The 121896-nt window shown below is 44.1% G+C and overlaps 1 protein-coding gene across 4 annotated transcripts; it reads right to left on the reverse strand.

Annotated features, from left to right (window-relative positions):
* Positions 1-35403: 35403 nt before the first annotated feature.
* CFAP99 (cilia and flagella associated protein 99) lies at positions 35404-118199 on the reverse strand. 4 transcript variants are annotated; one of them, XM_077280176.1, is made up of 17 exons: positions 118077-118199; positions 108325-108435; positions 90165-90309; positions 87824-87918; positions 75063-75175; positions 73969-74143; positions 70054-70134; positions 57129-57197; positions 53895-53978; positions 53294-53382; positions 52717-52921; positions 50073-50214; positions 49546-49697; positions 49186-49391; positions 37317-37473; positions 36988-37072; positions 35545-35663 (listed from the first exon to the last, which is right to left on the reverse strand). In XM_077280176.1, exons 2-16 carry the CDS (start codon positions 108433-108435, stop codon positions 37031-37033), a joined length of 1866 nt encoding a protein of 621 aa, XP_077136291.1. In that variant the 5' UTR covers positions 118077-118199; the 3' UTR covers positions 35545-35663; positions 36988-37030. The 4 variants fall into 4 exon arrangements, with proteins under 4 accessions (XP_077136290.1, XP_077136292.1, XP_077136293.1 ...); XM_077280175.1 differs by lacking the exon at positions 36988-37072 and having other exon boundaries at positions 35404-35663; XM_077280177.1 differs by lacking the exons at positions 36988-37072; positions 37317-37473 and having other exon boundaries at positions 35404-35663.
* Between the last annotated feature and the right edge of the window lie 3697 nt (positions 118200-121896).

Genomic DNA, 121896 nt, shown 5'->3' on the forward strand with positions numbered 1-121896 from the left:
TCCAGGGGGCCGAATACTTTCACACTGTATGTGTCCTCAGGGGTGCGGAACGTCACGTTAGTGAAAATGGGGAGACCACATTATGTGATCCGTCTGATGTAATAGTGACATCAAGGGGGGTGCGAGGTGTGGGTTCATCACAGTCAGCCTTTCTAATAAGGACTTAACCAGCCCAGAAATAATCGCATGATTGAGACATAGCCAACAAGCCAAGCATATTGGGAGTTACCCCCTGTTGGAAAATAAACTACAGGAAGACAAGAGATAAGTAACGGCTTTATTTATAATATTTGAAAACGCACAGACTCTATGCACCATCCCGGCTGTGTTATCTCTGTCATATGTCTCATTTAGACAATTGCATCTAATATATCAGCATGTTATTATCACAGTGACATAGTGGTCTGCTGAGAACCTTGTTGAAAATAATTCTCTGAAGTTAATCTTATTGGATTTACAGTGACATCTAGTGGTCTGTTGAAAACTACACTGAATGTTGATCTCTGTTCTTTATTATTGATGAGCCACTATAGTGCCCGGATGCTCATTACTCGAATCGAGCAATTCCTAATGCTTGGATGCTCGTTTCGAGTAAAGATTATAATGGGAGTCAAAGAGAAATCCGAGCATTTTTCCAGCAGACCGTACAAGGAGGTCCGAGGGGCATTAAAAATGTGGAAATGGATTTAAAAAAAGGGCTCTTTGGAAGGAGAACAGCATGGGGAAGACTCCAAGAAGAATCTTTGACTCCCAGATCCCTGCTGAGAACAATGGGTCACACTTTTTACTTTAACCCCTTCACCCCCAAGGGTGGTTTGCACGTTAATGACCGGGCCAATTTTTACAATTCTGACCACTGTCCCTTTATGAGGTTATAACTCTGGAACGCTTCAACGGATCTTGGCGATTCTGACAATGTTTTCTCGAGACATATTGTACTTCATGATAGTGGTAAAATTTCTTCGATATAACTTGCATTTATTTGTGAAAAAAACGAATATTTGGCGAAAATGTTGAAAATTTCGCAATTTTCCAACTTTGAATTTTTATGCCCTTAAATCACAGACATATGTCACGCAAAATACTTAATAAGTAACATTTCCCACATGTCTACTTTACATCAGCACAATTTTGGAACCAAAATTTTTTTTTGTGACGGAGTTATAAGGGTTAAAAGTTGACCAGCAATTTCTCATTTTTACAACACCATTTTTTTTTAGGGACCACATCTCATTTGAAGTCATTTTGACGGGTCTATATGATAGAAAATACCCAAGTGTGACACCATTCTAAAAACTGCACCCCTCAAGGTACTCAAAACCACTTTCAAGAAGTTTATTAACCCTTCAGGTATTTCACAGGAATTTTTGGAATGTTTAAATAAAAATAAACATTTAACTTTTTTTCACACAAAATTTATTTCAGCTCCAATTTGTTTTATTTTACCAAGGGTAACAGGAGAAAATAGACCCCAAAATTTGTTGTACAATTTGTCCTGAGTACGCTGATACCCCAAATGTGGGGGTAAACCACTGTTTGGGCGCATGGCAGAGCTCGGAAGGAAAGGAGCGCCATTTGACTTTTCAATGCAAAATTGACTGGAATTGAGATGGGACGCCATGTTGCATTTGGAGAGCCCCTGATGTGCCTAAACATTGAAACCCCCCACAAGTGACACCATTTTGGAAAGTAGACCCCCTAAGGATCTTATCTAGATGTGTGGTGAGCACTTTGACCCAACAAGTGCTTCACAGAAGTTTATAATGCAGAGCCGTAAAAATAAAAAATCATATTTTTTCACAAAAAATGATTTTTCGCCCCCAATTTTTTATTTTCCCAAGGGTAAGAGAAGAAATTGGACCCCAAAAATTGTTGTGCAATTTGTCCTGAGTACACTGATACCCCATATGTGGGTGTAAACCATTGTTTGGGCGCAGGGCAGAGCTCGGAAGGGAAGGAGCGCCATTTGACTTTTCAATGCAAAATTGACTGGAATTGAGATGGGACGCCATGTTGCATTTGGAGAGCCCCTGATGTGCCTAAACATTGAAACCCCCACAAGTGACACCATTTTGGAAAGTAGACCCCCTAAGGATCTTATCTAGATGTGTGGTGAGCACTTTGACCCAACAAGTGCTTCACAGAAGTTTATAATGCAGAGCCGTAAAAATAAAAAATCATATTTTTTCACAAAAATGATCTTTTCGCCCCCAATTTTTTATTTTCCCAAGGGTAAGAGAAGAAATTGGACCCCAAAAATTGTTGTGCAATTTGTCCCGAGTACGCTGATACCCCATATGTGGGTGTAAACCATTGTTTGGGCGCAGGGCAGAGCTCGGAAGGGAAGGAGCGCCATTTGACTTTTCAATGCAAAATTGACTGGAATTGAGATGGGACGCCATGTTGCGTTTGGAGAGCCCCTGATGTGCCTAAACATTGAAACCCCCCACAAGTGACACCATTTTGGAAAGTAGACCCCTTAAGGAACTTATCTAGATGTGTGTTGAGCACTTTGACCCAACAAGTGCTTCACAGAAGTTTATAATGCAGAGCCGTAAAAATAAAAAATCATATTTTTTCACAAAAATGATCTTTTCGCCCCCATTTTTTTATTTCCCCAAGGGTAAGAGAAGAAATTAGACCACAAAAGTTGTTGTGCAATTTGTCCTGAGTACGACGATACCCCATATGTGGGGGTAAACCACTGTTTGGGTGCATAGCAGAGCTCGGAAGGGAAGGAGCGCTATTTTACTTTTCAATGCAAAATTGACTGGAATTAAGATGGGATGCCATGTTGCGTTTGGAGAGCCCCTGATGTGCCTAAACATTAAAAACCCCCACAAGTGACACCATTTTGGAAAGTAGACCCCCTAAGGAACTTATCTAGATGTGTTTTGATAGCTTTGAACCCCCAAGTGTTTCACTACAGTTTATAACGCAGAGCCGTGAAAATAAAAATTCTTTTTTTTTTTCACAAAAATGATTTTTAGCCCCCAGTTTTGTATTTTCACAAGGGTATCAGGATAAATTGGACCCCAAACATTGTTGTCCATTTTGTCCTGAGTACGCTGATACCCCATATGTGGGGGGGAACCACTGTTTGGGCGCATGACAGAGCTCGGAAGGGAAGGAGCGCCATTTGGAATGCAGACTTAAATGGATTGGTCTGCAGGCGTCACGTTGCATTTGCAGAGCCCCTGATGTACCCAAACAGTACAAACCCCCCACAAGTGACCCCATATTGGAAACTAGACCCCCCAAGGAACTTATCTAGATGTGTTGTGAGAACTTTGAACCCCCAAGTGTTTCACTACAGTTTATAACGCAGAGCCGTGAAAATAAAAATTCTTTTTTTTTTCTTCACAAAAATGATTTTTTTAGCCCCCAGTTTTGTATTTTCACAAGGGTATCAGGATAAATTGGACCCCAAAAGTTGTTGTTCAATTTGTCCTGAGTACGCTGATACCCCATATGTGGGGGGGAACCACTGTTTGGGCGCATGACAGAGCTCGGAAGGGAAGGAGCGCCATTTGGAATGCAGACTTAAATGGATTGGTCTGCAGGCGTCACGTTGCATTTGCAGAGCCCCTGATGTACCCAAACAGAACAAACCCCCCACAAGTGACCCCATATTGGAAACTAGACCCCCCAAGGAACTTATCTAGATGTGTTGTGAGAACTTTGAACCCCCAAGTGTTTCACTACAGTTTATAACGCAGAGCCGTGAAAATAAAAATTCTTTTTTTTTCACAAAAATGATTTTTTAGCCCCCAGTTTTGTATTTTCACAAGGGTATCAGGATAAATTGGACCCCAAAAGTTGTTGTTCAATTTGTCCTGAGTACGCTGATACCCCATATGTGGGGGGGAACCACTGTTTGGGCGCATGACAGAGCTCGGAACGGAAGGAGCGCCATTTGGAATGCAGACTTAAATGGATTGGTCTGCAGGCGTCACGTTGCATTTGCAGAGCCCCTGATGTACCCAAACAGTTCAAACCCCCCACAAGTGACCCCATATCGGAAACTAGACCCCCCAAGGAACTTATCTAGATGTGTTGTGAGAACTTTGAACCCCCAAGTGTTTCACTACAGTTTACAACGCAGAGCCGTGAAAATAAAAAATCTTTTTTTTCCCACAAAACTTATTTTTTGGCCCCCAGTTTTGTATTTTCCCAAGGGTAGCAGGATAAATTGGACCCCAAAAGATGATGTCCAATTTGTCCTGAGTACGCTGATACCCCATATGTTGGGGTAAACCCCTGTTTGGGCACACGGGAGAGCTCTGAAGGGAAGGAGCACTGTTTTCCTTTTTCAACGCAGAATTGGCTGGAATTCAGATCGGATGCCATGTCCCGTTTGGAGAGCCCCTGATGTGCCTAAACAGTGGAAACCCCCCAATTTTAACTGAAACCCTAATCCAAACACACCCCTTACCCTAATCCCAACAGTAACCCTAACCACTCCTCTAACCCAGACACACCCAACCCTATTCCCAACCGTAAATGTAATCCAAACCCTAACCCTATCTTTAGCCCCAACCCTAACTGTAGCCCCAACCCTAGCCCCAACCCTAACCCTAACCCTAACCCTAGCAATAACCCTAGCCCTATCACTAGCCCTAACACTAGCTGTAACACTAGCCCTAACCCTAGCCCTAACCCTAGCCCTAACCCTAGCCCTAACCCTAGCCCCAACCCTAGCCCCAACCCTAACCATAGCCCTAACCCTAGCCCCAACCCTAGCCCTAACCCTAGCCCTAACCCTAGCCCTAACCCTAACCCTAGCCCTAACCCTTGCCCTAACCCTAACCCTAGCCCTAACTCTAGTCCTAACTCTAGCCCTAACCCTAACCCTAATGGGAAAATGGAAATAAATACATTTTTTAATTTTTTTATTTTTCCCTAACTAAGGGGGTGATGAAGGGGGGTTTGATTTACTTTTATAGCGGGTTATTTAGCGGATTTTTATGATTGGCAGCTGTCACACACTGAAAGACGCTTTTCATTGCAAAAAATATTTTTTGCGTTACCACATTTTGAGAGCTGTAATTTTTCCATATTTGAGTCCACAGAGTCATGTGAGATCTTGTTTTTTGCGGGACGAGTTGACGTTTTTATTGGTAACATTTTTGGACACGTGACATTTTTTGATCGCTTTTTATTCCGATTTTTGTGAGGCAGAGTGATCAAAAACCAGCTATTCATGAATTTCTTTTGGGGGAGGCGTTTATACCGTTCCGCGTTTGGTAAAATTGATAAAGCAGTTTTATTCGTCGGGTCAGTAGGATTACAGCGATATCTCATTTATATCATTTTTTTATGTTTTGGCGCTTTTATACGATAAAAACTATTTTATAGAAAAAAATAATTATTTTGGTATTGCTTTATTCTCAGGACTATAACTTTTTTATTTTTTTGCTGATGATGCTGTATGGCGGCTCGTTTTTTGCGGGACAAGATGACGTTTTCAGCGGTACCATGGTTATTTATATCAGTCTTTTTGATCGCGTGTTATTCCACTTTTTGTTTGGCGGTATGATAATAAAGCGTTGTTTTTTGCCTCGTTTTTTTTTTTCTTTTCTTACGGTGTTTACTGAAGGGGTTAACTAGTGGGGAAGTTTTATAGGTTGGGTCGTTACGGACGCGGCGATACTAAATATGTGTACTTTTATTGTTTTTTTTATTTTATTTAGCTAAAGAAATGTATTTATGGGAATAATATATATATTTTTTTTCTTTATTTAGGATATTTTTTTTATTTTTTTTTTACACACATGTGGGGAATTTTTTTTTACTTTTTTACTTTGTCCCAGGGGGGGACATCACAGATCATTGATCTGGCAGTGTGCACAGCACTCTGCCAGATCTGCGATCTGCTGTGCAGGGCTGCAGGCTTACCAAGTGTCTGCTCTGAGCAGGCACTCGGTAAGCCACCTCCCTCCCTGCAGGACCCGGATGCCGCGGCCATCTTGGATCCGGGACCTGCGGCGAGGAGGGAGGTAGGAGACCCTCAGAGCAACGCGATCACATCGCGTTGCTCCGGGGGTCTCAGGGAAGCCCGCAGGGAGCCCCCTCCCTGCGCGATGCTTCCCTATACCGCCGGTACACCGCGATCATGTTTGATCGCGGTGTGCCGGGGGTTAATGTGCCGGGGGCGGTCCGTGACCGCTCCTGGCACATAGTGCCGGATGTCAGCTGCGATATGCAGCTGACACCCGGCCGCGATCGGCCGCGCTCCCCCCGTGAGCGCCGCTGATCGGTGATGACGTACTATCCCGTCGGTGGTCATACGGGCCCACCCCACCTCGACGGGATAGTACGTCAGATGTCAGAAAGGGGTTAAGGACTGACAATAAAACATTCAAAATCGAAGAGAAATTGGAGTTTACAGATAAAAAAAAATTAAGAAACATTATTTCCTGTTTATAATGACTTGTATATAAGGCAAAATAAAAACATATATAATTAAAGTTAACTAAAATTGAATTTTTTATTGAAATACTGAAAATTTCAGTGTAATTTATGAAGGATGCAAGAACTGCCAACAATTAGGGACTCTAAGGGACTCAACTATATCTTATATTAGACATAACGGAGGGCCTTATACTCATTCTGTTCAAATTGTCATGTAGAGCTACTCCCAGCCTAAAAATAACAGTCCGCCACTGCCCCAGAAAAAGTGCATCCATTAAATGCGCCAATTCTGGCGCTTTGACTACTTTTCCCACTTGCACTGGTGTGTTGGCAAACAGGGTAATATTTTGGGGTTGGTGTCAGCTGTGTAATGTTCACTGACATTAAGCCCAGAAGTTAGTAATGGGGCAGCTTCTTTCAGACTTCTTTCGGTGTATTTTCTTCTCTATTTGTTACTGGGTTAGTAATGGGGTGTCTGATAGGCGCCTTCTCCATTACTAACCTGTGGGCTTGAATACAGCCGATATTACACAGTCCCATTACCCTGTTTTCCACCGTGCTAGGGCAATCGGGAAGAGGCAAGGATAAGCGCCAGAATTGGCACATCTAATGAATGTCCAATTTCTGAGGTGGCTGAGGGATAATCTTATTAGGCTGGGAAGGGGCCAATATCCATGGACCTTCCCAGCCTATTAATATCAGCCTCCAGCAGTCTGCTTTGCCTTAGCTGGTTATTAAAAATAAGGGGCACCCCACATCATTTTTTTGAGGGCCCCCATTTTTAATAACCAGCAAAAGCAAAGCAGACAGCTGGGAGCTGATATTAATAGGCTGGAAAGGTCCTTGGATATTGGCCCCTTCCCAGAATAATAAGACCAGCCATCAGAAGAAGTAAAAATGCATTGGCGCCGGCTGGTGAATACAATCACCAGTGTCTCCTGCTCTTGCTGCTGTCAGCAAGAGCAGGCAACGCTGAGGACAGCTGTAATCATTAGCCGGCGCCTGACCAGTGGTAGCCTTGTCACTTTCCGGTCACAGCTGCTGGCTCACATGCTGTCCTCTGTGTGACAGCGTGGAAACTGCGATACCCAGCGGCTGTCACCAGCAGTGACTTCAGTAAGGTTACCACCAGTCAGAGCCGCTGTTTTGCACGCTGACACACACAGAGGACAGAGTGGGAACTGACAGATGTTCGGCCCCCTATTCACTTGAAGGGGGTTCAGGTTCGGACCTGCCCATACCTAAACTCTACTGCACTGTTAACTCTCGCATACATCCCTAAAACATAAGCAACAAACAAATTTTATTATTCCATGATGCTTTACAACGCAGAGGTTACATGTACAATGCCAGACATAATAACACATAGTAAAGAAAAACTTCTTAGTAAAATCTATAGAATAAATAAGGGTACACATGTAAGGCTGCATGAACCGTTCAGCAGCCAGTATCAATATACAGTGGGGAAAAAAGTATTTCGTCAGCCACCAATTGTCCAATTTCCCCCACTTAAAAAGATGAGCGAGGCCTGTAATTGACATCATAGGTAGACCACAACTATGAGAGTCAAAATTGAGAAAACAAATCCAGAAAATCACCTTGTCTGATTTGGCAAGATTTATTTAGCTAATTATGGTGGAAAATAAGTATTTGGTCATTAACAAAAGTTCATCTCAATATTATGTTATATATCCTTTGTTGGCAATGACAGAGGTCAAACGCTTTCTGTAAGTCTTCACAAAGTTGGCACACACTGTTGGTGGCATGTTGGCCCATTCCTCCATGCAGATCTCCTCTAGAGCAGTGATGTTTTGGGCCTGTCGTTGAGCAACACGGACTTTCAACTCCCTCCGAAGGTTTTCTATGGGGTTGAGATCTGTAGCCTTGATAGGCCAGTCCAGGACCTTCATATGCTTCTTACGAAGCCACTCCTTTGTTGCCCTGGCAGTGTGTTTGGGATCATTATCATGCTGAAAGACCCATCCTCATTTCATCTTCAATGCCCTTGCTGATGGAAGGTTTGCACTCAAAATCTCACCATACATGGCCCCATTCTTTCGTTCATGTACACGGATCAGTCGTCCTGGTCCCTTTGCAGAGAAACAGCTCCAAAGCATGATGTTGCCACCCCCATGCTTCACAGTAGGTATGGTGTTCTTTGGATGCAACTCAGCATTCTGTCCCCTCCAAACACGACAAGTTTTGTTTCTACCAAACAGTTCTACTTTGGTTTCATCAGACCATATGACATTCTCCCAGTACTCCTCTGGATAATCCAAATGCTTTCTAGCAAACTTCAGACAGGTCCGGACATGTACTGGCTTAAGCAGGGGGACACGTCTGGCACTGCAGGATCTGAGTCCCTGGCAGCGTCGTATGTTACTGATGGTCCCAGCTCTATGCAGGTCATTCCCTAGGTCCCCCCGTGTAGTTCTGGGATTTTTGCTCACTGTTCTTGTGATCATTTTGACCCCACGGGGTAAGATCTTGCGTGGAGCCCCAGATCGAGGGAGATTATCAGTGGTCTTGCATGTCTTCCATTTTCTTATTATTGGTATCACAATTTATTTTATCACACCAAGCTGCTTGCCTATTGCAGATTCAGTCTTCCCAGCCTGGTGCAGGGCTATTATTTTGATTCTGGTGTCCTTCGACAGCTCTTTGGTCTTCACCATAGTGGAGTTTGGAGTGTGACTGTTTGAGGTTGAGGACAGGTGTCTTTTATACTGATAACAAGTTCAAACAGTTAAAGAGCAATTACACACACTATGGCGCTCGCCACAAGGAGGGAAGGGAGAAGAAAATGGCAGTTGGTGGCAGGGGGAATGGGCGGTGGGATGATGTGGGGAATGAGCACCCCTAGCCGCTGGACCACACAGGATCTGTGCCTATCCTGGGAGGAAATATGTGCGCTAGAATATCACAATATGGATATGAGGGACCGCGCTCGGGGGTGCGTGTTCAGTAGTAATGGGCAACAGGGGTTAATAACAATGTGTGATAGAAAGTGTCCAGATCACTATCCAATATAGACCTGCTGTGCGTGACATGCGGGCTTGCTATCTAGCATATATATGTCTATATGGGCTGTATAGACGGTGCTTACCTAGTTGTGATAGCTAAGCCGCTCCAGTGTCCTGTCTGGCGTCCGCTGTGGAGTGCGGTGCGGCGTCTATGAAGGACGAGGGATGATAGCAGCGGGTATTGCAGCAATAGCGGTACCTGGGAGCCCCGGCCGAAGGCGTCCCTGGTAACCGCGAGGAGAAGAAAAAATGGCCGCTAACGCCGGCTCGTAGGTGCCTGAACAGTGACGTCACTATGGTACAGAGCGGCGTTGGAGCCAAAAAGGGTGGCGTCTAACCAACGCGTTTCGAAGGTGCTCGGCCTTCTTCGTCAGGGTTACCGCCTGTAGATACTTTCGCTCCTTATATATGCTGCAAAATAAGGTATCGCCCCGTCCTAGGTCCGCCTCCACATAAGAATTGCATCGGACAAATGGTGTATGTGCTTTGGGTAATATGAAGAATGAAGTTTTGTATATATATGTGCCTATATACATTTGTTTCATTAGGGGTATGGCTAGTATAGGACATTAAATCCATTGCTGCCACTTGAATACGTGGTTGCTGATAAAAGAATACTTTATTGGCAATATAAAGTTAAAAACGAAGTTAAAAACAGGTGATATTTATTAAAAACAGGTGATATTTGTTAAAAACGGGTACCTTTTGTTGCAGGAGCAACAGGTTTCCGGTATTTGTAAAACGACTTGCTAAGGATAAAAAATGAAAACTTGAAAATATGTAAAAAAATATACTTAAAAAGGAAGGTGCTCATATGGCTGTGTCAGGATAATAGCAACAGGAGGGGAACACCATTCCGGTACCTGCAGATGTACTAGCCTATTGCTTGGTTGATAGTAATATTTACACAAGCCCCCCCCAAAAGTTTATGCCCCCTAATCCACATGCGCCCCTATTATGGGGAGCGCTGACGTGGTAACTCCTATAAATAAATGGCATCCCTATTACGGGGATGGATGGAGGTGTGTGTGGGAAAAATGTGGTGATAATCCCTACACATAAATGTGTATCCCTATTATGGGGATAGATGGAGATAGGCGCATGGACACCCCACAACTGATGTACAGGGAGGGGGAAGAGGGTTGGAGTAATGATGACAAGTTGAAAAAAGGGGGGGGAGAGGGGGGGAGGGGGAGTAGGTGGACTGTGACAAAGGGATGGAATCCCTGGGTTGGAATGTGTGAAATTACTTAAAAAGCCATCACTTTAAAAGGCGTATAATTCTAGCTCGTGATTGAGACCCCTCGGAGCTAAACTATCCAGTGTAAAAATCCATTGGGACTCAATCCTTGACATCTGCTTGAGAAAGTCGCCTTTCCTGGCGTTCGGCTGGATTTTCTGGATGCCACAGAAGACTATATCCTTTACTTTCTTTCCATGGTGCTCCGCAAAGTGTCGTGATAAGGGATGTCCCATATATCCCTTCTGGATGTTGGTAAGGTGCTCTTTAATGCGTACCCTGAGTTCCCGTTTGGTTCGACCCACATATAGTTTCTTACACGGGCAAATAATAATATATATAACCCCCGTTGAGAAACAGGAGATTTTATTTTCAATCTTGAAGGTTTTGGTATTGTTACTATCCATGAACTGGGTTTGGCGGTTTTTTTTGAAAGTTGTATTAACACAGTTGGAGCACCTCCCGCAAGGTATGAACCCCACATCTGTACCTGGGGGGGCTCTAATATGTTTAGTAGACTTGTTGAGGGCTAATTTGCTTGTTGGAGCCAGAAGATTGCCCAAATTTTGGGCTTTCTTGAAAACAAACCTAGGGTGTGGTGGTAGAAACTCTCCCACCACTTTGTCCCTTGACAGGATTGCCCAATGCCTACGTATGATCTTCTGAAACCTCCTGTATCCTGTGTGGAATTGCGTTACAATTGGTAGATTTTTTATTTGTTCAGGGATACTAGTCATTTCCCCCCCTATGGGTTTATTCCCACCTATTAACGTGTCTCTTGGTGTGTCCCTTACTTCAGTTCTAGCTTTCTCCAGGGCGATTGGGGGATACCCTTTTTCCACGAATTGCTGTGTCAGGTATTCAGATTCGTTCTCATAGTCCTTTATGTTCGTGCAATTCCGTCGGACTCTGGTGAACTGGCCCTTGGGGATGTTATTGAGCCAGACTGGTAGGTGGCAACTGGTAAGATGAATATAGCTATTCGCATCGACCTCTTTGCGATAGCATTTGGTAAGCAGTTTTCCTTCTTCAATGTATATGGTGAGGTCCAGGAAGTTAATACTGCTGGAGCTGATGGTGGGCGTGAATTCGAGACCGAAGTCATTGTTGTTAAGGTTGGACAGAAAAAATTCCAGCGACTCACATGAGCCGTCCCAGATGATTATTACATCGTCTATAAATCTTCGCCATAATATTAGGCCCTCATTTAGACGTCCGTTTACATATATGTGAGATGCCTCCCACTCCGCTACATATATGTTTGCGAAACTGGGCGCAAACCGCGTGCCCATCGCGGTCCCCCATGTTTGCAGAAAGAATCCATCCTCGTACATAAAGTAATTATGTTTGGTGATAAAGGAGATCCCTTCTTGGATGAACTGGATCTGGTTGTCTTGATAAATACCCAGTTTCTGGAGAAAAGCACCCGCTGCTAAACACCCTTTTTCTTGGTTAATCACGGTGTATAGGGATTTTATATCCAAGGTTGCTAACATGTATTGCGGTTTCCAGATGATTGTACTTAGAACTTGTAGCACATGTCCTGTATCTTTCAAATATGCCGGAATGAGCGGCATGCATTTCTGCAGGTGAGTATCCACATATCGGGATAGATTAGCCGTTAGGCTGTCTATCCCGGAAATAATAGGTCTTCCCGGTGGTTTCGTTTTGCTCTTGTGCAGCTTAGGTATGTGGTAGAACACGGCTATGCTTGGGTTCTCTCTGTATACAAACTGGTACTCTTTTTTATTTAGGATACCCTGAGCCTTGCCTCTCATGCATAATGACTTAAGTTTACTGACATAGTGTGAGGTCGGGTCTCCTAATAACTTTCTATACGTCGTTTCATCGCTCAGGATTTTCTCGGCTTCCTCCTGGTACATTTTGCGATCAAGGACCACAATCCCACCTCCTTTGTCCGCTGGGCGAATAATGATGTCATTGTTGGTCTGGAGCATCTTTAAGGCCTTTCTCTCTTTCTGGTCCAGATTATGAGAGACCTGTGCGGGCCTTTGCGTCTTACGATGTAGTTTTCTAATATCCGCCGTTACCAGTGTGTCGAATGTGTGGAACGCGTTGGAGTACTCTTGTACTGGATTGAACGCAGAAGGGTTAGCCAGTGATGTGTGGACGAACTTGGATGGGGCCTGGATATTATTTCTAATTCCGGCCTGTTCTTTTTTCATAAAGTACTTCTTCAACGCTAGATTACGTAAGTACTTTTTCGTGCTTACATATAGATTGAATGGTCTGGCTGAGATCGTGAGGGCAAATTTCAACCCTTTTTGCAGCAGGGTAATTTCCATGTCTGTCAGCTGATATGAGCTGAGGTTATGGATTTCCTGAGTCTCTCTGGATGTATTTATTTTCTTTTTGGAGAGTTGCCTACCTCTCTTGCCTCTTTTGGTTTTGTGTTGTTTCTTACCCGGAAAAAATCCCGATTCAAAATTGTGGTTGGGTTATTTGTTTTTCTCTTTTGGGCTGGGCCTGGGATTCTCTTACTGTTGTTGTTAATTACACTTTTGTTCTTACTGGTCATATTATGACTTGTGTTGTTATCTGTTTTACTTGTTACAGAAGTAGGAATCCTAGCCGGGAGAAGAGGCTGGATATTCCTCTGTGTCCCTCTATTCGTCTTTTTCGTGTGGAGAGTTGTAGGTGGTGGGGTAGCATTTGAGCATGCTAGTGCCTCTTCTTCTTGATCCAACACCCCACATCTCATAAGGGGGGAATACCTATTGGTATCTTGAGTTAATAGGGGGATTGGAATGTTTCTGCCCACATAGGGGCTTGAATGTGCATCAGATGGGGTATCCAAATAAACCGAAAATTCCAAGCTTCTATCCAGACTAGATGGTTTGTGTGTACCCACATCGGGCGTTTCATACTCCAATACATGAGTGGAGTGGGGTTGGTCCCTCCTGCGTACTGGCGTGTACTGAGTGGAGTTTGAGTTGTTACATGAGAGATTGATTGAAATGTCCCTCTCTTCTTGGATTTCCGTAGCATTATACTCATCCAGAACAACCAGTTTGCTTGTGTTGATCTGTGAGCTGCTCAGTCCGTCTGTCCCTATATCTACGGCGGAATGACCTATATATGTCTGCTCGGGGACATGGTCGCGTTGGAATTTTCTCACTTTTTTACTCATAATGTCATTCTCTCTCTCTCTCAGCCTGTGTACTATATTATCTGCCAGTTCCTGTGCTTCCTCAGTTACAGTACACGTTTTCAACAGGGTAAATGTGTTTGTGATCTCATTACCTGTTTTTTTCAAACTGCACATTCTTTTATCAATGATGAACTGAAGTGCTTTTAAGGAGAACTCTTTAAACATGTGTTCCCATTCTTGTTTAGTGGTCGGATCTCCAAAGTCTCCTGTAAGGGTCTTATGGATGATTAAACCTTTGGGAACGATTCGGCATTGTAAGTACTTTTCTAAGGAGGCTACCTCCCACATATCTCTCATCTCGGTGTAGAGTAATTTCTCCAAAGTTTTAAGGAGATTAATAGCTTCTTTTTGTGTGGGGGAGATGGAATTATTGGTCCTAAACCGTTCTTTAATGCAACGTAAACGTGAATTCCTGTCTGCCATTAATGTCTGGAATACCATTGTGCGGCTGCCTGGCAGTGTGGAGGCACAGAAAGAAGTAAATTACAGTTAAAGAGCAATTACACACACTATGGCGCTCGCCACAAGGAGGGAAGGGAGAAGAAAATGGCAGTTGGTGGCAGGGGGAATGGGCGGTGGGATGATGTGGGGAATGAGCACCCCTAGCCACTGGACCACACAGGATCTGTGCCTATCCTGGGAGGAAATATGTGCGCTAGAATATCACAATATGGATATGAGGGACCGCGCTCGGGGGTGCGTGTTCAGTAGTAATGGGCAACAGGGGTTAATAACAATGTGTGATAGAAAGTGTCCAGATCACTATCCAATATAGACCTGCTGTGCGTGACATGCGGGCTTGCTATCTAGCATATATATGTCTATATGGGCTGTATAGACGGTGCTTACCTAGTTGTGATAGCTAAGCCGCTCCAGTGTCCTGTCTGGCGTCCGCTGTGGAGTGCGGTGCGGCGTCTATGAAGGACGAGGGATGATAGCAGCGGGTATTGCAGCAATAGCGGTACCTGGGAGCCCCGGCCGAAGGCGTCCCTGGTAACCGCGAGGAGAAGAAAAAATGGCCGCTAACGCCGGCTCGTAGGTGCCTGAACAGTGACGTCACTATGGTACAGAGCGGCATTGGAGCCAAAAAGGGTGGCGTCTAACCAACGCGTTTCGAAGGTGCTCGGCCTTCTTCGTCAGGGTTACCGCCTGTAGATACTTTCGCTCCTTATATATGCTGCAAAATAAGGTATCGCCCCGTCCTAGGTCCGCCTCCACATAAGAATTGCATCGGACAAATGGTGTATGTGCTTTGGGTAATATGAAGAATGAAGTTTTGTATATATATGTGCCTATATACATTTGTTTCATTAGGGGTATGGCTAGTATAGGACATTAAATCCATTGCTGCCACTTGAATACGTGGTTGCTGATAAAAGAATACTTTATTGGCAATATAAAGTTAAAAACGAAGTTAAAAACAGGTGATATTTATTAAAAACAGGTGATATTTGTTAAAAACGGGTACCTTTTGTTGCAGGAGCAACAGGTTTCCGGTATTTGTAAAACGACTTGCTAAGGATAAAAAATGAAAACTTGAAAATATGTAAAAAATATACTTAAAAAGGAAGGTGCTCATATGGCTGTGTCAGGATAATAGCAACAGGAGGGGAACACCATTCCGGTACCTGCAGATGTACTAGCCTATTGCTTGGTTGATAGTAATATTTAATATTTTTAGGGTATCCTAAATAAAAAAGAGTACCAGTTTGTATACAGAGAGAACCCAAGCATAGCCGTGTTCTACCACATACCTAAGCTGCACAAGAGCAAAACGAAACCACCGGGAAGACCTATTATTTCCGGGATAGACAGCCTAACGGCTAATCTATCCCGATATGTGGATACTCACCTGCAGAAATGCATGCCGCTCATTCCGGCATATTTGAAAGATACAGGACATGTGCTACAAGTTCTAAGTACAATCATCTGGAAACCGCAATACATGTTAGCAACCTTGGATATAAAATCCCTATACACCGTGATTAACCAAGAAAAAGGGTGTTTAGCAGCGGGTGCTTTTCTCCAGAAACTGGGTATTTATCAAGACAACCAGATCCAGTTCATCCAAGAAGGGATCTCCTTTATCACCAAACATAATTACTTTATGTACGAGGATGGATTCTTTCTGCAAACATGGGGGACCGCGATGGGCACGCGGTTTGCGCCCAGTTTCGCAAACATATATGTAGCGGAGTGGGAGGCATCTCACATATATGTAAACGGACGTCTAAATGAGGGCCTAATATTATGGCGAAGATTTATAGACGATGTAATAATCATCTGGGACGGCTCATGTGAGTCGCTGGAATTTTTTCTGTCCAACCTTAACAACAATGACTTCGGTCTCGAATTCACGCCCACCATCAGCTCCAGCAGTATTAACTTCCTGGACCTCACCATATACATTGAAGAAGGAAAACTGCTTACCAAATGCTATCGCAAAGAGGTCGATGCGAATAGCTATATTCATCTTACCAGTTGCCACCTACCAGTCTGGCTCAATAACATCCCCAAGGGCCAGTTCACCAGAGTCCGACGGAATTGCACGAACATAAAGGACTATGAGAACGAATCTGAATACCTGACACAGCAATTCGTGGAAAAAGGGTATCCCCCAATCGCCCTGGAGAAAGCTAGAACTGAAGTAAGGGACACACCAAGAGACACGTTAATAGGTGGGAATAAACCCATAGGGGGGGAAATGACTAGTATCCCTGAACAAATAAAAAATCTACCAATTGTAACGCAATTCCACACAGGATACAGGAGGTTTCAGAAGATCATACGTAGGCATTGGGCAATCCTGTCAAGGGACAAAGTGGTGGGAGAGTTTCTACCACCACACCCTAGGTTTGTTTTCAAGAAAGCCCAAAATTTGGGCAATCTTCTGGCTCCAACAAGCAAATTAGCCCTCAACAAGTCTACTAAACATATTAGAGCCCCCCCAGGTACAGATGTGGGGTTCATACCTTGCGGGAGGTGCTCCAACTGTGTTAATACAACTTTCAAAAAAACCCGCCAAACCCAGTTCATGGATAGTAACAATACCAAAACCTTCAAGATTGAAAATAAAATCTCCTGTTTCTCAACGGGGGTTATATATATTATTATTTGCCCGTGTAAGAAACTATATGTGGGTCGAACCAAACGGGAACTCAGGGTACGCATTAAAGAGCACCTTACCAACATCCAGAAGGGATATATGGGACATCCCTTATCACGACACTTTGCGGAGCACCATGGAAAGAAAGTAAAGGATATAGTCTTCTGTGGCATCCAGAAAATCCAGCCGAACGCCAGGAAAGGCGACTTTCTCAAGCAGATGTCAAGGATTGAGTCCCAATGGATTTTTACACTGGATAGTTTAGCTCCGAGGGGTCTCAATCACGAGCTAGAATTATACGCCTTTTAAAGTGATGGCTTTTTAAGTAATTTCACACATTCCAACCCAGGGATTCCATCCCTTTGTCACAGTCCACCTACTCCCCCTCCCCCCCTCTCCCCCCCCTTTTTTCAACTTGTCATCATTACTCCAACCCTCTTCCCCCTCCCTGTACATCAGTTGTGGGGTGTCCATGCGCCTCCATCTATCCCCATAATAGGGATACACATTTATGTGTAGGGATTATCACCACATTTTTCCCACACACACCTCCATCCATCCCCGTAATAGGGATGCCATTTATTTATAGGAGTTACCACGTCAGCGCTCCCCATAATAGGGGCGCATGTGGATTAGGGGGCATAAACTTTTTGGGGGGGCTTGTGTAAATATTACTATCAACCAAGCAATAGGCTAGTACATCTGCAGGTACCGGAATGGTGTTCCCCTCCTGTTGCTATTATCCTGACACAGCCATATGAGCACCTTCCTTTTTAAGTATATTTTTTACATATTTTCAAGTTTTCATTTTTTATCCTTAGCAAGTCGTTTTACAAATACCGGAAACCTGTTGCTCCTGCAACAAAAGGTACCCGTTTTTAACAAATATCACCTGTTTTTAATAAATATCACCTGTTTTTAACTTCGTTTTTAACTTTATATTGCCAATAAAGTATTCTTTTATCAGCAACCACGTATTCAAGTGGCAGCAATGGATTTAATGTCCTATACTAGCCATACCCCTAATGAAACAAATGTATATAGGCACATATATATACAAAACTTCATTCTTCATATTACCCAAAGCACATACACCATTTGTCCGATGCAATTCTTATGTGGAGGCGGACCTAGGACGGGGCGATACCTTATTTTGCAGCATATATAAGGAGCGAAAGTATCTACAGGCGGTAACCCTGATGAAGAAGGCCGAGCACCTTCGAAACGCGTTGGTTAGACGCCACCCTTTTTGGCTCCAACGCCGCTCTGTACCATAGTGACGTCACTGTTCAGGCACCTACGAGCCGGCGTTAGCGGCCATTTTTTCTTCTCCTCGCGGTTACCAGGGACGCCTTCGGCCGGGGCTCCCAGGTACCGCTATTGCTGCAATACCCGCTGCTATCATCCCTCGTCCTTCATAGACGCCGCACCGCACTCCACAGCGGACGCCAGACAGGACACTGGAGCGGCTTAGCTATCACAACTAGGTAAGCACCGTCTATACAGCCCATATAGACATATATATGCTAGATAGCAAGCCCGCATGTCACGCACAGCAGGTCTATATTGGATAGTGATCTGGACACTTTCTATCACACATTGTTATTAACCCCTGTTGCCCATTACTACTGAACACGCACCCCCGAGCGCGGTCCCTCATATCCATATTGTGATATTCTAGCGCACAAGTTCAAACAGTTGCCATTACTACAGGTAATGAGGGGAGGACAGAGGAGCCTCTTAAAGAAGAAGTTACAGGTCTGTAAGAGCCAGAAATCTTGCATGTTTGTAGGTGACCAAATACTTATTTTCCACCATAATTTGGTGGTACATAAGGCTGGTTTCACACTTGCGTTTTGATCTGCAGCGTTTTAGCGCTAAAAAACGAATGCGTTTTTTTCTATACTTAACATTAAAAACGCATGCGTTTTTTAGCATCCGTTTTGATGCGTTTTCGGCAACACATGCGTTTTTTGACGCGTGCGTTTAGTTGCAGAAATGCAACCTGTAGTAATTTCTAGCGGTGTTTTTTTGCTGCAAAAAAACGCATGCGTTTATTCGCGGCAAAAAATGTATTGCTGTCTATGTAAACGCATGCGTTTTTAAGCACATGCTTTTGCATGCGTTTTTAAACGCATGCGTTTCTATACAAAAACACAAGAAAACACACAAAAAAAACAAGAAAACCCTAACCCTTGGGTTACTAGGGATCCTAACCCTAAGGTTAGGATCCCTAGTAACCCTAGGGATCCTAACCCTAGGGATCCTAACCCTAACCCTAACCCTTAGGCTTAGGATCCTAACCCTTAGGGTTAGGATCCCTAGGGTAACGGTTAGGGTTAGGATCCCTAGTAACCCTAGGAATCCTAACCCTAACCATAAGCCTAACCTAGGGATCCTAACCCTAACCCTTAGGGTTAGGGTTAGGATCCTAACCCTTAGGGTTAGGGGTAGGGTTAGGGGTAGGGTTAGGGGTAGGGTTAGGGGTAGGGTTTGGATCCCTAGGGTTATGGTTAGGGTTAGGGTTTGGATCCCTTTATCACCTTGATGGTGGGGGGTGGCTTATCAGTGACCTGGTGACCAGGACATTCTTCTAATAAAAAGCTACCCCTAACCCTAGGGATCCTAACCCTAACCCTAGCTAATTCTATTAATAGTGGGTTTTCTAGTTGATTTTGATGATTGGCAGCTGTCACACACTTCTCAGCATGCATTTAAAAAACGCAAACGCAGGAAAAAACGCATGTAAACACTTCAAACCTCCACGTTTTTTTCTGCATGCAAAAACGCATGCGTCTAAAAAACGCAGCGTTTGAATGCGTTTACATGCGTTTTTTCACCACATGCGTTTTTTTTTTAAAACGCTGCAGATCAAAACGCAAGTGTGAAACCAGCCTAAAACTGCAAAAAAGTTTTAAAAATGTATGTATCCAATTAGTCATCTATACAGTGTAACATGGTTAGTGTTACATTACAGTGGTATTAACCTCCAAAAAACTTTCAAAAAATCTTTCTGGATTGAATTAGTCATCCATAGAGTTTAACGTGGTTAGTGTTACTGTCACGATTCCATCTCTCAGTGTGTTTGGAATGCAGTTATTGACAGCTCAGCCATCCAATCTTGTACAGGGGCGTGCTGAAGTTGTTGGTGTGTTTATTGACAGCTTGACTATCCAATCTGAGACTGGGAGGCACTGGCTGTGTCCAAGTGTTCATTATCCCAGGTGATTGCCATGCTACTTAACTGAGCTGTTTCTCTCAGACCTCTGCCAGACGTATATTCAGCTAATGAGGCTTGTTCTCTCTGTGCCTTGAGTTCTGTTTGCTTGATCTTTCGTTACCTGACCTTGGACCTCGTTCTGACAATCCTTCTGTTTTTTCTCTCCTCTCTGATCCATTATCCTCCTGGTATTCTGACCTCAGAATGTTACATGACCACGCTTTTGTCTCTTCCTTCTGTTTATGACATACCCTCCTGGCTTCAGATCTTGGACTCCATGACTATTCTGACTCACAGCTTGGCAGTGAGAAATGACTGGTGTCACATTACGTCTGGCTGACACGTTTTTCTTTTTCGCCAGTATGGATCTTGTTCACACGCTTTGTCACCAGGTGGCAAATTTGATGTATATGACTCAGGATCTGGTTAACGATTGCCAGAGTCTGGAGTCATCACAACATCAGTTGCAGGATTGTGAATTCTCAAAGGTTCTAGAATTTCCTCCAATACCTCATCCACTGGAGGGGATAAGGACCAGAGAAGAGATACCTGTGTCCCTGCTAGATCGGTTAGTCAGGGCCTTCCATCTAAAATTTCCTAGAAAGCCTGTGGGTCCAGTGCCCCCCCCCCAGAAGTGGGGGTTCTGTCGCGATTACACCTCTCAGTGTGTCTGGGATGCAGTTATTGACAGCTTAGCCATCCAGTTTGGTACAGGGGGTGCTGAAGCTGTCGGTGCTTTGATTAACAGCTCAATCAGCCAGGTGATTGCCATACTACTTTAACTGAGCTGTTTCTCTCAGACCTCTGCCAGACATACATTAAGCTAGTGAGGTTTCTTCTCTCTGTGCCTTGCATTCTGTATGCTTGATTTTTCGTTGCCTGACCTTGTTCTGATAATATGTCTGTTTAACCCCTTCTGCTTGAACCATTATCCTCCAGTATTCTGACCTCAGAACATTACTTGACAATGCTTTTGTCTCTTCCTTTTGTTTATGACGGTAGTATTATGGTGGTATATAACTGTAAAAAAAGTTCAAAACATTTCTCAGGATTCAATTAGTAATCCATACAGTGAAGTGTGGTTAGTGTTGCATACTGGCAACATGTTCGGGGCCCCCTCGAGACTCCACCCAGGCTCCACCCCAGCCCTGCCTCCACCTCTCATACCTTCCACAGTCCCACCGCCCACTCATAGAAAAACTCCACATCTGCACCATGTCCTCACCAATCACACATTAACAGTTCCCATCACCATATCACACATATAGCCAGCAGCTTTTGTTTTGGCCAAAAGATTTTTTAAGCCGCCACCACAACAAGGTAGATTCTTTTGGCCAGGCCCTTCTCTACTCTAACCTATTAAACATTTGCTAAAATATGCAATACAATTTAGTTATATTTTTATTCATTTTTCAATTTTTAAAATGACCAATAATATTACATACAAGGGACAAATACCACCGCATGATGACCAGAAACCATATAACCACCACAGTGACCAGATAATATCACATGCAAGGGACAAATACCACCGCACCATGTCCAGACCACATATTCCCACCACATGGTGACCAATAATACCACATACAAGGAACGAATACCACCACACTATGACCAGACCACATATTACCACCACATAGTGACCAAATAATAGCACATTCAAAGGACAAATACCATCACATCATGACCAGGCCACGTATTACCACCACATAGTGACCAAATAACAGCACGTACAAGGAACAAATACCACCACACCATGGCCGGACAACATATTACCACCATTTAGTGATTGAATACTACAATACTGATCATTAATAAAAAAAAACACAATACTAATGTCACCATAAGTGCCATTATACAGAGGAGATCTGTACTTAGTATGCAGTGTTCTGGTACAGGTAATACAGTGATTACCGGTGACATTATACACAGGAGTTCTGAATACAGTATCAGTGTACAGGTAATACAGTGATCACTGGTGACATTGTACTCAGGACCTCTGTATATAGTGTCAGTGTAAAGGTAATACAGTGATCACTGGTGACATTGTACACAGCACTGCTGTATATAGTCTACAGTGTATAGTGTCAGTGTACAGGTAACACACTGACTCACCAGTGACATCTCTAGGTGAAGTTCTTCATCTTCACTTTTCATCTTCATCCAGCACAGACCACCATCACTTCTTCCAGCCAGGGCACGTCTCTGCAGGAAATAACACAGTTACCTAGAGCTCCGCTTGCAAAACACATTGCTTAATTTTTTCTCAACTTCTACACTACACCAGTTGAAGAAAAAAAGGTGACGGTGTTGCTCTGCTCAGTAACAGGACCACCCCCCATTTAAAACAGTATCCTCAAAAAATAAAATAAATACCTCACTGCAGTAATAATATCCCTTAATTAGCCCCTATGGTAATAATATCCCCCCATCCTGGCACCAGTGTGTTTCATTCCTGGCTCCCGCCATATGTTCTCCAATCCTGCCCTCATGAGTATCCATACTGCCCCATGATCCTTCCCCATCTGTCACTTGATCCTGCCCCATCTGTCCCATGATCCTGCCCCATGATCCTGCCCCATCTGTCTCTATCGTATCCATCCTGCCCCATCTGTCTCCATCCTGCCCCCTGTGTTTCCATCCTGCCCCGTGTCTCTATCCTGCCCCATGTCTCCATCCTGCCCCCTGTGTTTTTATCCTGTGATTGGCTGGCAGCTTTTAATTATTGTCGTGCGGACCCACACAGCAATATAGTTTATCTGAACCTGTGTCTCGGTTCAGTTACTTCACCAGCAGAATCCTGCCACTGGGGCCCGATGAGCTGAAGAGACAGGGCCCGATGTGGGCCCCCTCTGCTCATCGGGCCCCCTACACCAGTCAGGGCTTACTGCCCTGATGGCGGCCCTGCATTACAGTGGTAATACTCTATAAAAAAAGTTCCAAAAATCTTTCTGCATTGAATTAGTAATTCGTGTAGTGTAACTTGCTAGTGTTACATTACGGTGGTATTAACCTCCACAAAAAAGTGATCCAAAAATCTTTCTTAGTATACAGCTTCATATACAGATTAGGAGCCTATAAGTAGCTAATAGTCACACTTTGTATTCGCTCATGTGAATATAAGGCTATGTGCACATGTCAGGATTTCTTGCAGAAATTTCCTGAACAAAACCGGACATTTTCTGCAAGAAATCCGCATGCGTTTTTTGCGAGTTTTTCTCGCTTTTTTGTGCGTTTTTTTTGCTGATTTTTTGCGGATTTTTCCGGAGGTTCCCAATGCAATAATATAGTGGAAAATCCACACAAAAAAATCCACAAAATTAATGAGCATGCTGCATTTGTTACCGCGATGCGTTTTTTTTGAGGAAAAAAACACGCAACATATGCACAAAAATTGCGGAATGCATTCTAAATGATTGGATGCATATGTATGCTTTTTTATGTGTTTTTATTGCGTTTTTACAGTGAAAAAAACGCGAAGAAACGCAAAAAATACGGAACGTGTGCACACAGCCTTAGTGTTAGAAAAAGGAATACTCTATAGGTTTAGCACCAGGGGAATATAAGAGCAAAAGGAAAAAAGTGCACAAAGAACGAAAAACAATTGACAAAAGTTTATTTAGTAGAAAAGTATATATGAAGAATTACATACATGAAAAGCAAAGAGAAAAATGAGTGAGTCAGCCAGTAGATGGCAGCGCAACACTGCAAGAAATCAAAAATAGTATAAGTGATAGAGGAGGAGGAAGTGTTAAACTGCATCAATTCATTATTATTATTATTACTATTATTTGTATTACGGTTTATGTATCCACTCTCCGTTGTATGATTTGATAAAGTTTAACACTTATTGATCTATCAATCGTACATTTTTTTTTACATCTCCTCTTGCTGTGCTGCGGTGCAATCCACTGGCTGACTCATTCGTTTTATCCTTGATTTTTTATGTACTATAGTAGTTATATTCATGCAAATAGGAGCAGTATTATAGTAGTTATATTCATGCAAATAGGAGCAGTATTATAGTAGTTATATTCTTGTACATAGGAGCAGTATTATAGTAGTTATATTCTTGTACATAGGGGCAGTATTATAGTAGTTATATTCTTGTACATAGGGGCAGTATTATAGTAGTTATATTCTTGTACATAGGAGCAGTATTATAGTAGTTATATTCTTGTACATAGGTTCAGTATTATAGTAGTTATATTCTTGTACATAGGGGCAGTATTATAGTAGTTATATTCTTGTACATAGGGGCAGTATTATAGTAGTTATATTCTTGTACATAGGGGCAGTATTATAGTAGTTATATTCATGCAAATAGGAGCAGTATTATAGTAGTTATATTCTTGTACATAGGAGCAGTATTATAGTAGTTATATTCATGCAAATAGGAGCAGTATTATAGTAGTTATATTCTTGTACATAGGGGCAGTATTATAGTAGTTATATTCTTGTACATAGGGGCAGTATTATAGTAGTTATATTCATGCAAATAGGAGCAGTATTATAGTAGTTAAATTCTTGTACATAGAGGCAGTATTATAGTAGTTATATTCATGCAAATAGGAGCAGTATTATAGTAGTTATATTCTTGTACATAGGAGCAGTATTATAGTAGTTATATTCTTGTACATAGGGGCAGTATTATAGTAGTTATATTCTTGTACATAGGGGCAGTATTATAGTAGTTATATTCATGCAAATAGGAGCAGTATTATAGTAGTTATATTCTTGTACATAGAGGCAGTATTATAGTAGTTATATTCATGCAAATAGGAGCAGTATTATAGTAGTTATATTCTTGTACATAGGGGCAGTATTATAGTAGTTATATTCTTGTACATAGGGGCAGTATTATAGTAGTTATATTCTTGTACATAGGAGCAGTATTATAGTAGTTATATTCTTGTACATAGGGGCAGTATTATAGTAGTTATATTCTTGTACATAGGAGCAGTATTATAGTAGTTATATTCTTGTACATAGGAGCAGTATTATAGTAGTTATATTCTTGTACATAGGAGCAGTATTATAGTAGTTATATTCTTGTACATAGGGGCAGTATTATAGTAGTTATATTCTTGTACATAGGAGCAGTATTATAGTAGTTATATTCTTGTACATAGGAGCAGTATTATAGTAGTTATATTCTTGTACATAGGAGCAGTATTATAGTAGTTATATTCTTGTACATAGGAGCAGTATTATAGTAGTTATATTGTACACAGGAGCAGTATTATAGTAGTTATATTCTTGTATATAGGAGCAGTATTATAGTAGTTATATTCTTGTACATAGGAGCAGTATTATAGTAGTTATATTCTTGTACATAGGGGCAGTATTATAGTAGTTATATTCTTGTACATAGGAGCAGTATTATAGTAGTTATATTCTTGTACATAGGAGCAGTATTATAGTAGTTATATTCTTGTACATAGGAGCAGTATTATAGTAGTTATACTCTTGTACATAGGAGCAGTATTATAGTAGTTATATTCTTGTACATAGGGGCAGTATTATAGTAGTTATATTCTTGTACATAGGAGCAGTATTATAGTAGTTATATTCTTGTACATAGGAACAGTATTATAGTAGTTATATTCTTGTACATGGGGGCAGTATTATAGTAGTTATATTCTTGTACATAGGGGCAGTATTATAGTAGTTATATTCTTGTACATAGGGGCAGTATTATAGTAGTTATATTCTTGTACATAGGGGCAGTATTATAGTAGTTATATTCTTGTACATAGGAGCAGTATTATAGTAGTTATATTCTTGTACATAGGAGCAGTATTATAGTAGTTATACTCTTGTACATAGGAGCAGTATTACAGTAGTTATACTCTTGTACATAGGGGCAGTATTATAGTAGTTATATTCTTGTACATAGGAGCAGTATTATAGTAGTTATATTCTTGTACATAGGGGCAGTATTATAGTAGTTATATTCTTGTACATAGGAGCAGTATTATAGTAGTTATATTCTTGTACATAGGAGCAGTATTATAGTAGTTATATTCTTGTACATAGGAGCAGTATTATAGTAGTTATATTCTTGTACATAGGAGCAGTATTATAGTAGTTATATTCTTGTACATGGGGGCAGTATTATAGTAGTTATATTCTTGTACAGGTCCTTCTCAAAAAATTAGCATATAGTGTTAAATTTCATTATTTACCATAATGTAATGATTACAATTAAACTTTCATATATTATAGATTCATTATCCACCAACTGAAATTTGTCAGGTCTTTTATTGTTTTAATACTGATGATTTTGGCCTACAACTCCTGATAACCCAAAAAACCTGTCTCAATAAATTAGCATATTTCAACCATCCAATCAAATAAAAGTGTTTTTTAATAACAAACAAAAAAAACCATCAAATAATAATGTTCAGTTATGCACTCAATACTTGGTCGGGAATCCTTTGGCAGAAATGACTGCTTCAATGCGGCGTGGCATGGAGGCAATCAGCCTGTGACACTGCTGAGATGTTATGGAGGCCCAGGATGCTTCAATAGCGGCCTTAAGCTCATCCAGAGTGTTGGGTCTTGCGTCTCTCAACTTTCTCTTCACAATATCCCACAGATTCTCTATGGGGTTCAGGTCAGGAGAGTTGGCAGGCCAATTGAGCACAGTAATACCATGGTCAGTAAACCATTTACCAGTGGTTTTGGCACTGTGAGCAGGTGCCAGGTCGTGCTGAAAAATGAAATCTTCATCTCCATAAAGCATTTCAGCCGATGGAAGCATGAAGTGCTCCAAAATCTCCTGATAGCTAGCTGCATTGACCCTGCCCTTGATGAAACACAGTGGACCAACACCAGCAGCTGACATGGCACCCCACACCATCACTGACTGGGTACTTGACACTGGACTTCAGGCATTTTGGCATTTCCTTCTCCCCAGTCTTCCTCCAGACTCTGGCACCTTGATTTCCGAATGACATGCAAAATTTGCTTTCATCAGAAAAAAGTACTTGGGACCACTTAGCAACAGTCCAGTGCTGCTTCTCTGTAGCCCAGGTCAGGCGCTTCTGCCGCTGTTTATGGTTCAAAAGTGGCTTTACCTGGGGAATGCGGCACCTGTAGCCCATTTCCTGCACACGCCTGTGCACGGTGGCTCTGGATGTTTCCACACCAGACTCAGTCCACTGCTTCCTCAGGTTCCCCAAGGTCTGGAATCGGTCCTTCTCCACAATCTTCCTCAGGGTCCGGTCACCTCTTCTCGTTGTACAGCGTTTTCTGCCACATTGTTTCCTTCCAACAGACTTACCATTGAGGTGCCTTGATACAGCACTCTGGGAACAGCCTATTTGTTGAGAAATTTCTTTCTGGGTCTTACCCTCTTGCTTGAGGGTGTCAATGATGGCCTTCTTGACATCTGTCAGGTCGCTAGTCTTACCCATGATGGGGGTTTTGAGTAATGAACCAGGCAGGGAGTTTTTAAAAGCCTCAGGTATCTTTTGCATGTGTTTAGAGTTAATTAGTTGATTCAGAAGATTAGGGTAATAGGTCGTTTAGAGAACCTTTTCTTGATATGCTAATTTATTGAGACAGGTTTTTTGGGTTATCAGGAGTTGTAGGCCAAAATCATCAGTATTAAAACAATAAAAGACCTGACAAATTTCAGTTGGTGGATAATGAATCTATAATATATCAAAGTTTAATTGTAATCATTACATTATGGTAAATAATGAAATTTAACACTATATGCTAATTTTTTGAGAAGGACCTGTACATAGGGGCAGTACTATAGTAGTTATATTCTTGTACATAGGAGCAGTATTATAGTAGTTATACTCTTGTACATAGGAGCAGTATTATAGTAGTTATACTCTTGTACATAGGGGCAGTATTATAGTAGTTATATTCTTGTACATGGGGGCAGTATTATAGTAGTTATATTCTTGTACATAGGGGCAGTATTATAGTAGTTATATTCTTGTACATAGGAGCAGTATTATAGTAGTTATATTCTTGTACATAGGGGCAGTATTATAGTACTTATATTCATGCAAATAGGAGCAGTATTATAGTAGTTATGTTATTGTACATAGGGGCAGTATTATAGTAGTTATATTCTTGTACATGGGGGCAGTATTATAGTAGTTATATTCTTGTACATAGGGGGCAGTATTATAGTAGTTATGTTATTGTACATAGGGGCAGTATTATAGTAGTTATATTCTTGTACATAGGGGCAGTATTATAGTAGTTATATTCCTGTACATAGGGGCAGTATTATCTACTATATAATTGTCTAAGGGTCACTTCCGTCTGTCTGTCTGTCCCGGATATTCATTGGTCACGGCCTCTGTCTGTCATGGAAATCCAAGTCGCCCACGACCATTGCCACGACCAATCATCGACGGGCACAGTCCGGCGGCAACATGGCCGCTCCTTCCTCCCCAGTCAGCGCTCACACAGGGTTAATGGCAGCGTTAACCGACCGCGTTATGCCGCGGTGTAACGCACTCGGTTACCGCTGCTATTAACCCTGTGTGACTAACTTTTTACTATTGATGCTGCCTATGCGGCATCAATAGTAAAAAGATCTAATGTTAAAAATAATAAAGAAAAATAAAAAATCGTTACATACTCACCGTCCGTCAGCCCCTCGGATCCAGAACCGGCCTTTCCCACTCGCGGCGCTCCGGTGACCGCTACATGCATTGCGGTCTCGCGAGATGATGACGTAGCGGTATCACGAGACAATGCACAATGCACTCTTGAGACCGGACCGCGCGAGGAGTGTCGATAACCACTTCGCTTGGATCCGGGGGCTCCGGAAGGTGAGTATATAACTATTTTTTATTTAAAATTCTTTTTTTTTTTACAGGGATATGATGCCCACATTGCTATATACTACGTGGGCTGTGCAATATACTATGTGGCTGTGCAATATACTACATGGGCTGTGCTATATACTACGTGGCTGTGCAATATACTGCCTGGCTCTGTGCTGTATACTACATGGGCTGGGCAATATACTACGTGGCGTGGCAATATACTATGTGGCTGGGCAATATACTACGTGGCTGCTGGGCAATATACTACGTGGCTGTGCTATATACTACGTGGCTGGGCAATATACTATGTGGCTGCTGGGCAATATACTACGTGGCTGTGCTATATACTACGTGGACAGGCATATTCTAGAATACCCGATGCGATAGAATTGGGCCACCATCTAGTAGTAGTTATATTCATGTAAATAGGAGCAGTATTATAGTAGTTATATTCTTGTATATAGGAGCAGTATTATAGTAGTTATATTCTTGTACATAGAGCAGTATTATAGTAGTTACATTCTTGTACATAGGGGCAGTATTATAGTAGTTATATTCCTGTACATAGGGGGCAGTATTATAGTAGTTACATTCTTGTACATAGGGGCAGTATTATAGTAGTTATATTCCTGTACATAGGGGGCAGTATTATAGTAGTTATATTCTTGTATATAGGAGCAGTATTATAGTAGTTATATTCTTGTACATAGGGGCAGTATTATAGTAGTTATATTCTTGTACATAGGGGCAGTATTATAGTAGTTATATTCCTGTACATAGGAGCAGTATTATAGTAGTTATATTCTTGTACATAGGAGCAGTATTATAGTAGTTATATTCTTGTACATAGGGAGCAGTATTATAGTAGTTATATTCTTGTACATAGGGGCAGTATTATAGTAGTTATATTCTTGTACATAGGAGCAGTATTATAGTAGTTATATTCTTGTACATAGGAGGCAGCATTATAGTAGTTATATTCTAGTATATAGGAGCAGTATTATAGTAGTTATATTCTTGTACAGAGGAGCAGTATTATAGTAGTTATATTCTTGTACATAGGAGCAGTATTATAGTAGTTATATTCTTGTACATAGGGGCAGTATTATAGTAGTTATATTCTTGTACATAGGAGGCAGCATTATAGTAGTTATATTCTTGTACATAGGAGGCAGCATTATAGTAGTTATATTCTAGTACATAGGAGCAGTATTATAGTAGTTATATTCTTGTACAGAGGAGCAGTATTATAGTAGTTATATTCTTGTACATAGGAGCAGTATTATAGTAGCTATATTCCTGTACATAGGGGCAGTATTATAGTAGTTATATTCTTGTACATAGGAGCAGTATTATAGTACTTATATTCATTAAAATAGGAGCAGTATTATAGTAGTTATATTCCTGTACATAGGGGGCAGTATTATAGTAGTTATATTCTTGTACATAGGCGCAGTATTATAGTAGTTATATTCCTGTACATAGGGGCAGTATTATAGTAGTTATATTCTTGTACATAGGAGCAGTATTATAGTAGTTATATTCTTGTACATAGGAGGCAGCATTATAGTAGTTATATTCTTGTACATAGGAGGCAGCATTATAGTAGTTATATTCTAGTACATAGGAGCAGTATTATAGTAGTTATATTCTTGTACAGAGGAGCAGTATTATAGTAGCTATATTCCTGTACATAGGGGCAGTATTATAGTAGTTATATTCTTGTACATAGGAGCAGTATTATAGTAGTTATATTCTTGTACATAGGAGCATTATTATAGTAGTTATATTCTTGTACATAAGAGCAGTATTATAGTACTTATATTCTTGTACAGAGGAGCAGTATTATAGTAGCTATATTCCTGTACATAGGGGCAGTATTATAGTAGTTATATTCTTGTACATAGGAGCAGTATTATAGTAGTTATATTCTTGTACATACGAGCAGTATTATAGTAGTTATATTCTTGTACATAGGGAGCAGTATTATAGTAGCTATATTCTTGTACATAGGGGCAGTATTATAGTACTTATATTCTTGTACAGATGAGCAGTATTATAGTAGCTATATTCCTGTACATAGGGGCAGTATTATAGTAGTTATATTCTTGTACATAGGAGCAGTATTATAGTAGTTATATTCTTGTACATAGGAGCAGTATTATAGTAGCTATATTCCTGTACATAGGGGCAGTATTATAGTAGTTATATTCTTGTACATAGGAGCAGTATTATAGTAGTTATATTCTTGTACATAGGAGCAGTATTATAGTAGTTATATTCCTGTACATAGGGGCAGTATTATAGTAGTTATATTCTTGTACATAGGGGCAGTATTATAGTAGTTATATTCTTGTACATAGGAGCAGTATTATAGTAGTTATATTCTTGTACATAGGGGGCAGTATTATAGTAGTTATATTCTTGTACATAGGAGCAGTATTATAGTAGTTATATTCTTGTACAGAGGAGCAGTATTATAGTAGTTATATTCTTGTACATAGGAGCATTATTATAGTAGTTATATTCTTGTACATAGGAGCAGTATTATAGTAGTTATATTCTTGTACATAGGGAGCAGTATTATAGTAGTTATATTCCTGTACATAGGGGCAGTATTATAGTAGTTATATTCTTGTACATAGGAGCAGTATTATAGTAGCTATATTCCTGTACATAGGGGCAGTATTATAGTAGTTATATTCTTGTACATAGGAGCAGTATTATAGTAGTTATATTCTTGTACATAGGAGCAGTATTATAGTAGTTATATTCTTGTACATAGGGAGCAGTATTATAGTAGTTATATTCCTGTACATAGGGGGCAGTATTATAGTAGTTATATTATTGTACATAGGGGCAGTATTATAGTAGTTATATTCTTGTACATGGGAGCAGTTTTATAGTAGTTATATTCTTGTACATAAGAGCAGTATTATAGTACTTATATTCTTGTACAAGGGAGCAGTTTTATAGTAGTAGGGATCAGATGCCATGCTATCACCGTAAGTAAAGTTCTATGTGAGGCTGTGAGCCCGGCTGTATCATCTCATTTCTTGACACCTTGTTGCAGTAATCACCCTTGAATGGTTTTTTTTCCAAAACAGATTTGTTTTTGCAACTTTCTATCATACTTTGTAAGATCTCTTCTTGGTCTTCATCGCTCCGTAGCTCCTCCTCAGGGGTGGGGCCATTTTCCTTAGTGCATAAATTAAATTATATATTCTCTGTCCTGTGATCAGGGCTCCGTGGGACTTGAACGGCATCTCTGTGCTCGCAAGCTGTTTCTTTACCCAGGATCCTCAGCCTACAATGATTTAGGAGAATTTAGTAATCTTGACTAGTGATGAGCGAGTATACTCGTTGCTCGGGTGACCTCCGAGTATTTGTGACTGCTCGGAGATTTAGTTTTTATCGCGGCAGCTGAATGATTTACAGCTATTAGCCAGCCTGAGTACATGTGGGGGTTGCCTGGTTACTAGGGAATCCCCACATGTAATCAAGCAGGCTAGTAGCCGCAAATTATTCAGCTGCTGTGATGAAAACTAAATCTCCGAGCAGTCACAAATACTCGACGATCACCCGAGCAACGAGTACTCTATTTCATCATTAATCTTGACCTGTATTTCATCAGTGAACCTAGAAGCTGTTTATACAAGTCCATAGAAATATATTGTGTATATAACAATGTATTTCTATGGTCCCTGTATACTGAGGTGAAGAAAAAAAAAATGTTTCTATAAAAGTGGAAAAATAATAAGCAATTACAAAATTTAAACTCTTTTTTTTTTCTGTGAGTCTTCCAAGGTCCCAAACCCACAACCTTAGCAGGAGCTAGTGATGAGCGAACGTGCTCAGATAACGTCGCATCCAAGTTTGCTCAGGTGTTATTTGGGCATGCTCGTATATTATGTTCGAGTCCCTGCTGCTGCATGGTTTGTGGCTGTTAGACAACCTGAACACGTGGGGATTGCCTGTTTTTTAAGCAATCTCCACGTGTGTTAATATGACCAAACTTGTGACAGGTTTCCCTTTAAGAGTGGATAAATTCAAAAGGCAGGAGGGTCAGGAAAAAGTGGCTGCTAAGGGGAGAAAGAAGCTGATTTTTCTGATATGTTATATTGTAAAGTTTCTTATATTCACTTGTACTTTACTTTGATTTATGCCAAGTTTGTTGAAAATACTGTTCCCATTTAAGTGTCTATATAAATTACCAGTAACTCCTAATGTGATGTTTTGGTGGACTGGAGATGGTGCAGGGGAAGTGCGCTCTAAATCCCTTTCTCCTACTGTCAGACTAATTAAGCGCTCCCTCAGGGTCCTGAAAGCTATCTCCTATCCTTGACTTCCCTGCATCATTTGCAGGAGAGGGCACAGGTCTAGGGAATGAATGTGCAGGTCAATCTGCTGGAACGGAGAATCGTTCACATCTCTGTCACTAACAGAGTTTGGAAAGAGCACTGCTCTTACTGTAAAGAACCCTTTCCGATTTATATATATATATATATATTCCTACTTTAAAAGCCATTGGAGACTAAGCCGCGCTGCAGACTAGTTAGATAAGGTCGCCGGTGGCTTCTCCTCGCCTGCTGCCTGTGACTGACAGGTCTCTCCCTATACGTGCATGTAGGCAGACACTTGTCACTCCAGGAGAGCGGCATCGAGAAGCTACCAGGGACCCGCCTGCTTGTCTAGTTTCCTTGGCTTGGTGCAGTACCTTTGTGTGTGTGTATAATTATATATATCTATAGTATATGTACTAATTATTTCACCGCTCTCCAGCTCTTTGGCGAACGATCTGCCAAATATTTCACATTTTCACTCATCCATCCAGAGCACCTGCCGCCATTTTTCTGCACCTCAGTTCCTATGTTTTCGTGGATAGTTGAGTCACTTGGCCTTGTTAGCATGTCAAAGGTATGGCTTATTTACCGCAATTCTTCCATGAAGACCATTTTTGGCCAGATTTCTTCGAAGAGTAGATGGGTGTAGCCGGTTCAACATAGTTGCTACCAATTCTGAGCTGATGGCACTGCCGGGCGTCTTCCAATTTCGAAGTAGATTTTCAACTACTGTACATTTCCTTGGCCGATCATTGCATCTACGGTCCTGAATGTTGTCCCCTTTTTTATGCATCTTCTAAAGAGCTTGATCAGCAAACCTTGAAACCTCAGTATGCTTTGAAATCTTTGTTTGGAAGACCTTGCTGATACAGTACAACTACCTTGCATCTTGTTACTATGCTCACGATGTATGACCCGTCTTCCACAGCCTCACCTTTTAGCAGAGTTTTACAGAATCTCACCCAGTTTTAACCCTTAGACACAGCTATTTGAGTTAATGACTGTTTTTCAATCTACATATGAAAATGATAACGATTGTCACCGGTTTGGTATAATTGGTTACTCACAGTCCAACCGGCCATCTGTGATTAGGGGAACTTCTGTGGGTTTAAAGAGAACCTATAATGCTGTATATATTCTATAATGCCGTATATCTGTCCCCAACCCGACCTGCAAGACTGGAAAAAGACCTTTTATTACACTCACCTGCGGGGCGGTCCTGTCCGAGGTGTGTCGGTGGGCTTGGTTCGTCGCCTCCCTTCTTCTTGTGTGGGCAGAGTAAAGTATTGCAGTGCGCATGCCTGGAGTAAGATTTTTTTTAAGATACTCCTGATTCATTAAGAGGTGTGTGCCACTTAATGAATCAGGAGTATCTGACTCCAACATGCCTCCTTATCAAGACAGGTGTGAATAACCCCGCTTTTGATTAATCGGAGCCAGTGTATTACAGATCTGTCCAAATTTCTACAAACAGGCACCCAAGGATCCAGTTCGTAAAACATTTCTGTATTTATCCCTTTTATTTTTATACCTTTTTTGCTATTTGGTATTTTTTTTACATTTCATTGTTTTGTCATTTGTATAAGCACTGTACATGTATTGTATATTAAAACTAAACTTGTATATGTTTGTTCTTTGAGCTCTAAACGTACCCACAACCTCGAAGATGGAAAGTATTTTTTGATTGTCTTGATTGTGTTACTTTGTGTATGCCAGAGTACAGGAAGAGAGCCTGTCAGGTGTTTGGGAAAGCTGGGTGGCATGTGTGCTAGTGCAGAGGTGTCAAACTGCATTCCTCGAGGGCCGCCAACAGGTCATGTTTTCAGGATTTCCTTGTATTGCACAGGTGATAATTTAATCACCTGCACAGAATGATTCCAGCACCTTGTGGAATGCTAAGGAAATCCTGAAAACATGACCTGTTGGCGGCCCTCGAGGAATGCAGTTTGACACCTCTGTGCTAGTGTGTAACCCAGGGTGTCTCACTGGCCTATCAAAACGGCGACTTGTGGCAGCAAGAAGTGCAGTGTTGTTCACGAGTCTGACAAAGATAAAAGAAATGATAGCATGACACGACCATTCTGCAAAAAGGTATTTTATCTAATTGTCTCATCCACACTCATTTTCTTCTTTATTTTTCTGGATAAAGGAGAACATCGAGTCCATGGACGTATAGATTTTACGATGGCATCACGCAGGCTCGGGAGGTCCCGCTTCTTGCTGCCTGATAAGCCGCCATCCTGTGCGCCGTTTCTCTCGACACCACTCCGTACTGGAGCAGCTGCGCCTGGCGCTCCCGACTCTCCTCCAGCTCCTTCCAGTGCTTCTCTTCATAGGAGTCCTGTAAGGAAAAGGACTTCACTGATAAAGATCCACAAAAGTAGCACACTGGGGACGGTGAAATGTGTAACACCCAATAAATGTAAAAAATTTACCCGCTTCTTCCACATTCAGCAAATAAAGGATATGTATAGTGTCATAAAAAATGATTAAAAAAAATAAATTGTTAAATTTTAAGAAATTCCGGAGAGATTTCAATATCTCTGTTGCTGTTCAAGTTTCATTTATTACAAGCTGAGTTCTTGAAAACTGTAATTATTGTATTGTGACAATTTAAACTTTTCATTATAAAAAAAGAACAAACTTTATTTGCTGAAATTGAAGTGCCCCTCTAGGGCACGGGTTACTTTTCTGTATAGAGTACACGGAGATGCTCTGGAGGCAGATTCTCGGGAAGATCTATGTCCGGCCCATAGATCTTAACTGCTCATTTACCCATTAAGAAAAACGCGGATTTCTCTGGAATAAAACATCAGATCGCAGATATCAAGGTATCATTTTATTCATTTTCCTATGTCCTACATGACCATATAGACGGCTTTGGAGGGTTGATCCTACTGACAGATGCCTTTTAATACTTGTCAATGGTACACGGAGACGACTTCGGCACTAAAATAACAAGGAGATCATAGATTGCTTATCATAAAGGTGATATTTATTCATCTCCAATCAATGTGTACAGACGATACCTGACGTTTCGGCCGATTTGGCCTTTGTCAAGGCTTTCTGCCAGGTGTGGAGGTCGCCGAAACTAAAGTGGTTCAAGTAAGTGCAGGACTAGCAGCTCGTTATAGATAACCTTAACAGAGCCCAATTTGGCCGAAACGTCAGATATTGTCTGCACACATTTAATAAATATCACCCCATGAGCAGCAATCTATGAGCTCTTTGTTATCTCAGTGGTGAAGTTGTCTCTCCGTATACCACTGACAAGTCATGTATACGGTCATGTAGGACATAGGAAACTGAATAAAATGATACCTTGATTTCTGCAATCTAATGTTTTATTCCAGAGAAATTCATGTGTTTCTTAATATTCAAATGAGCAGTTAAGATCTATGGGCCGAACATAGATCTTCCCAAGAATCTGCCTCCAGAGCTTATTTTATATAGAAATGGGGCGTCACCAGTGTGAGACATGTAATGACTGACTTTTTCTTCTGCGGGCAAACTGTAGTTTTTAGAAGATCCCTTAAACATAAACTGATCACAAAGTTCTCCCAGATGGGACACTCAGCGATTAGCTCTAATCCATGGGGAAACCATTCAGTAAGTATTAACTGTTACTAGAGGACCACCACAGAGGAAAATTAAGCATTACTCACAGTCCATCAAACTGAATAAAGGCATAACAGAGATGCAATCAAATCACTGGACATGCTTGTGAAGGAAGTTCAGGAACCTATAGTGCTGGTAGAATGAAGAGGAACTACTCACTCAAAAGACTGGTTGGCAAGTTAAACAGCATAAAAATCAGTATAGTTAATGGACATATTAGGCTCATATCTGCACCAAAAGCAGTTTTCAATTTATTGTGGGGAATGAGGACATAAAGACCAATACTTTTCTACAGGAACTTTGTGAAAAGGACTAGAACGCTTTAACGTCGCGCCCACGTGAAGCTCAGCAGCCCGGTCCTATACCGCCCTCTTACTTTGATGGTATTACGTTGGGGGTGCAGCTTTAAGGCTTCCGCCTGTGTCTTGCGCTCTGTTATTTTCTTTTCGAGCTTCCGCTGTAGTTCGGTGACACGATCATTGTTTGCTATGGCAGTTTTTTCAACCTGAGATTTAGACTTTTTCTCTTCCAGTCTGTCAAAAAGATAAATGAAATAAAACAGATCTAGCATATACTTCAATAAAAATAATAAAAAAAAGAGATGAAAAAGTGTATTTTTCTACTCCTATTAAAGCAAGGTTGTTTTCATCAGGTGAGGGCTCACACACAGCCGCGTATTTTGGGCCGTCACGCGGGTGATTCATTGTCACACTTAACGCTGAGTTTACCCTGACTCTGCAGCTTTCAGTTAAGGCGGCAGCTGAAGTGGAAAATTACATTCCCTGCCTGTGAAAATGAACATTCGCAGTGAACAAGCTTTCCCGGCCTTCCCTTTATCTGTCCGAAAAATATTTGCTCATTTTAAGACTTTTTTGGAGACCTCAGAGATCACTTTATAAATCAGGAGCAATTTTCTGCATGATGGAGAGATACAGGGGTTGGACAAAATAATGGAAGCACCTGGAAACATCAACAAAAGTTAGTTTAATATGGTGTAGGTCCACCTTTTGCGGTGATTATAGCCTCAATTCTCGAAGATATGGATTCATACAAGGTGTGAATTGTTTCCAAAGGAATTTTAGCCCATTCTGCAGTTAGAAAACCCTCCAGCTCTTTGAGCGACGATGGTCGCGGAAATCAACATCTAACTTGAATCTCTAAAATCGACCATAAATGCTCAATAATGTTGAGGTCTGGGGATTGTGGGGCCAGATGAGATGCTCAAATTCATTAGAATGTTCCTCGTGACATGCTTTAACGATTCTAGATGAATTGGTGATTTATCATCCTGAAAGATGGCGTTCCCCTCCGGGAACAGTGCTTGAACCATTGGATGCACTTGGTCGCCCAAAATGCCTAAATAAACTTGGCTGTTAATTCTTCCATGAAGGGATATCATTGGGCCGGCGGATCTCCACAAAATAGCACCCCAGATCATCACAGAACCTCCATGTTTTATGGTTAGGAGAAGGCAGTCTGGATGGAATGCTTCTTTCGGCTGTCTCCAAACGTACACTCGGCCGGAGGTCGGAAATAGGGTAAACGATGATTCGTCTGAGAATATCACATGTTTCCACTGCTCGAGAGACCAATTCTGGAGGTTTCTACACCACTCTAAACGCTTGGAAACATTTGTCATTGAGAGCAGCGGTTTTCTAATTGCAGCTCTTCTGTGGAATCCAGATTGGTGCAGCTCCCAACGAACAGATTTCATGGAAACTGGGTTCTGTAGGTGTTCATTGAGCTCAGCAGTGATTTTCGGAGCCGTGGTCTTGCGATCCTCTCTCACAATTCGCTTTAGAGTCCGACGGTCTCTCTCAGTCAACTTTGACTTTCAGCTGGACCTGTGCTTTGCTGCTGACGTTTTTCCATCTCTTTCAAATGCAGTCATTACTTTGGAGACAGTACCTCTTGACACGCCAAGCATTCGGGCACTTTCTGTTACACTAGCGCCTGCCATATGAGCACCAACAATTTGGCCTCTTTGAAAATCCGAGAGGTCTGCCATTGGTATCAGGTTCTCATCATTGTTCTTACAATTATGCAAAACAAACAGTTAATTTACATACACGTATCACTTAACACAAATAATCAACTACAAAACATTACCATATGTCACGGTTTGCATGTTTATAACATGTTCGAAGATTATGATGCCAAAACGTTAGGCGTTTCCATTATTTTGTCCAACCCCTGTATATATTGGATAGATACAGGTGCTTCTCACAGAATTAGAATATCATCAAAAAGTTAATTATTCATTACAAACAGAGTGATCTATTCCAAGTGTTAATGTTGATGATTATGGCTTACAGCCAATGAAAACCCAAAAGTCACCAGCAGATGACATGGCTCCCCAAACCATCACTGATTGTGGAGACTTCACACTAGACCTCCAGTAGCTTGGATTGTGGCCTCTACACTCTTCCTCCAGACTCTGGGACCTCGATTTCCAAATGAAATGCAAAATTTAGTTTCATCTGAAAACACCTTGGACCACTGACAACAGTCCAGTTCTTTTTCTCCTTGGCCCAGGTAAGACTCTTCTGGCTTTGTCTATTGGTCATGAGTGGCTTGACACAAGGAATGTGACACTTGTAGCCCATGTCCTGGATACGTCTGTGTGTGGTGGCTCCTGAAGCAATGACTCCAGCAGCAGTCCACTCCTTGTGAATCTACACCAGATTTTTGAATGGCCTTTTCTTAAAAATCCTTTCCAGGCTGCGGTTATCCCGGTGGCTTGTCCACCTTTTTCTACCACACTTTTTCCTTCCACTTAACTTTACATTAATATGCTTGGATACAGCACTCTGTGAACAGCCAGCTTCTTTAGCAATTACCTTTTGTGGCTTCCCCTCCTTGTGGAGAGTGTCAATGACTACATTCTGGACATCTGTCAAGTCAGCAGTCTTCCCCATGATTGTGGAGCTACTGAAACAGACTAAGGGACCTTTTTAAAGGCTTAGGAAGCCTTTACAGGTATTTTTGGTAATTATTCTAATTTACTGAGATAATGACTTTGCGGGTTTCATTGGCTGAAAGCCATAATCATTAACAGAAATAAACACTTGAAATAGATCACTCTGTTTGTAATTACTCCATATAATATAAGTTTCAATTTTTGTATTGAAGAACTGGAATAAATTAACTTTTTGAAGATATTCTAATTTTGTGACCAGCACCTGTAGATAGATAGATAGATAGAAGGAAGGAATGATGGAAGATGGATGGAAGGAATGATGGAAGGAATGATGGATGGAAGGATATATAATAGATAGGCAGTTCCAACCACATTGACTACAGGAATAAGTCGGATTTGGGCATAGTGCTGCAGTAATGCCCTGGTCCCAGCATTGCCAACTGTCTAGAAATTCCAGGACAGTCTGTAAAAATAGGGCCCTTTTTTGATGTGTCCGTAAAAAAAAAAAAAAAAGGCAAGACGTCCATGAGTTTTTTTAAAACTGAAGACATTTACAAATTATTTTGACTGTAATTGTCATCACTCAGTTCACAGTGACTGCAACCAATGTCTTCTGGACTGCAGACATGGATCTGGTAACAACCCATCCAATCCACACAGGCAAAGAAATCAAACCATAGATGTCCATACATTATATTTTGTGCAATAATGAGAAATGACACAGGGAAAAAGTATTGAACACATGAAGAAAGATGTGCAAAAAGTCATGACCCCAGCTGAAATCTATCAGTAATTAGAAAGCAATCCTACCATGTAATGAAAAATAATATCAGCTGGTTCAACTAATAGTCTACATAAAGGTGTCTCATCACCAAAGTGCCACACAAGAAACATCTCATGATGAGTAAAACCAGTGAGCTGTCACAAGACCTTTGCAACCTTATTGCTACAATACATACTGATGGCGTTGGTTACAGAAGAATTTCTAAACTACTGAAGGTTCCAGTGAGCACTGTTGGGGCCATAATTTGGAAGTGGAAAAAACATCATTCCACCATAAACCGGCCACGCAAGATTTCAGACAGAAGAGTGAAAAGAATTATCAGAAAAGTTGTCCAAGACCCAAGGGCCACCTGTGTAGAGCTAAAGAAAGACTTGGAATCAGCAGGTACAATTGCTTTAAAGAATACATTAAGTAAGGCACACAACCTCCATGGCCTACATGCACACTCACCATGCCACCTCCATGGCCTGTATGTATGATCTCATGCAAGACTTCATTGCTGAGCAAAAAGTAGGGTCCAGTGCATTTACAGTTTCCTTAACATTTAGACAAGCCTGTCAAATAGTGGGAGATTGTAGTCTGGTCAAATAAGACAAACATTGAACTCTTTGGATGCCATGATACACACCATGTTTGGAGGCCAAAAGGCACTGCATATCACCACAAAACCATCATACCAACAATGGAGTTTGGAAGGGGAATCATCATGGTGTCGGGATGTTTTCCAGCATACAGCAATGGTAAACTTCATATGATTGAAGGAAGGATGAATGGAAAAATGTACCGAGACATTCTTGATAAAAATATGCTGCCATCTACCAGGTTGATGATGATGATGATGATGAGGATGATGATGATGAAATGAAGGTGGACATTTCAGTAAGACAATGATCCTGAGCACACAGTCAAGGAAACTCTCAAATGGTTTCAGGTAAAGAAAATAAAGCTGCTAGAATGATCGAGCCCATCACCAGACCTGAATCCAACAGAAAATGTATGGAAGGAGCTAAAGCTCAGAGTTCATAGAAGGAGCCCAAATGACATTCAGGATGCGAAGAGTCTGTGAAAGAATTTGCCAAAATCAGACCTGAGCAATGCCTGAGGCTAGTTTCTCCATACAAGAGGCATCTTGAAGCTGTAATCACCGACAAAGGCTTTTGTATGAAGTATTAAATAAATTTCAGAAAGTGTGTTCAATAGTTTTTCCCTGTGTTATTTCTCATTATTACACAATTTATGGACATCTAACGTTTTATTTATTTGCCCTTCTGGATTGGATGGGCTATTACCAGCATCTGGTGACAATTTTGTATACACACACAACACTCCTTCACAATAAAATTGTAAAACCAAGAAGGAAAAGTTGTGGAATGATATAAATCACAGGATGGAAACATGTTACAGATCTGCAGTGATGAATATTTTCAAAAAATCTGGATTTATCCAGTATGGAGGATGGGCACCTTGGCTGCTATCAGTGAGGTCAATAATGGTCGCCTGAGGAAGGTTCTGCCAGTTCTGCCCTTGAAGCCACTTGGGCAAATCATCAACATCCGTTGCTGGCAGCTCCTGTGCAATCCACGCCCAGTGACGTCTCAGATGTGCTCGATGGGAGACAAGTCTGGAGACGCTGCAGGCCATGGGAACACGTGTAGGCCACGCAGGCTGCTCACAGAAACACAAGCAACATGTGGTCAGGTGTTGAAAAATGGCTCCTGGGACACTATGGAGAAATGGTAGAACCACTGGTTCCACAATTGATCCGTTCTATAATACAAGTGAAATTGGGCATCACATTCCGAGCGTAAGGCTGGAAACACACGATCGTATAATATAACAATATAATCACTCCAATGTTCATCCAGAAAAGACAGTAGAATGTCATGAGAGTACAATGTGATTTTTCTCACCTAGCATCTGTATGCAATGGGTTTTTAACATATTTTACATAATGTAATTTAAAGGTACCGTAGTTTTCTAACTAATAAAGCAATCTTATAGATAGATAATAGATAGATATATAATAGGTAGATAAATAGATAGATGATAGATACATAGTAGATACATAATAGATAATAAATAGATAAATAGATAGAGAGATGATAGATGATAGATAATAGATAGATGATAGATAGATAATAGATACAGAGATAATAGATAGAGAGATGATAGATGATAGATAATAGACATATAGATAATAGATACATAATAGATAGATGACAGACAACAGATGATAGATAGATAAATAGATACATATATAGATAGATAATAGATAGATAAATGATAGATAGATACATACATAATAGATACATAATAGATAGATAGATGATAGATAATAGATAAATAGATATATAGCTAATATATAGAGAGATAATAGATGATATATAGATAAATAGATAGAAGATAGATAGATGATAGATAATAGATGATAGATAGATAATAGAAAGATAATAGAGATAATAGATAGTTAATAGATAGATGATAGATAATATAAATAGATAGATAGATAATAGATAGATAGATAGATAATAGATAGATGGATGATAGATAATAGATATGTAGATATATAATAGATAGATGATAGATAGATGATAGATAGATAAATAGATAGAAGATAGATAGATGATAGATAATAGATGATAGATAGATAATAGAAAGATAATAGAGATAATAGATAGTTAATAGATAGATGATAGATAATATAAATAGATAGATAGATAATAGATAGATAGATAATAGATAATAGATATATAGATAGATAATAGATAAATAGATAGATGATAGATAATAGATTAATAGATATATAGATAATAGATAGAGATAATAGATAGATGATATATAGATAAATAGATAGATGATAGATAATAGATTAATAGATATATAGATAATAGATAGAGAGAGATAATAGATAGATGATATATAGATAAATAGATAGATGATAGATAATAGATATATAAATAATAGATAGAGAGATAATAGATGGATGACATATAGATAGATGATAGATAGATAAAAGATATAGAGAGATAATAGATAGATAATAGATGATAGATAAATAGATGTTAGATAATAGATATATACACTACCATTCAAAAGTTTAGGGTCACTTAGAAATTTCCTTATTTTAGAGAAAAGCACAGTTTTTTCCAATGAAGTTAACATTAAAGGATTCAGAAATGCACTCTATACATTGTTAATGTGGTAAATGACTATTCTAGCTGCAACCGTCTGGTTTGCAATCCAATATCTTCATAGGTCTATAGAGGCCCATTTCCAACAACCATCACTCCTGTGTTCTTATGGTACTTTGTGTTTGCTAACTGTGTAAGAAGGCTAATGGATGGTTAGAATAACCTTGAAAACCCTTGTGCAACTATGTTAGCACAGCTGAAAACAGTTTGGCTGATTAGAGAACCTATAAACCTGACCTTCCTTTGAGCTAGTTGAGAATCTGGAGCATTACATTTGTTGGTTCCATTAAACTCTCAAAATGGCCAGAAAAAAAAGAACTTTCATGTGAAACTCGACAGTCTATTATTGTTCTTACAAATGAAGGCTATTCTATGCAAGAAATTGCCAAGAAAATGAAGATTTCCTACAATGGTGTGTACTACTCCCTTCAGAGGAGAGCACAAACAGGCTCTAACCAGAGTATAAAGAGAAGTGGGAGGCCCCGCTGCACAACTGAGCAACAAGACAAGTACATTAGAGTCTGTAGTTTGAGAAATCGACGCCTCACAGGTCCTCAACTGGCAGCTTCATTAAATAGTACAAGCAAAACGCCAGTGTCAACGTCTACCGTGAAGAGGTGACTCCGTGATGCTGGCCATTAGGGCAGAGTGGCAGAGAAAAAGCCATATCTGAGACTTGCTTATAAAAGGAAAAGATTAATATGGGCAAAAGAACACAGACATTGGACAGAGGAAGATTGGAAAAAAGTGTTATGAACAGACAAATCCAAGTGTGAGGTGTTTGAATCACACAGAAGAACATTTGTGAGGCGCAGAACAACCGAGAAGATGCTGGAAGAGAGTCTGACGCCATCTGTCAAGCATGGTGGAGGTAATGTGATGGTCTGGGGTTGCTTTGGTGCTGGTAAAATGGGAGATTTGCACAAGGTAAAAGGGATATTGAATAAGGAAGGCTATCACTCCATTTTGCAACGCCATGCCATACCCTGTGGACAGCGCTTGATTGGAGCCAATTTCATCCTACAACAGGACAATGACCCAAAGCCACCTCCAAATTATGCAAGAACTATTTAGGGAAGAAGCAGCAGCTGGTATTCTATCTGTAATGGAGTGACCAGCGCAGTCACCAGATCTCAGCCCCATTGAGCTGTTGTGGGAGCAGCTTGACCGTATGGTGCAAAAAAGTGCCCATCAGCCAAACCAACTTGTGGAGGGGCTTTTGGAAGCATGGGGGGAAATCTCTCCAGATTACCTCAGCAAATTAACTGCTAGAATGCCGAAGGTCTGCAATGCTAGAATTGCTGCAAAGGGAGCATTCCCTGACGAAAGCAAAGATTGAAGGAGAAAATTATTATTTCAAATAAAAATCTTTTTTTCGAACCTTGTCAATGTCTGGACTTGATTCTCAATTCATTTGGCAACTCATTTGATTAATAAAAGTATGAGCTTTCATGGAAAACACAAAATTGTCTGGTGACCCTAAACTTTTGAACGGTAGTGTAGATAATAGATAGATAATAGATAGATGATAGATAATAGATAGATATATAGATAAGAGATAGATGATAGATAATAGATAGATATAATATAATATAATATATATAATATTTTCCCTCTTTGGACAAACTTTTTTGTAAAGCATTTTGCCAACTTTCTCAGATTCACGTGCTATAAATGCCATCTTCACGGTGGGGAAGGTGCGATCAATAAATGGATCATGCAGCGTGCCCTGGACCCTGCATCCCTTGTGGCCACCTTCGATATATGAAGACCCCTGACTTTGCACTGTACGGGTTGGTGTGGCGTGTTTATGGTGAAAGTCCTTGTTGATGCTACAGCCGCCATACTGGAGCACCGCAGATAAAATTCCCGTTCCGTCTTCCCGTCCCGGCGCCGCCAGCGTTTTACCTCTGCACTACATGACGCCTCGTGCAGCTGCGATATGTAAATCTTCTCTTTACGGCTTCAACTGTATTTATTAGTGCAGCTGTACCGAGTCTGCATGTAAATGAGCTGTCGAGAAAATGAGCTAATTACTCCGCCGCTGCTACATAAATCAGGTAATGGGGTGATTTTTACACGATATTTTAAAATTAGCTGTTTTTTTTTTTTGTTTTTTTGTTGTTTTTTTTTACAAAAAACCTTTTAACATAAGTAACGTACTAAGCAATTTAACGCCTGAAGATTTGGGTCACTGCCACCTCCTGGCATGCACGGGGTAATTACAGATCCTTCATTATTGCTCCATATTGAATAAAACATGAACTAAGGAAATAATCAACAAGCACAGAATGATGTGGAGCATACATACGGATCTGTGCGTAGGCTCTATACGTCTATACGACTCTATCCTTGTTGTGTCCAACTTTTTTTTCTTGAGGTCAGTATTATTACAGCGATACCGAACCTATAGGGTGTTATATATATGTGAAGTTTTGATTATATTTTATAGAATTTTGAGGAAAGATGCCGAAAAATGGCAATTCTGCAGTTTAGAACTTTTTTTGTTGCTTTATGGCGTATGATGTAGGGGGTTACATAACACAATTTTTTGGTAGATTTGTTAGTACCAAACATCTCCTAAATATATATATTTTTTATTTTTCAAATATCTATTTTTTATAATGGGATAGAGGCAAATCAAACTATTACGTTTTTGCTTTTTAATCTTTTTAAAAAGGTTTTTTTGTTTTACTTTTTACTGTCTTTTTTTGTTGGCCCTTATTTGGAAACTTGAACCTGCTGATTTCTATCCCTCCTCCTCGGTTCCTGGCATCTCTTGTAGTCGAATGCCATTCTTTTAATCGTTCAGAGACATATTTAAGTAAGTCTAGATTCCTGCAAGGTGTAAGATCGTCTTTCTTAATTCCCAGGTTGGGCATTAAGAGACTTAACCCATTTTTGATGGACAGCGCACAGCGCTTGGACTTATCAGTTTTGTGTCTGTAAATTGGTATCTAGGCATAAAACGAAGAAGATATTGATAAATTACAGGATGACTAGGATAAATTTGAGAATTCATGTGTCAGGTGAGGTTCAATGTGGATAAATGTAAAGTTATGAATCTGGGCAATAATCTGTGGACACCATATGCTCCAGTCGGAGTAAAACTAGGAGAGTCACTTGTAGCGAAGAATCTGGGTGCTCTTGGAGATCACAGACTACGCAACAGCACAATGTCAATCAGCAGCTTCTAAGTCCAGCAGGATATTGTCAGATATGATGTAATACTACAATTTTACAAAGGGTTAATGCGATCTCATCTGGACCTCATCTCGAATATGAAGTTCAGTTCTGAGCACAAGCTCATAGAAAGGAAACCTGGAGCTAGAAAAGGTACAAAGTAGAGCCAAAAAAATGATAATGGGAATGGAGGGTCTTAATTATGAGGAAAGATATATTTAATCTTCAGAAGAGATGTCTACAGGGGACAATCTTTAAAGGACACAAGGCTTCTATAGTCTTCAGAAGAGACGTCTGCAGGGGACAATCTTCAGAGGACACAAGGCTTCTATACTCTGTAAAAGAGACGTCTACAGGGGACAATCTTCAGAGGACACAAGGCTTCTATAGTCTTCAGAAGAGATGTCTACAGGGGACAATCTTCAGAGGACATAAGCTTCTATAGTCTTCAGAAGAGATGTCTACAGGGGACAATCTTCAGAGGACATAAGCTTCTATAGTCTTCAGAAGAGACGTCTGCAGGGGACAATCTTCAGAGGACACAAGGCTTCTATAGTCTTCAGAAGAGACGTCTGCAGGGGACAATCTTCAGAGGACACAAGGCTTCTATACTCTGTAAAAGAGACATCTACAGGGGACAATCTTCAGAGGACACAAGGCTTCTATAGTCTTCAGAAGAGATGTCTACAGGGGACAATCTTCAGAGGACATAAGCTTCTATAGTCTTCAGAAGAGATGTCTACAGGGGACAATCTTCAGAGGACATAAGCTTCTATAGTCTTCAGAAGAGATGTTTACAGGGGACTATCTTCAGAGGAGATAAGCTTCTATAGTCTTCAGAAGAGATGTCTACAGGGGACTATCTTCAGAGGAGATAAGCTTCTGTAGTCTTCAGAAGAGATGTCTACAGGGGACAATCTTCAGAGGACACAAAGCTTCTATACTCTTCAGAAGAGACGTCTACAGGGGACAATCTTCAGAGGACATAAGCTTCTATAGTCTTCAGAAGAGAAGTCTACAGGGGACAATCTTCAGAGGACACAAAGCTTCTATACTCTTCAGAAAAGATGTCTACGGAGGACAATCTTCAGAGGACACAAGGTTTCTATACTATTCAGAAGAGAAGTCTACATGGGACAATCTTCAGAGGACACAAGGCTTCTATACTCTTCAGAAGAGACGTCTACGGGGGACAATCTTCAAGGATATAAGCTTCTATACTCTTCAGAAGAGACGTCTACAGGGGACATGATTAACTTGTACAAGTACATAAATGGCCCATAAAAAAGAAGGACAAAAGCTAAGTAAAACCCCTCAAAAGGTAATGGAACACTCCCTCCATCTGAAGTAAAGAAGGTTCAATCTCCAGAGGACACAAGGCTTCTATACTCTGCAGAAGAGAAATTTACGGGGGGACATTATTAAATTGTACAAGTATATAATTGGCTCATATAAAAGGATGGACAAAAGCTGTTTCAAGTAAATCTCCTGAGTTAATAGGTCAATCCCTCCGTCTGAAGTAAGGAAGGTTCAATCTCCAGAGGACACAATGCTTCTATACCATGAGAACTATTAACCTCTAGAACAGCCGACCTCAAGAGCTGGTGACAGCAGGAACCTTTAGGACTTAAAAAAATGCTTAGATACTTTTATAGAAAAAGACCATAAATGCTTATATACATGTATAAAGTTCTTGTTCTGAATGTTGATCCATTTGATCGACATTTGTGATCAGGCTGGATCATGTATTATGGCTGTATCTATAACTAACCCTTGATATTTTCCCATCCCTCGGTTGAACTTGATGAACATCTATCTTTTAATTGATCAACTATGTAACCAGGAAGGGAAGTGGAGATTAGCAGGTGTGCTCCTTATAAAGGATAGAAGCTATTGTGTAGTATCTACCAGAATGGAGAGAATCGCACAAGGTGGCCTGAGCTGTGGGAAATAAGGAGCATTGGAGCTTTAGATAAGGTTTTTATTAGTACCAAGGCACTTTGAAGCCGGACCAATGCCTTTTTCAAGGTCAAAAGAACAGATGACTGTTTAGGATCTAGCTGCAAACCTGATTTCCACTCAAAAAAGTAGCATTTGTAGCAGAAATCGCAGGAGACATGCATCAAGGACCTCAGACCTCAATGGAAATGACGGACACCGCACTGACCTGAGGAGAGCGGCTTTGCCTTGGGCAGCTCTGTGGAGAGAGATCTGCTCCAGTGTATCCAGAAGATACTGCTGTTTTGACTGCTTTTCCTCAAGGATCTGATCTCTCTTTTCCTCCTCGGCTTTTCTTTGAGCTTCTTTTAGTAAAGCTAGACGTTCCCGGAGCTCCACTACTGACATCTCACAGTTCAGCCCATGCCCCGCAGTCTGAAGAGCAGAGCAAGCCACAGACCAAAATATTAGTGTCCATGAAGAGCCATGAAAAATCTTACAATTGTGATCGGTTGACAAGATTTTTTGTTACTCAAGGTAAACCGTAATTCTGTGAGTAATACCATCAAGAAGGCCTATCGGCACTCACCTGTGTTAGATCCACAAACTTCTGTCTAATGATTGGCACTGACTCCATGGCTCGTATCTCACGGATCAGCTCAAATTTCCTCCTCAGCTCCTCTTGTGCCTCCTCTAAGGCCTGGCGTAACAACTCCCGACTCTCCTCCGCTACTTCTTGTACTAGAGTGGGATAAAACCAGGTGGTAATAACAGATCGTGGTCTCCGAGAAGACGACGTGACAAAAGAACAGATCATCGTTAACGTTTCATTGACGGCTATTCTTCTCGACTCTGCTATTCACGAGCGTGATCAGATTGGAATGTGTTCTCAATGGCTGACTTTGCTATTTTTGTGTATAAGTGCCTGCAGTTTATTCCTGTATGTATCTAAGCACATTAGTTATGGCAGAAGGTCTTGCTGATGCTCCTGGGCACCCAGCTCCAGGCACCACCGCCACCTCCTGAAGGGAGACATCTTCGGTAAAGGTAACACCTCTGAAGCGGCACTGAAGTTATGAAGCGTCAGCCTGACCTAATTCTTCTATCATCACGTACCTATTTGCTGCTTGTACTTCTGGAGCTTCAGTTTTGCCTGTTTAGTGTTTTTGTGTCCCTCAGACACTTGCTCTACGAGGTCCCTCATCTCCTTCTCTTCTTGCAGACGTTTCTTAGCGTATTCCCGCATCAGCTTCTCCGTCTAAAGACCAAACAATCATATGATTATAAAAAGGGCAAAGTGAAGACAATCTAATGATCCATGTGCCTGGAGCTCCATCGTCTACGTCCGCAGGCTTCACTTGGGATTAAAGGCCCCGTAGACATTAGATGGGTGTTGCTCCCCCGATTTCCTCAGCCGAGTGCTCCTGTGTTTTCAATGCGAGACTCCCCTTGTAGTGTCCCATCTCCATGAAGGACAAAAAGGATCGGCCACTGGAGTTCCAGTCTTCCAATCTTCTTCCTCCCGGACATCATCCATCGAGGGAAAGTCAGAAAGTTTAGGGTTCCGATTTTTTGAGTTTTTTTCACGCATACTCATGTATTCTATGGAGTCTGTGCACATATGTGATATTTTCCTCTGACCGAGAGGACCACAGAAAATATCTGAGATGTCAGATTTTGATCCGAGCATCAGATCAAAATCGACAATGCAAGTCAATGGGTCCGTGAAAAACACCCTACAGCACACGGGTGATATCCGAGTGCAGCCGACTTACGCGGACTGTCAGAAAGGAGAAGGTGGAGAAAGTTTTTATATTTTTTTCTCTCCACGTTTGAGAAAATACTGATGACACTCGGATAAAACTCTTATTAGATCAGAGTAATCGGTCCATTTTTCTCATACATGGAATATAGTGTTGTCTGAATGAGGCCTTAGACTGTCAGCCGATCCTGATAATATCGGTGGGTTCAGCCGACTTTAGTCTAATGTACACGGAGGTCTTAATCGTAAGACAGGTAACGGGACGATTCCCCTCTTTCCATTAAAAAAATATGCTCAATAGAATCAAGTATGTACAGTATATGTTTGTGCTGGGTCATTGGGATATTTGCCTAATGAAAGAACGTTGGGCGATGGCTATCTGATAAAATGGTTATTCCCTTCTTCATAAACTGGGTATTGTTCTTGTAAATACCAACACTTTTGCAATTTACTGCTTATTAATATTTGCAGCCGTTCTTGAGATATTAAATGTTTCTTTTATTTAGCACTCGTTGCCTAGGAGACCGACCACTGCTGCTGTCCAGCTTGTAAGCGCTGCAGCTGAAGCTGACCTGGGATTAGGAGGTAACAGCGCTCTCCAGCGATCCTGGCCAGCTTCAGAGCAGCTATTCTGAGTCCGATAGATAAGAGTTTGTATGTACTGCGCATGTTCTCTTGTCCAGCAGCGGTGGTCGGTCTCCAAGGCAATGAGCTGAAAAGTGTTAATATCTCAAAAACGGTTGAAGATTTTAACAAGCGGTAAACTGCAAAATTGATTGTATTTACAAGCTCTATCCGACAATATACTGTCACGGATGTGTCGGAGGGTGCAGACCATTGCACTGCATCTGTCCGCAGAAGGTCTCTGTTGTTTGTGGCCACCTCCCCTAATGAGGTGCTAATGACCACACCTGGACCTGGGTGTTTATAGCTCCCTACTTCCTGTTGGGAGGTGCGGGTGTTATTTCCATTCCTCCCTTGTCAAGGCTTGGAGCTACAGCAGTCGGCTATCTTCCTGTCTGGTGCTTCCTCTCTGAGTCTGCTCAAAGATAAGTGTTCCCCCCAGTTTGTCTATCCCAGTTGTCTGTAGTGTAGTGGGGATTGACTAGCGATCATCCTGTCCTTCCCTATGCAGGTCTTACCACTGGGGTCTGGCAGGGCTTACGTATCCTGCTCGGCGATAGGTGCGAAACCTATTTAGGGTCTTAGGGCACACAGGGTGACGTTAGTTCTGCCTAGGGGTCTCCACTCTCTGATTCCCTAGCGTTGGGCTCCCCTTTCCCTTATCCCTTTGTGTTGCACTTAGTCTGTCCTACACTGTGCGTGACATCTACCCATTTATGGAGATGGGAACAACCCTTTAAAAAAGCCCCTGACTGATAGACAGTCTACAGGTTAAGTCCATTGTTGGAATTTTTTAAGGAGGCAGAATTTATGATTTCACTTTATCGTCAGTGACAAAATAAGGTTTCAGTTTTCTGTTACCCCCCATACTCACAAACGTATGCCCCCCCCCCCACCCTGACATCTTCCTTTATTGTTGCAGTAAACCCCTAATGGATTAACAATTGAGACCTGCGGGTTACAGTCGCTCTGCGGGTTACAATCGCACTGCAGGTTACAATCGCCCTGCGGGTTACAATCGACCTGCGGGTTACAATCGACCTGCGAGTTACAGTTGCCCTGCGGGTTACAATCGCCCTGCGGGTTACAATCGCCCTACGGGTTACAATCGCCCTGCGGGTTACAATCGCCCTGCGGGTTACAGTCGCCCTGCGGGTTACGATCGCCCTGCGGGTTACAATCGCCCTGCAGGTTATAGTCGCCCTGCGGGTTATAGTCGCCCTGCGGGTTACAATCGCCCTGCAGGTTATAGTCGCCCTGCGGGTTATAGTCGCCCTGCGGGTTACGATCGCCCTGCGACTATTCACGGCTTTTATTTATGCCTCTCAGCACTGACATCTTACCCTTACAAATCTGCCCACTTCTACATCTCACCTCCTCTTTCTTCATTAGGACCTTTTTCTTATTCTCCTGGATGAGGTTCTGCCGTGCCAACACGGCTTCCTCACGGCTCAGTTTTCCTTCCAGACGCCGGCACTCTATATCTGCTAGTTGTCTTTCCAGGTCCTTTCCCAGCATTTGCCGCTGCCATTCAAGAAACTCACTCGGATCCCGGGCGCCATCAATCAGCTTCTCTATTCTGGAAAGCATAGTGCAAATTAGCAGAAACTGTTGGGTAACGACAAAGGCATCGACTGTGTCATGAGTTGCCAAACTAGGCAGCTGCCTAAGGCTCGCAGTCCACTAAGGGATCTACTGAGCACAGAATCAACCAGAGGCAAACTATACCTAATATGTCTCCTTCTTCTGACGGCTCACGAGAGAATTTACTCCCTCCCGATACCTCTCTTTCCTCTCTATGCAGTAAGCACATACATGCCTCTGTCTGCAGATGTTGGAGCCAGATGGTGCCCATTGGTCAAAGGTGAACTCGGCTGATTTCTGATGACCCACTCACAGTGGCGGCACTGCCTCTGTGCCGCACTACATAACCCTCCTCTGCGTACTCTACCTGTTCAGCTCTTCCTCTACCTGCCGCTGATATAGCGCGCCCTCTCTCAGTATGGCTGCCGCATTCAGTCTCACTGGGACGTTGTCCACCTGAAAGGGAAAAATATGGAAGATAACGCTCTCCAATCAACATACTCCCTTCACCTGCACACCTGGGGCCCCCCTGTGCACAGAAGGCCACCACCGCTCCATATCTGTGCCCACTGTCTGCACAGAGCTCAGGACTAGCTGTACACATCTGTGCGCAGAGAGCTCCCCCTTGTGGCAATATCACATAATTACGGTTACACTTTTTTTTTCTCAAGAGGCAGGTGATGAGCCACCAGTCCCCATCGGACTCCATTTACTCCTGGTCACGAGGACGATTAGAAGATGTTCCTCTTAAAAAAACGACATTTCCTGAAGCGGTTTCCGTTTGAAAATCTTCAATGAAAATTGAAAAGTAAAACTGTAGTGTGAACATACCCCTGAGGGTAAGTGCACGCAGAGTTTTTGGAGGAGTCTTCTGGAACGAGCCCAAACTGGTTGAAGTGGTTTTACACTAAAAACTCATCGTCTTTAACCACTTCAAAACAACTCTGTGCACAGAGCCCAAGATTCACCTTCTTTATTGGAGATGGCTGGATTTTCGTTTTATTAAAGGCCAATTTGTCGTCTTCTTCTTTCATTATTTCTGATAGGACCCGCTGTAGAGACACCAGATAATATTAAAAACTCCATCCAGCCATGAATTCTGACATTGACTCACACAGTGTGGCACCACCTGGTGTTCATAGTGTACGGGAATGTATGTGTCCACCTAATAAGCTGAGTGCTAGTGCACATGCTCAGTCACTCTCCCCCACCGCTAGGTCTCTTCACAGTCATCCCCTGTTCACTGGAGAGCAGGCATTGGAAAAAGTTTTCTCCCTACATGTCAGGAAAGTAGCACAGTCTGCGCAGTATTTGGCAGAATAGCTGAGAACACTGCTTTTGTAGGGGAATTAAGAAGGGACTACATTGTCAACTGCCAGAGGGGGAAGGAGACTGATTTTGTACAGACATGCCGACAAAAATCACTAAGAGGGACAAATGGAAAGTCAAAAACTATTGGAAAGGATTGCTAGTTTTATTTTAAATAGTTCCTGTCACCATGTCATAAATGTCCATTATTTTCTCTCATTTTATTCCTGCTGCTCCCCTTTTATTTTTTTTTAAATCCGCCATATGGTTCAAGAGATATGGGCCTTTTAATTTAGAGCTAATTTTTGTTGCTCACCGGATCCTCTGGGGCGTGTCTTTAGGCTGCTCTGCATAATTACCCAGTGAGCCACGCCCCCTCAAAAATGAGCACTAAATAAAAAGCCCTATATCTCTGGAACCATATGGTGGATTTAAAAAAAATTTAAAAACGGAGAATTCTGGTGATCAGCGGGAACAAAATTAGAGCAAATACTGCCCATTTTTTATCTGCTGACAGATACTCTTTAAGGGTTGTCCTAGCAGTCAGAATCCACTGATCAGTGAGCGACAGCATGCTCTTTACAGGGCTTGTTCCTACCTGTTGATGACACTATTAAACCACATTAGCTCCCTCTACACGCCCTGCGGGCGTTAACCACACCGGATAGCTCCAAACAAAGATTGATACCAAAAAACGGAGCAAGAACATCCATAACAACATAGTTGTATATAAAAAGATATAAAGTTTATTAAATAATTCCAACTCAATAACATCAATATTAATACTGCAATGAGTGCTGTACGCACTCCGCATACACAGAGGCAAAACGGAGGGAGGACTTATTAGCACAAGGGAAGAAGTCTAAATCTGATGATGGTTTTGGGGTCAGGTTCATATTGACTTCCAACTGTCAGTGGAACCGCATCCGAGAGATATTGAATAGGCATTGGTCTGTATTACAGACCGATGCAATATTGGCCTCACATTTAACAGAACTTCCCCTTATGACTCAACGGGGGGGGGGGGGGTAGGAATTTAAAAGATAATCTGGTGAGGAGCCATTATGTAGCCAAAAACAGGAATAGAAATTTCTTGGATGCGGGCAGCCCAAGACAGCGTTGTTATCCATGCGGCTCATGTGTCCGAATATCCTTAGATGTGGGACCTTCAAGACTTCAGATGGGAGCAGGGAATTTAAAATAAGAGAGTTCATCTCGTGCAGTACGGCCTGTGTCGTTTACTATGCAACATCTCCCTGCTCCCTAATCTATGTGGGACTCACAACTAGGGAACTAAGAATTCGGACGCGCGAACATGTACGTGACATTATAGCCGCAAAAAAGGCAGTGGACGTGGCAGGTTTAAAAACTCTACCTAGACACTTCCGGAAGTGTCATGGATGTGACCCCAGAGGCCTGAAGATTAGAGGCATAGAGAGGATACATGGAGGGATCAGGGGTGGCAATACCGCCAAAATACTTGCACAACGTGAGTGTAGGTGGATTGTCACCCTTGATACCGTAGCTCCAAAGGGGCTGAATGAGAAACTAAGTTTCGCCCCTTTCCTCTGAAATGCCTGGGACCTATAATACATGTACCATCATCTGGTCCTGTTGCGCCTGTGTGGCATTAGATATTTTGAAACTTGAATTATGAAAGTCCTTTCTTTCTCTACTCTTGTGATGATTCACCATTCTGTCTTTTATTCTTTTAACATTAAATTGTCTTGTGTTTGTTTTTTATTTTAGCTTATTCTCGTATGTCTATGGCTACAGATGGCATTGGGCTGTATAATATTCCTTGCCTCCACGTAATAATATCACGTCGCAATCTGAAGAAGAAATAAAGAGATAAAAGGAGAATAATATGGCATAAAAGAAGATTGGAGTGTTAATAGTATTAATGTTACATACACACGTTATGTCACTGTCACTTTATGCATTTATTGATATATGGTTTATATTGTTGTAGGTTTGTATTGTATTTGCACTATCATGTCAGCCGTACGGAGTAGTGTTTTATCTTCTCTGTGTACGGCATTATTATATTATAGCAGCACTGTTTTTTCATTATTGAGTTCACTTACATGGTGGGCAGGAATATGTAGCTCTTTGATCCTTGTAAATATGGCCGATGCTGTGGTCTTCTTAAAAATGGACGCCGGGTGCGCGCACGCCCGCTGTCGCCCGGGGTGTACGTCTTCCGCTGTGTCCGTCTCTAATGGCAGGGCGTGCGTCACATGACGTCTATGGGAGGTTTTTCCCCCTTACGCCCGCCCTGCTATGACGGCCTAGGCGATGACGCGCCTCTGGTGCCACCACGCATGCGCCGCTATGCCGGCTTCACTTCCGTCTATTTTAGTATTTAAACTGCATGAGAATGGTTATATGCTAACCCTGCTGAGACAGCGAATACGCGAAACGCGCGTCCAGGGGAGCCACACCAGGAGGGGGAACCCTTTTCAAGTAACCACAATGGGTAAGCCTGATTAAATATATGGTGCAATCTTTGCATCAGAACTCTGTTACTTATGTGAAGGGGATACCGGAGGGACCCTGTATTTGGTTATTATTTTTGGGCTAGGCATCCAAGTGATAAAAAGGGTTTAAAGGGCATATTACTGTGTGCTTTCCCTCCTTGTGTTTGACTATCATCATGTCCCTTTTTTTTTGCCTCACTGTGTATGCGGAGTGCGTACAGCACTCATTGCAGTATTAATATTGATGTTATTGAGTTGGATTTATTTAATAAACTTTATATCTTTTTATATACAACTATGTTGTTATGGATGTTCTTGCTCCGTTTTTTGGTATCAATCTGTTGATGACACTGCTGCATTTCACCAAGCCACATCAGGAGATGTGTACCGTACCCATGAGGGCATGGCACTTACCTTGGTTTTCTCTGACTTCTCCGGGTTGGCGCAATTGAACTGTCCAATGTTTGCTTCCATTAACAGCTCCTGAAATGAAGAAAGAGAAGATAATATTCACATGATAAAGACAGAAGGGCACGCAGAAGTCAGAGCAAAATCCCCCCTGCTAAGGATGCGCCTTCTATCAGCCAGAGAGGAGAGTCACTGCAAAGGGAGGTTCTTGCACTGGCAGACCGGGCACAAAATTACTTTTTTTTATGGCTTTTGAGCAAAACAGAGACTAATTGAATACAAGTGATATGAACTAACCACAATGTATGTTTTGGATGGTTTATTACTGAAATAAAGTCAATGAAACATTTATTACACTAGATCACAAGAACTTTTGCAACATAAATAAATAAACTTCATGGCATACAAGCAGTCACCCACCAGATTCAAGTCCACACTCACTGCCGCAAAACAAACTTACTTCTCATCTCTCATATCCTCCCTAAACTACAACCCTAAACAGCTTTTCAACACTTTCACTTCTCCACTCCGTCCCCCAGCACCTCCCCCCTCTCCTCTCATTTCTGCTGAAGACTTTGCCTCTTTCTTTAAACAGAAGATCTATAAAATCAGAGAAAGCTTTGGCCCACAGCGCCCAATGCCCCTCTTAGCTGCTCAACCCTGTTCCTCCAAAACCAGCTTCTCCATCATGACAGAAGATCAGCTCTCCACCCTCTTGTCAAGATCACATCTCACCACTTGTACGCTTGACCCGCTCCCATCCCACCTCATCCCTAACCTCGCCACAGTCTTCATCCCAACTCTAACACACCTCTTCAACCTCTCACAACTGGTGTCTTCCCCTCATCCTTCAAGCATGCCAAGATCACACCCATCCTCAAAAAGCCCTCCCTCGACCCATCCTCTGTGTCTAGCTACCACCCAATATCTCTTCTCCCTTATGCTGCATCAACTGAAACTGCCCTAACTAAAGTCACCAATGACCTACTAACCACCAAGAGCAAGCGACACTACTCTGTCCTCCTTCTCCTGGACCTGTCTTCTGCCTTGTGGACCATTCCCTCCTGCTACAGATCCTCTCATCTCTCGGCATCACAGACTTGGTCCTATCCTGGATCTCGTCATATCTGACAGACGGAACATTCAGTGTCTCCCTCTCCCACACCACCTCCTCACCTCGCCCCCCGTCTGTCGGTGTTCCCCAAGGCTCAGTTCTAGGACCCCTACTCTTCTCCACCTACACCTTCGGCCTGGGACAGCTCATAGAATCCCACGGTTTGCAGTATCATCGCTATGCCGATGACACGCAGATCCACCTATCTGGACCAGACCTCACCTCCTTACTGACCAAAATCCCGCACTGTCTGTCTATTATCTCTGCCTTCTTTTCTGCTCACTTTCTAAAACTGAACATGGACAAAACAGAATTTGTCATCTTTTCCCCATCTCACTCTGCCCCTCCACCCGACCTATCCATCAATGTATTTGGCTGCTCACTTTCCCCAGTCCCGCATGCTCGGTTCCTCGGGGTGATCCTCGACTCTGCCCTCTCTTTCAAGCCACATATCCAAGCCCTTGCCTTCTGCCGGCTCAAACTCAAAAACATTTCCCGGATCCGTTCATTCCTCCACAACTAAACCACAAAAACACTAGTGCATGCCCTTATCATCTCCCGCCTCGATTACTGCAACCTCCTACTCTCTGGCCTCCCCTCTAGCACTCTGGCACCACTCCAATCCATCCTACACTCTGCTGCCCAACTAATCTACCTGTCTCCCCGCTATTCCCCGGCCTCTCCTCTCTGCCAGGCCCTTCACTGGCTTCCTATCATCCAGAGACTCCAGTTCAAAATCCTAACAATGACATATGCAGCGCCCCAGAGTCCTGGTCGTTGCAGTGCTGTGGCTTCGCCGCTAAGGGGAGCCATGGTACGTTCGATGGCACCGAAGGAGTTCCTCCAATCAGGTATCACAGACACCAATATGTTTCACAGCTGGGCCTCCGGGGGGAGCTAAGGGTGCTATTCATTAGGCCACTCCCCACCATAGTGGGTAAACTGGGGGTCAGGCAGGAAGTTAGAGAGAGAACGCTGACGGGATTGAACGGAGCAACACCCTGTGGCAGGGGGTGTTGTGAAGGGAGAGACTGTAGGGTCTCTGCCAGGGGTGGGATCCTGGCAGAGGCTTGGCATTGAAAGAACGTAACGGGACCGTGCCTGCTCAGCATAGCGGCGGTGCCCAAGAAAGGACTAGAAGCGAGACAGATTGTGCTGAGTGAGAAACGAGATCAAGCAGAAGGAGAATACCAGCAGGGGTTTTGTTGAAAGAGGCAGCACCTTGCTGAGGCGCAATACCGGTGGCCGGAACGCCGAGGGAGTGGATTAGAATACAGCTTCAAGCCATACTCCAAACAGCGGCAGGACAGTCGGTCTCAGGCGGGCTGTCTACCACATATCACCTATGAAGTCTTGGGGGGCAATTGCGGGAGAGGGGCGACTCTACGGTCCCGGAAGAACTCCAGGCCTACCTGACAAACGGGTGCCATTCCAACCTGAATACAGGGAAGGGGTGGATTACAGAGGAACATCAAATCGAGTTGTGAGGGAACTTAAGAAACAGACACAACCGTTGTGGGGTTACTTTCCGTGAGCACAGCAGGGAAGGACTACAACACATAGCGCTAGAAGGAAGGCACAGATTTCCACCTGAGAGGAGAACTCTGGAGGTGCCATTGGACCGGCCGGACTTGCGTAGCCTGGTGAACCGTGTTCTGGACTGAGGACTCAGAGATCTCCAGTAAAGAGGTAAAGAGACTGCAACCTGGTGTCCTCGTTATTTACCGCGACTTACACCCCACAACCGCACCGCTACATCGCTACCATTACTACCACCTATTACACCGGACGTCCCCCACTGACGGACAGGGCCACGGACCGGGTCTAGCCACCGTGACAACCCCGAGACTGAGAACTAGTGGCCCGGCTCCGGGTACCCCTCGGCCCTGCGGCGGTGTGGGGTCGCCGCACATACAAAGCCATCCACAACCTGTCTCCTCCATACATCTGTGACATGGTCTCCTGGGAATTACCTACACGCAACCTCCGATCCTCACATGATCTCCATCTCTACACTCTACTCCCCTCTTATCTCTTCTTCCCATAACCGCATCCAAGACTTCCCCTGTGCTTCCCCCATACTCTGGAACTCTCTACCCCAACCCATCAGACTCTCGCCTACCATAGAAACCTTCAAAAAGAACCTGAAGACCCACCACTTCCGACAAGTCTACAGCCTGCAGTGATCCTCAACCTACTGAACAGCCGCACAACCAGCTCTACCCTCTCCTAGTGTATCCTCACCCATCCCCTGCAGACTCTGAGCCCTCGCGGGCAGGATACTCCCTCCTTCTGTACCTGTTAGTGCCTCGTTTTTTGCTCATGTTTATTGTACTTGTCTATATTTCCACTTTTTCACATGTAAAGCGCCATGGAATAATTGGCGCTATAAAAAATGTATAATAATAATAATAATAATAATAAATATAATAATAAAATAATAATCTTAAGCCCCTGCAATGTATGATTTGTCCACTAGATGGCGAAGCACTGAAAGTATTTACTGCATGAATGACAATGCAATGTAGAGGCAAACTGGGAACAGTGCAAACCCGGGGGGAGGGGCAAGAAACCCTGAGGGGGGGCCCAAACTAATACCCCCGATGGGTCTCACAAATATTTCAAATAACAACCGCTCACAGACTTTGGAGTCATTGATTAGATGTAAGTCTGTAGAAGAGAAATGTTTCTTTAGTTTTTTTTTCTAGTTGTCTTATTTTGCTGTTAATTTTATTGATTTTTGTTTCTAAAAACTACTTTGCAAGTCCCTCAACTGCTATCTGCCCGACCGTCTACTGCCATCTCTGCCCGACCGTCTACTGCCATCGCTGCCCGACCGTCTACTGCCATCGCTGCCCGACCGTCTGCTGCCATCTCTGCCCGACCGTCTGCTGCCATTTCTGCCTGACCGTCTGCTGCCATCTCTGCCTGACCGTCTACTGCCATCTCTGCATGGCCAACTACTGCCACCCTCCACGTTCATCTAATGCCACCCTGCACGACCATCTGCTGCCACCCTGCACGTTCATCTAATGCCACCCTGCACGCCCATCTGCTGCCACCCTGCACGCCCATCTGCTGCCACCCTGCATACCCATCTGCTGCCACCCTGCGCGTCCATCTGCCACCCTACACGCCCATCTGCTGCCACCCTGCACGCCCATCTGCTGCCACCCTGCGAGTCCATCTGCTGCCACCCTGTGCCATCTGCTGCAACCTTGAGAGTCCATCTGCTGCCACCCTGCACGTCCATCTACTGCTACCCTGCGTGTCCATCTACTGCTACCCTGTGTGTCCATCTACTGCTACCCTGCGTGTCCATCTCCTGTCACCCTGCATGGACTCCATCTACTGCTACCCTGCGTGTCCATCTCCTGCCACCCTGCATGGACTCCATCTACTGCTACCCTGCGTGTCCATCTCCTGCCACCCTGTGTGTCCATCTACTGCTACCCTGCGTGTCCATCTACTTCCACCCTGCATGGACTCCATCTACTGCTACCCTGCGTGTCCATCTCCTGCCACCCTGTGTATCCATCTACTGCTACCTTGCGTGTCCATCTACTGCCACCCTGCGTGTCCATCTACTGCCACCCTGCGTGTCCATCTACTGCCACCCTGCGTGTCCATCTACTGCCACCCTGCGTGTCCATCTACTGCCACCCTGCGTGTCCATCTACTGCTACCCTGCGTGTCCATCTACTGCTACCCTGCGTGTCCATCTACTCCTTCCCTGCGTGTCCATCTACTGCTACTGTTATGAACTGGTGGCCTAGGAGCAGCATGGACGAGCTCTGGAGTAGGTGGCCTCTATACTGACCGCAGACCCTGAACTTAACACATAAACTAGAAGTAGCCGTGGGATGTTCCTGTCACTCCCTAGACACCTCGTCACGGCCGGAGGACTAATTACACCTAAAGAAAGAAACAGGAATACTATCTTGCCTCAGAGAAAATTCCCAAAGGAAAGGCAGCCCCCCACAAATATTGACTGTGAGAGGAGAGGGAAATTACAAACGCAGACTGAAAACAGAATTTAGCAAAGGAGGCCACGCTACCTAGAAAGAAAAGACAGGACAGAGTACTGTGCGGTCAGTATAAAAAATACTACAAAATCCACCACAGAGAATACAAAAATCTCCACACCTAACTAAAGGCATGGAGGGTAACTCTGTGACTCCAGAGCTTCCAACTTGGCTGAGTAAATCCTAACACAGACTAAGCTGGACAAGAAAAAACATAGCAATTCACAGAACTATTAAGTCCACCGCATGTGGACTGCAAAAACAGAGCCAGGACTTATCTTTGATGATTTGGACAATCCAGAAGGAGAAACCAAGCAGAGATGTGGATCCCTAGAAAACAATGGACAACTGGCACTCACTAAAGGAAGGAGCCAGACTAAATAGCCCCGTCCAAAGTGGAAGCAGCTGATGACTGTTGTGAAGGACAAACAGCAGCACTACCACTTATAACCACCGGAGGGAGCCTAAGAGCAGAACCCACAACAGAATTCACAACATGCTACCCTGCGTGTCCATCTCCTGCTACCCTGCGTGTCCATCTACTGCTACCCTGCGTGGTGTGTCCATCTACTGCTGCCCTGCGTGTCCATCTACTGCTACCCTGCGTGTCCATCTACTGCTACCCTGCATGTCCATCTACTGCTACCCTGCATGTCCATCTACTGCTACCCTGCGTGTCCATCTACTGCTCCCCTGCGTGTCCATCTATTGCTCCCCTGCGTGTCCATCTACTGCTACCCTGCGTGTCCATCTACTGCTACCCTGCGTGTCCATCTACTGCTACCCTGCGTGTCCATCTCCTGCCACCCTGCGTGTCGAAATCAAACAGTTTTCAAGTGAAAACTTTATTCTAGGTGATGTTACATTTGCACATAGGACCCCTTGTTCGAAAGAAGCTTCTGAACTCTCTCGTCCATTGAATTTGTCAGTTTTTGGATGGTTTCTGCTTCAATTGTTTTGCATGTGGACAGAATCCCCTCCCAGAGCTGTTGCTTAGATGTGAACTGCCTCCCGCCATCATAGACACTCCTTTTGATGATGCTCCAGAGGTTCTCAATGGGGTTGAGGTCAGGGGAAGATGGTGGCCACACCATAAGTTTGTCCTCTTTTATGCCCACAGCAGCCAGAGATGCAGATGTGTTTTTTGCAGCATGAGACGGTGCATTATCATGCATGAAAATGATCTTGCTGCGGAAAGCACGGTTCTTCCTCTTGAACCATGGCAGGAAGTGTTGTTTTAGAAACTCCACATAGATTATGGAGTTCATCTTTACCCCTTCAGGGATCATAAAGGGGCCGACAATCTCTCTCCCCATGATTACAGCCAAAACATTACTCCACCTCCTCCTTGTTGGCGCCTTAGCCGTGTTTTCATGGGGTATCCATCAACCAGCCATCCTCCACTCCGTCCATCTGGACCATCGAGCGTTGCACGGCACTCATCGGTGAACAAAACAGTTTGGAAGTCAGTCTTCATGTATCGTTTGGCCCACTGGAGCCGTTTTTGCTTGTGTGCAGTGGATAGAGGTGGTCGACAGGATGGCTTACGCACAGCTGCAAACCTCTGAAGGACCCTGCATCTTGTTGTTCTGGGGACGTTGGAGGCACCAGCAGCTTCAAAAACTTGTCTGCTGCTATGACCAGGCATTTTTGCAGCTGCTCTTTTAACCTTACGCAATTGCCTGTTGGAAAGAGTCCTCAATTTCTCCTTATCAGCACGCACACGTGCGTGCTGGGAATCAGCTACATACTTCTTGATTGTGCGATGATCATGATGAAGTGTCTTGGCAATGTTGATTGTAGTCATGCCTTGACCTAAATACTCCACAATTTGTTGCTTCTCAGCAGCCGACACATCCTTTTTCTTTCCCATTTTGGCAAAAAATGTAGGCTGCTTAATAATGTGGAACAGCCTTCTTAAGTAGTCTTGCCTTTATTTGGACACACCTGCCAAACTAATGTGCACAGGTCTCTGCAATTGCTTTCAGTGATATAAAGAGCCCTGACACACATCACCATCAATCAGTTTAAATGACAAACAAAAAAATTCTAACCGTATCACTCCTAAACTCTATGTGCATAATAATTTGGAACACAGTGTATTGCTACCCTGCGTGTCCATCTACAATGCACCTACCTGTCTTCACCTCGGTTTTGGTTCTGCCCTACGCTATACCGCTGGTCTATCTGTCCTTGTGCTGCCACCCAGCTCAGCAGTGTCAGTGTGGGCAGCTGTACGGGGGACAGTGTTGTGGGTCAGTCAGTGTTTGGCGTGATGACCCCTGTGAATAGCGGAGGTGCCTGTCCATTGTGTGACGTGGGCACAATCATGCGGTGTGGACGGATTTTCTGCCGTCTATCAATGATCGCAGTAATGGGGCTGCTCCTATTGACGAGCTGCTCCGGTGATTTAACAGCTTTTATAAAGAGAACAATCGTCCTTGCAGTGTCCCCGTCAGGGCTGCGGTGATCACATCTGCTGACACGCTGCAAAACAGGCACTGACAAAATAATTAACAGGGAGAGGAGCGCTGGCAGCAGAGTCTATGGGATTCCTGGCCACGGGCAGCGCTCACCTTCAGCTGTGAGGATGACCGATCCCCATGGGAAGAGCTAGAGGGGGAGAAGGAACACGTGGACCCTGGAGCTTGGGGGTCTCAGCACCATTCCGGTCATCATTAGACTTCAGCCAAAAGCACAGACCGGCATCAAAACAGGCGTGTAGGGTAATTAGTGAACTTTACTATTTTATTTTTCTTTACCTATTTCTTGCATTTTTGGAAAGTAAACCTCTGTCCAGACAACCCCTTTAAGAAGCTGCTGCTGGTTTCCTTTGGATTATTTCTCTAATAACCTAATAATTTTAATCGTGGACAAAACAAAACAAAACAAATCAGCAAAACTCAGCATTGGGCATTGTACGATCTGACAAGTGTAATAACATATTATTAAAGGGGATGTCCACTGATTGGGGAAGGACAAACGGTTTGGTCAATGTGCTGAATGAAATTAGTAAGGAGCCTACGTAGCTCCCAGGCTGGTGCCGCACCGCTGCTCTGAGTGGTCATCTTGTGACACGGTCTAGGTCACATAAGCGCTGCAGTCAATCAGTGGCTGATGATTGGCTGCAGCCTTCACAGTTCTTACAGATCCAATTTCACAAGATTTTATTTTCTGGCCATAAATTGACCATCTAATTTATATTATTATTTATTATGCTTATATTTATGGCGCCATCATATTCCACAGCGCTTTACAGACATGATTATCTCTGTCCCCATTGGGGCTCACAATCTACATCCCCCATCACTATGTCTTAGGAGTGTGGAAGGAAACTGGAGGAAACCCACGGAGAACATGTTAACTCCTTGGAGATGTTGTCCTTGTTGAGATTGAACCCAGGACTCCAGCACTGCAAAGCAACAGTGCTAACCACTGAGCCACCATACAGTGCTAACCACAGAGCCACCGCACAGTGCTAACCACAGAGCCACCGCACAGTGCTAACCACAGAGCCACCATACAGTGCTAACCACAGAGCCACCGCACAGTGCTATCCACAGAGCCACCATACAGTGCTAACCACAGAGCCACCATACAGTGCTAACCACTGAGCCACCATACTGTGCTAACCACAGAGCCACCATACTGTGCTAACCACAGAGCCACCATACTGTGCTAACCACAGAGCCACCGCACAGTGCTAACCACAGAGCCACCATACAGTGCTAACCACTGAGCCACCATACTGTGCTAACCACAGAGCCACCATACTGTGCTAACCACAGAGCCACCATACTGTGCTAACCACAGAGCCACCGCACAGTGCTAACCACAGAGCCACCATACAGTGCTAACCACAGAGCCACCATACAGTGCTAACCACTGAGCCACCATACAGTGCTAACCACAGAGAAACCATACAGTGCTATCCACATAGCCATCATACAGTGCTAACCACAGAGCCACCATACAGTGCTAACCACAGAGCCACCATACAGTGCTATCCACTGAGCCACCATACAGTGCTATCCACTGAGCCACCATACAGTGCTATCCACAGAGCCACCATACAGTGCTATCCACAGAGCCACTATACAGTGCTAACCACTGAGCCACCATACTGTGCTAACCATAGAGCCACCATACAGTGCTATCCACTGAGCCACCATACAGTGCTATCCACTGAGCCACCATACAGTGCTATCCACAGAGCCACCATACAGTGCTATCCACAGAGCCACCATACTGTGCTAACCACAGAGCCACCATACAGTGCTATCCACAGAGCCACCATACAGTGCTATCCACAGAGCCACCATACAGTGCTATCCACAGAGCCACCATACTGTGCTAACCACAGAGCCACCATACAGTGCTATCCACAGAGCCACCATACAGTGCTATCCACAGAGCCACCATACAGTGCTAACCACAGAGCCATCATACAGTGCTAACCACAGAGCCACCATACAGTGCTATCCACAGAGCCACCATACAGTGCTATCCACAGAGCCACCATACTGTGCTAACCACAGAGCCACCATACAGTGCTATCCACAGAGCCACCATACAGTGCTATCCACAGAGCCACCATACAGTGCTAACCACAGAGCCATCATACAGTGCTAACCACAGAGCCACCATACAGTGCTATCCACTGAGCCACCATACAGTGCTATCCACAGAGCCACCATACAGTGCTATCCACAGAGCCACCATACAGTGCTATCCACAGAGCCACTATACAGTGCTAACCACTGAGCCACCATACTGTGCTAACCATAGAGCCACCATACAGTGCTATCCACTGAGCCACCATACAGTGCTATCCACTGAGCCACCATACAGTGCTATCCACTGAGCCACCATACAGTGCTATCCACAGAGCCACCATACAGTGCTATCCACAGAGCCACTATACAGTGCTAACCACTGAGCCACCATACTGTGCTAACCATAGAGCCACCATACAGTGCTATCCACTGAGCCACCATACAGTGCTATCCACTGAGCCACCATACAGTGCTATCCACAGAGCCACCATACAGTGCTATCCACAGAGCCACCATACTGTGCTAACCACAGAGCCACCATACAGTGCTATCCACAGAGCCACCATACAGTGCTATCCACAGAGCCACCATACAGTGCTATCCACAGAGCCACCATACTGTGCTAACCACAGAGCCACCATACAGTGCTATCCACAGAGCCACCATACAGTGCTATCCACAGAGCCACCATACAGTGCTAACCACAGAGCCATCATACAGTGCTAACCACAGAGCCACCATACAGTGCTATCCACAGAGCCACCATACAGTGCTATCCACAGAGCCACCATACTGTGCTAACCACAGAGCCACCATACAGTGCTATCCACAGAGCCACCATACAGTGCTATCCACAGAGCCACCATACAGTGCTATCCACAGAGCCACCATACAGTGCTAACCACAGAGCCATCATACAGTGCTAACCACAGAGCCACCATACAGTGCTATCCACTGAGCCACCATACAGTGCTATCCACAGAGCCACCATACAGTGCTATCCACAGAGCCACCATACAGTGCTATCCACAGAGCCACTATACAGTGCTAACCACTGAGCCACCATACTGTGCTAACCATAGAGCCACCATACAGTGCTATCCACTGAGCCACCATACAGTGCTATCCACTGAGCCACCATACAGTGCTATCCACTGAGCCACCATACAGTGCTATCCACAGAGCCACCATACAGTGCTATCCACAGAGCCACTATACAGTGCTAACCACTGAGCCACCATACTGTGCTAACCATAGAGCCACCATACAGTGCTATCCACTGAGCCACCATACAGTGCTATCCACTGAGCCACCATACAGTGCTATCCACAGAGCCACCATACAGTGCTATCCACAGAGCCACCATACTGTGCTAACCACAGAGCCACCATACAGTGCTATCCACAGAGCCACCATACAGTGCTATCCACAGAGCCACCATACAGTGCTATCCACAGAGCCACCATACTGTGCTAACCACAGAGCCACCATACAGTGCTATCCACAGAGCCACCATACAGTGCTATCCACAGAGCCACCATACAGTGCTAACCACAGAGCCATCATACAGTGCTAACCACAGAGCCACCATACAGTGCTATCCACAGAGCCACCATACAGTGCTATCCACAGAGCCACCATACTGTGCTAACCACAGAGCCACCATACAGTGCTATCCACAGAGCCACCATACAGTGCTATCCACAGAGCCACCATACAGTGCTATCCACAGAGCCACCATACAGTGCTAACCACAGAGCCATCATACAGTGCTAACCACAGAGCCACCATACAGTGCTATCCACTGAGCCACCATACAGTGCTATCCACAGAGCCACCATACTGTGCTAACCACAGAGCCACCATACAGTGCTATCCACAGAGCCACCATACAGTGCTAACCACTGAGCCACCATACAGTGCTATCCACAGAGCCACCATACAGTGCTATCCACAGAGCCACTATACAGTGCTAACCACTGAGCCACCATACTGTGCTAACCATAGAGCCACCATACAGTGCTATCCACTGAGCCACCATACAGTGCTATCCACTGAGCCACCATACAGTGCTATCCACAGAGCCACCATACAGTGCTATCCACAGAGCCACCATACTGTGCTAACCACAGAGCCACCATACAGTGCTATCCACAGAGCCACCATACAGTGCTATCCACAGAGCCACCATACAGTGCTATCCACAGAGCCACCATACTGTGCTAACCACAGAGCCACCATACAGTGCTATCCACAGAGCCACCATACAGTGCTATCCACAGAGCCACCATACAGTGCTAACCACAGAGCCATCATACAGTGCTAACCACAGAGCCACCATACAGTGCTATCCACAGAGCCACCATACAGTGCTATCCACAGAGCCACCATACTGTGCTAACCACAGAGCCACCATACAGTGCTATCCACAGAGCCACCATACAGTGCTATCCACAGAGCCACCATACAGTGCTATCCACAGAGCCACCATACAGTGCTAACCACAGAGCCATCATACAGTGCTAACCACAGAGCCACCATACAGTGCTATCCACTGAGCCACCATACAGTGCTATCCACAGAGCCACCATACTGTGCTAACCACAGAGCCACCATACAGTGCTATCCACAGAGCCACCATACAGTGCTAACCACTGAGCCACTGCAAAAAGTTTAGGCCTTCACTGGGGATTCATGAGGATTTGCTGCCTAAAGTGTCTGCAGTAAATCCGTAATGTATAAAATGTACCCCTACACTAAAGCGCTGCAGTGTGAAACGCTGTACAGAGGAGTCGGGGTCAGGGAGACCTCTCAGTGGGGAAAGTCTTCTACCCGCTCGGCTCTGCTAGATTGGCAGATCTCTACCCATACATCTGTCAATCAAGCGGATCAAAGCGAAAAAATAGATCTCTGCAATGAATGCTGCCAGTGGTTCGGACAGCACGAATCTGTCGACAGATTGACATAAAAAAATTACTTTGAGCAAAACTGCAGCTAGCAGCCCAGTCAGTGACACATCACTGGAATCAGGATCTATGTCTCTACAGTATGCTGCTCCCAGATTAGGTGGAAAAACCCGGTGACAGATTCCCATAAATAATCCTTCGTCTCCATAAAGATTCCCGAGCTGAGAACAAGACATTGTCTGACAGATCGATGGCCAGAATCACTGCTCTGACTATAGACCCTCTCCTCCTCCCGGTCAGGAGGCAGACCACTCCTCACATGTCACCTACCTCCGCTTTCCTACGGTTCCTCAGTTTCTTCTCTTGTAGAACATCTTGCTCTTTGGGACTTCTGTACGTGCCGTCGGGGACCTGTGCAGAGATGGCGGACGGTTCCCGCAAACATGGAGACAATTACTGATCCCGTTACCGTACAGGAGATCCCTCCCGGGTGAATATTCCCCGCACCTCGGCCTTCACCGCTTCATTTTACATTACTTTTATTAATAAGGATTCCCATGTCTATGAGGTTCTGCAGCAGCTGAGATGTATTATGCTGTTCTGTAGCAGCTGAAGTGTATAATGATGTTCTGCAGCAGCTGAAGTGTATTATGATGCTCTGCAGCAGCAGAGGTGTATTATGAGGTTTTGCAGCAGCTGAGGTGTATTATAAGGTTCTGAGGCAGCTGAGGTGTGTTATGACCTTCTGCAGCAGCTGAGGTGTATAATGATTTTCTGCAGCAGCTGAAGTGTATAATGATGTTCTGCAGCAGCTGAGGTGTATAATGATGTTCTGCAGCAGCTGAGGTGTATTATGAGCTTCTGCAGCAGCTAAGGTGTATTATGAGGTTCTGCAGCAGCTGAGGTGTATTATGAGGTTCTGCAGTAGCTAAGGTGTATTATGATATTCTGCAGCAGCTGAGGTGTATTATGACCTTCTGCAGCAGCTGAGGTGTATTATGAGGTTCTGCAGCAGCTGAGGTGTATTATGAGCTTCTGCAGCAGCTGAGTTGTGTTATGAGGTTCTGCAGCAGCTGAGTTGTATTACGAGGTTCTGCAGCAGCTGAGATGTATTATGAGGTTCTGCAGCAGCTGACGTGTGTATTATGAGGCTCTGCAGCAGCTGAGGTGTATTATGAGGTTCTGCAGCAGCTAAGGTGTATTATGAGGTTCTGAAGCAGCTGAGATGTATTATGAGGTTCTGCAGCAGCTGACATGTGTATTAGGCCGGCCTCACACTCAGCGTATGTAAATACGGTCCGTTTTTTACGGCCGTAATACGCAGAAAAGTCCCCAATATAGTGATCCGTATGTCATCCGTAGTCAGGGTGTGTCAGCGTATTTTGCGCATGGCATCCTCCGTATGTAATCCGTATGGCATCCGTACTGCAATATTTTCTCCCAGGCTTGCAAAACCAACATCTAATGGATTTATGTGCTCAAATGTTCGTTAAAACATATATACAGTATATATATATATATATATATATATATATATATATATATATATATATATATATATATATATATATATCATTGAGACACATATATATATATTCTGTATTTAGATTTAATTCAGCGCGATAGCTGTGAAAAGCCGGTAATTCAATTGCCGGCTTTTCATTTCTCCTTCCCAAACCCGACAGGATATGAGACATGGTTTATATACAGTAAACCATGTCATATCCCCTTTTTTTTTGCATATTCCACACTACTAATGTTAGTAGTGTGTATGTGCAAAATTTCAGCGCTGTAGCTATTAAATTTAAGGGTTAAATGGCGGAAAAAATTGGCGTGGGCTCCCGCGCAATTTTCTCCGCCAGAGTGGTAAAGCCAGTGACTGAGGGCAGATATTAATAGCCTAGAGAGGGTCCATGGTTATTGGACCCCCCGGCTAAAAACATCTGCCCCCAGTCACCCCAGAAAAGGCACATCTGGAAGATGCGCCTATTCAGGCACTTGGCCACTCTCTTCCCACTCCCGTGTAGCGGTGGGATATGGGGTAATGAAGGGTTAATGTCACCTTGCTATTGTAAGGTGACATTAAGCCAGATTAATAATGGAGAGGCGTCAATTATGACACCTATCCATTATTAATCCAATTGTATGAAAGGGTTAAAAAACCACACACACACATTATTAAAAAGTATTTTAATGAAATAAACACACAGGTTCTTTTAATATTTTATTGCTCTCTCAATCCACCTGAAGACCCTCGCTCTGAAAAATAATAAACCAACAATATACATACCTTCCGATGATCTGTCACGTCCCACGAAGTAAATCCATCTGAAGGAGTTGCATCACCACAACTCAAGGTAAGTACAGATCACTCTGCTTTCCTTTCAGTACCCGGGGTTTACAGGCACGAGCGAGTGCTTTAGCACAGCTCCTGGCTGTAAAATTATTTAACCCCTTCAGATGGATTTACTTCGTGGGACGTGACAGATCATCTGACGGTATGTATATTGTTGGTTTATTATTTTTCAGAGCGAGGATCTTCAGGTGGATTGAGAGAGCAATAAAATATTAAAACAACCTGTGTGTTTATTTCATTAAAATACTTTTTAATAACGTGTGTGTTTTTTTAACCCTTTCATACAATTGGATTAATAATGGATAGGTGACATAATTGACGCCTCTCCATTATTAATCTGGCTTAATGTCACCTTACAATAGCAAGGTGACATTAACCCTTCATTACCCCATATCCCACCGCTACACGGGAATGGGAAGAGAGAGGCCAAGTGCCAGAATAGGCGCATCTTCCAGATGTGCCTTTTCTGGGGTGGCTGGGGGCAGATGTTTGTAGCCAGGGGGGGGGGGCAATAACCATGGACCCTCTCCTGGCTATTAATATCTGCCCTCAGTCACTGGCTTTACCACTCTGGCGGAGAAAATTGCGCGGGAGCCCACGCCAAATTTTTCCGCCATTTAACCCTTTATTTTAGCAGCTACAGCGCCCAAATTTTGCACATACACACTACTAACATTAGTAGTGTGGAATATGCCAAAAAAAGGGGATATGAGATGGTTTACTGTATGTAAACCATGTCTCATATCATGTCGGGTTTGTGAAGGAGAAATGAAAAGCCGGCAATTGAATTACCGGCTTTTCTCTCTAACACCGCTGCGTATTTCTCGCAAGTCACACTGCTGGTCCGTGTGGAATCCGTATTTTTCTCGCCCCCATAGACTTTCATTGGCGATTTTTTTGCGCAATACGGTGACAAACACAGCATGCTGCGATTTTCTACGGCCGTACAAGACCGTATATTACGGATCCGTAATATACGGCAGATGGGAGCTGGGCCATAGAGAATCATTGGGCCGTGTGTAATGCGTATTTTACGGACGTAGTTTATGCGCTCATACGTCCGTAAAACTCGCTAGTGTGAGGCCGGCCTTATGAGGTTCTGCAGCAGCTGAGATGTATTATGAGGTTCTGCAGCAGCTGGCGTGTGTATTATGAAGTTCTGCAGCAGCTGAGATGTGTATTATTTGATGAGGAGGCAGCAGTCTACCAGAGCTCTCTCTTCATTCCCTGGTTCAGGCTATGTGCACATGCTGCGGATTTTGCTGTGGATCTGCAGCAGTTTTCCTTGTGTTTACAGTACCATGTAAACCTATGGAAAACAAAATCCACAGTGCACATGCTGCGGGAAAAAAACGTGCGGTAACGTAGCGTTGTTTATTCCACAGCATGTCAATTCTTTGTGCGGATTCTGCAGCGGTTTACATCTGCTCCATAGTAGGAATCTGCAGGTGGAATCCGCACAAAAAACGCGGTAAATCCGTGGTAATTCCGCAGGAAATCCGCAGTGTGGTTTACCTGCGGATTTACCAAAATCAGTGCGGAAAAATCTGCAGAGTAATCCGCAGCGTGTGCACATAGCCTAAACGGGAAACCAACCAGGAAGATATGGCAGAATTTATCCAAATGTCATCACTGCACAATATGAGAATGAGCCTATAAAAAGGATTACACAGGATTAGAATAAACACCACAGCGCTCCCCCTGGCTGCAGGTTGTGTGTAGTATTGCAGCGCAGTCCCACTCATGTCTGTAGATTAATAAACACAGACAGAAGTGCTGCAATCTCTATGTTCTGGGACACATCTGTACAAGACACAACTGCAGCTGCTGAAGAACCTCGTTGTTCCATAATGAACCCCGAACCATAGAGCGCCCCGTAGCGGACTGACCGGTTGGTGAGGCTTTTGGGCGGGTATTTTCTGTGGCACCGGTATAGTTCTGGCCTTAGGCTTTGTTATACTGAACTCCTTCACTTCCGTCACTTTGGAGCCTTTTATTATATCCGCCCCGTTCGCCATCTTACTTTCAATGGAATCTAGTAAATTCAGGACTTCAGGCTGCCACCTAGTGGAGAAAAAAACGTGAACTCGTCACAGCATGTAACATAGAGGGAGACGATCAGCAATAAATACGTGCAGTGACTGGTGGGGCGGGGGAGGGCATGGGAAATGAATGAAGATCCCCAGTAAAACACACGTTAACCCTTTGTGCTGTGGCCAGTTTTGGATTCAGTTTTTTTTTTTACTTTCCCGCAATAGTTATACCTATTTTTATATAGTGTATAAGGGCTTTATTGTTTAAAAAAAAACAAAAAAACATGCTTTGCTCACCCTTCCCAGGTCCGGAGCTGCAGCTCCCAATGTGCGTCAGGTTCTGCAGGGCTGATGTCAGAGATTGAAAGCGCTGCAGACAATAACTACTCGTGACGTTATCTCTGGCACAACGGTTTAGCTCACTGATCGTCTGCAGCGCTGTCAATATAACGTCAGGGCTGCAGACAGGACAGTAACAGACACCGTGAGTAGTGGTGGAAAGTTAGTGCTGGACTAGGGGAGGGTGGGCAAAGCACAGTTTGTTTGTTTTCCTTTCAGAGTTTTTGCAGCATTTTTTTTTCACCTATAGAAAACAATGAGTGCAAAAAAAAACCACAAACTTCTGGTTATCCTATAACCCATGAGTCTAGGTAATAGAAGGACTGACATGGCCGATCTGAGATCCTTTATTAGGTCCCCAACTTCCATGGCGCTGCCACAATCGTCAGATCCCCTCTGCCGGCGCTGGCCAGCGCTGCTACAAGTGATTGACAGGTTTCTCCAAAAGTGAGAGAAAAGCTGGAAAAAGCTGTTCGGGGCTGAAAATTATATTTTTTCTGAAACGCCCGAGCGCTGCTCTTGTGAAGCAGACTGTGGTTAATGCTGCCCGAGGTCGGAGCACCATGAATCGCCTGCCCTGTGCATGATACAACAAGACACATTACACTCACTTCAGTAATGGCGTAATCCAGTTTTCCTTCACATAATCTGAATCATAGATCTGACTCCATTCATCTTTTATCCACGTGTTCAGGTTTAGGACGTTAAAGAAAAATCTAAGAAACTGAGACGACAAATTGATTAGTGGAAGGAAACAAGAAACCATCACCTGTACGGTCAATATATACAACACATTACTGATCCTGAGTTACATCCTGCATTATACTGCAGAGCCGCACTCACTATTCTGCTGGTGCAGTCACTGTGTACATACATTACATTACTGATCCTGAGTTACATCCTGCATTATACTGCAGAGCCGCACTCACTATTCTGCTGGTGCAGTCACTGTGTACATACATTACATTACTGATCCTGAGTTACATCCTGTTTTATACCCCAGAGCTGCACTCACTATTCTGCTGGTGCAGTCACTGTGTACATACATTACATTACTGATCCTGAGTTACATCCTGTTTTATACCCCAGAGCTGCACTCACTATTCTGCTGGTGCAGTCACTGTGTACATACATTACATTACTGATCCTGAGTTACATCCTGCATTATACTGCAGAGCCGCACTCACTATTCTGCTGGTGCAGTCAGGCTGGGGTCACACTTGGCGTAAGACAATACGCCACGTATTATACGTCCGTACTACGGCCGTAATACGGAGAAATGTTCCCAAAATAGTGATCCGTAGTCAGGGTGTGTCAGCGTATTTTGCGCATGGCATCCTCCGTATGTAATCCGTATGGCATCCGTACTGCGAGATTTTCACGCAGGCTTGCAAAACCGACATCTAATGGATTTATGTGCTCAAATGTTCGGGAAAACATATATACAGTATATATATATATATATGTCATTGAGACACATATATATATTCTGTATTTAGATTTCATTCAGCGCGAGATCTGTGAACAGCCGGTAATTCAATTGCCGGCTTTTCATTTCTCCTGCACAAACCCGACAGGATATGAGACATGATTACATACAGTAAACCATCTCATATCCCCCTTTTTTTTGCATATTCCACACTACTAATGTTAGTAGTGTGTATGTGCAAAATTTCAGCACTGTAGCTGCTAAAATAAAGGGTTAAATGGCGGAAAAAATTGGCGTGGGCTCCCGCGCAATTTTCTCCGCCAGAATGGTAAAGCCAGTGACTGAGGGCAGATATTAATAGCCTAGAGAGGGTCCATGGTAATTGGCCCCCCCTGTGGCTAAAAACATCTGCCCCCAGCCACCCCAGAAAAGGCACATCTGGAAGATGCGCCTATTCTGGCACTTGGCCACTCTCTTCCCACTCCCTGTAGCGGTGGGATATGGGGTAATGAAGGGTTAATGCCACCTTGCTATTGTAAGGTGACATTAAGCCAGATTAATAATGGAGAGGCGTCAATTATGTCACCTATCCATTATTAATCCAATTGTTTGAAAGGGTTAAAACACACACACACACATGATTACAAAGTATTTTAATGAAATAAACACAGCGGTTGTTTTAATAATTTATTGTTCTCTCAATCCATTTCCAGGCCCTCGCTTGGCAAAATAATAAGCGCACAATATACATACCCTCAGCTGAACCGTCACGTCCCACAATGTAATCCATCTGAAGGGGTTAACTAATATTACAGGCACGAGCTGCGATAAACCACTCGCTCGTGCCTGTAATCCCCGGGTGCTGAGTCGCGGTGATGCGCCCCTGCTGGATGTTCTCATGAACTGCAGCCTGGGAACTTTTTCCCACGCTCCAGGTCATATGAGGACATCCACCAGGGGGCGCATGACCGTGACTGAAGGAAATGTAGGTCAATGACCTACATTTCATTCATTCGCCGGGGATTACAAGCAGGAGCACACCACTGCATTAGCAGGGCTCCTGCCTGTAATATTAGTTAACCCCTTCAGATGGATTACTTCGTGGGACGAGACGGTTCAGCAGAAGGTATGTATCTTGTGCGTTTATTATTTTGCCAAGCGAAGGCCTGGAAATGGATTGAGAGAACAATAAATTATTACAACAACCTGTGTGTTTATTTCATTAAAATACTTTTAAATCATGTGTGTGTGTTTTTTTAACCCTTTCAAACAATTGGATTAATAATGGATAGGTGTCATAATTGACGCCTCTCCATTATTAATCTGGCTTAATGTCACCTTACAATAGCAAGGTGGCGTTAACCCTTCATTACCCCATATCCCACCGCTACACGGGAGTGGGAAGAGAGTGGCCAAGTGCCAGAATAGGCGCATCTTCCAGATGTGCCTTTTCTGGGGTGGCTGGGGGCAGATGTTTGTAGCCACGGGGGGGGGGGGCCAATAACCATGGACCCTCTCCTGGCTATTAATATCTGCCCTCAGTCACTGGCTTTACCATTCTGGCGGCGAAAATTGCGCGGGAGCCCACGCCAATTTTTTCCGCCATTTAACCCTTTATTTTAGCAGCTACAGCGCTGAAATTTTGCACATACACACTACTAACATTAGTAGTGTGGAATATGCAAAAAAAAGGGGATATGAGATGGTTTACTGTATGTAATCATGTCTCATATCCTGTCGGGTTTGTGCAGGAGAAATGAAAAGCCGGCAATTGAATTACCGACTTTTCACTAACACCGCTGCGTATTTCTCGCAAGTCACACTGCTGGTCCGTGTGGAATCCGTATTTTTCTCGCCCCCATAGACTTTCATTGGGGATTTTTTTGCGCAATACGCTGACAAACGCAGCATGCTGCGATTTTATACGGCCGTAGAACGCCGTATAATACTGAACCGTAATATACGGCTAATAGGAGCAGCCCCATTGAGAATAATTGTGCCGTATGTAATGCGAGTTTTACGGACGTAGTTTCTGCGCTCTTACGTCCGTAAAACACGCATGTGTGACCCCGGCCTCACTGTGTACATAGATTACATTACTGATCCTGAGTTACATCCTGTATTATACTACAGAGCTGCACTCACTATTCGCTGGTCCAGTCACTGTGTGCATACATTACATTACTGATCCTGAGTTACATCCTGTATTATACTACAGAGCTGCACTCACTATTCTGCTGGTGCAGTCACTGTGTACATACATTACATTACTGATCCTGAGTTACATCCTGTATTATACTCCAGAGCTGCACTCACTATTCGCTGGTGCAGTCACTGTGTACATACATTACATTACTGATCCTGAGTTATCTCCTGTATTATACTCCAGAGCTGCACTCACTATTCTGCTGGTGCAGTCACTGTGTACATATATGTGTACATATATTACATTACTGATCCTGAATTACATCCTTTATTATACTCCAGAGCTGCACTCACTATTCTGCTGATGCAGTCACTGTGTACGTACATTAGATTACTGATCCTGAGTTACATCCTGTATTATACCCCAGAGCTGCACTCACTATTCTGCTGGTGCAGTCACTGTGTACATACAATACATTACTGATCCTGAGTTACATCCTGTATTATACTCTAGAGCTGCACTCACTATTCTGCTGGTGCAGTCACTGTGTACATACATTCGATTACTGATCCTGAGTTATCTCCTGTATTATACTCCAGAGCTGCACTCACTATTCTGCTGGTGCAGTCACTGTGTACATACATTACATTACTGATCCTGAGTTACATCCTGTATTATACCCCAGAGCTGCACTCACTATTCTGCTGGTGCAGTCACTGTGTACATACATTACATTACTGATCCTCAGTTACATCCTGTATTATCCCCCAGAGCTGCACTCACTATTCTGCTGGTGCAGTCACTGTGTACATACATTACATTACTGATCCTGAGTTACATCCTGCATTATACCCCAGAGCTGCACTCACTATTCTGCTGGTGCATTCACTGTGTACATATAGTACATTACTGATCCTGAGTTACATCCTGTATTATACCCCAGAGCTGCACTCACTATTCTGCTGGTGCAGTCACTGTGTACATACATTACGAGTGCTCGCACCATTCATTCTCTATGTGCCTGCTGAGTGCTCGCTCCATTCATTCTCTGAGATTGCTGAGTGCTCGCTCCATTCATTCTCTATGTGTCTGCTGAGTGTCCGCTCCATTCATTCTCTGAGATTGCTGAGTGCTCGCTCCATTCATTCTCTGAGATTGCTGAGTGCTCAATTCATTCATGTTCTATGTGACTGCTGAGTGCTCGCTCCATTCATTCTCTATGTGACTGCTGAGTGCTGAATTCATTCATTCTCTATGTGACTGCTGAGTGCTCGCTCCATTCATTCTCTATGTGACTGCTCGCTCCATTCATTCTCTATGTGACTGCTCGCTCCATTCATTCTCTATGTGACTGCTGAGTGCTCGCTCCATTCATTCTCTATGTGACTGCTGAGTGCTCGCTCCATTCATTCTCTATGTGACTGCTCGCTCCATTCATTCTCTATGTGACTGCTGAGTGCCCGCTCCATTCATTCTCTATCTGACTGCTGAGTGCTCGCTCCATTCATTCTCTATGTGCCTGCTGAGTGTCCGCTCCATTCATTCTCTATGTGACTGCTGAGTGCCCGCTCCATTCATTCTCTATGTGACTGCTGAGTGCCCGCTCCATTCATTCTCTATGTGACTGCTGAGTGCTCACTCCATTCACTCTCTATGTGCCTGCTGAGTGTCCGCTCCATTCATTCTCTATGTGACTGCTGAGTGCCTGCTCTATTCATTCTCTATGTGACTGCTGAGTGCCCGCTCTATTCATTCTCTATGTGACTGCTGAGTGCTCGCTCCATTCATTCTCTATGTGCCTGCTGAGTGTCCGCTCCATTCATCCTCTAAGAGATTGTTGAGTGCCCGCTCCATTCATTCTCTATGTGCCTGCTGAGTGCCCGCTACATTCATTCTCTATGTGATTGCTAAGTGCCCGCTCCATTCATTCTCTATGTGATTGCTGAGTGCCCGCTCCATTCATTCTCTATGTGCCTGAGTGCCCGCTCCATTCATTCTCTATGTGATTGCTAAGTGCCCGCTCCATTCATTCTCTATGTGATTGCTGAGTGCCCGCTCCATGGGCGCCGAGTGCCCGCTCCATTCATTCTCTATGTGCCTGAGTGCCCGCTCCATTCATTCTCTATGTGATTGCTAAGTGCCCGCTCCATTCATTCTCTATGTGATTGCTGAGTGCCCGCTCCATGGGCGCCGAGTGCCCGCTCCATTCATTCTCTATGTGCCTGAGTGCCCGCTCCATTCATTCTCTATGTGCCTGAGTGCCCGCTCCATTCATTCTCTATGTGCCTGCTGAGTGCCCGCTCCATTCATTCTCTATGTGCCTGAGTGCCCGCTCCATTCATTCTCTATGTGATTGCTAAGTGCCCGCTCCATTCATTCTCTATGTGATTGCTGAGTGCCCGCTCCATTCATTCTCTATGTGCCTGCTGAGTGCCCGCTCCATTCATTCTCTATATGATTGCTGAGTGACCACTCCATTCATTCTCTATGTGCCTGAGTGCCCGCTCCATTCATTCTCTATGTGATTACTAAGTGCTCGCTCCATTCATTCTCTATGTGATTGCTAAGTGCCCGCTCCATTCATTCTCTATATGATTGCTGAGTGCCCGCTCCATTCATTCTCTATGTGATTACTAAGTGCTCGCTCCATTCATTCTCTATGTGATTGCTAAGTGCCCGCTCCATTCATTCTCTATATGATTGCTGAGTGCCCGCTCCATTCATTCTCTATATGATTGCTGAGTGCCCGCTCCATTCATTCTCTATGTGATTGCTGAGTGCCCGCTCCATTCATTCTCTATGTGCCTGCTGAGTGCCCGCTCCATTCATTCTCTATATGATTGCTGAGTGACCGCTCCATTCATTCTCTATGTGCCTGAGTGCCCGCTCCATTCATTCTCTATGTGATTGCTGAGTGCCCGCTCCATTCATTCTCTATGTGATTACTAAGTGCTCGCTCCATTCATTCTCTATGTGACTGCAGAGCGCTGCGCTCAGCTTTTTCTGACAGTCCCAAAGAGAATTAATGAGTTGAGTATAAAAGGGATAAAAGTGCTATGATGGGAATAAATATTCCCAGTTCTGCCGATCAGTTCATCAGGTCCTAGCGGTCGGACCCCCACGATCTGTAGGTCCTCTTCTGTCTTGATGCCCCCAGACAGCCTCTTTAAATTACTTATAACCGAGTGTACAATGGTCTATGTGAGAACTCCAGTGCTGAGCCCGATGCCGCAGGCTACTGGCCACATTATCACCATGCCAGACCTTACCCTACTGTGGCACATCCTGGGCAGGACCTTTAATTTACCTACTTGCACAGCGAAGGGATAAAAAATGCAAAATAGGGCATCTGCGTTTGCTCTGGGACCCCTAAGTCACCCCCTGACAGCCCACTTGTGAATGCTATAAGGGCCGAACATACAAGATATGTTCCACTGTATACGGTCGCTCCGATTCTGCGCCTTCAGAGGACACATACATGGATCTCTGACGCAGCGGCGCTCTGCTTCTGGCAGACGATAGCTATTCTGGTAGCAAACGAGAATTTCAGAGAGGCAGAGAAATCTAATTATAGGCGGCTAATTTGTGCGCTGCACGTGCTCATTACTGTGGAGGTTGTGATGTCACCGATGAGTGGGCCCGCAGCCCACCTGGTGCGCCAATCTTCTCCGCTATCACGTGTGGGAGCGCGTTCTGCTCATACCTTTCATCCAACGCAACAACAACCCCCCACGCCGTTACTGACAGCTAAATCAGCCAGTGCGTGAGAACCCGGAGCACTTCTGTGTAATGGAGGATGCACAGCCCGAAGTCATCACTGCAGACACGAGAGCGTGTGCGACCACCGCTGTGACTACGCCAGCAAGGTACAGAGTAGGGGGGAAGGAGCAAAGATCGGGGCTGTTGTCCCTCTTCCGTTGCTCATCCATGATCTCGCCGGTGTAACAGGCTAGATTAACCCCCCCCCCCCCGCCCAGAATATACCCGGGGTTAAAGAGCCCTAGGCCAGATTATACCCCGGGGTACAAATTGGACTAATCCAGATTATACCCCTCCAGGTCAGAATATACCCCAGCTGCTGTAGATCAGATTTTTCAGCCTTTTGAGAACCATTGAGTGATATAATCAATAACGGAGCCCCAGGCAGCAAACGGGCGCACAGGGCCCAAGGCAGCGCACAAGGCCCCAGGCAGCGCACAGGGCCCCAGGCAACACACAGGCGCCCCAGGCAGCGCAGAGGGCCCCAGGCAGAGTACAGGGCCCCAGGCAGCACACAGGGCTCCAGGCAGCGCACAGGGGCTTCAGGCAGCGCACAGGGGCCTCAGGCAGAGCACAGGGCCCCAGGCAGCGCACAGGGCCCCAGGCAGCACAGAGAGCCCTCAGGAAGAGCACAGAGGGGCCCCAGGCAACACAGAGGAGCCCCAAGCAGCACAGAGGGGCCCCAGGAAGAGCACAGGGGCCCCAGGAAGCGCACGGGGCCACAGGCAGCGCACAGGGGCCCCAGGTAGCACAGAGGGGCCCCAGGAAAAGCACAGGGGCCACAGGAAGCGCATGGGGCTCCAGGCAGTGCACAGGGCAACAGGCAGCACAGAGGGGCCCCAGGCAGCACAAAGGGGCCCCAGGAAGAGCCCAAGGGCCACAGGAAGTGCACGGGGCCCCAGATAGTGCACAGAGGGGCCCCAGGCAGCACAGAGGGGTCCCAGGAAGAGCACAGGGGCCACAGGAAGTGCACGGGGCCCCAGATAGGGCAACAGGCAGCACAGAGGGGCCCCAGGAAAAGCACAGGGGCCACAGGAAGCGCACGGGGCTCCAGGCAGTGCACAGGGCAACAGGCAGCACAGAGGGGCCCCAGGCAGCACAGAGGGGTCCCAGGAAGAGCACAGGGGCCACAGGAAGTGCACAGGGGCCCCAGATAGTGCACAGGGCAACAGGCAGCACAGAGGGGCCCCAGGCAGCACAGAGGGGTCCCAGGAAGAGCACAGGGGCCACAGGAAGTGCACGGAGCCCCAAACAGCATACGGGGCCCCAGGCAGCGCACAGGACCCCAGGCAACCCACCGGGGCCCCAGGCAGGGCACAGGGGCCCCAGGCAGCACACGAGGCCCCTGGCAGAAGACAGGGCCCCAGGTAGCCCACAGGAGCCCCAGGCAGCCCACAGGACCCCAGGCAGCCCACAGGGGGTCCCAGATAGCGCACAAGGGGGTAAGAGATAGCGCGCAAGGGGGGAAATAGACAGAGCGCATGTCCCCTGTGCGCTGTCTGGGACCCCCTGTGCGCTATCTGGGACCCACTGTACGCTGTCTGGGACCCCCTTTGCGATGTCTGGGGCCCTGCTCTTGAGTATATCACTCAATCCTGTAAGGCTAGTTTCACATTTGCGTACAGCCGTGCACATGCGTACGCTCTCAGTGAAGCCTTGACCACTGCTGCGCCCCGCCGGTTAAGCTCCGCCCACGTTCTTTTGACAGTGCTGCAACCCGCGGCGAAGGCAACAAGTTGGATTTTCTTGCCTTCACCGAATCGTCAAAACAACGCATGCGGACGCAAACGCAAACATCCGCAAGGCCTGTGTACCCAATGATAAAGATAGGGTACGCAGGCCGCATGCGGCCACATGCATACCTGGGCGGAGCTTAACTGGTGGGCGCGACAGTGGGCGGGGCTTCACTAAGAACGTACACAGCTGTGCGCAAATGTGAAACTAGCCTAAGATGTCTAGGGCCCCTGTGCGATGTGCGATGTCTGGGGCCCCTGTGCGATGTATGGGGCGCCGTTCTTGAGTACATCACTCAATGGTTCTCATAAGCGTGAAAAATCTGATCTACAGCAGCAGGGGTATATTCTGGCCTGGAGGAGTATAATCTGGCCTAGGTATAATATACCCTTGGTCTATACTCCTCTAGGGCAGAATATCAGTCTGTTTTTGCTGCTGTAGTGCTACAGTATATGTAGATGCACATACACAAACCATATACCATTTCATGCGGCTTTTCTCAGATTTTCATGCAGTCTGCAGCACATTTCCCTCTTCCACGTGACACGGAGAAATCTGCTGTGCTTCTGCACACAAAAATCCACATCGTTGGGATGCAGATTTTGATGCAGATTGACTGCTGATTTTTTCCCTATTGAAAATCAGCAGCAAATCTAGTGCAAGGGAACGGGTGGACTAGACTTATAGCATGTGTTGGAGGCATGACATTGAACTGACAGTAGATGGTGCAGTTCCATCAGTGCATAGTTAATGTTATGGGTTGTAATTTGTTATGTATGTTTCTCCCTGCTCTCTATGATATGCACCTTAAGTTCTCCAGTGTGAGTTCCTATTCTATCCTGATAAGGTATATAAAGTGAACTTGGAACACCTCCAACAAAAAAAAAAGTTTTCCAATTTTGACAACAATGGAAGACCAACTATATGATCAGCTTTTGAGATTCTACACTGCAACAGAACAAAAGTACCCCCAGTGGATCTACGATCTACCTCCAGAGAAATGATCAAATGCCCAGTCCCAGTTTAGACAAACATCTAAGCCATATCGAGCTATATGGACACTCTGATTAGCGACCAGGGAAGAGAGTTTGTGATCTCGATCATCGACAACCTGATGGATCATTTTAAAACAGATCACCGCATTTCATCTGCCTACCACCCACAAACAAATGGCCAGCAGGAACGTGACAATCGAACACTCAAAGAATCTCTTTGCAAGCTTGTCAATGACCAAGGAACCAACTGGGACCAGTTCATCCCTGGTGTTTTGTTTGCCTATCACACATCTGTGCATGCCTCAACCAAGTGCACTCCATTTGAGGTCATGTATGGACGAAAGGCTAAGCTTCCTATTGACCTCAATCCATCAGCAAATGACACTGTGGATGTCATGTCTCTTTCAGATGATGCCAACCCTGATGTGCTAAATACACTCACAACCATTCATAACAGGATCCTCTCAACTGTAAGTACCAACATCCATTCTGCTCAGGAACACCAAAAGTGTGCCTTTGATCGCCGACACAAGAGCAACAAAGAAATCACTGCTGGCACCATTGTTTATATCAAGAATCAATGTCGTACTCATCGCATGGGTTCAAAGATGGCACCACGCTGGGTTGGACCCTACTTAGTTGTGGAATCCTTAACCAAGGGACGAGTAAAACTTAAGAACAATAAGACTGGCAAGATATTAAGCAACACCTACCATGCCAGCAACCTTAAGATTTACCAGGATGAAGAGACTTCTCCACCACCCCAGTCCCCTGATGACTGTCCCAGTGACTCTGCCTTACGGAAACACCAGCAAACCAAGACTTTCAACCCACTACCAAGTTCAGGAAGGAAGTATCTTACCACCACTCTTCACCTTACGTTTAATAGGGTTGTGTACTTTGGAGGCACAAGAGATCTTGGACAACCACGGCGTACATATAAAACCAAAGGTGGTGGGAACTCCTATTTTTGGGCCATCGGCTATTTCCTGACAGGAACAGAGGACAACTACTCCCTTCTCAGCGCTAAAGTCATCCACCACACGAAAACTGACTTGTCCAAAAAACTACAGGGCTACTGTAATCAAGATGTGAATGAATATGTGAACACCTCTGGCATCTCTCGTGATGGAGTCTGGGCAACTGATGCTGAAATCATGGCCACAGCAAATCTGTTGAGTTGTGACATCGTCATCCACACCAAAGTTGGTCACACCATGGATTGGTTGACCTATCCCGCAAGCTTCAATCTGCAGTCAACAACAGAACATGCACTTTATCTTGAAAACAATCATGATCATTTTAATGTTGTTATCAGTGATTACCTTTGAACGTTTATATTGTAGTGTCCTGTCACTAGCCATGTGTACGATCATCAGCCGAAAGCCTCTCTGGAACCAATAATCGCCCCATGTAAAAGTACCTTTATAAGTTGAAGTTTCAGAATGTTATAACTTTTGTTATATCTTGAACAGTTTTTTTTATGAACAGTCAAGGTTTTCAAGTTGAAGTAAAAAAAAGTCTGCGCGTTTAGAGTTGTAAACACTAAAATGTTGAAAAATTATGTAATTCTTGAGTATATCACTCAATGGTGCTCATAAACGTGAAAAATCTGATCTTTATGCTTTAATCTTTAATATACTCAAGAACGGGGCCACAGACATCACACAGGGGGTCCCAAACAGCGCACATGGGATCCCAGACAGTGCACAGGGGGCAGAGACAGCGCACAGGGGCCCTGCGCGCTGTCTCTTTCCCCCTTGCACACTGTCACTTTCCCCTCCCTTGTGCACTGTCTCTGCCCCCCTGTGCACTGCCTGGGGCCCTGTGTGCTGCCTGGGTCCCCGTTCACTGTCTCTTCCCCCTCCCTTGTGCACTGTCTCTGCCACTCTGTGTGCTGCCTGGGGCCTCGTGTGCTGCCAGGGACCCCTGTGTGCTGCCTGGGGCCCCATTCGCTGTCTCTGCCCTGTGTGCTGCTTGGGGCCCTGTGCGCTGCCTGGGGCCCCTGTGTGCTGCCTGGGACCTTGTGTGCTGCATAGGTCCCTGTGCGCTGCCTGGGGCCCCTGTGTGCTGCTTGAAGCCCTGTGCGCTGCATGGGGCCCTGTGTTCTGTCTGGGGCCCTGTGCACTACCTGGGGCCCTGTACGTTGCCTGCGGCCCTTGTGCGCTGCCTTGGGCCCCTTTGCACTGCCTGGAGCCCTGTGCGCTGCCTGGAGCCCTGTGGGCTGCATGGGGCTCTGTGTTTAGTCTGGGGCCCTGTGCACTGCCTGGGGCCCTGTACGTTGCCTGGGGTCCTTGTGCGCTGCCTTGGGCCCCTTTGCACTGCCTGGAGCCCTGTGCGCTGCCTGGGGCCCGTTTGCTGCCTGGGGCCCCGTGCGCTGCTTGGGGCCCCGTGTGCTGTCTGTGGCCCCTGTGCTCTGCCTGGGGCCCCATGTGCTGCCTGTGGCCCCTGTGCGCTGCCTGGGGCCCCTGTTTGCTGCCTTGGGCCCCGTGCGCTACCTGGAGCCCTGTGGGCTGCATGGGGTCCTGTGGGCTGCCTGAGGCCCCTGTGGGCTGCCTGGGGTCCTGTGGGCTGCATCGGGCCCTGTGTTCTGTCTGGGGCCCTGTGCACTGCCTGGGGCCCTGTACGTTGCCTGGGGCCTTTGTGCGCTGCCTTGGGCCCCTTTGCACTGCCTGGAGCCCTGTGTGCTGCCTGGGGCCCCTGTTTGCTGCCTGGGGCCCTTGTGCGCTGCTTGGAGCCCCGTGCGCTTCCTGGGGCCCCTGTGCGCTGCCTGGGGCCCCTGTGTGCTGCCTGGGGCCCTGGGTGTTGCCTGGGGCCCCGTTATTAAGAATGCTTCTCAATGCTTCTCAAAAGCCTGAAAAATCTGATCTACAGTAGCTGGGGTATATTCTGACCTGGAGGGGTATAAACTGGACTAGTCCAATTTGTACCCCGGGGTATAGTTTGGGCTAGGCCAGAATATACCCGGGGTATAATCTGGCCTAGGCCACTTTAACCCCGGGTATATTCTGGGCAGGGGGTTAATCTGGCCTGTTACACCGGGTCTGTGGGCCTCTTCAGGGCAGTATATTATATGGCAAAGTGAATGGTGTCAATCAAGACTACAACCTGTCCCGCAGAAAACAAGCCAACATACGATTGTGAGGACGGAAGAATAAGACAGTTATGGCTTTTGGAAGAAGTGGAGGGAAAAATAAAAGTGCAAAAATAAAATGTCAAAAAAATATAATAATAACAAAATAAAAATTTGTATGCTTTTTTTTTTTTTTTAGAATTTAGGAAACTGCTGGTCCATATAAGGGGGTATACCTTGCCCATCTTGGTGAAATTTTGGCATTTCATGATTCTGCCAAAGATCTGAAGACCGAGATCTTCCATCCTAAATATGGCAATGTAACTGATCACTGCAATAAAAAATAAAAAAAAAAGTATAAACACGCCTCAATAATAATAATATACTGTAGTCAGTGTGCCATAGACGAGAATGTCACCATAAGAGCGCTTTCACAAGCACGATTTTTCACATTGGTTTTGTTGCATTTTCTGCACCAAAAGCAGCGAGAAATCATCTTGACTTCTGTTTCTCATTGTTTCTGTGCGAGGATCTCAAATCCACTTTGTGTAAAAAAAAAAAAAAAATATATATATATATATATATACAGTGGGGCAAAAAAGTATTTAGTCAGTCAGCAATAGTGCAAGTTCCACCACTTAAAAAGATGAGAGGCGTCTGTAATTTACATCATAGGTAGACCTCAACTATGGGAGACAAACTGAGAAAAAAAAATCCAGAAAATCACATTGTCTGGTTTTTTATCATTTTATTTGCATATTATGGTGGAAAATAAGTATTTGGTCAGAAACAAAATTTAATCTCAATCCTTTTAATATATCCTTTGTTGGCAGTGACAGAGGTCAAACGTTTTCTGTAAGTCTTCACAAGGTTGCCACACACTGTTGTTGGTATGTTGGCCCATTCCTCCATGCAGATCTCCTCTAGAGCAGTGATGTTTTTGGCTTTTCGCTTGGCAACACGGACTTTCAACTCCCTCCAAAGGTTTTCTATAGGGTTGAGATCTGGAGACTGGCTAGGCCAATCCAGGACCTTCATATGCTTCTTACGAAGCCACTCCTTCGTTGCCCTGGCGGTGTGCTTTGGATCATTGTCATGTTGAAAGACCCAGCCACGTTTCATCTTCAATGCCCTTGCTGATGGAAGGAGGTTTGCACTCAAAATCTCACGATACATGGCCCCATTCATTCTTTCATGTACCCGGATCAGTCGTCCTGGCCCCTTTGCAGAGAAACAGCCCCAAAGCATGATGTTTCCACCACCATGCTTTACAGTAGGTATGGTGTTTGATGGATGCAACTCAGTATTCTTTTTCCTCCAAACACGACAAGTTGTGTTTCTACCAAACAGTTCCAGTTTGGTTTCATCAGACCATAGGACATTCTCCCAAAACTCCTCTGGATCATCCAAATGCTCTCTAGCAAACTTCAGACAGGCCCGGACATGTACTGGCTTAAGCAGTGGGACACGTCTGGCACTGCAGGATCTGAGTCCATGGTGGCGTAGTGTGTTACTTATGGTAGGCCTTGTTACATTGGTCCCAGCTCTCTGCAGTTCATTCACTAGGTCCCCACGCGTGGTTCTGGGATTTTTGCTCACCGTTCTTGTGATCATTCTGACCCCACGGGGTGGGATTTTGCGTGGAGCCCCAGATCGAGGGACATTATCAGTGGTCTTGTATGTCTTCCATTTTCTAATTATTGCTCCCACTGTTGATTTCTTCACTCCAAGCTGGTTGGCTATTGCAGATTCAGTCTTCCCAGCCTGGTGCAGGGCTACAATTTTGTTTCTGGTGTCCTTTGACAGCTCTTTGGTCTTCACCATAGTGGAGTTTGGAGTCAGACTGTTTGAGGGTGTGCACAGGTGTCTTTTTATACTGATAACAAGTTTAAACAGGTGCCATTACTACAGGTAATGAGTGGAGGAAAGAGGAGACTCTTAAAGAACAAGTTACAGGTCTGTGAGAGCCAGAAATCTTGATTGTTTGTTTCTGACCAAATACTTATTTTCCACCATAATATGCAAATAAAATGATAAAAAAACAGACAATGTGATTTTCTGGATTTTTTTTTCTCAGTTTGTCTCCCATAGTTGAGGTCTACCTATGATGTAAATTACAGACGCCTCTCATCTTTTTAAGTGGTGGAACTTGCACTATTGCTGACTGACTAAATACTTTTTTGCCCCACTGTATATATATATATATATATATATATATATATATATATATATATATATTGGTGGGTAGCCACACGGGCAAGTTGACCCACTGAATGGGGCTATTTACCATGTGAATCCACAGAGGTGCAGACTGAAAATCCACAGCAGAAATCTCAGGTTCAGTCTTCGAGTTCTGCTGCTGATTTTCTTTCAGATCCGCTGTTGCTTTTATTTCCCCCCCGAAGATCAAAGTTCTAAGCGTAATATCAAAATGTCTCCACAGATTTCATTGTCTTTTCGGGTGGTCCCATCACTGTACTTTTAATCTTTCATACCCATTAGCGTCGATCTTTGAACCCTTTTCCTGCACCAAGTCGACCCCGTTGTTCACTTTCATCCCTGGGATCTCCTACTTACCAGCAAACAAAGACCGCTCTGACAGTAGATAATGCTTCCCATCCCGGGCATAGAACGCTCGGACAACAACGTCCAGGAGATCTTTATATTGGACACATCCAGAAAGAACGTCCAGGACAAACTGTTCTTCTCCATCACTAAGAATCTAGGAGAGAAAAGGCGGGAAATCTACGGGTGGATCAACTATGGTCAGACGAGAAATGTGTCAGGAGTCAGGACTAATCATAGAAAGGAACGTGCATAGGCTATGTGCACACGTTGCGGAATCTGCCGCGGATTTGTCTGCGCAGTCTCCTAAAAATCCGCTGGTAAAACGCCCTGCGTTTTACCTGCACATTTACCGTGGATTTATCACGGAATTACCGCATTTTTTGTGCGGATTTCAACTGCAGTTTTACACCTGCGGATTCTTATTATAGAGCAGGTGTAAAACGCTGCAGAATCTGCACAAAGAATTGACATGCTGCAGAAAACACACTGCTGCGTTTCCACGCGTTTTTTTCCGCAACATGTGCACTGCGGAGTTTGTTTTCCATATGTTTACATGGTAATGTACAACGCATGGAAAACTGCTGCAGATTCACAGCGTCAAATCCGCAACGTGTGCACATACCCTTAGAACTAAATATTCTGTCTGCAGATTTCACTACACAAAACTGCGTACATTTGTAAACAGATCTTTAGACCTGATGAGGCTGGTGTACATACAGTGATAATGCATTACAGTATGGCTGTTCAATACTTTTTCACAGCATGAGCTCAATTTCCTTATCTGATTGATAACTCCACAATGGCCCCCACTCTCTTGCTGTCAAATCTCTGCCCACCTAGCCGTCCTGGCAACTCCTCATTGTCCGTGCTCCCTACTGTTGCTGAATTTTGGAGAATCAAGCCTGGTTGACAGCTCCTCATTGTCCCTCCTCCCTGCTGCTACTGCTGAATCTCTGAGAATCAAGCCTGATTGAAAGCTCCTCAGTGTCCCTGCTGCTACTACTGAATCTCCAAGAATCAGGCCTGGTTGACATCTCCTCAGTGTCCCTCCTCCCTGCTGCTACTGCTGAATCTCCGAGAATCAAGCCTGATTGACAGCTCCTCATTGTCCCTCCTCCCTGCTGCTACTGCTGAATCTCTGAGAATCAAGCCTGATTGAAAGCTCCTCAGTGTCCCTGCTGCTACTACTGAATCTCCAAGAATCAGGCCTGGTTGACATCTCCTCAGTGTCCCTCCTCCCTGCTGCTACTGCTGAATCTCCGAGAATCAAGCCTGATTGACAGCTCCTCATTGTCCCTCCTCCCTGCTGCTACTGCTGAATCTCTGAGAATCAAGCCTGATTGACAGCTCCTCAGTGTCCCTCCTCCCTGCTGCTACTGCTGAATCTCTGAGAATCAAGCCTGATTGACAGCTCCTCAGTGTCCCTCCTCCCTGCTGCTACTGCTGAATCTCTGAGAATCAAGCCTGATTGACAGCTCCTCAGTGTCTCTCCTGCCTGCTGCTACTGCTGAATCTCCGAGAATCAAGCCTGATTGACAGCTCCTCAGTGTCCCTCCTCCCTGCTGCTACTGCTGAATCTCCGAGAATCAAGCCTGATTGACAGCTCCTCAGTGTCCCTCCTCCCTGCTGCTACTGCTGAATCTCCGAGAATCAAGCCTGATTGACAGCTCCTCAGTGTCCCTCCTCCCTGCTGCTACTGCTGAATCTCTGAGAATCAAGCTTGATTGACACTCCTCAGTGTCCCTCCTCCCTGCTGCTACTGCTGAATCTCTGAGAATCAAGCCTGATTGACAGCTCCTCAGTGCCCCACCTCCATGCTGCTGAATCTCCACCTGAATAACATTTAGGTGTCCCTCCTACCTACTGTTGAGACCTTACACTGCTCAGTACAAGCTGCAGCTGACAGGCCGCGGTAGGTGAAGACTGAACACACGTGAACTCATGAGTTCTGTTATGCTTTAGCTGGACTCATAAAATGTTCATAGAAATATTAGGATTATACAGTCATTATGTGTGTATATATATACCGTATATCTATATATATCTATCTATATATATATAGGAAATATGAGCCATGCATACGGGGGGGGTGAAATATGAGCCATGCATACAGGAGGGGGAATATGAGCCATGCATACAGGGGGGGGAAATATGAGTCATGTATACAGGTGTGGGGGGGGAATATGAGCCATGCATACAGGGGGGGGATATGAGCCATGCATACAGGGGGGGGGGGATATGAGCCATGCATAGGGGGGGGGGAATATGAGCCATGCATACGGGGGGAATATGAGCCATGCATACAGGGGGGGGAAATATGAGTCATGTATACAGGTGTGGGGGGGGGAATATGAGCCATGCATACAGGGAGGGGGGGATATGAGCCATGCATACAGGAGGGGGAAATATGAGCCATGCATGGGGGGGGGGGAATATGAGCCATGCATACGGGGGGAATATGAGCCATGCATATTCCCCCTCCCCCTGTATGCATGGCTCATTGGCTCATATTCCACCCCTGTACACTGTGTTCCAAATTATTATGCAAATAATATTTCCTAATATTTTCTCTAAATTACCTATCTGAATTGCAGTCATTGTTATTTTCCAGTCATCTACTATTCTAGTATAATTGCAATGTTTTGGAACAAACTGCCTATGAAAACAGTATCTTTAAAAAAAAATAAACACTCAATATGCATGTTCCAAATTATTATGCACAGCAGAGTTTTCAACCTTTTTTATTTTATTTTGAAGAAAAAAATGGTCAATTGTGAAGTTATAAGCATTATCAGCTTATTACAAAATGAAATCAAACAGTTTTCAAGTGAAAACTTTATTCTAGGTGATGTTACATTTGCACATAGGGCCCCTTGTTCGAAAGAAGCTTCTGAACTCTCTCGTCCATTGAATTTGTCAGTTTTTGGATGGTTTCTGCTCCAATTGTTTTGCATGTGGACAGAATCCCCTCCCAGAGCTGTTGCTTAGATGTGAACTGCCTCCCGCCATCATAGACACTCCTTTTGATGATGCTCCAGAGGTTCTCAATGGGGTTGAGGTCAGGGGAAGATGGTGGCCACACCATAAGTTTGTCCTCTTTTATGCCCATAGCAGCCAGAGATGCAGATGTGTGTTTTTTGCAGCATGAGACGGTGCATTATCATGCATGAAAATGATCTTGCTGCGGAAAGCACGGTTCTTCCTCTAGAACCATGGCAGGAAGTGTTGTTTTAGAAACTCCACATAGATTATGGAGTTCATCTTTACCCCTTCAGGGATCATAAAGCGGCCGACAATCTCTCTCCCCATGATTCCAGCCCAAAACATTACTCCACCTCCTCCTTGTTGGCGCCTTAGCCGTGTTTTCATGGGGTGTCCATCAACCAGCCATCCTCCACTCCATCCATCTGGACCATCGAGCGTTGCACGGCACTCATCGGTGAACAAAACAGTTTGGAAGTCAGTCTTCATGTATCGTTTGGCCCACTGGAGCCGTTTCTGCTTGTGTGCAGTGGATAGAGGTGGTCGACAGGATGGCTTACGCACAGCTGCAAACCTCTGAAGGACCCTGCATCTTGTTGTTCTGGGGACGTTGGAGGCACCAGGAGCTTCAAAAACTTGTCTGCTGCTATGACAAGGCATTTTTGCAGCTGCTCTTTTAACCTTACGCAATTGCCTGTAGGAAAGGGTCCTCAATTTTTCCTTATCAGCACGCACACGTGTGCTGGGAATCAGCTACATACTTCTTGATTGTGCGATGATCACGATGAAGTGTCTTGGCGATGTTGATTGTAGTCATGCCTTGACCTAAATACTCCACAATTTGTTGCTTCTCAGCAGCCAACACATCCTTTTTCTTTCCCATTTTGCCCAAAAATGTAGGCTGCTTAATAATGTGGAACAGCCTTCTTAAGTAGTCTTGCCTTTATTTGGACACACCTGACAAACTAATTCGCACAGGTATCTGCAATTGCTTTCAGTGATATAAAGAGCCCTGACCCACATCACCATCAATGAGTTTAAATGACAAACAAAAAAATTCTAACCTTATCACTCCTAAACTCTTTGTGCATAATAATTTGGAACACAGTGTAGGTGGAATATGAGCCATGCATACAGGAGGGGGGGTCATTATACAGTATTATTAAGCATCATATGGGATCATTATACAGTATGGAGAACTGTGTGGCCATTATACAGTATGGAGCATCATGTCTGGCCGTTATACTGTATGGAGCATCATGTGTGGCCAATGGCCATTATACAGTATGGAGCATCATGTGTGGCCGTTATACAGTATGGAGCATCATGTGTGGCCATTATACACTATGGAGCATCATGTGTGGCCATTATACAGTATTGAGCATCATGTGTGGCCATTATACAGTATGGAGCATCATGTGTGGCCATTATACAGTATTGAGCATAAAGTGGGATCATTATACAGTATGGAGAACTGTGTGTGGCTGTTATACAGTATGGAGCACTGTGTGGCCATTATACACTATGGAGCACTATGTGTGGCCATTATACAGTATGGAGCATCATGTGTGGCCATTATACATTATGGAGCATCATGTGTGGCCATTATACACTATGGAGCATCATGTGTGGCCATTATACAGTATTGAGCATCATGTGTGGCCATTATACAGTATGGAGAACTGTGTGTGGCCATTATACAGTATGCATCATCATGGTGCCATTATACAGTATGGAGCATCATGTGTGGCCATTATACAGTATGCAGCATCATGTGGGCCCATTATACTGTATGGAGCATCACGTGGGGCCAGTACACTGTACGCAGCATCATTTGGGGCCATTATACAGTATGGAGCATCATGTGTGGCCATTATACAGTATGGAGCGTCATGTGTGGCCATTATACAGTATGGAGCGTCATGTGTGGCCATATTTTTTTTTTGTTTATAATTATTGTTTACGAAACATTGTGATCAGAAGTGCTAAATGGGTGTGGTTGGGCGTGACTAGTTGTGAAATGGGTGTGGTCAGAGGTGTGGCCAAAAATTTGCCGCGGCGCGCTGACTTTGTCCCTCTTTCCCTTCCTCGAAAGTTGGGAGGTATGCTATTACACATACTGTCCACCTACTTTTGGACCACCATGTATGTATGTATGTATGTATATATATATATATATATATATATATATATATATACAGTGGGGCAAAAAAGTATTTAGTCAGTCAGCAATAGTGCAAGTTCCACCACTTAAAAAGATGAGAGGCGTCTGTAATTTACATCATAGGTAGACCTCAACTATGGGAGACAAACTGAGAAAAAAAAATCCAGAAAATCACATTGTCTGTTTTTTTATCATTTTATTTGCATATTATGGTGGAAAATAAGTATTTGGTCAGAAACAAACAATCAAGATTTCTGGCTCTCACAGACCTGTAACTTCTTCTTTAAGAGTCTCCTCTTTCCTCCACTCATTACCTGTAGTAATGGCACCTGTTTAAACTTGTTATCAGTATAAAAAGACACCTGTGCACACCCTCAAACAGTCTGACTCCAAACTCCACTATGGTGAAGACCAAAGAGCTGTCAAAGGACACCAGAAACAAAATTGTAGCCCTGCACCAGGCTGGGAAGACTGAATCTGCAATAGCCAACCAGCTTGGAGTGAAGAAATCAACAGTGGGAGCAATAATTAGAAAATGGAAGACATACAAGACCACTGATAATCTCCCTCGATCTGGGGCTCCACGCAAAATCCCACCCCGTGGGGTCAGAATGATCACAAGAACGGTGAGCAAAAATCCCAGAACCACGCGTGGGGACCTAGTGAATGAACTGCAGAGAGCTGGGACCAATGTAACAAGGCCTACCATAAGTAACACACTACGCCACCATGGACTCAGATCCTGCAGTGCCAGACGTGTCCCACTGCTTAAGCCAGTACATGTCCGGGCCTGTCTGAAGTTTGCTAGAGAGCATTTGGATGATCCAGAGGAGTTTTGGGAGAATGTCCTATGGTCTGATGAAACCAAACTGGAACTGTTTGGTAGAAACACAACTTGTCGTGTTTGGAGGAAAAAGAATACTGAGTTGCATCCATCAAACACCATACCTACTGTAAAGCATGGTGGTGGAAACATCATGCTTTGGAGCTGTTTCTCTGCAAAGGGGCCAGGACGACTGATCCGGGTACATGAAAGAATGAATGGGGCCATGTATCGTGAGATTTTGAGTGCAAACCTCCTTCCATCAGCAAGGGCATTGAAGATGAAACGTGGCTGGGTCTTTCAACATGACAATGATCCAAAGCACACCGCCAGGGCAACGAAGGAGTGGCTTCGTAAGAAGCATATGAAGGTCCTGGATTGGCCTAGCCAGTCTCCAGATCTCAACCTATAGAAAACCTTTGGAGGGAGTTGAAAGTCCGTGTTGCCAAGCGAAAAGCCAAAAACATCACTGCTCTAGAGGAGATCTGCATGGAGGAATGGGCCAAAATACCAACAACAGTGTGTGGCAACCTTGTGAAGACTTACAGAAAACGTTTGACCTCTGTCACTGCCAACAAAGGATATATTAAAAGGATTGAGATGAAATTTTGTTTCTGACCAAATACTTATTTTCCACCATAATATGCAAATAAAATGATAAAAAAACAGACAATGTGATTTTCTGGATTTTTTTTTCTCAGTTTGTCTCCCATAGTTGAGGTCTACCTATGATGTAAATTACAGACGCCTCTCATCTTTTTAAGTGGTGGAACTTGCACTATTGCTGACTGACTAAATACTTTTTTGCCCCACTGTATATATATATATAAAGTATGAATCTCTTATTCCACAATTATAAAGGGTGTGCCTAAAGTAACAATATAAAGGGGTCTTCACCATTTTATTGTTGAACTGCTAATAGCCTACTTCACAATATATAAATTTGTGGTGGTCTGACCCACAAAATATTAGATAATGGGGCCGATTCTTCGTGGCTGCCCTCACACACGCTCGTGCTACCCCAGTCTTGACGGAGCACAAGAAGCACCATATTCCTTAAGAGGCACATGCCATTTCAATTAAGTTTAGTGCATGAAGTGTGAAAAATGTGGTGTCAGTCTTCACTTAGTTCTGTCATTCTATTCACAGACCAGGGTGATTGAGCTGTAAAACGTTACCAAGTGCTGACTACCATCATCTGTGGAAACAGTCAGTGAGGTCAACCAGGAAATCTCTGCACGAACACGTCTGTGATTTCACGGCAAATAATTCCCTGGAGTTGGCCGGCCGGTTCTGCAGCATTTATGACAAGACGCACGAGGACATATTATTAATGACAATGCAAATAAACAGTGTTTTCTTCTTCACTAAAACCTTTTAGAATTGACTAAACGCCTAATTGAAAAAAAAAAAAAAGTCTTAAAATAAAGTAACTGCATCCTCGGAGTGAGAACAACACGACAAATTACAGCGTGCCATTCTATATTTACCCAAAAAAGTTAGTACACGTTTACTGGTTCCATAGGAATTTAGAGGGTAATTACAAGCCCGATGCTGCTAATCAAATGCTCTTGATTAATGGTTCATCGGCAAGTGTGACCTATATAAAAGCAGAAGTTCGGGCAGTTTGCTGATCTGGAGCATTAAGGGTGTTCTCAAGTTTTGAAAGTTATTTCTTATCCAAACAATAGGGGATAACTGTTCGATAGTTAAGGTTTGGCCCCCACGATCCTAAGAACCGGGGCCCTGAATGCAGCAGAGGTTGATCATGCGTACTGCCTCTCCATTCATTCTAATAGGAATCCCCAAGATCGGCCGAGCGCTGGATGGAGCGGCAGAGCACATGCTCAACCATTGCTCCATTCATTTCGGCTTTTTCCAGAGGTCTTTGATAAAAGGGATAAAAGTTCCACATCAGGAGATAAAAATTCCCTATTCTGCCAATTGGTGTGGCCGGGTCCAGCAATCGGATCAGCAAGTTATCACCTATTCTATCTTAAAGGGGTTTGTAACAAAACACTCCGGGATCGCCTTTGCTGGGGTCAAAGGTCACGTGGTTTGTGCATTGAACTCTGAGGCGACAGCAGGTTTCCAAGATGACTGACCTCAGGTCAGATTTATTAACGTGAAAGCAACATAGGAAAAAACAAAACATAAAAATAAATCCTAGCCTGTCCGGCACTAACTAAACAAATAAGCTGCTATCTAACAACTGGGGGGGCTTCTCCCACCCAGCTAACAACATACAGTCCTTGAGCACCGCTCTCACTCACGTTTGTCTCACACAGACAGGCAATCTGTGTGCCACAGGCTGACACCTGAAACCTCCAGCTGGTCAGCCTTTATTCCTGCACTTATTAACCCCTCGGTATCCTGAAGATACTGAGCGGCCTAATTCACATAGGACAAATACCTGGGCGAGATATACCTGCCCCCGACTACCAGACCGACATGATTCTTACAGGTTGTTCAAGCTTATGATTTTGATGATTTATCCTTTAGGGGAGGTCATTAATATCAGATCAGTGGGGGTCCGGGCACCTGGCCCTCTCAACAATCAGCTGATACCATCAGCACGGATGGATGTAAACAGCGAACAAAGCCTGAGCAGCACAGCTCCGTATACTGTGTAGTGGCCTCTGCCGAGTCCTGCAGAACAGCTCTTATTACTGTGCATGTAAACTGAACTGCAGCACCCGGCAGCGTCCACTACACACTGTACAAAGCTTAGCTATTCCGGTTCTCATGGCACCCACTGATATAATTTTGATGACCTATCCTATGGATAAATAAGCCATATCATACGCCTGGACAGCCACGTTAAAGGGGTTGCCCCATAGCAATTTTTTTTTAGCCATTGTTTAAAGTTGATAAAACAACTTTGCCCCCTTGTGTGCAGTTTGGATCGCTCCGGAATCGGCGTCTGCCCTGTTTTGGAATTCCAGTTTGTAATTGTCTGCAGAGGTCACATGACTAGAAGAGCGCTTCATTGGATGTGTGTTCTGGTCACCTGACCACTACAGCCAATGGGATGCAACTATGTTGTAACTTCCGAGCGAGGCAGACCACCGGAGTGGATTGCGCTAGATCCGCAGAAGGTGAGTATGTCTCTGATTTTATTATTTTGAGTCAATCCATGGCTTACATTTTTTTTTACTGTTGGACAACCCCTTTAAGACCCTTTTACACTGGCGGATAGTTAGCTGTTCGCACTGTCGGGCCTGTGTATACAGGGGAGTAATTTGCATCGGCCAGTGTAATTGATCGACTAGTGATATCGGTGATTGGCGGTGATAGAAATCTGCACAGACCACGGCGGGACGGAGATTCCACGGCAATCACTGGTGCCACGTCGTACGTCCAGCACATAACTCACTTCTTGAAACGTGGATTAAAGCTTTGACATCCGACGCAGAAATACTGAGAATTTTTTCGGAGGCAGCGAATGATTCAGATGTTCGTCGGGATTTCAATTACATTTCTGGATTTGCCGGCGACAGATTTATGATTCCAAATTACATCTGTTTGACATTCTAATATCAGATCTCCTTGTGTGGAGCTCGCGGTAAGTGAGACGAGCGCGCAGGCTTCAAGTGTGCAATTAAATGACTCATTATGAATGTCACTCCACCGCTGGCAGACATACAAAAACCTTCTGTAAAATGATTAAGACGTCTCGCAGGAGCAATTAGGATATTTCTCCCGCTCTGACAGTTGTTAGATTGCTGTAAACCAGATCATGCTGTGCACGGAGGTCGGACCCCCTACACACCACAGCGTCTACAGAGAGACACACGACTAGTGGACGCTGGATGGATCTACTCTAATGCTGCGTTTCTGGCAGGAGTCGGGGGTCCCAAAGAAGGGTAAGAAGAGGCCCGTCTTATCCTCAATCAGAGCAGTGTATAGCACCCATAGAAAGTCCAATGGTTTGTATAACACCGCTCACAATCTAAGAATCAATTGCTTTTTCCTTTGACCTGAATACTCAGGCGGCGTCCTGCAGCCTGAGCCTTCCTGTAAAACCAGGAAATATGATGATATGCCCCGAAATACCAGGGCTCTTTTGTTATGTTGGCTTTAATTGTAAAGTGCTGTGGAATATGTTGGCGCTATATAAATAAAATTATTATTATAAACTACAGACCAAATGCACCAATTGACATCTGAAGGAACCTGAAGACCTACCTCCCTGACAAGCCTACAACCTGCCGTAACCTTCACTCCGCCATACCGCTGCACGAACAGCTCTACCCTCACCTAATTTATCCACACCCATCCCTTGGAGACTGTGAGCCCTCTTGGGCAGGGTCCTCGCTCCTCCTGTACCAGTCGGTGACTTCTATTCTTCATGATTATTGCACTTGTTTTTATGTATACCCCTCCTCACATACAATATAAAGCGCCATGGAATAAATGGTGCTATAACAATAATCTGATGAAGGTCAATCATTTGGCCGAAATGTTAAGCTTTTGTCTGTGGATTGCACTTATGAATAAATCACCTTGAATCACATTTTTCTTGTGTGCCAAGTTTTTCTATCATAAGTAAGCGTAAGCTCTTGTGGTATGATACTCCCTGTCTTTACAGGGCGGCTCAGCCAGCAGGATGCCGCCTGAGTATTCAGTTAGTTGGCACCCTGAAACATTTTTTACAAGAGCTTGGGCCCCTACTAGTGGACCAATACTACAGGAGTGTCTTGAGCTATTATATGGCTTACCATAGAAACCCATAAGAGCAGACAATGACAGCAGAGGCAGAAGAAAAACAAGACCCCAACACTGGACCAAGGAGAGATGCGTAACTGTAACTACTATTCAGTAACCACAACATACAAAACGTTTTTGTATAGTTTATTTTCTAGTGATGAGCGAATGTGGTCAGAAAAGGTGTTATCTGAGCATGCTTGGTTGCTAACTGGGTGTCTTCGGCGTGCTAGAAAAATATGCTCAAGTCCCCGCGCCTGAATGTCTCACTGTTGTTCAACAGCCACAACATATGCAGGGATGGACTGTTTGTAATAAGCATTCTCTGATATGGGCAAAGGTCATTGTGAACGGAGGGGGAGCAGGTGAGCTGTAACATCACCTATTATGTATGAATGGCACATCCTGTTTTATGTACTTTATATAGTGGTGTTATCAGTCATTGTACAGGAGGAGGAGGTGAGCTGTGACATCACCTATTGTGAATTGTGGATCCTGTGTTATTTACTGTATATAGAGGTGTTATCAGTCATTGTACGGGAGGAGGAGGAGGTGAGCTGTGACATCTATTGCGAATGGTGTATACCATGTTATCAGTCATTGAACAGGAGGGGGAGGAGGTGAGCTGTGACATCACCTATTGTGAATGGTGGATCCTGTGTTTTCTACTGTATATAGAGGTGTTATCAGTCATTGTACAGGAGGAGGAGGTGAGCTGTGACATCACCTATTGTGCATGGTGGATCTTGTGTTATCTACTGTATATAGAGGTGTTATCAGTCATTGTACAGGAGGAGGAGGTGAGCTGTGACATCACCTATTGTGAATGGTGGATCTTGTGTTATCTACCGTATATAGAGGTGTTATCAGTCATTGTACACGAGGGGGAGGTGAGCTGTGTCATCACCTATTGTGAATGGTGGATCCTGTGTTATCTACTGTATATAGAGGTGTTATCAGTCATTGTACAGGAGGAGGAGGTGAGCTGTGATATCACCTATTGTGAATGGTGGATCCTGTGTAATCTACTGTACATAGAGGTGTTATCACTACAGTCATTGTACAGGAGGAGGAGGAGGTGAACTGTGACATCACCTATTGTGAATGGTGATCCTGTGTTATCTACTGTATATAGAGGTGTTATCAGTCATTGTACAGGAGGAGGAGGTGAGCTTTGACATCCCCTATTGTGAATGGTGGATCCTGTGTTATCTACTGTATATAGAGGTGTTATCAGTCATTGTACAGGAGGAGGAGGTGAGCTTTGACATCCCCTATTGTGAATGGTGGATCCTGTGTTATCTACTGTATATAGAGGTGTTATCAGTCATTGTACAGGAGGAGGAGGTGAGCTTTGACATCCCCTATTGTAAATGGTGGATCCTGTGTTACCTACTGTATATAGAGGTGTTATCAGTCATTGTACAGGAGGAGGAGGTGAGCTGTGACATCACTTATTGTGAATGGTGGATCCTGTGTTATCTAATGTATATAGAGGTGTTATCAGTCATTGTACAGGAGGAGGAGAGCTGTGATGTCGCCTATTTTGAATGGTGGATCCTGTGTTATCTACTGTATATAGATGTGTTATCAGTCATTGTACAGGAGGAGGAGGTGAGCTGTGACATCAATTATTGTGAATGGTGGATCCTGTGTTATCTACTGTATATAGAGGTGTTATCAGTCATTGTACAGGAGGAGGAGAGCTGTGACGTCGCCTATTTTGAATGGTGGATCCTGTGTTATATACTGTATATAGAGGTGTTATCAGTCATTGTACAGGAGGAGGAGGTGAGCTGTGACATCACCTATTGTGAATGGTGGATCCTGTGTTATCTACTGTATATAGAGGTGTTATCAGTCATTGTACAGGAAGGAGGAGGTGAGCTGTGACATCACCTATTGTGAATGGTGGATCCTGTGTTACCTACTGTATATAGATGTGTTATCAGTCATTGTACAGGAGGAGGAGGTGAGCTGTGACATCAATTATTGTGAATGGTGGATCCTGTGTTATCTACTGTATATAGAGGTGTTATCAGTCATTGTACAGGAGGAGGTGAGCTGTGACGACACCTATTGTGAATGGTGGATCCTGTGTTATCTACTGTATATAGAGGTGTTATCAGTCACTGTACAGGAGGAGGAGGTGAGCTGTGACATCACTTATTGTGAATGGTGGATCCTGTGTTATCTACTGTATATAGATGTGCTATCAGTCATTGTACAGGAGGAGGTAAGCTGTGATATCACCTATTGTGAATGGTGGATCCTGTGTTATCTACTGTATATAGAGGTGTTATCAGTCATTGTACAGGAGGAGGTAAGCTGTGATATCACCTATTTGTGAATGGTGGATCCTGTGTTATCTACTGTATATAGAGGTGTTATCAGTCATTGTACTGGAGGAGGAGGAGGTGAGCTGTGATATCACCTATTGTGAATGGTGGATCCTGTGATATCTACTGTATATAGAGGTGTTATCAGTCATTGTACAGGAGGAGGAGGTGAGCTGTGACATCAATTATTGTGAATGGTGGATCCTGTGTTATCTACTGTATATAGAGGTGTTATCAGTCATTGTACAGGAGGAGGTGAGCTGTGACGACACCTATTGTGAATGGTGGATCCTGTGTTATCTACTGTATATAGAGGTGTTATCAGTCACTGTACAGGAGGAGGAGGTGAGCTGTGACATCACTTATTGTGAATGGTGGATCCTGTGTTATCTACTGTATATAGATGTGCTATCAGTCATTGTACAGGAGGAGGTAAGCTGTGATATCACCTATTGTGAATGGTGGATCCTGTGTTATCTACTGTATATAGAGGTGTTATCAGTCATTGTACAGGAGGAGGTAAGCTGTGATATCACCTATTTGTGAATGGTGGATCCTGTGTTATCTACTGTATATAGAGGTGTTATCAGTCATTGTACTGGAGGAGGAGGAGGTGAGCTGTGATATCACCTATTGTGAATGGTGGATCCTGTGATATCTACTGTATATAGAGGTGTTATCAGTCATTGTACAGGAGGAGGAGGAGGTGAGCTGTGATATCACCTATTGTGAATGGTGGATCCTGTGTTATCTACTGTATATAGAGGTGTTATCAGTCACTGTACAGGAGGAGGAGGAGATGAGTAGTTATCTACTGTATATAGAGATGTTATCTTTCCTGTTTGCAGGGCCGGACTGGGACTAAAATTCAGCCCTGGCATTTGAAGTTACACAGGCCCACTTGTCACATGGTGACTGTATAATATCTTTGTACACTTGTAGGCAGGGCCGGATTTAGGCAAAGTGGGGCCCTAGGCAAAGTTTAAAATGGGTCCCCAAATGCTAACATATTGCACATCACACAGAAGCCTTTCTGTTGTATTTACGTGCGCTGAGTTCAGGCCGCTAAACGAGTTTGATCGACAATACTGAAGTTGTTCAACGCTTGTTTCCCGGCCTCTTTCCACCAGCTGAGGAATAATGATGAGACAGAACGATCACTAATAGATCACCATACAGTATCATGTTTTCAGCAGCACATCTACAGTTTACACTGGCAATGTGCTGCTGACAACAAGGCTTTTTGTTCCAGCAAAAACAATCCGAATATGCAGCATTTTACTTGTTTAGTAAAATACACCCCATAGTCCTCCATATATTATAATGTGCTCCATAGTCCTCCATATAGTATAATACACTCCCTATAGTCCTCCATATATTAAAATACACTGCTCAGTCCTCCACATAGTATAATACACTCCTCATAGTCCTCCATATAGCATAATACAATCCTCATAGTCCTCCATATAGCATAATACAATCCTCATAGTGCTCCATATAGTATAATGCACCGCCACAGTCATCCATGTAGTACAATTCACTTCCCATAGTATAATGCACCCCATAGTTCTTCATATAGTATAACGTATTCCCCATAGTCCTCGATACAGTATAATGCAGCCCACATATAGTATAATGCAGCCACCCCAGAGTATAATGCAGCCACCCCAGAGTATAATGCAGCCACCCCAGAGTATAATGCAGCCACCCCACAGAGTATAATGCAGCCACCCCAGAGTATGTAACCCCCATAGAATATAATACAGCCCACCTCCCCATAATATATAATGTAGCCCCCCATAGAATATAATGCAGCCCCCCATAGTATATAACGCAGCCTCCCCCATAGAATATAATATACCCCCACAATAGTATATAACACAGCCACATAGTACATAACATGGCCTCCCCCATAGAATATAATATACTCCCCATAGTATATAGCAAAGCCCGCATATTATATAGCACAAACCGCATAGTATACAGCACAGCCTGCATACTATAGCACAGCTCGCGTAGTAGATAACACAGCCCACACAGCAGTATTCAGCACAGACCACACAGTAGTATACAGCACAGACCACACAGTAGTATACAGCACAGCCCACGTAGAAGTATACAGCACAGTCCACACAGTAGTATACAGCACAGCCCACAGAGTAATATATACAGCACAGCCCACAAAGTAATATATACAGCACAGCCCACAAAGTAATATATACAGCACAGCCCACAGAGAACTATATACAGCACAGCCCACAGAGAAGTATATACAGCACAGCCCACAGAGAACTATATAAAGCACAGCCCAGAGTACTATATACAGCACAGCCCAGAGTACTATATAAAGCACAGCCCAGAGAGTACTATATACAGCACAGCCCAGAGAGTACTATATACAGCACAGCCCAGAGAGTACTATATACAGCACAGCCCAGAGAGTACTATATACAGCACAGCCCACAGAGTACTATATACAGCACAGCCCACAGAGTACTATACACAGCACAGCCCAAAGAGTACTATATACAGCACAGCCCACAGAGTACTATATACAGCACAGCCCACAGAGTACTATATACAGCACAGCCCACAGAGTACTATATACAGCACAGCCCACAGAGTACTATATACAGCACAGCCCACAGAGAACTATATACAGCACACAGTAGTATACAGCACAGAGCACAGCCCACAGAGAACTATATACAGCCCACAGTAGTATACAGCACAGAGCACAGCCCACAGAGAGCTATATACAGCCCACAGCAGTATACAGCACAGAGCACAGCCCACAGAGAACTATATACAGCCCACAGCAGTATACAGCACAGAGCACAGCCCACAGAGAACTATATACAGCCCACAGCGGTATACAGCACAGAGCACAGCCCACAGAGAACTATATATAGCACAGAGCACACAGTAGTATACAGCACAGAGCACAGCCCACAGAGAGCTATATACAGCCCACAGTAGTATACAGCACAGAGCACAGCCCACAGAGAACTATATACAGCCCACAGCAGTATACAGCACAGAGCACAGCCCACAGAGAACTATATACAGCCCACAGAGAACTATATACAGCCCACAGCAGTATACAGCACAGAGCACAGCCCACAGAGAACTATATATAGCACAGAGCACACAGTAGTATACAGCACAGAGCACAGCCCACAGAGAGCTATATACAGCCCACAGCAGTATACAGCACAGAGCACAGCCCACAGAGAACTATATACAGCCCACAGTAGTATACAGCACAGAGCACAGCCCACAGAGAACTATATACAGCCCACAGCAGTATACAGCACAGAGCACAGCCCACAGAGAACTATATACAGCCCACAGCAGTATACAGCACAGAGCACAGCCCACAGAGAACTATATACAGCCCACAGCGGTATACAGCACAGAGCACAGCCCACAGAGAACTATATATAGCACAGAGCACACAGTAGTATACAGCACAGAGCACAGCCCACAGAGAGCTATATACAGCCCACAGTAGTATACAGCACAGAGCACAGCCCACAGAGAACTATATACAGCCCACAGCAGTATACAGCACAGAGCACAGCCCACAGAGAACTATATACAGCCCACAGCAGTATACAGCACAGAGCACAGCCCACAGAGAACTATATATAGCACAGAGCACACAGTAGTATACAGCACAGAGCACAGCCCACAGAGAGCTATATACAGCCCACAGCAGTATACAGCACAGAGCACAGCCCACAGAGAACTATATACAGCCCACAGTAGTATACAGCACAGAGCACAGCCCACAGAGAGCTATATACAGCCCACAGCAGTATACAGCACAGAGCACAGCCCACAGAGAACTATATACAGCCCACAGTAGTATACAGCACAGAGCACAGCCCACAGAGAACTATATACAGCCCACAGCAGTATACAGCACAGAGCACAGCCCACAGAGAACTATATATAGCAAAGAGCACACAGTAGTATACAGCACAGAGCACAGCCCACAGAGAGCTATATACAGCCCACAGCAGTATACAGCACAGAGCACAGCCCACAGAGAACTATATACAGCCCACATCTCTTCTCTTCCTCCCCTCACCTCCTCCGAGAATGGCCCCACAGTCCAGAAAAAAAAAAACCTCTCCTCACCTCTCCTCGTGCCCAGCGTTGCTTCCTGGTTCCTGCTCCTGTCTCAGCAGCTGCAGTCTGCCCGGGACACAGCAGGTGCGCGATGATATGACATCATCGCGCACCCGCAGTGTCAGAGGCAGAGCGGGGAATGATGGGAGAGGAGCGTCTGCAGACGCTCTCCTCCATCATTGCATTCAACTGTACCGGCGTCTATACGCCGGTATAGTTGAATGCGACGGCGGGGGCGGCGGATTGAGCGGCCCACCACTGGCACCGGCCCTTCTGGCATTTGCCAGAAGTGCCCTATGGCCAGTCCGGCCCTGCCTGTTTGTGATAATAATGAAACTACTGAAAAGTCTTCAGCCATGGTAGAGCGCTGTGCTCTGAAGATCAGTGGATCCTGTTTTAACTACTATGTACAGAGCTGATATCTGTCATGAAATCCTGTATGTGATGATACTGAGACTTCTAGAAAGTCATCTGTACAAAACAGGAATAAGAGGACTAGTATAAACCTAGTGACCAATGTGAAAATTGCAAGATTTCTGTCTTTCTGTTAATACAGTAGTAACAATAGTGACAAAACAGTATCAAACATGTTAAACAATAGGTCATTTTCTGATGACACATGCAATATAAACGTATTCAAATTGCATAGAGTTGTGGCCCTAAGGGGGGCGCTCCTCTCAGATTACTCAGAGCGGAGTATCAGATGATTGATAGGTTGGATTTATTTCAATGGGCTGATGAGGAAGTCCATTAATTACCTAATTAAGCAGTGTCGGGGAGGGGGTGCTCCAGTTCCCAATGTCTGTCCCTTAAAACAGATGATTTTTAATTCTGTGACAACCTGTGAGCCAAAGTGACGTCATTTCTTAATCCCTCCCCCGCGGAGCATCCGCAGGAAGCTTTCCAGAATCTCTGCTTTCCTAGGAATGTTTCGGCAGCGCCCCGGAGATCTACAAACTGGGCTGTCTCCCCAATAGCATGTGTGAGTATGAGGCATATCTGAGCACATACTCTTACCTGAAAGTCCTCCATCGATTCTTCTAGGAAGTGCTCCAGACTCCGATCCTCCGGATTATACTTGTTATGGAGCTGGATTATCAGGGTGATGCATCTTCCATAATGAGTCATCTGTAACCAAACAAGTCCGACATGAAAACCGCTATGATGTCAGGACGCTGAAATGTGCGATTACCCGTGTAACTTTTTCCGCGTGATACGTTACACTTTATTATAACGTCTTCGCACTTTGTATTGTAATAACATAATTGCATTTATTATATCACTATTATTTACCGCTACATGCTACTACGCAGGCACCGTCGGCGCCATCTTGGTGGAGACAATTTTTTTCCTCTAGCAAAATGGCGCCGGGGGTAGCGCCTGCGCAGTAACATCATGTTCCAAATTATGCTACTGTGCAGGTGCGGCCGGAGACATTTTGAGGAAGAATTTTTTTTTTCTAAAAGAAATTTTTATCACTAAATAAAATATTTCAAAACAATAAGATACACAGTATGTAAAATAGGGGGCAGGTCACTACGGGATCAGTGAGCTGTCATAATCCCACACTGATGAACATTAAGCAGAGCACCACATAAAGCCCCGGCCACAGACCTGCCCACATGCTGACCCCTGATTTTTTTACATTATGTACTTAAATAATTAAAATAAAAATGGCCTGGGACCCCTCTATTCATAATAACCAGCCATGATAAAGCTGACAGCTGAGGGTTTCAGCCCACAGCTGTCGGTTTTGCCTGCGCTGATTAACAAAAATAGAAGAGACCCCACATCATTTTATTTATTTATCTATAGAGTCGGCTGATGAAAACTCCCATCAGCTATGCCAGGTCTCGCTGTTATCAGCAACAGCAGGTGTAGGCTGATGAGAGTAGTACTCTCTCATCAGCCGACGCCTGTGACTGTCGGTAACCTTTATACCCCCTGTCACAACTGCTCGCTCACACTTTCTTCTGAAATTGTGGGAAGTTGAACCGCAGCTCTCTCACCAGCGGTAATGATCTTACCGCCAATCAGAACCGCCGGTGTGGGAAACAGACGATGTTTTCTGGAGAAGTCCATATTCGGGGTCTGTGAATGAACACTTTACTGTTCGGGTTTGCTAATCTCTAATCCTGAATGCAGCAGCCAGGATCATAATCCTTTCCAACTGGTACACTGACGCCTCTACCCTGTGCCAGTCATTGCACTGGTTGCTCATCCACTACAGAGTTTAATATAAACTTATCACTCTCACCCACAAATTGCTCCACGGCTCAGCACCACCCTACATCTCCTCTATTGTCTCAGTCTACCACCCTACCTGTGCCTCAGTTCTGACAACGACTTACAACTAAAATTCTCAATTATTAGAACCTCCAGTTCTCGTTTCCAAAAGTATTCACGTGCTGCGCCAATTCTCTGGAATGCGTTACCCAGGACCCTTCATTTAATCCCTAATACCAACATTATTAAGCGTGGCCTAAAAACTAATTTCTTTAGACCTCGCTTATCCAATTATCACCAGTTTACACATACAAAATTTTCTTTAGAATCATCTGTTCACAAGCCCTACATACACTTAATAGCCCTACATACACTTAATCGCCCTCTGTGTCCGTACTCATACTGGTTGGTGGCCAGATCATACACCCTATTTATTATATTGATGGCTTGGCCGAACAATACAAGCAATTATTACCATCCACCTTTTGTGTCTGACTGCTGAGCCTGTGCACATACCTCATACTGTAAAACGTTGCATTTTTTTCCTGTCCAAAAAAAAAAAATGGAAGAAAAATAAACATAAAAAACACCACATGTGAGCAAGCCCATCATCCAGAAACAAGAAATTCTCCATCTGATGGAACATGTCACAGTTTTCTTTTGTCTCACTAATATCCCTGCTGAGAATATCCACAGACAATTTTTCATTAGGGAATCCGAACCGAAAAACATGGGCTGGCATTTTCCCACGCTGAAGTGTTCATTTCCCACGCTGAAGAGTTCATTTTAGTTCAGGGAGCGCAGCTTCGGTGACATCACCACTACTCACTGAAGCTCCGTTCCCAGCGCTTCATTCATTCCCCAGTAGTTTACAACCAGGAGCGGTTGCATTAGCTGTGCTCCCGGTTGTAAACTGTAAATTCCCCTAGATATGAATTACTCTGTGGGACTGACTGTACGCCGGACAGGTATGGGTATATTGTTGGTTTATTATTTTGACTTTTTTTCCAGGAGATCGAGGGCTTCGCTTGGAATGGCAGACTAGTAAAGATGGAAAAAATGTGTATATTGTTTTATTTCATTAAAATACTTTTTTCTAACTGTGTGGTGTGTTTGATTAACCCTTTAAGGCCGGCGTCACACTCAGCGTATGAAAATACGGTCCTTTTTTATGGCCGTAATACGCAGAAATGTTCCCAAAATAGTGATCCGTATGTCATCCGTAGGCAGGGTGTGGCAGCGTGTTTTGCGCATGGCATCCTCCATATGTAATCCGTATGGCATCCGTACTGCGATATTTTCTCGCAGGCTTGCAAAACCGACATCTAATGGATTTATGTGCTCAAATGTTCGTTAAAACATATATACAGTATACATATACACTCACCGGCCACTTTATTAGGTACACCATGCTAGTAATGGGTTGGACCCCTTTTGCCTTCAGAACTGCCTCAATTCTTCGTGGCATAGATTCAACAAGGTGCTGGAAGCATTCCTCAGAGATTTTGGTCCATATTGACATGATGGCATCACACAGTTGCCGCAGATTTGTCGGCTGCACATCCCAAAGATGCTCCATACAAGGCAGGATGGATCCATGCTTTCATGTTGTTTACGCCAAATTCTGACCCTACCATCCGAATGTCGCAGCAGAAATCGAGACTCATCAGACCAAGCAACGTTTTTCCAATCTTCTACTGTCCAATTTCGATGAGCTTGTACAAATTGTAGCCTCAGTTTCCTGTTCTTAGCTGAAAGGAGTGGTACCCGGTGTGGTCTTCTGCTGCTGTAGCCCATCTGCCTCAAAGTTCGACGCACTGTGCGTTCAGAGATGCTCTTAGGCCTACCTTGGTTGTAACGGGTGGCGATTTGAGTCACTGTTGCCTTTCTATCAGCTCGAACCAGTCTGCCCATTCTCCTCTGACCTCTGGCATCAACAAGGCATTTCCGCCCACAGAACTGCCGCTCACTGGATTTTTTTTCTTTTTCGGACCATTCTCTGTAAACCCTAGAGATGGTTGTGCGTGAAAATCCCAGTAGATCAGCAGTTTCTGAAATACTCAGACCAGCCCTTCTGGCACCAACAACCATGCCACGTTCAAAGGCACTCAAATCACCTTTCTTCCCCATACTGATGCTCGGTTTGAACTGCAGGAGATTGTCTTGACCATGTCTACATGCCTAAATGCACTGAGTTGCCGCCATGTGATTGGCTGATTAGAAATTAAGTGTTAACAAGAAGTTGGACAGGTGTACCTAATAAAGTGGCCAGTGAGTGTATATGTCATTGAGACACACACACACATATATATATATATATATATATATATATATATATATATATATATACTGTATTTATATTTAATTCAGCGCGAGATATGTGAAAAAACCCCACAGGATATGAGACATGGTTACATACAGTAAACCATCTCATATCCCTTTTTTTTTGCATATTCCACACTACTAATGTTAGTAGTGTGTATGTGCAAAATTTGGGCGCTGTAGCTTGTAAAATAAAGGGTTAAATCGTGGAAAAAATTGGCGTGGGCTCCCACGCAATTTTCTCCGCCAGAGTGGCAAAGCCAGTGACTGAGGGCAGATATTAATAGCCAGGAGAGGGTCCATGGTTATTGCCCCCCTGGCTAAAAACATCTGCCCCCAGCCACCCCAGAAAAGGCACATCTGGAAGATGCGCCTATTCTGGCACTTGGCCTCTCTTCCCACTCCCGTGTAGCGGTGGGATATGGGGTAATGAAGGGTTAATGTCACCTTGCTATTGTAAGGCGACATTAAGCCAGATTAATAATGGAGAGGCGTCAATTATGACACCTATCCATTATTAATCCAATAGTACGAAATGGTTAATAAAACACACACACATTATTTAAAAGTATTTTAATGAAATAAAGACACAGGGTGTTGTAATATTTTATTATACTGGTAATCCAGCTGAAGACCCTCGTCCTGTAAAAAAGGTAACATAAAAAATCAACAATATCCCATACCTTCCGTCGTTCTGTCAGTCCCACGATGTAAATCCATCTGAAGGGGTTAAATCATTTTACAGCCAGGAGCTCTGCTATTGCAGTCGCTCCTGTCTGTACAATGTTGTGAATGAATGTAATGCAGGGGAATGTCCTGTAGTTACCTTGAGTCGCGGTGATGCACCCTCTGCTGGATGTCCTCATATGAACTCGAGCCTGATAAAAGTTCCCACGCTCGAGTTCATATGAGGACATCCAGCAGAGGGCGCATCACCGCGACTCAAGGTAACTACAGGACATTCCCCTGCATTCCATTCATTCACAACATTTTACAGACAGGAGCACTGCTTTAGCACAGATCCTGGCTGTAAAATGATTTAACCCCTTCAGATGAATTTACATCGTGAGACTGACAGAACGACGGAAGGTATGGGATATTGTTGATTTTTTATGTTACCTTTTTTACAGGACGAGGGTCTTCAGGTGGATTACCAGTGTAATAAAATATTACAACACTCTGTGTCTTTATTTCATTAAAATACTTTTAAATAATGTGTGTGTGTTTTATTAACCATTTCATACTATTGGATTAATAATGGATAGGTGTCATAATTGACACTTCTCCATTATTAATCTGGCTTAATGTCACCTTACAATAGCAAGGTGACATTAACCCTTCATTACCCCATATCCCACCGCTACACGGGAGTGGGAAGAGAGTGGCCAAGTGCCAGAACAGGCGCATCTTCCAGATGTGCCTTTTCTGGGGTGGCTGGGGGCAGATGTTTGTAGCCAGGGGGGGCCAATAACCATGGACCCTCTCTAGGCTATTAATATCTGCCCTCAGTCACTGGCTTTACCACTCTGGCGGAGAAAATTGCGCGGGAGCCCACGCCAATTTTTTTCCGCAATTTAACCCTTTATTTTACAAGCTACAGCACCCAAATTTTGCACATACACACTACTAACATTAGTAGTGTGGAATATGCAAAAAAAAAAGGGATATGAGATGGTTTACTGTTGTGAATTCCGTTCTTGGGCTCCCTCCGGTGGTTGTAAATGGCACTTTTGTGAATTCTGCCCTTGGGCTCCCTCCGATGGTTTTAAGTGGTACTGCTGCTCCTTGGATTTAGCTTAGCAGCTGCTTCCACTGATCGTCTCTCCTGCTCTGCTATTTAGCCTGGCTCTGATCTTCAGCCAGTGCCAGCTGTCAATGTTTCTTGGTTGGATTCAGATCTCTCCTTGGATTTCCTTGATAGTCGGTCCTGTTCAGCAAAGATAAGTCCTTGCATGTTCATTTGTTGTCCTCTTGCTGTGGACTTAATCATTCAGCTCATTTTATGTTTGCTCTAGTCCAGCTTGTCAGTATTCTATATTCAGTTAAGCTGGAAGCTCTGGGGAAGCAGATTTGCCCTCCACACCGTTAGTCAGGTGTGGAGATTTTTTGTAAACTCTGTGATGGATTTTTCTAGCTTTTAATACTGACCGCACAGTATCCTTTCCTATTCTGTCTATCTAGTTAGAAGTGGCCTCCTTTGCTAAATCCTGTTTTCATTCTGTGTATGTCATTTCCCTCTCCACTCACAGTCCATATTTGTGGGGGGCTGTCTGTCCTTTGGGAATTTTCTCTGAGGCAAGATAGCTTTCCTGTTTCCATCTTTAGGGGTAGCTAGTTCTCCGGCTGTGATGAGATGTCTAGGGAGTGACAGGAACATTCCACGGCTACTTCTAGTGTTGTGTTAGGTTCAGGAACTGCGGTCAGTAAAGATACCATCTCCTCAGAGCTCGTCCCATGTTGCTCCTTAACCACCAGGTCATAACAGTTTACTGTATGTAAACCATGTCTCATATCATGTCGGGTTTGTGAAGGAGAAATAAAAAGCCGGCAATTGAATTACCGGCTTTTCTATAGAACACCGCTGCGTATTTCTCGCAAGTCACACTGCTGGTCCGTGTGTAATCCGTATTTTTCTCGCCCCCATAGACTTTCATTGGCGTATTTTTTGCGCAATACGGTAACAAACGCACCATGCTGCGATTTTCTACGGCCGTACAAGACCGTATAATACGGATCAGTAAAATACGGCAGATAGGAGCTGGGACATAGAGAATCATTGTACCGTATGCAATCCGTATTTTCTGCACCTCTCATACGTCCGTAAAACTCGCTAGTGTGACGCCGGCCTAATAAAGACAAAACCCAAAAAGAACAATGGTGGAATTGCTGATTTTTCCCCCACTTTTCAGTACATTATATGGTATAATGAATGATGTAATTCGGAACTGCAGCTCATCCGGCATAACTAAAAGCCCTTCGCTATGTTGAAGACAAAAAAAAAATTACTCTGGAAGGAAGAGAGGGGGAAAAAACAAAAATGAAAGAGCAAATAATTAAAAAATACCTGGGTCCTGAAGGTTTTAAAGGGTCAGTATTGAACTTTAGGATTGCTTCCTCCGGTCGGGGGCGCTGGAGACCCGGATCTCTTCTTCAGTGATGAGACTATGTGCAGAAAGCCGCCAGGGGCAGGAGTAGCAGCCGTGCCGTGCGTTGCGTTACCAAGTCTGATCCGATAGATGTGCACTAGTGATGGTCGGATAAGGTGTTATCTGAGCATGCTCGGGTGCTAACCAAGGGTCTTCGGTGTGCTTGAAAACTATGTCCGAGTCCCCGACGCTGCATGTCTAGTGGCTATTCGACAGTCGCAGGGATTGCCTAACAAACAGCCGCTAGAGATACATGTGTTGCAGCTGTTGAACAGACACTCAGTTAGCACCTGAGCATGCTGAGATAACACCTTATCCAACCACGTTGGCTCATCACTAGTAGAACTGATAGTTGCACATGGGCGGACCGCCCGCTGCGTCCCTGACCCCTCTCATCCCGGCATTGTGGCGTCTCTGTTTGGTTTTGTGTATTTCTATTGTATCAGACAACCACGGTGACATCTGAGCCCTCTCCTCCGTGCAGTGCGCCCACGTGCTGCCCACACGCTGTCTGTCGCCGCTCTATGCTGCCAGGGTATCGGCTTCCCATCCTGGAATGAATTCTCTACAGATATTTCGCTGGTCTCTTTTTTGCACTTTTCTGCTTTTTTTTCCCTCCACTTCTCCTTTTTTATCACTCGCCGTATCAGGGCTTGTTGTTTTGTTTTTGTTTGTTTGGCGGGACGATTTGTACTATTGAATGAAACCATTCGTTTTATTGTGTGATCTCCTCGAAAGTGGGAAACAAACATTCCATTCTGCAATAGTTTATTTTATTTTATTTACCATGTTCACTCTATGGTAAATCGGACCTGGCGATAGGATTCTCCCGGTTAGTGCGATTATGCAGATACCAAACATGAATAGTTTTTTTTTTTTTTTTATTAAATGGTGAAAAAAAAAAAGTCAGAAATTTGTAAAAAAAAATAAATAAAAAAAATAAAAATCACTTGTGTCGCCATTTTTCGTTTCAATCCTCTTTCCTACTCCACCGTTTATTGATTGGGTTACGGTAATTTATTTTATATTTTGATAGATCGGACTTTTATGAAGGCAGCAATACCAAACTTGGGGGGGAAAAAGAGGTGAGAGGGATTTCAACTTTTATATATATTTTTTTAATTTTTTTTACATATTTTTGTCAACCACCAGCGGCTGTTAGAGGCAGATGATGGCTCAATAATTCAGCCATCATCTGCAGGGAAAAATGGCGGCTCGGCTTTTGAGACCACATCAAAGTGAGGGAGCCGGCGTATGATGTACCTGTATGTCATATGTCATTAAAGGGTTAAGCATATGGCAGGCGAGTCGCATGTGACCATAAACTGAAGATCAAACACATTTGGAAAATGTCACAATGATCGACCACGGGTCCTTTCAATGCCCCGGTTCCCTGGACCTGTGGAGGTCCCAGCAGTCGGACCCCCTCTGATCGTGATGTTATTCCCTGTCCCATGGATAGTGTATAACTCTCAAACTGGAGAGTAGCCCTTTATTATTGCAGAACCCTCTTCACACGCACGGGATGAGGCTTTTCATTGCCTTCGGGTGTTTTTGACGTTCATGTCACATGAACATTCTGTTCTTTTAGATTTAAAATAAATATATATGTATATATTTACTAAACACAGTTTTCCAGACTATGGGGTCCATTAAGTGTCAATTTTTTTTTTTTAGAAAAGAATAAACGCGCAACGTGCAGAAAATTTTCTTCAGTCCTAAAACCTGACAGTTAAAGGGAATGTCCAGCAAAAAACAAGTAAGAACTGTCCATGATTGATTGGGGGTAGTGATGAGTGAACGTGCTGGGATTGAGGTGTTATCTGAGCATGCTTGGGTGCTACGTGCTCGAATAATATGTGCACGTCTCGCGGCTGTTCAACAGGGATTGCCTAACAAACAGGCGGCTGCGGGGACTCGCACATATTATTCGAGCACGTACCACCAGAGCATGCTCAGATAACACCTTATCCCAGCACCCTCGCTCATCACTAGTTGGGGGGGGGGGGGTCTCACGGCTGGGACCTCCGCTGTTCGGCAGAACGGGGAGTTTTATCATAAGATGGATGCTTCACTCATTCTCTATGGAGCTGCCGAAAAAGCCGAACATGACACACGACAGTTCCATATGCAATGAATGGAGTGGCGGTGGCTCAGGCGCATGGATGCTCCATTCTTCTGCCGATCGGGCACATTCACACTGCGTCTTTTTTCCGCAGGTCCATTTTTCAAGCAGAAGATGCTCTAGAAGACGTGTTCAGGAACACCTGTAGAATCTACGGATCTCCATGGAGCTTCTTTAAACACTTTGGCGCCTTTTGTGCTTATTGAAAGCCTGAAGGTACGAACAGAAAGATGCTTTCCCGTACTAATAGGATCATTGTTTTCTTAGCGCTTTTTCCGCCATTTTTTTTAAGTGGATCCATTTATAAAACGTTGCAAAAACACAGAGTGAACACATCCTACGGCTAAGTTCACACTTGTTGGGTATGACACGGATTTCAGGGCAGATTCTGCGTCAAATCCGACAACAATCCAAACCCCATATCTGCGAACGCTGGATAGTTTTATTTTTTATTGCTCTGCCAAGAATCACTCTTTTTGAATGACAACTGGGACAGAAAAACTGCATAATCTACTAAAAAGAGCTTAGAGCTGATGAGACTGGTGGATTCACTTTGAAAAATCCAATTTCAGAATGTCTTGTATAATCTTCATGGTGTAATGAAGGCTAAGAGCTGGATATGAATATCAGGAGCAGAGAGGAGGGGGCAGAACTTTCCAAAGAGGATTACACAGCCATTATGAGATGGATTTTTTTTTTTCAAAATAAATACACCAGCCTCATCAAGTTCAAGAATTCTATTTAAGAGGTTTTTTTGCTCTGCAAATCAACACATAGAGCTGCAGCCATCCTTTATGCAGATTTAGGAGTAATAGGAAAGCTGAGTGACAAGTGCAATAATGGTGATACTGTTTGTCACCCAGCTTTCCCAGAAGTAGGCCTGGTGAGCCCTGCACCTGATGACCGCGCATGAGGAGCCTGCAGCCACGTCTACAGTGACCGTCACCTACCTTCCGCCAAATCCCCTGGTTATTTAGGAGCTCGGAACCGTCCAAGACTGTATCAGCAGCCGTTTCTAATGCAGCGCGAAGACTTCTGGGTATTGTAGTCCTAACGTTTACAGCGCAGCCGTTGTAAAAATGATGCTCTGCTAAGAGAAAAACTACTATTCCCAGGGTGCAACTCGGCCTGGTTACCCTCCTTGTGTTTGATCACCACCCTAGCAACCGAAAAATATAGAGGATAGTGATTGGTGCAAATTGGAGCACGTGGTTCTAGATTGCCAACTTGTTTATTCTGTGCCGAATTAGGTGTTAATAAAGTTGGTTTTAAAATAGGAAGATGTAGTTTGTAGCTTGAATTAAAAATGTGATATCATATAAATGTGTAACTTACCAATTACCTTGTTATTGGCTATTTCAATAGATACTTAGGCAAGCAGGCCACCCACTTTTAAAGGGGTTGTCTAGACGTTGGGCTCTAGTTTGTAGTCACCTGTCCAGGTCTTGGGGTTCAGGTCTGCAGTCACTGTAGAAGACTGCAGACTTGTGAGTCCTCACAGCACGCTGTCAAGATTGGCCGGCGCTGGGAGCGGACGTCACTTCCGGCCACATTCCAACTAGACACGTCCAGCATCACACAATTCACTAGTGTCGAGCAAGGCTGCGCACGTCTAGTCGGCACGTGACAACATGTATGGAAATCTCTTACTTGTGGTAACGCACCCGCCAGCACCACAGAATCCTGACAGCGTGCACTGTGCGTGCTGTGAGGATTCACAAGTCTGCAGTATACAGAGCGACTGCAGACCTGAACCCCAAGACTTGGACAACCCCTTTAACGTTCTTTACTTTTTGTGCCTTTGTTTTTTTCCTCCCCTTATCCAAAAAAGAAAAAAAAACATTTCAAAAATGTTTCTGCCACAGTAGCCATATGAGGGATTGTTTTTTGTGCTATACTTTTCTTCTTAGGCTATGTGCACACGCTGCGGATTACTCTGCAGATTTTTCCGGACTGATTTTGGTAAATCCACACCGCGGATTTCCTGCGGAATTACTATGGATTTACCGCATTTTTTTTGCGGATTCCACCTGCAGTTTTACACCTGCGGATTCCTATTATGGAGCTTGTGTAAACCGCTGCGGAATCTGTACAAAGAATTGAAATTCTGTTGATCTGCAGCAAAATCCGCAACGTGTGCACATAGCCTCATATTACTACATGATGTACTGAAAAACATGAAACAAAAATAAAAGTGAGATGAAAAAACACAACTCCGCCATTGTTTTTTGGGTGTTATTATTACAGCGTTCATCATGTGGTATAAATGACCTCGTCAGTACAATTATTATGGTAACTAGATATTTCCAGCCAGCTAACGCTCGGCACGCTCATTGCTATCTAATTAACGCTGCTGGTGATTAAACTAAAGTAAGTAATGACAACATTCAATAGCGCTTACGCAGGTGGTAAATTAACTTAAAATGAAGTTAATAACAATAGTGTGGTGATGTGTTGGGGGCGGGATTATGTGTGGTGATGTGGTGGGGGGTGGGATTATGTGTGGTAATGTGGTGGGGGGTGGGATTATGTGTGGTAATGTGGTGGGGGGTGGGATTATGTGTGGTGATGTGGTGGGGGGTGGGATTATGTGTGGTGATGTGGTGGGGGGCGGGATTATCTGTAGTAATGAGGTGAAGGGGCGGGATTATGTGTGGTAATGGGGTGGGGTGGCGGGAATATGTGTGGTGATGTGGTGGGGGGAGGGATTATATATGGTAATGGCGTGGGGGGTGGGATTATGTGTGGTGATGTGTTGAAGGGGCGTTATTATGTGTGGTGATGTGGTGGGGGGCGGGATTTGTGAGGGGAGGGATTGTGTGTGGTAATGATGTTCGGGCAGGATTGTGTGTGGTGATGTTGTGGGGGCGGAGCTACTGTGCAGGGGGCGGGATTAGCGAGTAATCACGATGCCTCTTATATATATAGATATCCAACTTATATATACATAAATATATAGAGATTTTTTAAATGATATATATATATTTTAGTGGTTTATAACTATTCAGAACTTTGTAAAAAAAAGTTTGGCTTGTGCCGCCATTTTTTTACTTTTCCATCACCGGAGGTGTGTGAAGGGCAGTTTTTTATTTTTGCCGTGGCGAGCTGTTCTTTTTATTTATACCATTTTGGAGCACCTACTGCATTGTGGCAGCTTTTTACTGTATTTTTGGGTAAGTGTGGAGACTAGAAGACACCAATCTTGACTTTTTTTTTCTTTACGGCATTTTATATTTTGCAATATTGGACTTTGTGGTGAAATAAAAAAAAAATTGAAAAAAATAGATTTTGAATTATTGTTTTAAATTCCTATGTTTTTATTTTTAATTTCCCCTAGAGGACTTGATCCTGCCACTGTTTGATCACTTGTGTATAGATGTTTGGCAGATGTCGGGCTCAGAAGGTGCCAGGTCCACTGAAAGCAACTAAAACGCTCTACTATGAAGCTCAGCCATGGACTGGGCATCAGAGGACCAAGATGGCGCTTATAGTTGGTGCTCATAAATGTCTATGTAGAGCGGAGGGTCCCTCTAGTCACTGCCAGCTCTGAGCTGATGGCACTGCTGGGCATCTTCCAATTTCGAAAGCAGGAATGATGGGCCCGCTTCATCAAGACCGGTGTCCATCAGACACACATCAGGGTGTGTAATGGCGCCAGACACTCCTGATTCATAAAGAGGTGTACACCTGTTCAGGAGTCGGGAGCGTCGGACGAATGGCGTACACCTCTGTGTGCGCCTCTCCACAAATCCTAAGCCAGTCCCTGCTGGCATAAAAAATGCCGCTGCACAACATGAATCTGGCAAGTCGCAATCGCTACGCCCCAGTCCTGGCCCTGTTTTGCCCATTTTGTCAGAGATGGGAGAAATGTTGTGAGAATGGCCAAAAATCGCTAAATCTTTGAGTTGCGCCTTTCCAAAGTTTTTATTCCGGAATACTGTTGTGAAAGCTTCGCTGCTTCAAGCTCAATGTGACTTTTATCTAAGTTTCCTCCACTGACCATCTTGTTTACGGCCCATTTATTGGGGTCCTCAATGCTGAGAAATACAGGCAGCTCCTTATCCATCATGGAGGCGTCTGATCATCTCCAAATTTTATTCTGCATCAGGACAACGACCCCCAACATCTAGCCAATGTCATAAATAACTACCATTGGCGTAAAGAAGGACAAGGAGTCCTGGATGATCCGGCCCCCGAGGAGCCCTGATCTCACATCATCCAGTCTGTTGTGGATTACAAGAAGGATTTGCAGACGCCTCATACACCTAAGATCGGGGGTCAGTTTTCCAAGATGTTTGGGACAACCTCCTGCCGAGGGCCTTCAAAAACTGTGTGCAACTGACAAGTACCAAGAAGAAGCGATGATGGCAAATGGCGGTCACCAGATATTGAGGTTTTAGATTTCTCTTCTCACTTTGCATTTTATTAAGTGCTAAAAATAAACTATTAACCTTTCCATATATGAACACTTTGTAGAATTCTTTCCACCTGCCTAAAACTTTTGCACAGTCCTGTATATATATATATATATATATATATATATATATATATATATATATATACACTCACCGGCCACTTTATTAGGTACACCATGCTAGTAACGGGTTGGACCCCCTTTTGCCTTCAGAACTGCCTCAATTCTTCGTGGCATAGATTCAACAAGGTGCTGGAAGCATTCCTCAGAGATTTTGGTCCATATTGACATGATGGCATCACACAGTTGCCGCAGATTTGTCGGCTGCACATCCCAAAGATGCTCCATACAAGGCA

This window comes from Ranitomeya variabilis, chromosome 1, assembly GCF_051348905.1.
Source record: "Ranitomeya variabilis isolate aRanVar5 chromosome 1, aRanVar5.hap1, whole genome shotgun sequence".
NCBI classification, from domain to species: Eukaryota; Metazoa; Chordata; class Amphibia; order Anura; family Dendrobatidae; genus Ranitomeya; species Ranitomeya variabilis.

What these genes read in the sequence shown, in the direction of transcription:
- CFAP99 (XM_077280175.1), bottom strand. Translation starts at nt 108,435, where the DNA reads ATGACTCATTATGGAAGATGCATCACCCTGATAATCCAGCTCCATAAC. An exon ending in AGAGCGGTCTTTGTTTGCTG is followed by an intron (nt 87,919 to 90,164) that starts GTAAGTAGGAGA and finishes TTTTTATTGCAG; the next exon opens with TGATCAGTTACATTGCCATA. An exon ending in GGAACCGTAGGAAAGCGGAG is followed by an intron (nt 57,198 to 70,053) that starts GTAGGTGACATG and finishes TCTTCATTTCAG; the next exon opens with GAGCTGTTAATGGAAGCAAA.